Source organism: Macrosteles quadrilineatus, unplaced genomic scaffold (assembly GCF_028750875.1).
Source record: "Macrosteles quadrilineatus isolate MER2022 unplaced genomic scaffold, UCM_ALF_1.0 Scaffold_1__1_contigs__length_201487025, whole genome shotgun sequence".
Taxonomy (NCBI): Eukaryota; Metazoa; Arthropoda; class Insecta; order Hemiptera; family Cicadellidae; genus Macrosteles; species Macrosteles quadrilineatus.
The window spans coordinates 11,846,140-11,951,134 of record NW_026542594.1 but is presented as its reverse complement, the minus strand read 5'-3'; the positions used below and the strand labels follow the sequence as shown (position 1 = coordinate 11,951,134).

The following is a 104,995-nucleotide window of genomic DNA, read 5'->3' as shown; positions in this document are numbered from 1 at the left end:
TGGCGTGGTGAAAAAAGACTGTTATGTAAATAAATATCATATTAGCTGATGTTTGACCGGACTTACGCTGAATGTTTTTTCAGACATTACACTAAATGTATCTAGTCATTACTTATACAAGTGTGTATGGATCACAGCACCACACTAGGGATATTCTATATCATAATCAAATATAAATACTACAACTTCTTTTTTATTATTTTACAGGTTTTACCAATACATGCGTAAAGATGGCTTTGCCTTACCGAGTAAAACAACAATTGCTCGTTGGCTTCAAGAAATTGACCTCAAGCCAGGATTTTGTCAGGACATCTGTGTGGCTATGAAGACAAAAGTTGACTGTATGTCAGAATGGGAAAGAAAATCTGTGTTACTGTTCGATGAGATGCAGATTAAGACAAGCCTCGAGTATGATTCAAAGCGAGATCTAGTTGAAGGTAAAAAATCAAAGTAACATAAAAATAATTTTTATTTAGGGGTTTAATAAGATTCTAAAAGAACAAATAATATGTCATGTATGATATCTCTCATGTAATGTAAAAAGTTCATGTATAAATGACTGTTTTACCACAACATGATTTAAATGCATTGAGTGTAGACTTATAAAATGTCACTACTTTCATATACCTGATCTACACATTACAACAGCATGTACTCACAGAACTTTGCCTCGTTGGTTTGGTTCATATAAAGGTGTTTATTTGAAATAATTAGACAGAAATTATTGTATGTAAATTAATGTACTTAAGAAGCAAATACATTAATCCTGGTGATCAAATTAAATCAAACCACATTTAAAATTGTTGATGATCAAACTTACCAATTTTAACTCACTGATATTGGACAAAATAATTATTTTATTATGTCTTTACTTTGTTATTTTTTTTAAATATCAGGCTCTACTTAAGTAGATTTTAATTGCAATGTTTTGTCATTTTCAGGCCTTACAGATCTTGGAGAGCTAGGAAGATCTCGAATACCAGGGACAAAGATCCTGTTATTTATGGTCAGAGGTCTGATCCATAGATGGAAAATGCCATTTGCATATTGTGTTGTAAATGACTCGACAAAATCAGAAATGATTGCCCAGACTTTACAGATGTGTGTTGGGAAATTAATGGAAATAGGACTTGATGTCAAAAGTGTTGTGTGTGACCAGAGTTCCATCAACAGGGGGGCTGCAAAGAACATGGGTGTAACAAAATACACACCATTTTTCAAATGCCAAAACAAAACCATCTTCTGGATTTATGATTTTCCCCACATTTTGAAATGTATAAGAAATAATTTAATGAAGAAAAACAAACAAGGAGTATGTGTGGGAAAAATTGTCACTGTTGATGGTTCTGCCAGTTGGTCACATATCAATGATTTGTACGAACTCGACCAATCGTCTGTCACGGCTAGGGCAACAAAACTGACAGGTAAACACATCAACCCGAATAGTTTTGAGAAGATGAGCGTGAAGCTAGCAGCTCAGGTGTTTAGTCACTCTGTTAGCTCAGCCATGCTGACAGCTGTTGAGAATCAACAACTTCCTCCAGAAGCTGAACAGACAGCTGAGTTTTTGAAGCGTTTGAATGACCTGTTCGATGCAATGAACAGTAGAACACAATTCCACCCTAACCCGTACAAATGCTCACTGTCTGATTCTACCAACACACACCTAGCAAAATCGCTACAAACAATTCAGGACGGTCTGAAATGGGTTGAGACATGGAGTATGTTTGATGGCAAAAAGCGACCACCTTCATTTGATGGCATTGAGCATTCATTGAAAGCTACGCTCAGTTTGTGGAATGCTGTTAAAATTGAAGGTAAGACAAGTCATTATGATCGATTGCATATATCACCTTATGAAACAATAAACACAGCATTTATTTCTTTAATGGTTTTCAATTTAACGTTTACTTAACGAAGTATTCTACATACCGGTACCTGATATTTTGGAGCATCCTTACAATAGCGACAAATCCATAATACCTAAAGAAATTAAGTAGGGCCTATATTAAAATAACCCTAATTACAAGTATGTAATAAAAATAAAAAAAACTTATGTACTTTCTAGATAACATTGTTTTGATTTCAATTGTAGTCTGAGTATGCCAGGGCTATGTTAAACAATGGTTAAACCTATGTTAAACTATGTTAAAACATTAAACCTATAGGTCTAAGATAGCCCTTTGTATTTGAGAATGTCTACATTATCTACTGTCTATTTTTTAGGTGTGAAGTACGTTTTAACGTCACGGCTCAATCAAGACCCGTTGGAAAATGAGTTTTCTATTGCACGCCAAAGAGGTGGTTACAATAGAAACCCCACAGCACGGCTCTTTCGACAAGGCTTGAGACATCGGATGAAGTGTGCCCTTCTTCAACCACCTACAGGTAGCTATGTTATATTTTGAATTAAGCGTTAAGCTAAACAAAGCTGTTAGGCCCGCAGCACATTGGGTGCGGCAATTCTGTCATTGAGCAGAGGCTGCGCGCAGCCTCCGCGTAGCACAGCTGCAGCCTCTGTCAGGCCTCCGCGGCGTTGTAGTTGGAATACAGTTTTCCTGCACCTCGCTCGCGCCTGCGTTGGGTTTCTAGTGTTTTGTGAGTGAAAGATATAGAAATTGAGCATTTAATTCAGATGGCTATATGTTGTTGAGCTTTGCATTCCTTTCCAATAATGCCACTTTCAATCCAGTTATGGATATCATCAAACTGTTATTATTTGTACACACGAAAATATTCTCTAAAAGGCCGGTCGGCAGTTCAGTAGTTAAACTCCATGGCTTAATCTTTATTTCATGCAAACACGTTTCCAAACAATTTTTTTATGTTTTTCGGATAGCGAATAGAGTCAAAATACATTATTAATTTCACAATCAGAATCAGTAAAGGTCCAAAGAATATTCTTCTACTCGCGACAGTAGGACCAAAGCTAGGAAACCTCTGTCCCGCCTCGCTTCAATGTGCGGTGACACGAAAAAGTCCTCGCTCCCGCCTGCACCTCGCCTACTCCTTGCCTAGCTCCAATTTGCGGCGGTCCTAATGCATTGAAATATGATTGATGAAAGATTCAAAAACATTAATAAGCATAAGTAAACTGAATGCTTATAATAGTAATACTTTACTAGTCTACTAGTCAACTTATTAGTTGACAGAATAATAACTAATCGATAGCCAATATCCAATAACTTAACTTTTTCTTCATCATCACATATTTAACAACTAGCAGAGTACCCGTCCTTCGTTACGGGGTTGGGATACAAGTTTGAAATGCTTATTGCAGTTATACTCAAGGTTTGCCTTTGCAATGAGGGAGGACAAAGTTTGATAAAATTTGCTTCTTTAAATTGACGGTATACTATGGTATAACACATCTACCACAGCCATAATGTTCTACCACTATATGTTAATCAGGAATGTGAGCTATCATCATGCCACATTTCAGCCCAATCCCTCCAGTGGTTTATGGGTGATTGACCTTCAAACAAACAAACACATAAACTTTCAAATTTATAATATTAGTAAGATTTAATTTAACAATTAACAATAAACAATGTATTTATGGATCACAATTTTTGTAGGTTCCAACTGCGAACCTGATGAGGACGAGTTGATGGATGTAGAGAAGAGCGGTAAAGCAACAACTTCCTCAAGTGCTTTGCCTTCTTTGATACAAACCGAGCTTGGTGTCATTGAAACTGATGATCAGGAAAGTGAGGAAGATCTGAGTGAACACGAAAGAGACCTTGACCGCTTACCAATAAACTCAGATGAAACATCCTTAGAGGCTTGCTCAGTGAGGTATGTTAAATTACCCCTGTTGCAGCAAACAGGCAGACTAAGCAAATTTTCTTTTTCCTGATTTTATTTTTTATTAAATCTAATTCAATACCATAGGATTTTTAGGATTAACGATTAGGCCTTTGGCTTTCCCATGAGACCTACGACAGTGATAGCTTATTCCTTATATGTGAAATTCGCTTAACAATTTAGGCCTATATTCCTCAGTAGTACGGTATTGATGATGACAATAAGTTCAAGTTTAGATTAAAAAATAAAAGGTAATTAGACCAAATAAACTTAAAATTAGTCTAACCGATCATTTTGACTGTCCTATTCTCTACTGTTACATTGCATGATTCTTATATGTTAACAGGTATTTTGCTGGATATGCAGTAAGAGGTTGCATTAAAAAATACAAATGTGACATTTGTAGCAACCATCTGCTACAGTTGACAACATCTGATGCTCCTGATGAAGCCTTAATTAAACATAGACAATTTCTTGACATCTCAGGAAATTCTTCCGAATCTCTGATTTATCCTACACAACCTACAGTGGACGTCGCCCGTGAAGTGCTATTAATATTTGAAAAAATGTTTTTGAAAAATCTGTCAAGTATTGGAATTTAAAAAAAATTTTGTGTAAATGCAAACAAGTAGTTTTTAAGAAATATGAAGAGTGGTTAATGTGTAACTCTGAGTGTTACGAACATAGAGTGTTTGTGATTAACAAACTATTAGGAGCAAAACTCTATTTTAAAATGAAGGAGTGCTCAAAAGAACTGAGGCAACCAGGTGGTAAAGTAGGAAGGTTTCAGCAAAAAATTAATATTCTCGAGGGCAAATAAGTAAATTGTACAAAACATCAATTTAACTTATAACTCCATTACACATTTTTTTAATTTAATTTTGAAGTTGTGTATCATGTCCTAACCTCAACTCCTTATTCTCATTAAAATTAAAATTAAATAATTTATAAATAAAAAACTTTTTTTAAAAGAAAAAGTTTTTAAATGCACTAAAAAGTAGAAAATAATTTATAAATATGTGGAGAGTATAAATACTTGCAAGATTAAAACAAAAAACGAGGGGTGCATGCAATAAATAATTTAAAATTACCTTCGCCTATTGAACTAATGTATTATTATCAATTGCATGCACCCCAAGTTTTTCGTTTAAAATCTTACAAGTATTTATACTCTCCACATATTTATAAATTATTTTCTACTTTTAGTGCATTTAAAAACGTTTTGTTTTGAAAGATTTCTTTATTTATAAATTATTTGCTACTTTTTAGTTTTTAATGTGTGTGGATGTTAAATCTATTTCATGCATCTATATCAGATTAAGACAGAGGCATGTCGGAAATCTAAGGGAATCTCTTGGGAGCAGAACCTGTACCTCTTAACCTCTGCTTTTTGAACTGTCAAATTAGTATTTACAGCTGACTTTAATTAATTGATATATTTACATTCTTTCAAAATGTAAACATGGAAAATTTGGCAGCCAGTGGGGCATAGCCCAAGGGAAATATGAAAATTAAATGCTATAATATTGCATTGTCATCCACATAAGAAATTTTCATGCAAACACGTTTCCAAACATCACATTTGTGTCTTAGTGTTTCAAATTTCAAGTCTCTAGCTCATTGGGAACTTCGTTTAAAATTGATATCAAAATTTGTAGGAAAGTGAGCTAATAAAAACAAGCCCATGGGGCGTAGTCCAAGAGAAATATGAAAATTAAATGATATACTATTGCATTGTCTTCCATTTGTGAGCTATGTTTCAAGTTTCAAGTCTCTAACTCATCGGGAAGTTAGTATAAAATTGATTGCAAAATTTGTACCGGACAAGAAAGCGAGCTAATACAAACGTTTTAAAATAAAGTTCTGGAGTCTATGACTGTTAAGGATTGTATAATAAGAGAATCGGGGCTGATTTTTGCGATGTAATACAAACATATTTTAACACATTAAATCCACTGCCTGTTTATGTAAATAATGCTATTATTGTTAAAATCTGAAATTTTTTAGTAATCATTAAACTTTAATTTTATGATAACATTTTAAATAGGTTTGGGACATCATAATTACCCAAGTAATTACTCTAGTTCCACCAGCCCAAACACGGGTAAACCATATATGCTGAATCCATACAAGTTCCAATGCTGATAAATTGTAAGATATTAATTTACAATAGATCTTAATAACTTAATAGATTTTAATTTATTCCGAACTGATAATGACAATGACAACGCATTGTTTGTTTAATTTAACATGTTTGTTTAATTTTTAGAGTTTTGTGAGTACAGACATAATTTTATCATGTTAACTGCCCGTATGAACTTGTACGGAGCGATTATGAGGATGAACATACATACTGCGTTGTCTCTGTCTGTCGTCGATGATAGGACGGCGCCGGCGTGGCGTCAGACAGAACACTTCCACCCCCTCCCGGCTCAACCTACCCCTCTGCTCACCATCCCTCACACCAGTCACCACACACACACACACATACCATAAACACCACACTAACACATTGACGCTAGCTGGTCTGACCCATCGATTTACAACACGTCTGACCTTGATTAACTGCGTACACACTAGTGTAGTTGACAACAGACTAAATGTCAGTTGACAATCAATTTAAACTAAACTCTCTTGTAAAATGGCGTTTGCCGTGCATGTAATAAATAAATAAATAAAAATACTTCATTCTACTCGTAATCAGTGGTTCAGGGCACGAAATGTGGTTGCGGTGCTATTTCTTTGCGTGTTACTATAATAGCAATATTATTTTCGTGAATGATTTCGTTTTAAAAATAAACTGTTTGTCTTTGAAAATGCGTAACGTAATGTATTCAATTATCTACCAGGCTTGACAATGACACCTTGATGTCGAAACCGGTCGCTATGCAGACGACTAATGGATTACGTTGGCAAGAAAAAAGTATTTGACCTCTAGAATATATTGTTATTTTATTGATGTAAAAATACATTTAAAGACAGCAACGTATAGCCTATTTGCAGAGCTTTAATGTAGTTCTCACCACACTATGATGTTTCAGCTGTTTTACATACGTTAATTGGTGGCTGAATGTTACATTTTGCTGGCCATGCCAGCTGTCATCGTTATTCGGGGACCGAGCAGGTTTTTACATCCTTAGGGACGCAAAATCAGCTGTCCACTTACTTTCTTACAACACGAATGCATATTAAATACACATTCAGTATCCATAGCATTACAATATAATTGTTTTATTTTCAACGCTGCCTAGCAACTATTTATAATTATTTTTGATGATTCCTCAAATTATTTCTTCACATAACCTTAAAGTGTTTGTAGTGTTGACTATGTGTGCATTATAATATTGCGATGAATAGTGATAAATAGTTTTAATAGGCTATAGTGTGTTGAAAAATAGCGTTCGTACCACGAACCGAAATGGTTTTCGGCCCTAGGTACGAAATATACTATTTTATGAGTTTGTTATACAATTATTTACCACACATATTGTATTTAACCGAGAACTGAAATGCAAATAAAGGGTGCTCAACTTTAATTAATTAATTAAAGCATTATCCTTTTTAAGCTGTTATTTCTAACGTTGAAGTTTGTACTCAGCCAAACTCAAATCAATTAACTTACTTAAAATACCACGAGTACTCAATATTTTTGCGCAACATATTAATTATGCCTTTATTTATTTGAGTACTCGTTCACATCGTATCATATGTTCCCGTACCACACAATCGCGCAACACACATGCTAATGTTATCGTGTGTTTGACGAGCGCCAGCTTGTATTCATTGCCCGAAGTTGTAAGTGTAGTGTAGCCAGTGTAGCGACGGTAGCGTAGCAGTGTCAGTCACGTGCACGTGGTCGGTGGGGAAGCGAGACAAGGAGAGAGAGAGAACGAGAAGGAATGTGCGAGTGAGAGCGATGCAGAGCTGGCCGCGGGGCGAGGGGGGAATGTGGGAGAGAGAGCGCAGATAGAAAAAATCCTACTATCGCGCGCCTACCGGCAGCTTACATCAAATACTTGCTCCCGAGACCTGGCTCACACTACTACCGGCCCATAAGCGTGGTCTGTCTTCTGTAGGTATATATAGTCAATGGTCATATTAATCAACAGTTGGCTTCAAAGATCAAATCCTGATACTCGGATCTCAAAATTAAAATCAGAAACCTGTTCGATTAGTTGATTTTACAAATAAATTAAGATTAAGGCTACTTAATAATAAAATGTTTACTACTAAATTAAAACAGAATGAAGATAATTAATCATTCTCACTAATTTATATATCTGGCCAGGGGGTAAAAATCCGGGCCGTACACTCTAGGTTTTTATGATTTGATGTGTTCTGATTGAATTCACAACCGTGAAAATATATGATCGAGCTGATGTCGCAAAACTCAAAACTTTGATGTCGGAATTTTACCCCCTGGTTTGTGACGTCACGTTTGCCCATGGGGTAAAATTCCAGGCGGATAAAAATCCGCTACCCCTTTGTACCGCTTAAAAAACATATAATTTAGTTAATTTAAGCATTGTTATGGTTGAAGTGAGAAATTGTTTAATCCCCGGCCAAGCAAACTGTTGTAAATGAGGGCCGTTTTTGTGTATGAATCTGAAATTCGCTTGTACGTCGTAACGAGACTCCTCGCCACTTACTGGCATAATTTGTGAGCACAATGACACCATTTGCAGATGATGTGTATGCTTTGGTGTGTGTTTTAGCGAATTTCCCATATAGGGAATAAGCTATTTTAAATTGTAAATAAACTATCTAATCTCCTGCTGCGTGCAAGATAAGGTCAGTGATACGTTTTTTACCACAACAAACAAATCCAATGCCGGCATTCATTGCCATATGACTGAAATGTTTATGACCCTGATGCAATAATAGGGGTGAAAGTGCAAATGTTAATTTAGTTAATTAGGGCTGTGAAAAAGTTCTTGTGTTTTTGGTGGGTACCCTGACTTCTCACAGAAGACGAAAAGGAAAAAAGATTTCACGGCCATTTTTACACTCCATTACCCATTTCTGAATTTTTTTGTAGTATTAAAAAAAGCTCTACAAAATGATTTAGAGAGAAATAGGGAAATTCTAAGTTTTGAGGGTTGCAAATGAGAAAATCCAATTTTTACCTCATAAAACCCTGTTCACATGGTCCGATCATACTTGTTTGAAATGGTCCCTAGAGGCCAAAAACATGATTCGTTCAAATTCATATATAAACAGGGTATCCCGTAAGTAAACAGCCATACTCCGGAGAATGGTTCTGTGGGTCAAAATAAAGAGAAAATCATGAATAACATTTTTTCCAAAATCGCTTCGTTAACCAGATATCTGCAATTTTGTATTTTTTACACAAACATTTTTAGTTTTGAATTTTTTCAACCTTTCTTTATACAACTTGGTATGTAGGTAGAAGTAGAAAAGACCAATATAAGAAAAAAAGTTCATCTAGATTAAACTTAAAATTTCAAAATGGAGGCCATTTTAATTTTTTTATTTTAAATTACTCAATAATGGCTAATTTTATGAAAAAATGTCAAAGGACACTTTTATTTATAAGGTGTCCACCGACCGGGAACACCGATAATATGCGTGAATTTTTTGAACCGGGAATTATGCGTGAATTTCGTATTTTACCGGGAATTTTCAATTTGCCACGATCGCGCATAAAGATGACGTTTCCATGACCGCGGGAGATGACGACAATGTCCAAACGGCCGTGTTAGTGATTTTGTCACGATCGCGCATGACGACGATGACGTTTCCGTGACCGCGGGAGATGACGTTTCCGTGACCGGGGGAGACGACGATGGCGTTTCCGTGACCGTGGGAGACGACGACGACGTTTCCGGAAGAAGATTATAATGTTTCCATTACCGCTGAAAAATATCAGAATTTTGCCACGACCACGAAAGACAGTGGTGGTGTTTCTGTTACTGAGTGAGATATTTAGGATTTGTCAGTTATCGCAGAGAACGATGATGGTGTCTCTACGACAGAGTTAGATGATCCCGATATAACCTCGAGTTTGACTTGACCAAAAATTTCAAAATGGCACACTTCTAGATAGTTTTATTTTTTATATTTTGTAATATCTACATTTACCTTTAACGTGGTAATTATTTAATGTGTTTAGAAGGGTTTAAAATTTAAATTGGCTACGTGAAATTTTTCTAGTTTCTGCATTAATAATTTCTGTAGGTCACTTGAGAAACAACCTATAACTCCAAAATTACATACTATGAAAGTACATAAAGACAGGGGTTGGTGTAGTAATCATTACAGAAAATTTGGTAAAATTGAAATTATCAGTAGGTACTGAGAATCTATTTTTGGGGTGTCTGTACAGAGATTCAAAAAATTTTTGTATCGACATACGATATCACTATTAGCGAATTTCCCTATAGGGAAGTAGCTATTACCATAGGTGGCACGGTAAGACCTAGACCCGGGACCGATTTACTTTTTCATTTTGATGTCCCCAGAGGCCAAAAACACCATTCGTTCAAATTTTTATATATGCATAAAATATATACATATATAAAATGTGTTTTTGGCCTCTAGGGACATCAAAATGAAAAAGTAAACCCGTCCCGGGCCTAGATTTTACCATGAGACCTACGGTAATTGCTACTTCCCTATAGGAAAATTCGCCAAAAGCAAACATGCAATCATAAAATCAAGAGTTCAAAGCAAACAGCATCTGCAAAGCAGCAAACCATGCAACTTACCAAGCTATACATTACTTGTATTATCTTTCTTTGATCATGCTATACTCAATTCCACGTTCACCGTGCAGTAAAGGTCTTATGGAAGATAGCCTTGCTACTAGACTACAATTACTGTAAACTTAATGTTTTCTGTCATGCGGGATGTGTCAACAGTCCTAGTGAAGGCGCTTGTTCATTTTTCTAATTTCTGTGTTGTTATGGTATTTATCACGATAGACTGATAATTTGACTTAGAATACTGCATTAAAAATGATATGATTTTCCTTTAAAAATAGCCTAAAGGCTTATTTCAGTTGAATGTTTAACCACAATCAGTATCCTAAGTTATTGGGAAATTAGTAGGGTATGGTAAATTCAAGTACTAACTATTTTCTTTCAATAGTTAAGCTCTGTCCAAAAAATATACAAAATTTTATATGATTTAAAAATATAAAATCATGGGATTGTCAGTTTATTACAATGTCTTGTTTTAAAAACAATTGCTATGCCATTGTGCAATGCATCAGTTAACAGGCTATGTACATCCATTGATGATTCCAGTGACAATTACTTTTTATGACCAATAAAACGTTCGCCCTATCTATATATAAATAATCTAGCATTTTTCTTTAAAACCTTTTTTTTCAGCTCGTGTGCATCGCAGGGAAAATCTACGCATACTTTTGGGAAGATATTTCCTGTAGATGTGCAGAATCCCTTCATAATTTAAAATAAGCTCAAAAATATGCACAAAAAATAAACTTAAATTTTAAAAAAGTTACATGAACCTTTTGGGTTGCCAGTATGGTAACGAAATAACAATGCAATATAAACAGAAAATCAAAACAATTGGAAGAAATTCCAATCACATGTTTTATTCACAGCCTAGGGTGAAAATAGAGAAAATTGTACATTACTTATTTTTGGTTGAGTTTTCGACCACTGGACAACCTCTAGTATCAATCAAATAATACATCTGCTACATTTTGTCTACTTAAAGCTGGATAAAATCAGTTTGGTGGAAGAATAGTACAGTGCAATTAGTTTAAAAAAAGAGCAAACCGGGACATCCAAAAAAAAGTTCCAAACCAGCGCCAAATTGTCAAATACACTTCCCTCAATATGTAAAAAATAGTTACACTGATTTGAGTGTCGGGTTAGGGGGGGAGAGGGTGAAAATAGGACTTTTTTTACTTTTTCGCAAATTACTCAAAAACGGTACATTTTTCTCAAATTTAAATGAATAAATTTAATGAATTACAAAAATAATCTCTATTAAATTTCGAACAAAATGATACCATACAATACCTTTCTACTATCAGGCGATAGTAGGTTCGTAGGTTCAGGCGATATTGAAGGGTAAATGTGATTTTTTTCTTAAAATTCTAAAAAAAGTTGTTTTTTAAATGGAGGAAACCCATGGACACTCATAAACTATCAGGCGATAGTAGGTTCGTAGGTTCAGGCAATATTGAAGGGTAAATGTGATTTTTTTCTTAAAATTCTAAAGAAAGTTGTTTTTTAAATGGAGGAAACCCATGGACACTCATAAAAAAGTGTCTAATGAGTGCTAAATTGTTTACTAGACCTACCTTAATAGATGAGTGAACGAAGTGAACGAATCTATGTATCGTATATAGCGGAGTCGGAGAAAAGTTGTCCGCTTGTCCGTGTGGGTGTGTGTTTGCACCTAAAACTCAAGAACCGTTGCACTTATAGCGTTCAAATTTTGAACAAATAGTTATGACACCAGTGTAAAGACACCATTAAAATTCAAGATGATTCCGCTCAGTAGTAATTATAAAATACTAAAAAAAAAACATTTTTAAATTTGTCCCATAAGAATAACATTATATTTGTTTATGTTTGCGACCAACAATTTTGTTGTCTACTTAAGACAGAGAGAACGACTTTTACTCTCTAAGCTCTTTCATTCAAGGAGTAAACAGTTGGCCTCTATGAATATATATCTTTATAATTTCACAGCTTTCAGAATAATAAATTGAACTTAACAATATTAGTCGGCAGTTATATACCGTTTATGTTCAGTATTAAAATTCACCTTTAAATTAAAAGTATATAGGTATGTATGTATTAAGAACAAAGCAGCTTTTTACACTATTCAATTTAATGTTGGCATTGAATATTAAATATTCAAAGATGTTGGTATATTTTTATACTTAAATGCTATGCGAAGGGGGGGGGGGGAAACAGGTCCCCAACGTAGAGAGTGGTAAAGGAAGCAGAAAGGTGAGCAGTGAAAAGAAAGGAGTACGGAAACCCTTTATGACTGTTAAATTAACGTATCTGTAATACTTAAATGCTATTTAAAGATAGGGAAACAGGTCTACGATGTAGGAAGTAGTGAAGGAAATAGTGAAGAAAGTAGTCAAGGCGAGCGCTGCGGAGTGTGGGGGGCCTTTATGACAGTTAGAATAATGTATCTGCAATTCTAAAAATGCTATGGGAAGGAGAGAAACAGGGCCACGACGTAGGAAGTGGTGAAGGAAGTAGTCAAGGCGAGCAGTCCGGAGTGTGGGAACCCTTTGTGGCAGTTAGATTAATGTATCTGCCATAATAAAATGCTATAGGAAGGGAGGGAAACAGGTCCACGACGTAGGAAGCGGTAAAGGAAGTAGTGAAGGCGAGCAGTCCGGATTGTAGAAACCCTTTGTGGCAGTTAGATTAATATACCTGCAATACTAAAATGCTATAGGAAGGGAAGGAAACAGGTCTACGACGTAGGAAGCGGTGATGGAAGTAGTCAAGGCGAGCAGTCCGGAGTGTAGAAACTCCATGTGACAGATAAATATACCTGCAATACTAAAATGCTATAGGAAGGGAGGGAAACAGGTCCACGACGTAGGAAGTGGTAATGGAAGTAGTCGAGGCGAGCAGTCCGGAGTGTAGAAACCCTTTGTGACAGTTAGATTAATATACCTGAAATACTAAAATGCTATAGGAAGGGAGGGAAACAGGTCCACGACGTAGGAAGTGGTAATGGAAGTAGTTGAGGCGAGCATTCTGGAGTGTAAAAACCCTTTGTGACAGTTAGTTTAATGTAACTACAAGTCTAAAATGCTACGGGAAGGGAGGGAAACAGGTCCACGACGTAGGAAGTGGTAATTGAAGTAGACGAGGCGAGCATTCTGGAGTGTAGAAACCCTTTGTGACAGTTAGATTAATGTAACTACAATTCTAAAATGCTACGGGAAGGGAGGGAAGGAGGTCCACGACGTAGGAAGTAGTAATTGAAGTAGATGAGGCGAGCATTCTGGAGTGTAGAAACCCTTTGTGACAGTTAGATTAATGTAACTACAATTCTAAAATGCTATGGGAAGGGAGGGAAACATGTCCACGTCGTAGGAAGTGGTAATGGAAGTAGTCGAGGCGAGCAGTCCGGAGTGTAGAAACCCTTTGTGACAGTTAGATTAATATACCTGCAATATTAAAATGCTATAGGAAGGGAGGGAAACAGGTCCACGACGTAGAAGTGGTAATGGAAGTAGTCGAGGCGAGCATTCTGGAGTGTATAAACCCTTTGTTACAGTTAGATTAGTGTAACTGCAATTCTAAAATGCTATGGGAAGGGAGGGAAACATGACCATGTCGTAGGAAGTGGTAATGGAAGTAGTCGAGGCGAGCAGTCCGGAGTGTAGAAACCCTTTGTGACAGTTAGATTAATATACCTGAAATACTAAAATGCTATAGGAAGGGAGGGAAACAGGTCCACGACGTAGGAAGTGGTAATGGAAGTAGTTGAGGCGAGCATTCTGGAGTGTAAAAACCCTTTGTGACAGTTAGATTAATGTAACTGCAATTCTATAATGCTATGGGAAGTGAGGGAAACAGGTCCATGACGTAGGAAGCGGTGAAGGATGTAGTCAAGGTGAGCAGTCTGGAGTGTGCGAACCCTTTGTGAAAGTTAAATTAATCTATTTGAAATTCTAAAATGGTATAGGAAGGGAGGGAAACAGGTCCATGATGTAGGAAGCGGTGAAGGAAGTAGTCGAGGCGAGCATTCCGGAGTGTAGAAACCCTTTGTGATAATTAAAATAATGTACAGTATCTGCAATTCTAAAAATGCTATTGGATGGGAGGGAAACAGGTCCACGACGTAGGAAGTGGTGAAGGGAGTAGTCGAGGCGAGGAGTCTGGAGTGTGGGAACCCTTTGTGACAGTTAGATTAATGTATCTGCAATAATAAAATGCTATGAGAAGAGAGGGAAACAGGTCCACGACGTAGGAAGTGGTGAAGGAAGTAGTCAAGGTGAACAGTCCAGAGTGTGGGAACTCTTTGTGATTAACTCTTTGTGATGGGAACTCTTTGACAGTTAGATTAATGTATCTGCAATAATAAAATGCTATGAGAAGAGAGGGAAACAGGAAATACATTACGTATATTACCAAATGACTTTGGTTAATTAATGGACGAGTCCTGAGATTTGGTTTTTTTAAGAGGTTGGCAGCCTCTTTTAACCTTGCATTTGCCCATCCACATAGACTAAGCGCCCGTGCGTGGATCGTTTACAGCAAAGCAAGGGGTGAGCCGGTACAGGACAAAGGTGAACTGTACTGATAAAATTTAGAGGCAGTGACCAGAATCCAAACCCACTACATCGCTGCCTTGGGCCCGAAGTCCGCGTGACGCTACCGACTGAGCCACCGACTCCATGGGTTGATTTTCCCATACAAATAACATTATTGTGTTCACCAGTGACACCGGTAAGTATGCTAGGTGTGGGTGGACTCTTTCATTATTGCGCTCATGTTCACTCATCCCGTTACGCGCAGAATAAGCGTACTACTAGTACTGTATGTTTAAAAAAGTTACACTGATTTGAGTGTCGGATTGGGGAAGGAGGGTTTAAAGAAAAATGGAGGGGAATGGGACTTCTTTTACTATTTTACAAATATCTCTAAAACGGTGCGTTTTTATTGATATATTATGAATTGCATACCAGTAATACTTTTGTCACACAGTTTGTATGTTGTCATACGGTTTTTACTTTGTCGCACGCCAGTATTCCAACCAAACAACACAAAACAGCGTGCTTTCACTATGCACGTAATCCGTGTTCGCTTAGAAATAGGTTTGCAATTGCAAAATTTAAAAATATTACAATTACAATCAGCTGTTGCAGTGTTTCCCAGTTCGTTTAACGATTGGATTTAACCTTACCTAAAAAGGTGTTGTCTAGTGTTTAAAAGACTAATTATTTATATGATTTTTAGTAACTGTAGGAAAACTATAACGTGTAACACGAGTGCAAAGTGCCTTTGCGGCACTCGAGAAACCTTGCACACTCGCCTGCATCTCATGCGTAAGCTTTTCTCTTGTGTGCAGCAAAGTGCCACTTCGCCCACTAGTTACTATTGTAATACGGATATTTACGTAATAACTAATTAATGATAAAACACACATAAGAATTCAAACGATAGAAAGTTCACTGTGTTCACGTATCTAGGTAGGTTTGTCTTTTCAGATAGGTAAGTCATATTTAGTTAAATTGTCGTTATATTTGTGTTAAAAAGGAAAATAAAAAGTGTTACTTAACCAAATTTACAAAATTACTTATGAATAAAATTCCCCACCCCGTTTTCACCCCCTCCTACCCAAAAACGGCACGCAAATCAGTGTAACTTTTTTACACATGTTAAGGGAGGTTTACCAAACGATTTGGAATATAATACAAAATTTTGTATGGGTGTCCTTGGTTTTCCTCCATTTAAAAAATAACTTTTTTAGAATTTTAAGAAAAAATCACATTTACTCCTCAATATTGCCAGAACCGTTCATAGTAGATAGGTATTGTATGGTATCATCTTGTTCAAAATTTAATGTTATATATTTTTGTAATCCATAATATATCAATAAAAACGCACCGTTTTCGAGATATTTGTAAAATAGTAAAAGAAGTCCCATTCCCCTCCATTTTTCTTTAATAGCTTCCTCATCACGTTGATAATAATAACTTTTATACCATTTAAATATTGATTTATTTAAAGAGACAGCTTTAAATAGAAACAATACCAAATTTCGAAGATTTTTTTAGTAAAACCTTTAAATGTTTACAAATACAAACTCAGGTGATAAGAACATTAATATTTTGTGGCTCTTAAAAGAATCTGCATTAAATTTTGAACAATTATCAACTTCATATCAGTTTGTATATTGCTTTTAAGATATATTATGGGATATATTTGTTATTAGTCTTCAACTTGGAACGCTAGCTGTGCTGCACCACTACATCTAGTCCAATTAAAATAAACTTTTTTTTTACTTTATTTAATTTACAATCTGTCCAAGTTGAACAAAGTTGAACAAGTTGAAGCAAATGATATAAATAGTAATACAAAAATAACTTGAAGAACATGGGCTAGTGATTGACCACTGTCAACACTAGCTAACAAAGAGAATTTTGATAACACTTAGCCGAATCTGAATGGTAGGTCCAATATCGTATGTCGCTTCAGTCTGTAAATGGTGTTGTGATTGTCCAATAAATTAAGTGCAAGATGATTTGAATGATTTTCCAATTTTATAATGTATTTTTCACTAGATTTTGTAATTTCTTCTTTGACTGTTCGAATTTGAAGATCATTGTGAAGTGTTCTGTTGGTAACAAACCAAGGCGAGCGTTGACAATTTTACGTAATAATTTTGATTGGTAATGTTGAAGAGGTGGGAAAAATTGCTTTAAGAACATTTAAGACATATTTTGGAATCATATATTCATACATATAGGGCAATGTATAACAAAAATCTGACAAAATCCGAGCATGGGAACACTGAAAAAGTAGGGGTTTTGAAACATACCATAATTCAATTTTTCATAATCTATACTTATTTAATACGCAAGTAGACAATAATTACACTAGTAGTCTGAGAAATAGGATATGACTCAGACTATACTCTAAAATAAAATTTCAACAAAACGTTTTATGGTTTTACTTTTATTGTGGGGTGTGCAGTGTGACATTAAAAGTTGAAAAGTTGTTAAAATTTGGTCTACGAGAAAACCCCTAAAATCACTATTAAAAATGTGGCTTTTCCCAACATTGGACAAATTTTAATGTTATTAATCACTTTAATTTTTATTAATCACTGAATAAAATTTGACAAATTTAAAATTAGTCATGGACCTTTATTTAAAATTAAATTATTTTTGTTTTGAAAACTGTCTTTAGTTAAATACATTATATCCCCAATATGAATAAAATTTAATCAATCTGAAAAATGATAAATTACTCTGAATAAAAATACATAATTTATACTTTACTAAACAAAATTTGACAAATTTAAATTGAATCATGGAATTTTATTTAAAATTAAATTATTTTTATCTTTGAAAACTGTCTTTAGTTAAGTGGGCATACATATATCCCCAATCTTAAATAACTCCAAAAATTCTTTATAGTCTTAAATAATTCATCTTCGAAATTGGCACCCTGCAGATTTCAATTATGTAGGTCTTAAAGAAACAGAAAACACTAAAAATCATTGGGTGGACCTTACTTTCAGGTTTGGGTGAAAAATGCCTTTTAGCAACTAGACTAATATTTTTGGTCGAGTTTCGATCACTGGACGACCTCTAGTCTATACAGGGTGATTGATATAAGTGTGCCAGCCGTTTTATTCGAAAACTATAAGAGATATCAAAAAAAGTTAAATGGTAAGTGCCTTGGATTTTTTATTTAACACGTTCGCTGCGGGTGGGTCAGTACTGACCCACGGCGATCGGATCACTCATGCTGCCGGGTCAGTACTAACCCACACTACAGTGAATCAATATGTTGCTCAGTGCTAGCCTAGCGTCAGTCGAAGGTGGACCTACACCACGTTAGCGTGTAGTGTGTGACTTGCTTTGTTCACCGTTGAGTTGGTTCCCGCGTCTCGCTCCCGCCGTGGCGGCTGGGTCGGTACTAACCCACATTACTGTGAACGCCCCTCGCTTTGCTACTTTTTTGTGCTTTATGACGTCATATTCAATTTCAATTAATTTTTTAATTATTTTATTTCAATAATATTAACATTTCAAATCTTTTATATCTCTCATTTTTGTTTAATATTTAAATTTTGTATACTCCGGTTCTTGATGGGTCAGCACTGACCCATGTATATGACGTCACATTATGAAGTCATAATCAATTCCAATCAATTGATATAAACTTACTATTTTATGTTGGTTATTTTATCATAATGACTACGTATATCTTTAGAACATATATTTTTAGTGACATATATAATGTATTCAGTGGCATTTCCATTTTTTTCTGACTCTGGCTCCTGATGGGTCAGTACTGACCCATTATTATGACGTCACTTTTTGACGTCATATTCACTTCCGATCGTATTATATAATATTGTATTTCAATAAGGACACAAAAAGGAATGTTATACAACAATAAAGTTTTTTAGCAATACGATTCGATTTTATAATTTCCTTTAGCAGTGAACGTGTTAAAAAATTGTAGTCAAGTCAAAAAAAATTATTTCAGCCACTATTTTTCCAATATGGCCGTCAACTTTGATTTTTCTTATAGAACGACCTGTATTTTACGATGTATTCTGGTAGAAAAAGTAATTTTAAGATTATTTTTGTAATTTTTTTCATAAACCTAACCGTTTCAAAGATAATAATGGTTTAAGTTGTGAAATTTTGAATGGTTTTCGAACAAAACAGCTGGCATGCTTGCTAAGGCCTTTATCGAAACTCTTTCTCATGCAGAAATTTTAAAACTTTAAAGCTAGGCGCCCACCGGGCAACTCAGCGGGTGACGCGGCGCGGCGCGACGCCGTGAAAAAAAGTTGCCACGTATCCGTGCCATGTTATCTTATGGACTGACGCCCACCTAGCAACCCAGCGGGTGGCGCAACGCGGCGCGGAAAAAAAACTTCTTCTCGAATCCGGCAGTGAGAATTCGGTGGAGAATTTCTTCCTCTCGTGTTACCGCGCCTCCGTTGAGTTGCCTGGTGGGCGCGGGGTAGAGGCACGGAAACGGCGTCTGCCCCTCGTCTGCCGCTCATTCGGGTGTTTTCGGAAAGTATAGCGAGCCCTTCGGGAGTGTTCGGGTCCGAATCGAAGTGCACTGTGCATCCCCTCCAAAAGAATAATCCTCCGCGCTTCCGCTAGAGTTGCTTGGTGGGCGCGAGACCTGGAGAAGCGGGCGGAAGTTTTTCTCCGCGTCGCGCCGTGCCGCGTCGCGTCGCGTCACCCGCTGGGTTGCCCGGTGGGCGCCTAGCTTAACCATTATTATCTTTGAAACGGTTAGGTTTATGAAAAAATCACAAGAATAAAATCGTCTTAAAATTACTTTTTCTACCAAAATACATCATAAAATACAGGGTAATCAATAAGAAAAATCAAAGTTGGCGGCCATATTGGAAAAATGGCGGCTAAAATAAATTTTTGGACTTGACTACAATTTTTTAAATAAAATATCCAAGGCATTTACCATTTAACTTTTTTTGATATCTCTTATAGTTTTCGAATAAAACGGCTGGCACACTTATATCAATCACCCTGTATATTAAAAGGCAAGCATGTTTCTTTAAAACCTTTTTTCTCAGCTCGTGTGCATCGCAGGGAAAATCTACGCATACTTTTAGAAAGATATTTTCCTGTAGGTGTGCAGAATCCCTTTAAAAATTAAAATAGGCTCAAATATAAGCACAAAAAATGAATTTGAAATTTTAAAAACTTAACATGGGCTTTATGGGTTGCCATGTTGGTGACGAAATGACAACGAAATATAAACAGAAAATCAAAACAAATGGATGAAATTCCAATCACATGTTTTATTTACAGTGTGGGGTGAAAATAGAGAAGCCTGAACCTTTACGTTTCATCCCCATGTTAAAGTTGTCACAGTTTTTTTTTATTAAATTCGTGAGCCACCAACAGACTGCGCTGATCTAAATGACTAAATTTCTATTGAATACACGATGGTTTTTACCAAGTCAAACTGTTTGAATGAGATATAGCAACTGATATGACCCATTAACATTGTCAGCAACAAAAAATAAGGTAGAAAATAAAATTTAAGACACGCTTTCGGCGAATGGCTCGCACAACTGCATGTTTTTTTAATAATAACAAAAATGGTTACAGCTGGTCCATATAGATGGGAAGTCTACCTCAGTATCCAATATTCAATACGCGTACGTTACATGATTTTGGTCGAGTTTTCGAACACTGGACGACCACTAGTTATTATTACTGTTAAGCAAGTGTTTGAACCAAAAATCACATAAGACCAGTAGATGGAGCACGTCGGCCGCGACTTGAAGCCAGAAATTTTCACTAATCTTCACCAAGATGGCGGCTGCTGGTTGTGATGAGACCTAGTAGCTAGCGCATCTAATTAAATGTTTGTTGATATCAATGATATCCGTGACAATACGCCTTTGTATTATAAATATTTCTATTACTAACACAATGACCTTCAAAATACGCTTTTAATTTTTTTTCCTAGCGTTTACTGTTTCTTAGAAAAAGTTAGTTTACATAATTAACAACAACAGCTTTTTGGACGAAAGAAAAATTTTAAAAAGCTACAAAAAATAATTTATAATATATGTATCTATATCGTATTAAAGTTTGATGAAGTTCTGGCGTTTGGTTTGCAATGTACGAATTTTCAAAGTCACAAGATAGTTTCTGAAACTTTTTAAATACAACTCTCCTTTATCCTTTTAATATGACTGTCATATTAATTTTTGTGAAAGAGCTAAAAGCATATTTTTGGATAAATACAAAGAATAAAACTAAGAACATTTATATGTACTTCATGTTTTTCTAATTAGTTTAGTAACTTTTCTGTACAGCCCCAAACTTGAGTTCCTAAACTGTATTACAAGTGAGGTTGTAGGCAGATTCTGCCCGCATGACGCAACGCGGCGCGGTATTAAAATGTTTCAATCGGTACTTAAAATGACTTATTTTTTTAGTCTTTTTCAGTAACTTAAAAGTAGTTTTTCTGGGTTTCCCCTAAGTGTCCTTGGATATATAGTTGCATAACATTTTGAAATATTAGACTTTTTCTGTTAGTCTAGTTTAAAATATTTTTGTTAGTTTGATATATTTTAATAGGAGGTGTTAAATTAAGGCATACCTCATAGCTACAGATTGAGACATGTCCGGGCTGAGGGTGCATTGGCCTGTACAGTTTACGGGCTGTTAGCTTGGATATCTTTGAGGTACAATTTATTTTAATGGGGGTACAAAATAGTACAAAATAGGTACTAAATAGTAGCATAGCTTATAATAACCACAGGTTACGACATGACGTGGCTGAGGGGCCATGGACCTGTACAGTTTACGGGCCCGTAGCTTGGTTTTCTTTGATGTACAAATTATATTGATGGAGGTACAAAATAGTACGAAATAGGTACTAAATGATGGTATACATATTAGGATCAAATTCTAAAATGGCCGGGCCAGTGACACGCTGGCTCGGAATCCTAAATTAATTAGTCATCCGGTACCGAGTGAGGTACTAATTTTTTGTTTGTTGGTACTAAATAGTTCGAAATAGGTTCTAAACAGTACTAGCATAATTCTTATGTACTGATTCTGTCATGGCCGGGCCAGTGACATGGACGTGTCTAAATTCCAGGTTGGAGCAAACGCAAACTAAAATGAGTAAAACTATTTTTTTCCGTTTCCGTTTTTGTGATGCAAATAAAATACCGGTGTTTATAAAATAAGTTATTGTATCAAGCCCTTATTTATAGATCTTAAAGGAGAATTCCTATTGTATATCTTGGCCAAAATATCTGTTGAACAACAACATAAAATAAATACTAGGTTTCAATGGGACTCCGTTATGGCACGGCCACTTTTAACTACAGGTCGCGGCCTGGTAGAATTGGCAACGTCGCAAGTGGTGTTGTTTAGTGACAGACGTGTCCCATAAGATAACATGGCAGACAGGTGACATCAGCTCATCTATCCTCACTTTATTGATTTAAATTTAAATTTATGAACCTAAATTAATTAAAATATTGAAAATAAAACGTACAGAATTAAAAACCAAAACAGTATGAATTGAAAATCTATATCTGTACATTTTTAAGTGGAGTCAATATTGTTATAGTCCAGTAACCAATCTTTCGTAAACACACAAATTAATACCATTAGCTGCTACCAAACAAAACAGCTGTTACAACACCACTTGCGACGTTGCCACTTCGAAGGCCGCCGCGGCCTGGAGTTAAAGGTGGCCGTGGTTATGGTGTCGTACTGGAGACCTTCAAGTCGTATTTGACTGCAAGGGCGGTCCTAGACATATATTTGGGGGGGGGGTCATCGGGGGGCCTGGGGTTATGGAATACCCCCCAGTAAAAGAGGGGGGTCCGGGGGTTCCCCCCCCCCGGGAAAAATTTGGAAATAACGTGCTAAAATGAGTGGTTTTTAAGCTATTTTGAGGACCTAGTTTAATGTGTTTAAGCTTCCCAGTTTATTTAAAGGTCAAAGAAATGTCTAAAAATAAACTTGTATAATGTCATGTTTTTGCATTATTGAGACTTGTGGTTTTGATATCAAAGGAATACCGCAACATTACAACACATTCAAGCATTATTGATTTACGAAAACACCCTTTCAACTGGTGCCGATGTGCATGCTAAACAGAAAATGTCCAAAATCAGACCAAGATTTCAAAAAAGAGAACTTATTTTATCTTTTATCTAAGAAGTGTTTAAGAACTTGCACCAAACACGACTGCATTATACCTGCCCAGTAAGCAACAGTTAACCTACACAAAGTACACTACCCAACTAACGTTGCGTCGGCGTCCCGTCATTGCTACCGCCTGAAGAATTGGTTCTCAGTGTTCTCATTTTTTTCTACGCCGGTGCCAGTGGCATTTTACAAGGGGTCAACGTGAGAATAAAGTTTTTGTGCAACGTTTTTGTGGTTGTGCCGGGAATTAAATCCGTCCCTTTCGCATCTAAGTCTGAGATACTACCATTTTGTTGTTGTTTTGTGGCTAGCAACATGCCTATTGGGTTGTGTTATTCTTAAATATGATACCAGGTGCTCTAAATATGAATACTATTTAATATTGAAAGATTGAAAGTTTTGAAATTTGCTACGGTAATCATTGAATTACATTACTGTAATTACAAATTCCTAACGCTGAACTCAGATAAATTAATATTCAACTACCTTTCAAACTTTGACTATTGATACAACTTCTTTTCTTTATCCAATACCCAATTCAAGTTTTCAATCATCTGGGTTAAAATGAATCTATACTTATTTAATACGCAAACAGATTTTTTGTGACAATTGCTCCTCCGAAACTACTGAACCGATTGACATGTTTTTGGTGTCATTGGAAAGAGCGTATAACGTGAAGTTGTGTAGGAAACTTTCTTTTTAGGGAAATAATGAGAGAGTGAGGCCATGGAGCCCTTTAAAGTTTCGTATTTCTCCATAAGATTAAGATTGTTATGAAACTCCAGCTGTTGTCACAAATCAAAAGTGAGAAGAAGAGCATATGTTAGTTGTAAACAGTCAATAAGTTTGCTAATCTAACATTTTGCTACAAACTTGCTGACTTGGTTGAAATTCGTTTTAAAATAACGCCTGTAATACTTAGCAATTGCGCTCGAATTCGAGCAACAGGGACACTAGTTATAACATTAAATGCCGAAAAATTAAATAAGAAGAAGAATGCAGCCGAAAAATATTTTGGGGGGGGGGTCATGACCCCCCTGACCCCCCCCCCCTGGGACCGCCCTTTAGGCCTAACTGCCACAGTGAGAGTAATAGTGACACTAACTCATTACTCTCACTGTGGCAGTTAATAGTGGCTGTAATTTTAATGAAATCCCTGTAAAAAAAATCAATAAATTGTATTAGCTAATTTTGGTTGCACTTCCATATAAGACCTGTGGCACAGCAACATGGAAGTATTTAGTGTAAAGTAATTTTGTCATCTAACGGAACTTTGAAACCTAACTATACCTGATTTAGTATTATATTATTTTTACTTTGATTACTACCAGGGGCCCATTTCATAATAAACTACAAGTTACAAGTTACAACTTGTAACTTGTAATTTCTATTAGATTTGCATTGGGCGATCAGCTGATTTACTAATAATATTAGTTTGTACTTTATTATGAAATGGGCCCCTGGTTATTACCTGGTTTCAGCGCAAGTGTAGCCTTGATTTTTAAATTTTTACAGCTCATTTCAGTAGAAGCGAATTATTATCTCACACTCACAGTTTTGTCTAGTTTGGTTTAATCTTGGTTGGTTTTTTGATTGAAACAGTTAATAAATCTGAATCAGTAAGGACCACCTCTTACTTTTTAAATCGAGTAATGTTATAAAAAGACTAAGGCCTTTTTTTGTTTCAGACTCCAATTGAACCCATGGAGATTAAGACGCCAAGACAAAGCACAGGGAAAATCAAACGGACATCAGCCAAATCCACCACAGCAAACACACTCAAATTGATAGTTCAGTTTCTCCAATGAAAAAAACTCCAAATGTAATGACCTAAAAGGCCATGTCACACCAACATCTGCCGCTCCCGCCGCGGGAGTACCGCGCGCGGATGTTTTTCCTCGAACCATGTCACACCAAAAGTTTGCGTCCGCGGAGGGAGTTTTGAGATGAGTTAATTACAATATTCGTTTTACATAAGAAACTCATCTTGTTTAGTATGCCATGTAAATTTGCAGGTTTTAAGAAAAGTGCTTAAGAAGCAATTGAATGTTTATTAATTTGTTAGTGTAGGGCTACTTTAAAAAGTAAATAATTATTTTTTAAAATTTAATTTAGACCTTGTGTTTGAAGCGTTTTAAATATGGTTGAGGATAAATGATCCACTTTCAGCATTTTGAACGTTATTTTTCGCTACACTACAAAGACTATTTACTTTTTAAATAAAAACATGTGACCATTTTAAAACTAATGTAATTTTTTGCTAAGCCTTCTATTGAAAGTTCAAGTTTACATTGATTGTAAAGTTTTGGTTCTTGCAAATCGAAAAATATAAGCTTACTTAATATACTTAATATAATATAAGCTATTTTGAAATTTATTTAATTACCCTTAAAATGGTGATTCTAATCTAGTAAGGAATAATTTCTGGTATTGTGTCTTTAAAAGTCTGATATAACAAATTCAAGAATTTTGTAAATGTAGCCTATTTGTGAGTGAATCAGAATCATAGCCTACAGTAATAGGCCTTAAAATGCATTCATGGTTCACCTTAAAAGGCGTTCATGGTCATGCCTTAATAAAATAATATATTTCTTTTATTTGCTTTTACATACAGTTCTGCAGTGCTAACAGATTGTTATAATAAAAATTATTTGAACTGTATAAAAAAAACTACATATCCTATTACTTTTAGTTAGAAACGTTAAAGTATGATTTTTAGCCAGGATATATACTCTCTAGTTATAAAACAAAGGAATGCTTGCCATACTAGAAGCTTGATTATAAATATGTTTAGAATTTTCGTCCCTAAGAACTGAATATGCAATGAAAACCTACTCACGGTTCAGATGATCTAATGCAATTTATCATGTAGATATATTACATGTACGGTATCTCTGAATTGTTGGCTATGTCAGGTAATTGCAAATAAATACTAGTATTAACAGAAATGTTATCACCACAAAACGCATTTATTTAACTTTTTTCAAGTAAGAACTCGAAGGTTGAACATGAGCTATCAGCATCAGCCCATTTTATTAACATGCAATTTTAAATTTCGCGCCAACTCCGGCATCACGCAATCATGGGCATTTGATACGACGGGGTGAAGCGGTGAAGGCGGGGGTGGTGTTACGAGAGATAAGGCTTCGTCAACACTACACAACTACAATCAATCGCATCGATAGTAGATGATGTCGTGGTTCGATACGAACGTAACGATAGTCGCGAAATCGCATGGCGTTTTTAGAGGAAAAAGTGCTCACCTATTGGTAGATGCTGAGGAAACGATCAGCTGATAAACGAACACGATCTACACTACACGTCTTGTTTATAAACCTAAACCTGCCTAGTGCGGTAGTGCCTATTTATTTAGGCAGGCAGGCTAGAGGCTAGCTCTAGCTAGATTTTATTCTAGTGTTTATTCAGTCTAACGCAAGTCGTCAAATATTGTGGCGATCACTGAATTTTTAGTTTTATCAATTTTTATAAACAATTTTCTGTTCTGGTTTTATATTAGGTCTACCATAGTCTTCAGTTTTTAACTTTGTGCAAGTAGGTAATTTTTAAACATTGTGGTGTGGCACTGGTGACAGTGGGTGTAAGAAGGTGTAATGTGTTGTTGTGTTTAGTGTTTAGTGTCATAAGGAAGAGTGTTGTAGATTTTCTAGACCACATTTGGTAAAATTTGATGATGTCATCCACGAAGATCTTTATTTATTTATATTGTTAGTTGTTGTTTTATTATTTCAAAAAACAATTATTATACACCGTAAAAGTAAGTCAGTAGCTGCATCAAAACGAAAGAACATTGAAATAAAACAGCGAACCTAACCTTAATAAATGGTAGCCTAGTGGAGTTTCTTTCTCTTAGTTCATAACTCACAAAACAATGAACAAAGTAAAATCCAGGTCTGCTGCTTTTAATAGTTATAAATGGCTAAGTGGTCGTGAAATAGGTTGCAAGCCTTCAATTGGAGTTCAAGACAACTTTATGAAAAGCCTTTACTCAAATATTATGCCTTGTTCAACTTGGGACTACAGTGACTCCACTCAACACTCAATGCCTGGTGGTGTTTTCAACTTAGAATTTTCTCCTGATGGGTGAGTTAAAACATAATTTTCAATCAACCCTAAGTTACCTAGGCCTACCTATTCTATGATACCACAGAGGAAGTTATTCATGTACATTTCCTACTATTAGGCCTACCTAGAAGTTTAAAATACCATAAACTTAGATCATTAAATTAAAATTCATTGTTGTAGCCCCGGAACTGTATTACCTAACTTATATATTAAATTTTTTTTAACTTACATTGCCTTATCATATACAGCGTGTCGTGTGCTAAAAAGAAGCTATTTGAGCAAATTTAATGTATATTCCTGGAATGAAGTGTTTGACAATGGCAGCTCGCTGAAACATGTAAGTTAACACTTAAACAAAGATCAATATTTGGAACAGATAAAGGTACCGGTAACTTAAATGTAAAATCAATCTATATATTAATAGGCAAGCATGTTTCTTTAAGTTTAACCCTCCAAGTGTCTCTAGTTTTTGTCTTAATGTTCGCCCATTTATTGCACAATCGCAGGGTTTTATTAAAATGTATCTTAGAACCTTAAACATAATGTAGGCTAAAGTATACTGTTATATAACTTATATCATTTTGTTTGGAAAATTATGGGCTTCAATGTAACATATAAAACATTACAAAAAAAATGTTCAAAAATTTTTGTAGGGTTAACATTTCTCAAAAATTATAAAATAAATGAAAACAATTTATGTGTGCGCTCAATAAATTGTTATAATTTATATAGGTCTACAAATATTTTAAAATAGCTACTTACTTTGTTCATAATTTTTACGAGGATTCCAAAAATATAACAATAATAACCCTCCGAGTGTCCAGTGGCGGTTCTAGGACCTTGTCAAGGGGGGGCTACCGGGGCGCTTGGGGGGTGGGGAGCACCCCACAATAAAGCAGGGGGGTCCGGGAAAATTTGGAATTTTCAAAGCCGTTTAGTGACTTTCTAAAGCCATTTTTAACACCTAGAAGCGTGTCCAATTGTCCATAAACTCACATTTCACCTGTTGTTTGTCATGAGCAAATAGACATAATAAAAATTGAACAATGACGATTGCATTCACGAATTTCAAAACATACTGTAGACTACGGCCATATCATCCTAAAAGCCGTTGGGTGACTATACAGTCAGTTTTAACGTCTAGAACTGTGTGAAAAACCTCCCATTTTCCCATTTATTTGTCATGAATAAGTAGACATTTTTAAAACTAACTATGACGATTGCATTCATAAATCTCAAAACATATTGTAGGCTACGGCCATATCCCCCTAAGAGTTGTTTACTAACTTTCTAAAGCCATTATTAATGTCTACATCTGTACAAAAACCTCCCATTTTTCACCCGTTATTTGTCTTTGTCAAGAGCAAGTAGACATTTAAAAAATCAAACTATGACGAATTTCAAAACATAGGCCTACTGTAGATTAATAAAGTCATATGTCCTAAAAGCCGTTTGGTGACTTTATAAAGCCATTTCTAACGTCTAGAACTGTGCAAAATTGTTCTAAAACCTTTAAAACCTCACCTGTTAAATGTCACGAAAAGCAAGTAGGCAGACACGTTTTTTAACCTTACGTTTTTCTCCATTTCATGGATCTGTCACAATTGTATAGTATCGAATTCAGTAAGACTATATAAACTAAACACTAGCTTAGTCAATGGTAATAGGCTACTGGCTATTGGTGCTACCGCTGATTGCTGATTGATGCCTGTGTTTAAGCAATAGCTTAAAGTTATAGTGGCTAGCAGACAATTTGACAACTATGGAACATCAGGAAATCAGCTGTTTCCCCGTCCTCGCTCGCGCGTTAGATGCTCCCGCCTTGGCCCTGTCAACAGCTGACTGCTGTAAAAATATGATCATGCGTACAACCAAGGCCCCACTAGAAAAAACTGTTTTTCTAGTGGGGCCTTGGTACAACTTCCATAGCGTAATTTTGTTTTATTCGTTGTGCTATATTGTCGACAAAGTTTATCTATGAGGAACTTAATACTGCTCCTGCCATCGCATATGTATAATAAAAAGTATAATAAAAACTACATTGATGTCTGTATGACATTGCGTGTTTTAAGGACGAAATGCACGTTTAAATTTATTTTTTTCAGGGTCCAAGGGGGGAGCTTTAGCCCCTGTAGCCCCCCCCTTGGAACGGCCCTGCGAGTGTCCATAGTTTAGGTCTTAATGTCCGCCTATTTTTGGCGCATTTGCAAGGTTTTATTGAAACGGATCTGAGAAGCTTAAAACAATGTTAATTCTACTGTTCTATATACCATTTTGTTTGGAAAATCATGGGCTTCAATATTATACATAAAACATAAGGAACATAAGTTTCAAAAAATTTTTTTAGGTAGGCCAAAAAAAATAGCCTATTAGAAAATTTTCAAAAAAAAAATATGTTCGCGCTCAATGAAATTGTATAAATTATAGGCCTATAAATATTTGAAAATAGCCACTTTGTTCTAAATTTTATGAGGATTACAAAAATATATAATAATTTAAGGAAGTAGATTTGCAAATAAATAAGTTATGGGCAAAAAACAGATTTCGGTACATAGCGTTTAGCTAAGAATGCATAGCCTAACCATAGCTAGGAATCTGGCTGATAATTTACATCAATATCACTACCTACTTCTTCAGGATCATCAACCAGCCCTTCAAAATCACTTAAATCTTCTTATAATGCATCACGTATATCACTACTTTTGATTTTTAACACTAAAACAAGGATAAACGTAATAAAACACATCAGTCATCGGTGCGAGGTTAACCAAGCTGTTTACAAATACGCACGTCAGCTGTCTGCTACAATTATGATCAGCTCGAGAAAAAAAAAGCGCTTAGAGACAGACCTCGGGAGAAAGCTTAGAATCTGCCAAAAAAAACTATACCTAACTCGATCCAGTTCAATCCGATTTAGTCAGTCATAGAGCCTTCGCCGTTAACAGTGTTTGTGAGTCGCAAAAGCGACACATAACACTACAGCGGATGTGTTATGAGTCGCTTTTACGACACATAACACTCGGAGGGTTAAAACCTTTTTGGCTCCACTTTAGTAACTTATCTGTCCTACCTCATACGAATGAATATAAGTTAACTTATGGATCGATGTAGGCCTATCGATTATTTCATTCGATAGCCTATATAAAGTTTGGTTAGTTAGTTATCGATATATCGAATAATCTATAGGCTATATTGATATTTTTCATTCAGATGAGTGTAGGACAGATAGGTACTAAAGTGCCTTTTTTCTCAGCTTGTTTGCATTGCAGGGAAAATCTACGCAAACTGTTAAAAATATATTTTCCTGTAGATGTGCAGAATACCTATAAATTAAAATAGGCTTAAAAAAAGCGCAAAAAATGAATTTAAAACTTTTAAAAATTAATATGGGCTTTATGGGTTGTTATGCTAGTGACGAGATAACAACGAAATATAGGCTAAACAGAAAATCAAAACAAATGGAAGAAAATCCAATCTAAGTAGGCCTAATATGTTTTATTTAGGCCCTACAGTGTGGGGTGAAAATAGAGAAGCCTGTAACTTAAGTTACAGCTAGATATTTTTGCTAGAAACGGTTAAGGTGGGGTGGAATATCATTAAAGATGGACCTTTTAGGTTGTAGTGCGATCATGTGTTCATACATGTCAAATTTTGAGTTTAAATAAAAAAAAACTGGCATAGGCCTAGCCTATATTCTTGGAATTGGTTAGGTACACTTCTACTTTTATAAAATCACTTGGCCATTTCAGAGAATATTTACTGTGGAATAGAGTCGTGGTTCCTAATTCGAAATCAACTAGATGGTGAAGTGGGGTGGATGCAACCATGAAGAAAGTATGGCCACGGCTGCTTAAATGTAGCTAAAAAATGACATGAATGATATTTTTGACTGCATATATTGATACATATTATTGGTATGAGTTGTCATTTTCATAGGTAGTAGGTTGGTATATCCGGCCAAATCGTTATCCGGCCAGGGGCTTGGTTCTGTGGGTGGACGGATATGAGGGGTTCTACTGTACAGCGAAAAAGGTTTTCTCGATATCCCACTGCTTCTAACTTAGCTAAAGAAATTCAACTATACATTAAACTTAGCCTACTTATTTTTGGTCGAGTTTTCGACCACTGGATGACCTCTAGTTCAATATTAAATTAATCCTAAGCCCTACTAGCCTACTTAATCTTTGAAGCATATGGCCCAAACAAATAGTAGTGGTAACTTAATTATATCGATGACGGACGTCACGTTAAAATAATATTTTTGTCTTTATTATTGCTAAATAACGTCCTGAATTCAAAAATTATTGTCGATCTATTTAAGGCTATAAGGTGGATTTCAGATTAACCAAACTTTTATTTATAAACACTTTCCCAATTCTTTTACTGTAGGCCTAGACCTACTTGGTTTTTACTTTACTTAAAATTGATGTCCTAGAATAGTTAACAAGTGATTTTAGAACGTTTAGGCTAACTTAAGCTGAGGTTTGGGTCCTAAAGTAAGTAAACTACCTTTACTTTATCTATAATTGCTGATTCACTATTGTCTCTGATCACTTTGTGTTGTCCAAAGGTCAATGGGACATCCGCAAGAATAACACAAACACATCAAACAAAAATTTACAATTCATTCCAATATCAAACGATATTATGTTAGTAGGCTACTCTCCACGTTAGAGACCCTCTTTAGAGGATCTTTGGAGTTGCAAATAAACTTCCAGTTGCTTGACGTGTTGTTGAAAACAATCAGCTGTAGGCTTACTTCACCCACAGTTCATTCCACTTGTAAATGTTATCCGTCCTACCTTGTTTATTCATACATTTTATTTGAACGGCGATATCTTTAGTAATATTCATCAGTGGTGAAAAATAATGGTATATTTGGATTCAGGAGGTAAAAAATATTAATTAAGATAACAAAATTAAAAATCTTTTGGAGGCGCTTAGGCATATATTTAAAAGCCAAGTAACTTTGACTTCTGCATTCCATCAACCCATATATCTGCTGACCAAATAACATAGGCCTAAATCAACATTTTGAGTAAAAGTTAAATGATGGAATAAATTAATTTTTTGCCAAGTAACTCGTGAAATGTGAGTAAATTGTAGGCCTAGCCTATATCTTTCTGGTGTAGAGGAAGATAAAAGCTTTTATATGACATCTCATTAACCCTCCGAGTGGTGTCATAAAAGCGACTCATAACACACTTTGTGTAGTGTTTTGTGTCGCTTTTGCGACTCACAAACACTGTTTACAGCGAAGGCTCTATGACTGACTAAATCGGATTGAACTGGATCGAGTTAGGTATAGGTTTTTTGGCAGATTCTAAGCTTTCTCCCGAGGTCTGTCTCTAAGCGCTTTTTTTTCTCGAGCCGATCATAATTGTATCAGACAGCTGACGTGCGTATTTGTAAACAGCTTGGTTAACCTCGCACCGATGACTGATGTGTTTTATTACGTTTATCATTGTTTTAGTGTTAAAAATGAAAAGTAGTGATATACGTGATGCATTATAAGGAGATTTAAGTGATTTTGAAGGGCTGGTTGATGATCCTGAAGAAGTAGGTAGTGATATTAATGTAAATTATCAGCCAGATTCCTAGCTATGGTTAGGCTATGCATTCTTAGCTAAACGCTATGTACCGAAATCTGTATTTTTCCCATAACTTATTTATTTGCAAATCTACTTCCTCATATTATTATATTTTTGGAATCCTCATAAAATCCTGAACTTTGGCTATTTTAAAATATTTGTAGACCTATAAATTATAACAATTTAAGTTATTGAGCGCAAACTTAAATTTTTTTCATTTATTTTATAATTCTTGAGAAATGTTAACCCCACAAAAATTGTTGAACATTTTTTTTTGTAATGTTTTATATGTTACATTGAAACGCATAATTTTCCAAACAAAATGATATATAAAACAGTATACTTCACATTGTTTTTAAGTTTCTAAGATACATTTTAATAAAACCCTGCGATTGCGCAATAAATGGGCGAACATTAAGACCAAAACTAGAGACACTTGGAGGGTTAATGAACATTTATGAAGAAATAAAGAAGTTAAAATTTATGGCCTATTTTACTGACAAATAAAAGCACTTTAGAAATTATATGGTAATAAGTTACTAGCTGCCACACCCGATCTTGGTAACGGGAAGAGAACTCTAAAGAGAATAATCATGTTCTATAGATCTGCTGTATGAAAATTTATTAAACTCATTTAAACAAATGTCCAGAATTTTGATTAAGCACCAACAGTATCATTTTAGTTCCTTCCATCCAAGTCATTGACTTGATCTGTATTTTACTTAAAGTATTGACCTGCTACTCTGTTTGTATTAAAATATTATTTTTGGGGAAAACAAACACAAACACAATACATTTTTATAAACATTTTGAAAAAAGACAGTCAATAAGTTGATGAATTAAGTTATGCATAAAAAATAAGTCATATTCCCACATTATCAAAAATTATTTATTAAATTAAGAAAATTGTACTGGGGGACCGAGCCTTGCCCGGTTGTGGTTATTTGGGTTTAAAAATTGTTCGTAAACAGACTTTTTATAATTTACAAAAACATTTTTTTTACAAACCATAGACATTTGATTTCTGAAATAATAACAACTCCAATGTAAAAATATGCAACTAAACAAAAATAAGATACGCTTTTATAGTCTTGCTTGCTTAAGTGCTAAAAATCGCACAGATTTTTCTCCCCGCTACAGTCCCCTCTATGTGGTCATTGAAACCTGATGTTCGACTTTTACGCTCACCAATGACAGCAGATAAAGAATGATATCATGATGGTTGGCCACTGGATCGTTAAAATTAGTATAATTAGTATAAAATAGTTAACATAAACCTCACCAATGAGGTTTATGTTACCTGGCTTCTGTCTATGATCCACGGTAGTTTTAGGAAACTACAGCTGTTTCATGCCTCTTTTATTGGCACATCATCAGGTTTGTTGAACGCCAGCTTCCTAATACTGTACATCCCTCGGTATCGAGTTCGTCATGGTTTTAACGGTGAACATTGAAGACATTTAGAAACACGTAAACACACACGAAAAATTTAAACATTAATTAAGGACGGTTGAAAGACAGCGAAACGTGATAAGGCGCCGGTGAAGGGTAAGTCCACGGCCACCTTTAATTCCAGGCTGCGGCCTGGTAGAATTGGCAACGTCGCAAGTAGTGTTGTTTAGTGTCAGACGTCCCATAAGATAACATGGCAGACAAGTGACACCAGCTCACTAATTCGTGTATTATTCATTTAAATTTAAATATACGAACATGAATTTATTAAAATATTTAAAATAAAATATACGGAATTTAGAACCAAAACAAAATGAATTGAAAATCTATATCTGTAAATTTAAAGCGGAGACAATATTTTCATAGTCCAGTAACCAAGCTTTCGTAAATACACAAATACCATTAGCTGCTTCCAAAAAAAACAGCCGTTACAACCCTTTGCAACGTTGCCACTTCGAAGGCTGCGACCTGGAGTTAAAGGTGGCCGTGGAAAGTCGAGACTGTCACGTGTCGGCAGCGCTAACCCCTACCCCTGTTCTGTCCTAATCTCTTCTTTCGTTGTTTTGGTTATCAGATATCAGGATGGCTATGTTGTAAATTATATTACACTCAAAGGATTGTTTTTCGTTCAAAATATGATGTGGTTGTTCTTTTGATGCCTTATATATATGTTGTATTCTTCTATTGTGTCCATATGGCGTCCTTTATTGCAAAAGTGTAAAATATCTAGGTTATTGTACTATTTTACTAAGAATTAAAAAAAGCACTGTTTTATGTCATAACTCAAACTTAACTCACTTTATTTACCTTTTTCCAAACATAGAATAACAAATAAACATATGATTATAATTAATAGAAAATAACAGGTGTTATGAAATGAACTGTTCTCACAACATCCTCCCGTTTAAGTTTGAAAGTTCTTCAACCAGCTTGGTTTGTGTTACCGGTTTCAACAATATATAAACGAGGGCTGTCCAGGATTTTCACAATTTTGTCGTGTCTTCTAAGGTCCACAATCCAAACTGGGTCTCCTATATGAAGAGGATTGAGAGTTTGCACTTTGTGTCTTCTATCATAGTTGTATTTATACTTCTCACGATATGTTTCTTCTCTCTCTTTAAGATCCTTTAGATCTGGTTTTCCAAAAAGAAAATTTCCTGTCTGAGACAATGTGCTCCGTAATCGCCTGTTCATGAGAAGCTGAGAGGGACTGTACCCATTCCAGAGGGGTGTCGTTTGATAGGCTAGAAGCGCTAAATAAGGGTCTTCCACATTTTTCTTTAGAATCATTTTGGCGATTTTCACTGCTGCTTCAGCCTCTCCATTGCTTTGGGAAAATGTTGGGCTACTTGTTATATGATTAAAGCCATACACTTTGGAAAATGTCTTGAAATCTGAATTTTCAAGGACTTGAAATTGAGACCCACAGTCAGACCTAACTTCTTCTGGAATGCTGTGTTGACAGAAAAAGGCTTTGCATCTCATTATCACTTCTTGTGATGTCAATGACTCTAATTCGGCTATTTGAAAATATCTGGAGTAATAATCTGTCACAGTCACAAACCAAACCCCTTCAAGTTTGAGCCATTGCAAGTGTTTTCCATGGTCTGTCAGGGAATGGTGTGGGAAGCAATGGTTCATGGCTGTTTCTTGAATGTTTAATACAAGTAGGGCATGATTTCACCATACTTTCAATGGCTGAAGAGATTCCTGGCCACCAGACTGACTCTTTTGACTGACACTTGGTAATTCCAAAATGACCTTAATGTACTCTTTGAAGTGCCCAAGACTGAAAAGCTGGTGGAATTACAAGTCTTGAACCTCGTAGTATCATCTCATTATCAACACTTAGCTCATCCTTAACTGAATTATATGGTTTTAGATCATCTCGTAATGATGTCTTAAAAGGCCAACCTTGGATGATTATTTTTTTCAGTTCACATTAAGTCGGATATTTATTTTGTTCCTCCAATACCTTAGCAACTATGCAGTCGTTTATATCGATATATCGATGGACGACAAACCATTTGAACAAACGCTTGGGTTTCTTCTTCTAACTCACGGTCATCAGTGCCTGAAAATGGGAGAGGTGCTCTTAAAAGAGCATCAGGAACTAGAAGCTGCTCTCCAGGAATATAAGTCATTGAAAAATCATATCTCATGAGACGCAAGCGAATTCTTTGAATTCTTGGGGACAATGCATCAAGATGTTTGGATTTCAAAATTTGAAGTAGTGGTTTGTGGTCTGTTTGTATTGTTATTCTCTTGCCAATAATAAATTCTTGAAACTTTGCACATGCCCAAGCAACAGCTGTAGCCTCCCTTTCGATGGTTGCATAGTTTTTTCAGAAGGAAGAAGGCTTCGGGATGCAAATGATACTGGTCGTATAGAACCATCATCTTGAACTTGGGAAAGAGTTGATCCTACCCCTTGAAGCGAGGCATCACAAGAGATAATTGTTTCCCGATTTACATCCTAAATGGCTAAGCAAGGAGAGTTAGTCAAAATGAGTTTTATTATTTAATCAAATACCTTTGCCTGCTCTGGACCCCATATCCATGGAACGTTAGCTTGAAGTAATGAATTCATCAGGGCCAAAATCTTAGCTTTGTCAGGAATAAACTTACCAAGAAAGTTTACCATCCCATTGAATCTTTGAAGTTCTTTTACGTTTTTTGGGCAGTCCATTTTGAGAATGGCGGAAACCTTTTCCTTATCAACACAAATTCCATCGGATGAGAGGAAATGCCCGAGGAATTTAATACTTGACTTCCCAAATTCAGTTTTGTCTTTGTTAAGTGTCATTCCTACATTTTTAAGCTTTTCAAGTACTTGCCGAACAACTGTATTATGTTCTTCTTTGGTTTTGCCCCAAATCAGAATATCGTCCTTATGGACTGCGACATTTAACTGGTTTTCTAAGATTTTGTTAATGCATTTCTGAAAATGTTCAGGTGCTGATGTGATTCCAAATGGAAGTTTGAGAAATTTGAAACGTCCAAAAGGGGTAAGGAAAGTTGTTAAGTCCTGGGAATTTGCATTTAAGGGGACTTGCCAAAAACCACTGTTTGCATCAAGTTTTGAAAACCATTTTGCTCCTGAGATTGAGCTGAGAGACGTTTAAATTTTGGGAATCGGATGATAAGACCCTGGATGGATTCATTCAACTTTGTTAAGTCAACACATATGCGGACATCTCCATTAGATTTAGGCACTACTACCATTGCTGAGCACCATTCAGTAGCATGCTCAACTGGTGTGATTACATTATTCTTTATCATACTTTCTAGTTCTTTTTTCACTTGACACATTAGGGGTAAAGGTACTGTCCTATGAGTGGTTATTGCATATGGTTTTGCGCCATCCTTAAGTGCTATTGTGTAAGGGTCAGGAATGACGCCCAGACCACTAAACATTTCATGGTATGCGGTGAAAAAGTCCCTGTCTACCTCTGCAACTGAATTTACAGAAGTTAAAATTTTCAAGTCCTGTATTGCTGGACAACCAAGCAAGGGTGTTATGAGTCCCTTCACTACATATACCATGTGATTTATTTTAACATCTCTGTATTGGATATTAGCTCTAATACAACCTACAGTTTCTAATTTTGTTATACCAGCCCCATACAACTCAACTAGAGTCGGCTGGATCCTACTTGCATCAACTATGCCAGGGGGAATTACTGTTACATCTGCTCCTGAATCAATTTTAAATGTTTGTGGTTTTCCCTCAAATACTAATTCTAGTTATGTAGGGCTTACATTTCGACCCATCCCCAAGTATACCTATGAATACTTTATTATTTGAAGGTCCAAGTTCACTTACTTCATTTTCGTCAGTTACTTCCTGTGCTTCTTTAGATCTGCAGACCTTCGAAAAGTGACCAATCTTTTTGCATAAGTTACATGTTGCGTTTTTTTGCTGGACACGTGCTTCTTGGATGGGACGGTTTATAACCACACCAGATGCATTGCGCTGGGTATTCTTGTTTCTTTTGACGAAACCTATATCCTTGATTTTGATTTGAACTTGATGACGTAGTTGCTTCAATTTGAACTCTTTTCTCGTCACATAAATCTGTCTTCTCTTTCTTTACGTTATCTGCATGTCGTATTACTGTAATGGCCTTGTCTAAATTTATCTCGGGATCTAGCAACACGCGATCACCAAGTTTCTCATCATTTAAACCCAGTATTAATACCATCAACACCATTTCATCATTAAGTGCCCAGTCACAGGTTCTAGCCAAGGAATGGAGGCTAACGATAAACTCTTCAACTGTTTCCTTAATTTTTTGTTGTCTCTTCAAAAATTTTGCTCTTTCGAAAATTAAGTTTCTCCGTGGAATAAAATGTTTGTCAAATAAACCTAAGACTTCTTCAAATGTTCATTTGTTAAATTAAAAGATGCAAAAATCTCATCAGCTTTCTCACCTATGTGTATATTAGAGCGTCGATTTGTTTGTTCTCAGACTCTTCAGATAACCCGAATGCTGACCGATATCTTTGAAATTGTGTTTTCCATCTTGGCCAATCTTCTGGCACAAAGGAGAAACTAGCTGGAGGTTGAACAACTGAATGAGTGTTTGATACAATGATTGACTTTTATAGTTAAATTGTTGTATTCTCTGCTTCTTTCATTTTTATCTTCATAGTCAGATTGTTTCCTTCTAGGATTTTTTTCTGAGGCATAGCTCTAAACCGCTGCCACCATGTACTATTTTACTAAGAATTAAGTGGATGCACTGTTTTATGTCATAACTCAAACTCAACTCACTTTGTTTACCTTTTTCCAAACATAGAATAACAAATAAACATATGATTATAATTCATAGAAAATAACAGGTGTTATGAAATAAACTGTTCTCAAAACAGTTATTGTGAATGTTTGTATAAAGCCCGGGAGGACATTTGAGATAGGAATAGGCCTATATGTTAATCAGGAATGTAAGCTATCATCCTGCCAAATTTCAGCCCAATCCGACCAGAGGTTAATGAGTGATTGAACTTCAAACAAACACACAAACTTTCACGTTTATAATATGGATGCATTGCATGACGTCTAAGTGCCACAAAGTTCAATGATATAAGACAGTCACTCGACGTCCAAAATAAAATTTTTGAGCTGTTTCACAACGTCCAATAGTAAAATTGTAAAATATTTTACTGTTGCACTATGTCCAAATCTCACCGTGGCCAAAAGTACAGTAACTGTAATAAACATAGTCTTTCTGCAAGCTCTGGACATCATGAGATTGGTCGTCGTGAAAAAGCACACTTTACACTCTTAAAAAGTAGCAGGTTGCACCACTTCCAAAGCCGCTGCCAGTTGCACGGCGTCCAATAGCTATCAGCGCTGACCATCAAGCAAATACATTGTTTACAATAGGTCTCGTCAAATTAGACTACAAAATTTAAGTCCAAGCAGAGCAACAGTAATCTTGTTTGTCAGGCATTCAAGCTAAATACAATTTTCTAATCAAAGCTATGTATATATGTCAATTAAAATATGCATGCATGCATAAATTATACTTTCAGATTAAAAAAAAATCAACCTGGTACATTGGGTTTTCTAGGAGCTATTTATACAGTACTAGCAGAGTACCCGTCCTTCGTACGGGGTTAGCATATAAGTATAAAATGCTTATTGCAGTTATACTCAATCTTTACGTTTGGAATGGGGGAGGACACAGTTTGATAAAATTAGCTTCTTTAAATTTACAGTATTCTACCACATGTACCATACACATCTACACATCTACCATACACATCTACCATAGCCATAATGTTCTACCACTACGCCTAAACAATAAAGAAAAATAAATTATAAAAAATTCGCATAATATCACAAATTATTCATTAAATTAAAAACATAAACACAACTGGAAACAATCCTACTTTGACAGATCTCATTGTGTAACACAGTTTTTTGTTGCTGCTTAGTTCAAATTAGCTGTTTTCATAAATGCAAAAAAATATAGTGCTGCACCCTGTTGGTAAATCTTATAACTTTTTAATGCTTTTGCATGTTATAGAACGATTTTTTTTAGTTGGAACAGTTGACTAAATTCTTTAATTCCCTTTAAATATAAATACTTATAAGGTTAACATGGGGAACTACAGAGCCACTGGGGCGGAGCCCTAAAGGATTTTTGAGAAAAGAATATGCCTATATGTTTATCGGGAATGTGAGCTATTATCATGCCAAATTTCAGCCCAATCTGTCTAGTAGTTAATGCGTGATTGAACTTTAAACAAACAAACAAACAAATAAACAAACACACAAACTTTCACATTTATAATATTAGTAAGATTTTAAAGAATATTTATTCAGTATTTCAAAGAATACCTTATCACTCTAATCTACAACATAGTTTGGCTGTTTATGATACCTTTGTGTTCTTGTCAATCTAACTTACTCCTAGATATGTTGATTTTATTCCTTAACCTAGTAAAGTGAACATGAACATCAGTCCTAGACATGTATTTATCAATATATTTCCTCATTAGCCTTATATAAAATAAATATAAAGATATCACAGTCAAAATCCCTGTTTGTAAAAACAAAGGCTTACAATGTGCCGGGAGAGATGAACCAGTTATAAGTCTATTTGTTTCTAATAATGTCCCAGGATGAAAGAAAACTGAAATTTGGGTGTTCTAGCTTATTTACCATTCTAGTAACCCTTATTTGTTTAATTTTCCGACACAAATTTTGTCAGCTTAATATTGCATTTTTTATAACTTTTTAACAAATTTGTATTTTTAAATAATTTTTACCCACTAAGCTTGTTTCAATGTAATGGTTTTCTTGATACTACACACACTTCAGAATGCTTTCTTTAAGAAAATTACAGTCTCATCTCTTATGCACTTGGGGTGGGTCTAATCGATAAATCAGTGGGGAAGTTCTTTCACCTATTTCAAAAATAGTAAAAATTGTAGAGCTTCTAAATTATTGTTCAGATTCGCTATTTGGACAACTTATAGCATGGTTTTTTTCATTCGTTTACTCCTATTAGATTTAGAGATACAAATTAGTGGTTTCTCTTACTATCCCAGCTTCCCCTATACGATTTTATTTCCCCAATTATCTGTAATCAGACTGTAAAAACCAATGCACTGGTAGAGGTTTGCTCAACAATTCTGTAAATCTTCTATACCTTCAAAAATGTTTTAATATACCATTTTATAGGGTTAAAAAACTTTAAAAAGGTTCAAGTGCCACAATTTTTTGAAGTGAAAACTGTAGGTTACGAAAGTGAAATTAAAAATGAGTTTTGCCCTACATTAGTAGGGTTAAGTTAGGTTTTTATCTATCACCGTTTTTTGCATTTTAAGATTTTTATAAAATAAAATTATTGAATATTCTGAGAACCTACAATTAGCCTACTAAATAGAAAACTATAAAAAAGTTATTTAACAAAAACCTTAATGATGCTATTAATTTATTAAAATTAAACTTAAACACTAATTAAAACATACTTTTTACAAAACATATTATTATTATACAAACATATTATTATTTGTTATCATCTGTTAACAAATAATAATTGAGCGGAGTGAAGCGCTGCGAGCAAAGCTAATATAGTTCACTCCTGCTTTTGTTTGATGAATACTCCTCCTGAACGGCTCAAGCAATTTGCACGAAATTTAGCACAGTCATAGTAACCAACCATGGGAAGTTATGAATCTGAATTGGTACAAATTGGACCGCAGGGTTTTTTCCCTACTTGGATTTGATCTTTTAGAAATTTAACATGGGCCTAACCGGTTGATTGGTCGCCATGACATTATTTGCAATATAACTATAAAAAGGTAAACAAGAGTCCCAACATATGTTAGTCAATGAATCATCTAAAATAGCACATTAAAATACCACAGAGAAAAGGGAAAAACAATCGGATTAATAGCATGGAGCATTATTTACTACAAAATGAATAACCATAATATGAATAACCATAATGAGTAACCAGTCCTGTGCTACTGATAGAGGCCAGCCCAAAATTAACTTTGGGTGACTAGACAAATTAACTCATCCATTTGCATAAGCCCTTGGGATTTGAAGATGTCCTTAGGCATAACTAGCTGTGTACCCGTTCTACGCACGGGGATCTTAAAGTATTCAGTTGAAACCTTCTTATATATAAAGAACAGCAGTTGGTTTGCATATTTTCAGATATGCTGGCCAAACTATTATACATAACTTCATTTTATGTTGTTTGTTGTTGTTCCGGATCGGTATGACAATCAATAAAAGGTTAAATTACCTGTGTCCGCTGGTCGATCCTAATGTATCCTATTACAGGAGATGCATTTCGGCAAAATTAAATCGCCATCATCAGTCCTAATATAAGGTCTTGAGCTTCCCCATTATGTGCGTCTTGGAGTCTTTGAAGCACATACACGAACTGTACACTTATACACATGACAAATAAAACATAAATACACGGTAGGCCTACTTTTATTTTTACTATGGACATGTAGACGCGCGTCGGTCGTGTGCCGAGTCTTGACTGAAAACGCTCATTTAAAAAATATAAGTTTCTCAGCCATGTACAACACTGATTCAAGGTCTTTTCCCCGGTTAATAAAACTCAAGAACAATTTTATACACAAAGAATCTATATTTTCATTTACGGTTACCCTACAATAGTTATTGCACTTGCGATTAATTAAATCCGTTATGTAAGGAAAAACGTTTTTAATCTTACTTGGTTTAGATTTGCTTTCAAAACGTGATCGGAATTGGTTACAGTATTTGTAAACAACATTCAATGTAAACATATCAGTGACAGCTAGAAGAAATAATCTTAAATTCGAACAGCTGATCGTTATTTCATAGATGAATATGTGATAAACATTGGGAGAAAACAAAAAGTCGCACAAAATTGAGTTTTTAAACGTCCGTCATTTTATATACAAAGTAGTGACGCCATATTTTAATGTATAAAGACAATCTCGCCAATCCAGTGAATACATTAAAATGATTTGGAACTTGATAGGTACTCTCATTTTTCAGGAGAAGGCCGCGTAAAATGGCTCTTGGGCCGTGAGCCGTGACAGAAAGGAAGACAGACAGAAATTTAGATGAGACTTGTTTCGGTTTCTTTAAGGTATAAAACGTAAAAATAACCTAAAAGTTTATGATTCTGAGCAATGTACAGACAAAACTCTAATTTTATTTATATAGATATCTGATTTTATGAGAGTCCTACCGTATAAAAACACAATCTGCTTTACTTACTGAAATTATGTTTACTAGTGTACATGTTGCTCAAAATATTTTGAAGTAAAGTAGTATTTAAAAACGAATAAAAGTCATAATTTCCAATGAGTTTAAATTATTATACTCATAGATGACTATGTACCTAACAGTTCCATATAATCAAAATTTCTTGTAAATATTTTATAATTTTTCAAAAGCTGATCTGGTGTTTAGTGTATTCTACAATTGTTTCCACTTATAGCCGCATTAGGTTGTCCATGTTGATCTTTGTCAATGATAATGCAGTCTGCATGTACTACCCATTGTCGGCAGTACGTTTACAAATTTCAGTCATTTTTTTTTAGCGATAACATTTTGTTTACATTACTTAAGAACTTCCTGATTTTCTGCATAACCTCTCTGTCACAATTTTATTTGCTTCAATTGGCCTTAATTTGTCTAGTTACTGTTATAACCCAAGTTATATTTACCTGAAAAAATGCAGAATTGGCTGAAAAGGCCTAATGTTGTTCAGATGGTATTTTGTTTGTGAATAATAACGTGAATAATGTGAATCCTTCAATGAAAGTTTTATTAAGGTTTCTTGGATGTATTCATATTATTTTAATACCCCCGCCGCAGCAAACCTGCAGACTAAGCGAATTTCAACTTGTCTGATTACATTTTTATTAAAATATTTCCATAAATAAGACATATTTATTCCCAATTTAGATAACATTAAATTTCACGAGTTCTTAGGTTTGCTGCTACGGGGAAGGTAAAAAGTGTTTTTTGACCATACATCAATAGTATAGGATGAAATAAATAAATTTGTCAAACGTTATTAACAAATATCCATAAACAAGTAAACTACAACAGTTTTAATTTTCTCCATAAGAATAACATGGGAATATTAAATTACACTTTTTTTTCTCCGTGATCGTTAGGCATACAACAGCGCTTCAGTATAATAAATTATTTCTTTTTTTAAGCCCTACAAAATGGTTTAGAAAGAAATTGCAAAATTTTTTGTTTTTAGGGTCAAAAATCCATTTTTACCCCATAAAACCCCCCATAAACCCCTGTTCCCATGGTCCGACTATGCTGGTTCGCAAACTCGTTCGAATAAACGTTGGTTTACACGTTTGTACCAAATTTCATCAAAATCGGATCATTTTTGCTCGAGTTATCGCGCCAACTGACACATATATATATATATATATATATGTATTTGAACGGATGGTGTTTTTAGCCTCTGGGGACCTCAAAACGAAAAGTAAATCGGTCCCAGGTCTAGGTCTTACCATGAGACCTACAGTAATAGTTTATTCCCTATATGGGAAATTCGCTAAAATCACTTGATTTTTATCAAAACATATAGACCTATTTAATGTCCTTGCCATACCAGTTTCAATCAGCCTTAGAGCGTTTTCCTTTGCCAATCATCATAAAGTTAGGTCCGTTTTTCCTACGAAATAGTAGCACTACGGCTAACCTCCTTGTTTATTGTTTGTGGGAATCTTCATATTGTTGGTGTTCTTCATTATATAGGATAAAATGATAGTAAATTTTTTTTTTTTATCTCTATTTCTTTTACTTGGTGGCGTTCTATGACTTTCCTACGTTTCCATGGTTAACAAATCGGTTCTTTCAATGATTTCTCAAGAAATACAGTACCCTGTCAATTCAATTTTCTTATTTGGTAAAATATATCTAACTGCTCTGGCTTTCTCGATTTTTTACATTGTAGTACCTGTGTACGAATGCAAATTAAAATAGTAAATATTTCATTTCAACAAAATCAGTAAATGTACCCAATGCGTTTTGTTGAATTGAAAAATGAATAACAGCAATTAAATTATACAGCTGATCAAAATGTAAACAATTATGCTCTTCATAAGGATAGCATGGGAACTTTAAAAGCCACTGGGGCAGAGCCCAAGGGACTTTTTCAAAAATGAAGGTCAGTTTGCAAATCTACGCGACGCTCTTTCCAATGAGACGTCAATGGATGAAATTGGTTAAGAAATGGCGGAGGAGTTCAACCAACAAATTTTGTGTTGCCGTATTAATTACTAGCTGTTTGCCCGTTCTACGTACGGGAATCTTGTAGTAAGTTAAAACCTTATATTCAGAACAGGAGTTGGTTTGCATATTTAGTGTGCATTTTTCCAGATATGATGGCAAAACTATAACTGTTTAGGAATACATATAAACCTTCTCAAATACAATATCTGACAATTTCAAAGCCAAAACAAATGCTTCGCAATTAAATGTCACCCGATCGTGTTAGTCCATATTTTATATCTAACGATGAAAGGAATTGCTTTACAGTATAGATCTATGAGGCATAGCCCTAAGGTAGGCCTGTAATGGAAAGTTACTTTTCACACTGGTTAAAAGTAGTTAAAAAACTACCTCAACCTCACTACTGCACACTTTCTTCGGGTTGAAATTTTTATTAACAATGGTGCTCTTGTCTTTTCCACGAAAAATGACATTAATGCATTACCAATAGACATACACACACAAATACAGAATAGAGTCCACACAACATTTTGGAGTCCAGACAGTAAAGGCAAAAAATTATACAGTAAGACATCAATTAAATTTAATAAGCAATAAGGTACAGTGTTTATAAATTAATAGTGATGTGTTTGTATGTAAAAATTATTCTTACTGCTACCACCAGTTCTAAGGAAAAGTAGCAGTACCGGTACCAAAAACCAACGTTTACATTTGAGAAAAGAACTGTAGTACTTACGACTAATTCAAACTGTCCTTCTATTCAAACTGTATTATAGGTGTTAATCAGTTGGCAAATATATAAATAAATAAATACACAGGCCACAAAACATGTAACATGTAACGTAAACAACGTAAAGCTTTGAAAACTCACTATGGTTTGCTAAAAAAAACGGTACTTTCTTGTTAAAGGGAACATTCATTATTATCGATGATTTTTTTCTCGATATATCGATGTTTTTGTTTTCCGACCCATTACAAATTGACAACAACTAACTGATCTTGTTTAGGCTAAAATTGTCTGTTATATGGATTAAGAAATGAAACTGTTTTAAGCTAACCTAACATAACCAACCAAACTTGCTGTACCATTAAAAAAAAAATTCGTTTGGGTTTGAATATAAAAGGCAAGTTATAAACACGGAATTTTTAAATGTTACAGCAAGTTTGGTTAGTTATGTTAGGTTATTTGTTTTAGAACAGTTTCATTTCATTAATGTTTGTTGATACTGAACAATATTTTTCGATATGTTTCAATTTGTTAATATCGATATATCGATAGAATAATCATCGATAATAATGAATGTTCCCTTTAACAGGAAAGTACCAAAAAAAACTTTCACTTGATGTGGTGCAGTACCGGTACCAAAGTTATTAACGATTGATGATGTTATTAACGATAAAATCTCCTTTGGTTTTCATTTTTTTTAGTTTTCAAAAATTAAAGTTATTTCCTATTAATAGCATTATTTGTAAGCAGCTTTTAATGTTAGGTAACATATTAATGACAGTTTGAAGAAACCACCTTTATCCAAACAAAGGTTTCTTATTTAAAAGATTACGTAATCTCTAAACGATAATCGGTACATATATCTAGCAAACATTTGGAGGAAATGTGACAAAAAACGCACAAATCTGGGGTTTTGTACGTTTGTAGTTTTATTTCCTAAGTAGGAAAAGTACCGATATCGTTGTCGAAATGTAAGTAAGTAGAAACCAAAAGTGACACATTGGAAAAGCGAGTTTAGTTCTCTGTTACGGTACGATCACAGCGAAATCAGAAAGTCTTCCAAGATCGCAGCAACATCCACGATCACCCACTGCAGTTGTGATTTTTTACTTTGCACTTTACACAACTGTCCTTGAAGCACCGTCAATGAGTGGAAACCTTTGTAAGCTACGGTATTGGTGACTATGATTAAAAAAATGTAAGTTTCTTTGCACTAATACAACACTGAATCACGGTATTTTCCCTGGTTATCAAAACTCAAGAACAATCGTTGCACTTGCGATTAATTAAACCGGTTAAGTAAGGCACAACGTTTTTAATCTCACTTAGTTTGGATGTGCTGACAAAACTTGATCGGAAATGGTTGCGGTATTATTTGTAAACAACTTTTAATGTAAACATATCGGTGACAGCTAGAAGTGAGAACTAATCCAAACAGCTGATCGGTATTTCATAAAATGTAATGTAATTGTAAACATTGGGTTTTTGGTGGTTCGTTATTTTGTTTTCGAAGAAGCGAGGCCATGTTTTTATAGCCAAAGACACTCTCACCAATCCAGTAAATACAGAAAAATGATTAAAACCTTGATCGGTACTCTAATTTTCTAGGAGTAGGCCGCGTAAAATGACATGTTGGCGTTACAGACAGAGTCACAGAATGGACAAACAAACAGACATACAGACAGAAATTGAGATAAGACTCGTTTCGGCTTTCTTAGGCTATGAAACGTAAAAATAACCAAAAACCGCATGATTCTAAGCAATGTACAGACAAAACTGTAATTTTATTTATATAGATATAGATAGCATTTTGTTCTTATAGTACCTTCAAAAGCTATGTACTGTTTATTTAGTTATATAGTGTAGCCTACTCTTGATGATATATCGATGGACTATTGTTAAATTGTAAGAAGTACAATTAATTGTTTATAAATGTGGTACCAGTAACTTACACAACATTTGAAGGCTACTGAGACAATAAAAGTTCTTGATCTCACAATTGACGTGGACTTGAAATTTTTAAAACAAGTAAAATCAATAGTTCAAAAGGTCATGAATTTGTGTTGAATAGATTTAAAAAAATACGTACAGACAGTAAAACTACAAATAGGGAAGGCTTTGGTAATGCCTGTCATTAATTATGCTTTGCCTACCTTTGGTTTCAGCCTGTCAGTTGAACATACTAATTTGATCAATCGTTTGCAAAACAATGCCTTAAGATTTGTGTATCAGTTGAGAAAATTTGACCACATATCTTCCTTTAGAAAGCAAAGTGGGATTTTGTCTCTGCAGACAGAATGTTTGTTAGATACTGTGGCTATTGTTCACAGGGTCACCAACACTAGCAGACCTACTTATCTGAAAGATAAGTTGAAAACTAGGAGAGATGTAAGAGAGAGGAGTACAAGACAGGATGTCTTGCTGCACTTGCCTCGTTTCCAGTTAGAACACGGAAAAAAAGGCTTTTCTTTTTTTGCTCCTCAGAAATACAATCAAATCAACCAAGAAAAGTAAAAAAAAACTTAGTCATAAAGCTTTTAGACTGAAATCAAAAAAATGTCTTTTGTAAGTTATAGTTAAGGTAATGTAAGTTAAGGTATAGTTAGTAATAACTCAATTATTGTAAATTGTAATATTTCTTTTGTATTGACTTGAGTAGTCTTGAAAATCAGTATTGTTACTGAAAACCAAATAAAAGACGTTTTATTATGATTATTATTATTATCATCATCATTAAAATATTTACAAATATTATGCAGTATATTTGTTTGCAGATCATTATTGGTGGCTGCCTGTGAGAAACGGAGCATCTTGATGTTTGACCCTTTGTCAAGAAAGTTGATACATACTGTTGATGAAGCTCATTTTGACTGTGTTAACTGTGTCAGGTAGGCTGGACTCTTTAGTAGTCTATACAAATTGTTGTCATTATTGACTACAGTACATAGAGATCCTCTTCCTGGGGATTGATTGAAAATACCATGATTTCAACAGACATTCCACTAACATTTTCTAAATAACTATGTAGACCTTAGTCTGTTCATTGAACATATGTATTGCAAAATTAATGTTATATCTATAAATGAACATTGGCTTGTTGATAAAAGTATAAATGTTTTAAATAAACTAGATGGTTTTATAATTGCTGACTACTATGCTAGAATAGACCAATGTAGGGGGGTTCATGTTTAATGATTGACAAAAATGTTGGTTTTAAAATTATAAATAATTTACAATTTTCAAATGGCCAATGTTGTTTTGAAGGATCTTTTATTGAAGACAAGGACTGGAATTCAGTTTGTATTTCAGTTTATACAGGATTCCAGGTAGTGTGACATACACATAAGATATTTTTAGAAAAGTTTGAAATGTTATTAGACAAAATAGCTTTGGAATCAATGACAAAAAATGTTTTTATAATGTCAGACACAAATATAGATTTATTAACCGATAAAGTAAGTACTGATAATTTACTATAAATTTGTGATTGTTTTGGATTCAATCCTAATGTTTTTTTTCAACTAGGGTAGGCCTAACCAGCATTTCAAGTACAGTCTAACCTTGATATAACGAACCTCGACACAACGAATTCCTTGAAATAACGAATTTTTTAAATCCCCTAGAACTCTCCATAAGACACAATGTATATTTTACCTCTACATAACGAACAAACCATAACAACGACATTGATTTAACAAATTTTTCATGATTTCGGCTAAAATAAGACACCTCAATATAGCGAATTTATTATTGTCAGAACCTCTACATTGCGAATTTAACCTCTGCATAACAAATTGTCTACGTCTTTCCCTCGATATAACAAATCCCCCACCCCATTATTGTTTTTGAAAAAATTGTTTCTTTATCAAATGAAATGGAAAGGTGGCGTCATCGCTTGTGCTAACATTCGTCTGCTCCGTTTTACACATCTCTGTCTGCTGTCGCTGCACGCGCTATGTTGCAACTGAGAACTGATTTCATTCACTGAGGACTGATGACGACGTAATGTTAAGTAAGCTGTGATTGGGCGATAAGTAACTATGGTGAATTGTACAATTTTTGGATAAAGAGAAACCTAAGAAAGAATAAAAAAAAAAAAAACCAAAGAGAAAGAATAGCAACATCGTTATTTTAACATTCCTTTTTCGAGTGTTTTTATTATCTTTGAGTTGGCTATGATTATACACTTTTATAATGACTTATCTAATAATTTATTGTTTTCAATACGATTTGTTTCAACTAGCAACACCAATGCTATAGTTAATGATTATTATTGACATTCCTCTGTTGTGATAAATCAGTAATGTACTGTAAGTAGCCTACCGGCCTATCACGAGCAGTAGCTTACAAAACTTTCTACTACTGTTTTGTTCTTTACATGGTTTATGACTACGCAATACAGTGTTTGGCTAGGTTTTAGGAGGGTTAGAACAAGCTGTGATTTTAAACTTACAGTTTTTTAACCTGTACCAAGGTCAATGCCATTTTCATGATTGCGCAATATTCAAGATCCCTCCCCTTTTTTATGCCGGATAATTTAGGTTCTACTGTACAATGTAAACACTGTACTGTAAAGTATTGTAGCCTATGCTACTTTAATTGTGTTTTAATGATGTCTAATCCCGACCTATATTGACCGACGCTGGTTCTGAACCTCGACTTAGCGAAATTCCTGCAAACTAACCTCTATATAACGAACCTCGTTTTAACGAAATCCTTGATATAACGAATATTCAGTTCGGTCCCTTCAGATTCGTTATACTGAGGTTGGACTGTACTTGTATTGACAATAGTATTTCTAACTTGCAGACAAAAAATTCTAGCAGTTTAGTTTAAACATAGGTGCATCAGACCACAAAGTTTTACTTTTGTCATTTGAGAAAATGTCCTCTCCAAGACTTAAGGGTGTAAACAAAAAACTTACTCGGAAGTTTGCAGAAACAAATTTTCAAACTTTTGAAAACACACTACACAATGTTAGTTGGAACCCTTTTGAAACCTTTAATGTAGATACAAATTACAATAAATTTCTTACAGACTTTCTAAATTCATTCAACGAGGCATTCCCCAAAACAGTAGATTGTCCAAAGAATAAACAAAAATAAATGGATAACAACAGTAATAAAAATTTCAGCAGAAAATAAAAATAAGTTGCACCAAGAATCAAAATGGAATCGAAACCCTCAGTTTTTAATCTATTTCAAAAACTACAGAAAGGTCTTTAAAAAAGTAGTTACATTAGCAAAACTGAAAGCTAATGAGGACTTTATTAAAAAATCAAAGAATAAAAGTAAAGCATCTTGGGTAGTACTGAAAAATGAAACAGGACTTAATAAACAAATATCTGATACTCCAGTTGAGATTAAATGCAAACATGAAAGGAATGGACAAAATTGTGCAGTATCGGTAGCAAATAAATTCAATGATTTTTTTATTAATGTTTCTCAGTATGCCAACCAATCAACAGATAAATTAAAATCCACTCAGTTACTAATCGAAAATCATCCACGTCCCAAATTAACATTCAAATTAAGAAATGTTTCAATTGACGAGTTAAGAAAAGTTGTTACATCTCTCAGTAACACTAAGTCCTCAGGTTGGGATGAAACTCCTCTTTTTGTCATTAAAAGAGTTTTTAAATTTATAGAACATCCATTATGCCAAATAGTGAATCAGTCCCTTGAGGGGGGGGGGGTTTTCCTGATAAGCTAAAGTTGGCTGAGATTAAACCTCTGTTCAAAGAGGGCGATGTCAACGATCCCTCTAACTACCGCCCCATCGCCCTTATGCCTTGTTTTTCACAGATTTTTGAAAAAATTGTAAAGATTCAACTAACAGAATATTTAGAAAGCAATAATTTAATAAATACTTCACAGTTTGGCTTCCGCCCAGAACTCGGTACTGAAAAATCCAAACAAAAATTATTAACTGCATTGCGGAAACTGGGGCGAAAAAAAGAGGGTAATATATGACTCACCAATAATCCAAGGGTAATGAAACCAGTCCTATGGATCCTGGACCAAGAAACACTAGAGAGTAGAGGCGTGGGTGGAAGCCGTGGGTGGATAGCGGATGACGACGTCTTGGGAAGAGGGTAGCCAATTTGTAGAGATGAGGGAAGTGTGCACACTTTTGGGGAACACTTAATGTGGGGAGTCAAAGATATAGATAGAACGAGATAGTTATGAAAACGCGTGGGCAGAGCTTCCATTTGTATACAGCAATGGTCTTACTTATCTCTATCAATCTTACTTATTTACTATAATCAATGGCAAAATCATAGATTAAATAAAATAACCTCATAGTTCTATAGAATATTTTTGGGACCCCGTCTCGTTGTCCCGCCGACTAGTTGTACCTACGTCTAATTGTACCTCGAGGCCTAGCGACAACTAGTCGTAGGTACAACTAGACGTAGGTACAAGTAGACGGTGGCACACCCGACTAGTTGTACCTGCAGATTTTTAGGAGGTACAACTAGACGTAGGTACAAGTAGACGTAGGTACAACTAGACGTGTATCCCACCGACAAGTAGTATCACCTAGCTTGTACGGATGCGACCAGTTGTCCCTACGACTAGTAGTCCCTACGACTAGTGGTCCCTCCGTCTAGTAGTCCCTACGTCTAGTTGTACCTACGACTAGTTGTACCTACGCGTATTTTGCGTCCTTATAGTCTAGTTGTATCTATCCTTAAATTCGTTACCCTTTTTAATTGATTACTGCACGAGTACTTTTAAATAATACCCTTAATTAAATCAGGAACTGCAGTGTTCCGAGTCATTTGAGTATGATTGGCAAATATTTTTCACCGCACTACGATGTTTTAGTAGTTTTACAAACGTTAATTGGAGGCTGAAAGCTACGCATTGCTGTCCAGGGTCGAAATGGCAGCAATAGTTGTAATTAAAATTTTCCAGCCCTAGTACCGAAAATCGCTTATTTAATTAAAACATTTATATATATCATTAAATACACAAGCAGTATATCCTTAATGAATTGCAATAGACCGCTGCCTAGCAATTATGTATTACTATTTTTGCTGATTCCTTTAAATATTTTTTCACATAACCTTAAAGTATTTGCATTGATTAGTGTGCATTTCTTATAGTTTACAATGGATTTCCCAGTGAACAATGAACAATGAAGTGTACAATGAAGTTGAGGTCCAGCGGTTGAAAACTCGACAAAAACTATGCAATGTACAGACTTCTCTATTTAACATACACTGTAAATAATATATGTGATTGGAATATTTTCCAGTTGTTTTGATTTTATTTTCATAATTAGTTGTTATTTCGTCACCAGCATAGCAACCCGTTAAACCCATGTTAGTTTTAACCCTTCGAGTGCCAACGTCCGGGGAACCGGACGTTTTTAAAACGAGCCAAAAGTGCCGACGTCCGGCCGACCGGACGTTTTTAGAACGAGCCAAAAGTGCCAACGTCCGGCTGACCGGACGTTTCGTAATGATCGAACAGTTGGCATAACAACCGAATGGATACTCGGATTCTTTTAACCCATATATTAACATTGAGTCGAAAGTTACTAGATGCAATACATTGATTTTCGTTGGTCGAAATATCGAAAATTCGATTTTTACAAAATTTTAACCTAAAAATCGCCAGATCGCGCTCGGCATTTTTAGCGCGACCTTCGGGAAAAATCATCGGCATTTTTTGAGCGTTACTTTTATTTCTCGCCTGGCACTCTAAGGGTTAAAAAACGTGTAATTCTTTTTTATGTCTTTTTAGCCTATTTGAATTTATAAAGGCATTCTGTAGATCGACAGGAAAATACATTTCCACCGATATGCGGATATTTTCTCTGTGATGTTCACGAGCTGATAAAAAGGTTGTAAAGAAACATGCTTGCCTATATTATTGATATGTTTTCTCAGTTTTGTATAGTTTGGTGAAAAATACTCATCTTCTAACAGTAACGTTCTTTTACAAACAAAAGCTAGGTTTGGAAAATACTTTAAAGCATAACAATAACATTCAAGCGTACAGCTGATTTCTAGCGTTGAACGTCGTTGGCTCCATAGAGTTGTATTTTTTAAGTTAAGCACTCAATGTTATTTAAATGGGTTTCATTACCTCACTGAGTGAGTTTTTTCAACTTTACATCACTCGAGAAGTAAAGAAGTTGTATACATCATGCTTGGGATAGGGAAGTTTAACATTGCGGGTTAGGTAAACAATTAAATTAATTCAATACAAAATATTTAACATGTGATAAAACAAAACACAGTAGTTTAGAAAAATATTACAGTCAGATCAAAAGGAAAATCAATGAAGTAAAAACATATTCAATAAAGTTCACAACAAAGTCTTTAACTAACTGGTGACGAAAAAACAACGAAACATAATCAGAAAATCAAAACAAATTGAAGAAATTCCAATCACATGTTTGATTTACAGTGTGGGGTGAAATTAAAGAAGTCTGTACAATTATATTTTTGGTCGGGTTTTTGACCACTGGACGACCTCAACACTTTTAAAAATTGTGTAGTCTTGTGTCTTTTGTTATGTACAGGGTGGGGCAAAAAACGATATATTTTCTTCATCGCACTGTTCAGCGACAGACCGTCTGAGGGTGGTGGGAGTAGGCTCGTTGGAAAGCCTATAAGATGCCATTTCTTGTAATCATATGGTTGTATGAGCTACGTGCGGTTGTTATCTAGTCGTTTTTAAAAAGTAGTAAATCAGTCATTGCAACTCAGTGGCAGTTCCGGGCTTTTATTTATTAGGTCGACATGAAGAGGTTCCATCGTGATTATCTGTATGAATAACACAATTAAACAGCTTATTATTCTAATTAATCCGTAGGGATGAAAATTTACCTTAAAATTCGTGTAACTGAGCAGTCATACATGTTCGGCAAGCCGCTGGTTTTCGGGCGGGCCTGCGAGGACTGTTTTCCATAGCAGCACGAACTCTATCGAATGTTAGTTGTCTGGCGTCCGATCTGTAGTAAAATCTTTTACTACTCGAATTTTTGAGGAAAGGTTGGGAAAGTAACAACGATCACGAGTTTTAATTAATATTGGCAGCTTTTTCTATACAATAAATTTTTAACTGCTTACACTATAAGCTTGAATTAGAAATAGACTTAACTATATATAGTGTTAATGGACTGCTCGACTCCCGTACGTAGGACGGGCCAACAGCTCGTAGTGATTAAACTTAACTGAATTTTAATTTCTATTTTGGTATATTTTCCCCTTTGAATACATGTTCTTGTTAAATTCAATTGTATGTAAATTATTGTTTACATTCATATTATTTTGCTCTTTTTATATATTTCTTCATTACATTTAAACTATATAAACTACATTTTATACTGAGCTAGGTATGTGTACACTGGCTATGTAGTCTGCAACTAAACCAAGATTAGTTTTACTAAGAACTAATAAGCGCGCGCAAAAAAAGTCATATCTGGGTTATTTTTTCAATGGTATTTCAATACTGAGCTTTAATTACATTTGCGTAGAAGGTAATTTAGATGTGTTTTTGAGAAAAGTTAGTAGTTAAGTGTGAAATAAACTAATTTGTCAAAGTATATGCATCAACAACCAAACTACGCCAGTTCACGTAATATCCATAAGAATAACATATACATTTTTTTATTGAACTTGTTGTAATATTCTCCGTGACTAATACCATACAAAAACACTTCATTATACTCAATTACTTGTTTTTGTAAACTCTGAATTTATTTATTTAAGATAATTGTTTAAAGTTGTTGTTTAAGCTAGTTAATGTTAGTTTTCTATAGAAAGGTAGAGTTTAAGTGGAAAAAACAATGATAGCAGATCTTGACAAGAAATAAGGAAAAACCAAAGTGTAATATGGTTAAGGACTGACCAAGGGACACAAGTACATTGTTATCAAGAACAGAATGAGCTGCAGACAAGCCAAATTTTCCTGGCTTTTGTAGCAATTTGTTTATAAAAAATTGTTGTAAGATTGTATGATTTTTAAAGAAATAAAATAAATCCCTTAAACTGGTGACAAGTTGAGGGGGAGATAAACTAGCCGTAGGTACAACTAGACGTAGGTACAAGTAGGCGTAGGTACAAATAGTCGTAGGTACAAGTAGTCGTAGATACAAGTAGTCGTAGGTACAAGTAGACGCAGACGTATGAGGTACAAGTAGACGGTGGCGTACCCGACTAGTTGTACCTGTAGATTTTTAAGAGGTACAACTAGACGTAGAGACAACTAGGCGTAGGTACAACTAGACGTCCGCACCATCGTCAAGTTGTACCTACAGCTTTGGACGAGGTACAACTAGACACCTGTCACCAAAATGCAGCAGGTACAACTAGACGCCGGTACAAGTAGACATCGCCCCATATTTTTATATTCATACACCTGTTAGTTCAAACAAATTATATTGCACTAAAACAATTCCAAGATTTTAAAGACTGCTCTAAAAAAGAAATTAGAACATCTAGAGTCGGGACCACATAAGTTTGCAGTTGAGGGAGGAGCCTATTTACCATATGAGTTTGAATGAACCAATGAGAACCGTGCGGTGTTGCGAAATCTAATAATACCAGCTGATTTGATAATATGCTTAGTATATTTTATTAGTGTGATGTGGCAACGTTGCACTAGCCTTGTCTTATGATTGGCTGCCACCAACTGCAAACTTACGTGGTCCCGACTTTAGTATTTTACTATGTGTATTCAAATAATTTCATAATCTTACTGAATAAATGAACTTATAAATATATGGTTAAGGCATTACACATAGTATAAATAAGTCAACCTAACGTATGGTAATTTCATTTTTATCCGAATGCTGAATTTGTATCACAAATGCTGATTGTTTACAGCTCTTACATTAAGCAAATGGTATTATACCAAAAGCTAGTCTAGAATGTGTTAGCGCCTAGACTAAAAACCTTACACCCTAAACTAAAATTATGGCTTTGAAATTTCCTAATTCTCAAAATTATCTTTTTTTCAACACAAAAATCATAAAAATCTATCAAGTGGTTGATTCAAAATCGTGAAATAAAAAGACCCTTTCATATTTTTATATACAGTAGAGAGTCAAAAACCCGAACTAATTGGGACCGTAGGTAGTTCAGATTACCGATTTGTTCGGATTTACAAACATAGCCTAGAAATGCCTAATAGACACATAATTAGGCCTACAGTATTAAAAATACCGGGTGTTTCTAAATGAATAGCTGGGTTTTAACGCTTTATAACTTTTATACTATTAAACTTACCACCATAAAATACGCATCAAATAAAAAAGCAACTCAAAGAGTTTATGCCTTCCAAGGACACATTATTTAACAAAATCGATCCAACAGAACTGTATATTTAATTGTACAAAGTTAAAAAGTAATCTCCAACTTTTTTTCACCACTAGAAATTCGGAGGTTGCTTGACGTTTTTGCAAATAACTTTTAAATGGTGAGGAAATCGACCAATGTGGAAGGTAATATTCCGAAAGAAAATAAAATTTCCTACAATCTACTACTATGCATTTCAGGAAAATACTCAATAAATGTAGCCTAAATTTGGCTTAAAATAAAAAAGTGTGAAATTTAATGTTTGCTATGTTTATTGTCTACATTGAAGACAGGGATTTTCAATTTTTTCATTTTGAGGCAATTTTTGGTACCTTTCTTGAGTATTTTCAAAAAATGCATAATAGTAGATTGTAGGAAATTTTATTCTCTTTCGGAATATTACCTTCCACATTGGTCGATTTCCTCACCATTTAAAAGTTATTTGCAAAAACGTCAAGCAACCTCCGAATTTCTAGTGGTGAAAAAAAGTTGGAGATTACTTTTTAACTTTGTACAATTAAATCTACAGTTCTGTTGGATCGATTTTGTTAAATAATGTTTCTTTGGAAGGCATAAACTCTTTGAGTTGGTTTTTCATTTGATGCGTATTTTGTGGTGGTAAGTTTAATAGTATAAAAGTTATAAAGCGTTAAAACCCAGCTATTCATTTAGAAACACCCGGTATAGTTCTAGGATACAGTACATAAAATAAAAATAATGATTTTTGTACTAAGGTATTTTCGTTATATAAATGTAATTTGTTTCTTGAAAAAAAAAATGTAGAGCTTATACATTGGAAACAAACAAAATACAGACTGGCTCGGCGCGTTCACTCATTTCCCTGCCAGGCGCCGACTGTTTGGCACACGAAATTGTAAAACACCTTTTGTCTCTGTGCTAATTCAATATTTTTAAACTCTTAGGAGCGGTTCAGATTTTTGACGTTCGGATTTTCGACTCTCTACTGTATATGATTTTTTCATGTACAATCTTAATCTAGAAATATTTTATTTATCATTTGTATTGTTTACCCTCTTATTTCTATGATGCCGTAGGTTTTTAGATTCTCGAGTGTTTGCAACATGCAGTGATGACAGTACTGTTGCTTTATGGGATGCTCGTAACTTGAGGTCTCGCATTCGGACTCTTCAAGGGCATTCTAACTGGGTGAAGAATATAGAGTTCTCACAGAGTGACGGACTACTGGTGACTTCAGGTTTTGATGGCAGTATCTACACATGGGACATTAACAGGTATGAAGTATAGTTTTGTAAGGGTAACTTGTTTTACGTTAGACACCCATGGGCGTCGTCAGCATCAAAAGATTGAGGGGGACAAATGTAGGAAGGGGGGGGTCCACCGGGGGGCCCTCCCCCGGAAAAATTTGTAATTTTCAAAGCAGTTTGGTGACTTTCTAAAGCCATTTTTAACACCAAAAACCGTGCCCAATTGTCCATAAACTCCCATTTCACCTGTTGTTTCTCATGAGCAAATAGACAATTTAAAAATTATGAGGATTGCATTAATGAATTTAAAAACACGCTGTAGACTACAGCCATATCCTCCTAAAAGCCGTTTGGTGACTTATACAGCCAGTTTTAACGTCTAGAACTGTGTGCAAAACCTCTCATTTCCCCCTTTATTTGTCATGAATAAGTAGACATTTTTAAAACTAACTATGACGATCGCATTCATTCATAAATCTCAAAAAATATTGTAGGCTACGGCCGTATCCTCACAAAAGCTGTTTACTGACTTTCTAAAGCCATTATTAATGTCTATATCTGTGTCCAACTGTCCAAAAACCTCCCATTTCACCTGTTATTTGTCTTTGTCATGAGCAAGTAGACATTTAAAAAATCAAACTATGACGAACTTGCATTCATGAATTTCAAAACATAGGCCTACTGTAGACTACGAAGCCATATCTCCCAAAAGCCGTATGGTGACTTTATAAAGCCATTTCTAACGGCTAGAACTGTGCCCAATTGTCCTAAAACCTTCCATTTCACCTGTTATATACCATGCAAGCAAGTAGATATGTTTTTTAACCGTACATTTTTCTCCATTTCTTAGATCTGTCACAATATGTATAGTATCGAATTCAATGCGTTTGAACACTAATATTTAAACCCACAATCTTACATTTTTACAAGCAGGTTTTTTATACAAACAATTTGTTTTTGGCCTTCTGCTCGCTGCATCTGACAATAAACAGTTCAAGGTTCAAGTATCAACTTCCAAAAAGTATCAACTAACCTAAAAGAACTATAACCGATACTACCGACGGCGACAGATACAGCACACGAGGAGAAAAAGGTTAACGTAGGCCTACATCTAAATGTACTAATGTAGTATCAACCACTGCCGACTGACGGTGACGGAACGGACTGAAACGCGAGAAGAAGACATTCAAGAAGACAAGCGTCTAGGCATCCAGTGCAACTCGAGGATCGTGGATCGGAACACCCCTCCACCACCGCGCACCATGTCGTACGCTTCCGAATCACAGAGCGAAGCACCTTGCTTGCTAGCAGCGATCGATCGGGTGAACACGCATTCTGTATGATTTTTGAAATTCCTTTTAAAATTTAGGATTGGGGACAAAACTGACCTTTCAAATATTGGGGGGGACGCGTCCCCCATGTCCCCTATGGCGGCGACGCCCGTGTAGACACCTGTATTTATAGTGCTTACCTGGTAGTCAAAAGGTTGCTGGTTTGGTCCTGAAAACAGTTTGTAACCTTTTGATGGTTCAAAATTGACCCAGCTGTCCCTGATTCTTGGGCTTTTGATAAATTGTTCCTGCTAAAAAAGCTAGTATAATCAGGAATAAAGCTAACAGATCATCTCTTATCAATTGGTTTATTTACCAACTTAATTATTACTAATCATTTGAGTCCTGGATATACTGTATGCCTCAGATACTCTGTGGTTACCACTGACCAGTGACCACTAGGTCAATTGTGTACAGTACAATTTCAATTAGCTCTTGCCTTATCAGTTGTTGCCTTATTCGTTGTTTAAGATTAATTAAAATTAAAGATTAATAAAAGAAAATTAAAAAAATTGTATTGAATGATAAAAACTGGAGGGAATTGTGTTTAAATGTGGTGACCCACGAGGCATTGTGCAGTGTATACAGCCTACATATGTCTGGAAATAAACTCAATTAAATCTAACATCCCGGAACTAAACATAGTCATATCGCATATAGCTAGAGAGCATATAACTGAGGTAACCGCACATAGCTCTCTCTGTTGTAAATATATACAACAAGCTAATACATTTAACACATTCGCTGCGGCACGTCAAAGGGCGGGCGTATCCCCAGTGCGGCGCAGCCCTCAGCGTCGAACAAACCCGATTCCCGCGTGTGATTGGCTTTCCAATTTCGGTCTGACAAATAGCAAAGAACGTGCGGGGATGTCCTGCTTTACAACGAGAGTCGACGTAGTTCGCTAAACACCCACAGATAGCAGCACTGCTTAGAACGTAATACATAAAAAAGTCCAAACATGAATAAACACAAGCGCAAACTAACATAAAGGCAAGTTCGAACTTAGAAATCCGCAAAAAATCGGAGCGCGCCCGAACTAAGGAGTGGCGGCAAAAACAGATTTCTATTGTATTTACAGACCACGCTCAGCAAGTAGTAACGTTCTCCGTCAAACACTAGACTCATACTGTCTGCTTTTGTTCTGCCAATTCATTCAAAAGTTCCGCCGCGATCGCCACCAACTGGAGCGGCGGATCTGCAAGCGGCGGTAATGACGTAATACTACAGTATGTCCCCCAAGGGCTGACAGAGTTTCAATTCCCTAGTTTGAAAACAGGGACAACTGTAACACCATTTGCTTAACCTTACACAAGGACGTCTTAGGACGTCCTCCGCTATTTCTTAATAGGCTTGAGGATGTCTTAAGACGTCTTAAGCGGGAAATGTGTTAATACCAAAATATCCTGAAAATACTTTTAAATCTATATTCTACAAATGGCTTTTGAACAACCCTTTTTATTCTCTAAAAGATTTTTTTTAGATGCCTTTCACTAATTTTTAAGTAGAGTTAGCAAATTTACCAAATTACGGTTGGATTTAGTTGGTTATGGGGTTTAATAACTTACATTATTCCAAATGCCTCGAATTTTTCTTAACAATAAGATTATTTGGTTGTAATATTTAAAATATGTATTGTAACATGTCTCCTTGTGTGTAGTTAGCTATATTGTATTCATTAAGTGACTATGCTAATTTTAGCAGTGTTATGACATTGTCAATAATTTGTATAAATTCACAAGACCAAGACAATAAACACATTTCATTTCATTTCATTTTCATAGATAATCTTGTCTCTAAACTGCAATTGCTTGTTAAACATTTGCTTACTACACTTACTACACTTAAACATTACTACACTTACCTCGTCGCTACAAGAGTCAGCTATTCTGAAGTCAGATGAGTAATGGAAAAAAAAAAACTTGAGAACAAGATTGAGATCGTTCTTTTCACTACCAAGATCTGAAAAGATTATTATGGTGAAACAAATAAAAGAGACAGAGGAAAGCTTAGATCTAAAGCCATATAATAGATTTATGGGTATAACCTAATTCTTGAGGAAAACAAAACTTTGTTTCAAAGTATGCCTAAACTTCAAGCCCTCAATGACTCATTAGAAAAACAAATTAATGAAAAAAACACACCCCAAGAAATGATTGAATAAGTAAGAGCTGCAGTTGTTAAATAATGAATTAGTAATATTGTAGAATAAGGAGGATAGCGTAGCTGCCTGGTAGCCCAGTGGGCAAATGTTGTGTGTTCTATTGAAATAATGTTTTTTTTTTGAAGTCTGCAAATAAACACAAATGTCAGATGCAAACTATAACATGTTAGCATATGATTCATTGTTTTTGTAGGTATTATTACTCTTGTAATATTATATTTTTTTCTTAGGCCCGATTTCACCAAAGTCACACTAACGATGGTTTAGTTCATCTTCAGTTAAAACTAATTGATGATTTAAACCACAATTGCGTCACCAACAAAAATGCGTCAAAACTAACGCTGGTTTTTAAAATCCAGGTGGTGGTGGTAGTGAACTGTCATAATACCGCGGGCTGTCATGGGAGCAAGTAAACATAACCTAGAAAATAAATCAGTGTTTTTGAGGTAATGAAAACAAAACTGGAGACAGCAAGATTAGAAGAATACAATAGATTCTGAGCAACAAGAAGAAAATAACAACATAATCTATATATATAAAAGGCAAAGCCCTCACTGACTGACTGACTGACTGACTGACTGACTGACTCACTCACTCACTCATCACTAATTCTCCCACTTCCCACTTACCTAAGAGGCTGAAATTTGGTACACTGATTCTTTAGGCATTAAATAGGAAAACTAAGTGGTTTTTATTCTGATCGGACTCTCGGGCTCCGCCCCAGTGGCTCTGGAGTTTCCCATGGTAACCTAATGAGTACTCATATTTAAATGGAATTAATGAATCATAACAGCTGTTTCAATTAAACAAGTTGGTTGTGTTCTATTATGTTCAATAGCATTAAAGTTACAAGGATTACCAACAGAGTGCAGCACTATTATTTTTTTAATATTTGACAACAGCTAATTTGAAACCAAAAGGTGAGTGAGCGTAGCGAACGAGCTAACCTGAAAGCAATTGAGCGCAGCGAACGAGCTCCAACCGTAAAGGTGAGTGAGCGTAGCGAACGAACTGCAACAAGACGTGTGAGCGCAGCGAACGAGCTCCAACCTAAAGGTGAGTGAGCGTAGCGAACGAACTTCAACCAGGACGTGATTGAGCCATGCGAACGAGCTCACATATGAAGTTAAACGGGGCAAAGCCCGCGGGTACAGCTAGTCAAGAATAAATAGCAAAACAAATAACATGAGTACATAAGACAAAGCAATGTTGATAAAACAGATTCAATTGAGGACAGTGGTGGACTTACCCACGTTGCCGCCCCTAGGCCCGTTTGGCCTTCCGCCCCTTTGTGTTTTGCAAAACAGTAAAGGTTTCAACGTAAAAGCGATATTAAATTTTCTGTTGTTGGCACGCTTATCGTCGTTATGACTCTTGGTCACGGCATGGTCGTCGGTATGACTCGGTATCGTCGTTTTGACTCCACGGTCACAGGGTGATCGTCGGTATGACTCGCGATCACGGCATGATCGTCGGTCTGACTCCACGGTCACGGCACGATCGTCGGTTTGGCTCGCGGTCTCGGTGCAATCGTCGGTATGAATCCGCGGTCACAGGGTGATCGTCGGTATGACTCGCGGTCACGGCGTGATCGTCGGTATGAAAAAAATTGATTGTGGGAAAAACAAATTGAGTCAGTACGTTGTAAATTGTCTAGAGACATTCTCTTGCCTAAATCACTGATGGATAGTTGTACCTGAGTCATATTATGTTAGAACAACTTATTTTGCATTATTCCAGTTTGGGATGAATTATGACTTAATTCTTTGGGGAAATAGTACCTTATTAATATCTATTATTAACTGTACTGGTATTCTTTACCTGTATTTTTTGTTTAGTGTCTAGTAGTGTCTATTCCATATATGTAATGTAATGTAATGTGAAGGATAATAAGTTATTCTGATTCTGATTCTATCCATAAAATAAATTGAGCCAAGAGAGGAGATTCAAATCAATATCTCTGAAATGGTCTAAAAATTTTGATTAACTACCAAATTACCTTTAAACTTGTATTTATTTATATTCCTTTAGGATAGTTTGAATTAACAGGATGGTCATAAATTATTGTACACATTTTAAGATTAAATAAATAAATAACCAAGCAACTTAGAAACATGGGATTTGTTTCATTAAATAGCAAATTTAAAACAGTTTTATATACAGTAACAGCAAAAAATTAATTATAAAAATTTCAGAAATTATGAAAAGTAGTTATTTCATGAAACCCAAGACATAGCTTTTTATTAATTTACTAGCTGACCCGGCGAACTTCGTATCGCCTAAGTTATAGGTTTCCCCTAAGACAGACCGATGGAAAGAAAGTACCGTTACGTTTAATTTTCAAGATGATCTCGTTCGCATCGCTCAATCACGTCCTGGTTGAAGTTCGTTCGCTACGCTCACTCACCTTTGGGTTGGAGCTCGTTCGCTACGCTCACTCACCTTTAGGTTGGAGCTCGTTCGCTGCGCTCACTTGCCTTCAGGTTAGCTCGTTCGCTACGCTCACTCGCCTCCAGGTTGAAGTTCGTTCGCTGCACTCACTCACCTTTTGGTTGCAAATTAGCTGATGTTATAAATGTAAAAGAAATAATAGTGCTGCACCCTGTTGGTAATCCTTGTAACTTTAATGCTATTGAACATCATAGAACAGAACCAACTTGTTTAATTGAAACAGCTGTTAAGATTCATTAATTCCATTTCTCATAAGGTTAACATGGGAAACTCCAGAGCCACTGGGGCGGAGCCCTTTTAAGAATTTCGAAACGGGAAATAGTTTACGTCCGATTCGCATACCTACAGAATTTACACACCAAATTTCATAACGATCGGTGAAGTCGTTCCGGAGGAGTTTGCAGACAAACACTGTGACTCAAGAATTTTATATATTAGATTGCACACTAGTAATTTATTTTATAAGTCAATTTAAGGTTTGATTCGCCAAATGGCATACACAGCTGGTGTAGAAAGGTCTATTGTTGACCAGCTGACTATGCCACAACACAAGTCATTGAGAAGAAAACATAACTTACACTCACAGTTTAGGTGATTTTTACACATTTTTATAACCACCTTTTATAATTACTTATACTATTATCATTACAGTAGAGCGTTGAAAATCCGAACGTCAAAAATCTGAAACATCAAAAATCCTAACCGCTTCTATGGATGTTTGAAATGGGGACTATTGCTACTTTGACTGACTTGTAAAATAAACTATAAAGAGAAAGGTAACCTGAAAAGCGGTTAGACACGACTAGCGAATTAGCAGAGCAATGAATAGTAGTGGCCGGCTTTACCTTTACTTTAGCATGTAGACTAGTGGGCTTTGTCCTCTTCCGTTCTCATCGTCTATGGTGGTGGGGGTTATGTTTCCTACAGTTGCCTTTGGGCCTCGGTTGCTTGATTATGTTATATATATATATACATGTATTTACATAATTGATTATAAAATAATAAGCTTCTGCTATACAACAACTCCTCCCAACAAAATATGTTTAAATCAATATTCCTCTTCTATAATATTCTCAATAAAATAATCTTCCAGTCTGACAAAAAATAATTAATATAAATCAAAATAAAAATTCTTCTTTGGGAGTTGCTTTAAATAATTTACAAGTCCATAATTCGGGGTGGCCGTCGTTCACGTTGTGAGCGACGCAATGTCACATCTGGTGTTGTTGGATGTATCAATTCCTTGACTTCCGCTGGTTGCTGGCTATTGTTATCATGTTGTAAGCATGTTGAGGTGACTACTGTAGTTTCTTGTTGTTTCATTGGTGATTTCACTGGACTGTTACAAATCCGTTGAGGTGAAACTATTATTGGATTAGGAATTGTTGCATTTTCTTCTAAGACGCACTCATTCACCCTTAAGTGGTCAGCATGAGCAAAACGGTAGCGACCTCCCACTAAAACAGTATAAGTCATGGGACTTATGACTTTCTTTACAACCCCCGGCAACCATTTTAGTTGTTCCTGACGCACACTTTTTACGAACACCTGATCACCTTCATTAAAATGGCGTGCACACCCTCTTCTGGTGTTAGTAGATTTCTCAATCTTGTGATATTTGTCTTCAATATTCTTGTCCAGGTGCGGTTTGAGAAAGTCAAGACTATTTCTGGGTTTAAATTTAAACATCATTTCAGCAGGTGTAACACCTGTGGTAGAGTGAGGTGTGTTTCTATACATGAAAAGGAAATTATCAATTCGGTGTTGCAATGTTCTATGTGATCCTGATTTTTCGTCTTGTAACAATTGTTTGATAAATGCATTCTTGGTCGTCTGCACGGCACGCTCGGCCAATCCATTGGACGCTGGATGGTATGGTGAGAAACTGTATGAGTTATACCATTAGCTTTCAAAAAGTCATTGAATTCCTTCGATGTGAGTTGAGGCCCGGCATCTATAACGACCTTGCATGGTAATCCAAATGTAGCAAAGCAAGTTCGAAGCTTCTCAATTGTTCGCTGAGAAGTAGTGGAGGTCATTGAGTGATTGTCAACCAAAATAAGGAATTCTTGATTTTTAAATGTGGCGAAATATATGTGGAGCCGTTGCCACGGGTGTTCAGGCCAAGACCAGTGTCTTAGAGGTGCTAGAGGTATGGCGTTACGAGTTGATTGACAAATAAGGCAGGACTTTGTCAGATCTTCAATGTCTCTATCTAGGTTCGGCCACCAAATATACGTGCCAGATTCTTCATACGAGAAACACCTGGATGCTCAGAATGTAAAATTTGCAATATTTCCTTCCTGTGAGCTTCAGGGATGACTACTCTTCTGCCCCACAACAAACAACCACTATCAACGGATAGCTCCAGAGCTCAAGCAAAATATGGTTTCATATTTTCTTGATCAACATGATTAGGCCATCCATTCAAGGTGTAATCTGTAGCTTTAGACAAAACTGGGTCATATCTAGTGGAAATGCTGATTTCTTTGTGAGTTATCGGTAACTCTGACGTGGCGGAGAAAAATGAGATGTCACCGTCATCTACAGTCTCATTCGTGCTTGGCAGACGGGACAGAGCATCGGCGTTTGGTACTTCTGTACCCTTCCGATATTCCAATTCATAATCATACGCAGACAAATTATCGCCCATCTTTGGATTCTAGCTGCAGCTAATGTAGGGATTCCCTTGTTGGGTCCAAGTAGGAAAGTTAACGGCCGGTGGTCAGTAGCCAGCAAAAAACGTTTTCCATACAGGAACACATGAAATTTATTGACAGCAAACACCAAAGCAAGTGCTTCCTTTTCCAGTTGGGAATACTTCTCTTCAGCCGGGGTCAATGTACGGGAACCAAAGGCGATTGGCCTTTCAGAGTCATCAGGCATCCGGTGAGAAATCACAGCCCCAACACCATACGGGCTCGCATCGGCTGCAACAACAATGTCTAATCTAGGGTCGAAAGGCACCAGTACCGCACTTCCAAGCAAAAGATTTTTGCTTTGAACAAATGCATTCTCACATTGGGATGTCCATTCCCATTTAGAACCTTTATTTAACAAACGATACATTGGATGTAACAAGGTAGCTAGGTTGGGTAAAAATTTCCCGTAGTAGTTCAAAAGTCCTAAGTATGCTCTCAGTTGTGTTATATTTGTAGGCTGAGGAGTTTTAACAATACTCTCCGTTAATTCTTCGCTAGTGAGCCGACCCCTCGCACCGCCCCCAGACGAACAACTATTGGAAGCATGCCCCCCATAGTGACAGTGCGAGTGGCCGCCCCACATCCCTAACAAAAGTGAAAGGCCGTGGGTGAATATCAAAAACAAAACAAATAGTGAACAAAGTCTATAATTTTTCAATGAAATCAACAAAATAACAATCAACAATCAAACAAAGTAACCATCCAAAGAATTTTTCTTTCTTTTTTTAAATCTCTTAAGGCTTTCTCAAAAAAATAAATTAATTAGAATTTTAAGTTTACCCTTCTAAACTTACAACTGGTACCAGTAGCAAAATTAGGCCTAACAATGAAAATAATTTAAAAGGATGGTAACTGTAATATATAAACTTTAAATAAATTAACAATAAATACTTCACAATAACTATAAAATAAATAACGGATCATGACTAGTAAGCTAAACCATAATTATTGGGGCTCCTTTTCAAAATTTCAAATTCAGTCCAAAAATCTCAACAAATTTAAAATATGGTAACTTGCGGAACGTGGTCATTAGTCACATCACACTAATGGTGGGCGGCGGTGATCCATCCGGAAGATGGCGTAGGGCGGCATAGTAGTAGAAAGCAGATGAAGGCTTACTGGTCCCAGGAGCAGGGTAATGAGCAGCCCGAAGACGGAGAAGGAGTAGTGTCTCCCTGGGCGAACCTCTCCGGAAGCAGCAACCAGTAAGAGCCTCCCATCTGGGACCCTTTGAACAGATTCCAGGCCTAACTAATAAAAGTTCATTTCTTAGGCTTCATATGACTGCAGTGTTAGGCCTATCCAGGTTTTCAAGCAATAAATTCAAAAACAATTTCCGCACCACTCATTCACTGACCAAAACTATTGAAGAAGTAATTTGTTAAATAATATATATATAATTTTTTTTATATAGGCTTTCCTTTGTAAAACAGTCTTTAAAATTAGAAAATGTAAAATGACTAGAAATAATTTAATTCAGTTCAATAAAGCTCTAAAACATAACAATAAATAGACTTTTAAATTTTACAAACTTTAACAACACATTCTTACCGACATTTTTCATAAAAATTTAAGTTGACAATAAAAAATATGAATTTAGGGTCCAGAAGGGTAATATACACTAGTAAAACACAAAACAATTACATAAATACTACAATAAATACTTCAAAAAACAGTTCTCACAAAATATTAAAAATTCTTTGGCTGGAGGTACAATTTCAGGTAAAACCGGTAATAACTCCGGTTATTACCAACCAAAATTGCTCAAATTCCTTTTAAAAGTTGTGGCACAAGTGCCCGCAGCTTTTAAAAGACAATTTGAGCAATTTTGGTTGGTAATAACCGGAGTTATTACCGGTTTTACCTGAAATTGTACCTCCAGCCAAAGAATTGTTAATATTTTGTGAGAACTGTTTTTTGAAGTATTTATTGTAGTATTTATTTATTGTATTTATTGTAAAAAGGCTTATAACTCGGTCATTTTTCAACCAAACTTAACCAAACTTGCAGGGGACATGTAAGAGCACTAAAACTAACTAATTATGACCGAGCTTGGCCCCCAGGAGGTGCCATTACTTAACAAAAAAAAATTAGGCTGAGTGACATGGCCTACATTACAAATAACAAAAAAAAACACTTTTACAGGGGACAAAGGGACAAAATTTACATTAAACAAGCTGTAGGCCACAATAACAATACAAAATTGAGCACAAACTAGGCCTTAGGCCTAATAATAAATTAACAGGGACACAGAACAAACGGACTCTAGCCCGCACAAAAGTGAGTTTCAAAAGCAGTTTTCTTGGGTAATATCTGGCCTAGAGTCTCGGGGAATATAATCAAACAAAATAATCAATCAAAATAATCAAACAATCAACTTACTCATCTGACGACTGGCACGCTCTTAAACCATGTTCAAATTTAGCTGACGTAGAAAATAAAGTAATAGTCTGAAGTGAAAAATTTTTGCCTTCAGAAAACGACAAAGTTTGACAGGTTAAATTGACAGTCGCTCGCCTTCTGCCGAAAATGTGCCCGACAACGGAAAATTGCCCCGGGGTCTGCAGGACTGCTGCCAGACCCAAACTGAACGAGTTCCGGCGCAAGGCCAGCACTCGCACTATACAAAAAACACTGAGGCGTGACATTGGTGGGACGCTTGGTGGACAAGTCACGGCTCACTAGGATGAATGCCATTAGCATCAAGTCGGTGACCAAGAAAAGTTAGGCTACTTTTAAAGAATTAACTTTTATCACCGTTTACCTTCACACCATATCTCAATAACCTATCTAGGACTAGTTCTACATTTTTGTGCATTTCGGAAGTGGTACGTGCAATCACTAAAATATCATCTAGATAGCAAAAAACATTCTTCAAATTAGCTAGGATCATATCCATGGTTGACTGGAATATGGCACCAGCGCTGGTTATTCCAAAAGGCAACCTTTTGTACCTAAATAACCCTTTAGGTGTATTGATAGTTAAGAGTTCTTGGGAATCTTCACTGACGCAAACTTGGTTGTAAGCAGCAGACAAATCTAACTTGGTGAAAATCTTAGAACCAGAAATATTAGAAAATATTTCATCAGGTGTAGGCAGGGGGTAGTGATCTGTGCGCAAACACGGATTTATTGTTATCTTGTAGTCTCCACAAATTCTAATTTTATTGTTTGGTTTAGGGACTACAACAATAGGCGTTGCCCACAAAGATTTTGTTACTGGATAGATTATATTATTATCAACAAGACTTTTAAGTTCTGACTCCACCGCCCCTTTCAAAGCATATGGCACGTTTCTTGCCTTACAAAACACAGGTTTCGAGTTTTTCTTTAACACTAGATCAACTTCAACATCTTTAATTGTTCCTATTCTGTTTTCAAAAACTGGTGCATATTTTTCTTTCAAATCCTTAACTCTAGAAGATATTGAAACAGTCTTACCGTTATCTTCCGCTAGGACGGTCGCACAGTCGCTCCTTTGATCACAGCCAATTTGACTCCAGTCAAGTTTTACCACTTCTAACCAATTACGGCCCATCAATGTCGGCTGGTTGGGTACATCATTTTGTACGACAATCATTGGAAGCGTATGGATCTTATTACCGGAGTGCACCCTTGCCTGAAACTCACCCTTACAATTTTCTGACCAGTATAAGTTTTTAAACTCATGTCACTCTTCACCAACTCGGGTTTAGATTTCCCAAAAACCCTGGAAAAAACATTATTAGGCATGACTGACACAACTGCTCCAGTGTCAATTGTCATTTCCACAGGCACCTCGTTAATTACCATCTCCGTAGTAAAACTCTTCGGTTTAGGTCCATCTCCGGCATAGGCGATCGTGTACAACCCTAAATCATCAAAATTTTCATCTAGGCCTAACTCTTCATTAACACCTCAATAATTGATTTTACCTCTAGGCCTAGGCTTACCTCTGCATACATTAGCTAAATGGCCTACTTTGCCACATTTATGACAGTTGTAATTTTTGAATAGACAATTCTTACTATCATGTCCCTTTCCACAGCGGAAACACTGCTTGCTAAAAGAGTTGGGACCATCACAAGGTCCTTGAAAACTTCCATTAGGCCTATCACTGCCAATACTGAAATTAGGCCTCCGTTTATCATGACTATAGGCTACCTTTTTACTACCATATTTAATAGCATTCACTTCACTGTCTACACAGTTAACCTTATTTTCACCTTGTGTGAAAGGATGTAGTTGCCGCACACTACGGCTGGCATCTCCCATTACCATGGCTATTTCCAAGGCCTTCTTAAAATCAAAGCTACTACCTTCAGACAGTAATTTACTTTGTATTTCATTACATCTAAGTCCACACAAGAACTTGTCACGCAAAGCGTCATCAAGGAAGTCTTTGAATTGACAAGATGAGGCTAGTCGTTTAAGTTGAACTGCAAACTCTGCAATTGTTTCTCCCTCTTTTTGGGTTCTCTTATTGAAAACAAACCTTTCATATGTAATATTTTTACGGGGTTCATAGTGTGTGGTTAAAACAGTAATTACTTCTGCAAAAGTTTTCTCAGAAGGCTTCTTAGGTACAAGCAAATTTTTTTAGGACAGAGTAAAGCTCTGGTCCCATGACAGCGATGAACAAGGACAACTTGTTAGCATCGTCAATTTTATTAATGGTAAAAAATTGCTCGAGTCTTTCAACATAGTTCTCAAATGATTCCACTTCAATGTTAAATTTGTTAATTTTTCCTAGAATTTGTTTAGATGCCATTGAAATTCGAAATTAGGCTTGGGCTAGGCCTAGGAACAAACTTAGACATGAAGGACTTACACGTGGTGTTGCGCTATCATCCATTACCATCCGTCCACAGATGTATTTTTCTTTCTTCACAATTAGGTTAAATGACTTCAAAACCTTAAATCTTCTCTTCCAATCGTTTTGGGAGATTTTCTTCATAAATCTTTAAAATGAAACTGAAAAATGCCTTGTTCCTGGCAGGTTGAAAACTGAAAATTTGCCAAGTCTTATTGGCTGAAAACGAAAAGAAAAGAAAAAATATACTTTTAAATGTTCTAAACGCGCACAAATGAAAAGTAACTAAAAACTTGTTATCCTCGTCGCCAGTTATTGCTACTTTGACTGACTTGTAAAATAAACTATAAAGAGAAAGGTAACCTGAAAAGCGGTTAGACACGACTAGCGAATTAGCAGAGCAAAGAATAGTAGTGGCCGGCTTTACCTTTTAGCATTTAGACGAGTGGGCTTTGTCCTCTTCCGTTCTCATCGTCTATGGTGGTGGGGGTTATGTTTCCTACAGTTGCCTTTGGGCCTTGGTTGCTTGATTATGTTATATATATATATACATGTATTTACATCATTGATTATAAAATAATAAGCTTCTGCTATACAACAGGGACGACGTAGTTTTACAGTTTCTCGGGCCTACCTATCGGCGCCCGGCGGCGGGGAAATGAGTGAACGCGCGCGCGCAGTGTCAAAATTGACCTTGGACGAGTCTATTGCGACACCCCCAACCCCCTTCCCCCTCCCCGCTATTGTTTCACCGCCTCGGCACCTCACTGCCAGTGCCAGTAGTGTGCCAGTAACCACACAACACACACAGCTTACAGTCATGGACAGTCTTCATTACAACAGTGTGGTGTATTCGCCTGGTAGCCTACGTATAGTGCTCAGTTGCGTCTTGCGATTAGCTAGTGTTATTTTTTTTGTTCAAATTAATTTATTGAACAGTTGGTACTGTAATTTCACGCATTTGTGCACATGGCGTCTTCATCTGGAACAGTCAAGAAGCGAAAGCACACATTCCTTGCATTTCAAACAAAGATTGACATTTTGAATAGGCTTGACAAGGGCGAAAGTGGCTCGGCTCTTGCAAAAGAGTTTGGAGTGGGTAAGGCTACCATTTCTGACCTAATAAAACACAAAAATGCCATTCTAAATTTTGCATCAAAATTGGATTCCGAGGATGGCTCAAAGCTTCGCAAAACAACGAGGACAGCCAAAGCCAAAGCACTAGAAGACGCTGTTTTTGTTTGGTTTTCACAACGCCGAAGTTTAGGTGAACCTGTGTCAGGACCCTTACTTTGTGAAAAGGCATTGTTTTTTAACGAAAAATTAGGGGGGAGGGGCAGCTGATTTCAAAGCCAGCACAGGATGGTTAAAAAAACTTTGAAACACGTGATGGAATTAGATAGCTGAATGTTCAAGGTGAAGCTTTATCTTCTGATGTTCCTGCTGCAGAAACGTTCAAAACTACATTTCTAGATTTTGTTAATAGTAGTGGATATGCCAGGGAAGATGTCTACAATTGTGACGAAACTGAAATAAATTGGAAGGCCCTTCCATGAAAATCTTTAGCCTCACGCCGAGAGACAGCTGCTCCAGGATTTAAAGTTAGTAAGGAGCGTATTACAGGGATGGGATGGTTTGTGCAAATGCTAGTGTTGATCATGCCCTACCCCTATTGATCATTGGAAAAAGCAAGAAACCACTTAGTTTCAAGAACGTGACTCAGCTTCCCGTGACATACAAAGTTAAAAAAAGTTCTTGGATGAATAGTAAAATATTCACTGACTGGTATACGAATGTTTTTATACCAAATGTTAAGAAGTTTCGCAAAGACAGAAATCTTAGCGGAAAAGTGTTGCTTATAATGGACAATGCGCCGACACACCCCTCTGTAGAAGTTTTAAATCCAATTGACAAGGATTTTGAGGTGATGTTTCTTCCTCCCAACGTCACACCAATCCTTCAACCCATGGACCAGGGTGTTATTGAAAAGTTGAAGAGAATGTATAGAAAGCAAGTGCTGCGCAGGCTTCTTTTGGCAGAAGATAACGAGGAAATGTCATTCAGTTTGGGAAAAAACTAAATTTGAAAGACTCGTGCTACATGCTTGCAGATTCTTGGGACTTACTGGCCAAAGAAAACTTATCAAAAGCAAGAATAAACTTTGGCCAGAAAATAAAGATGGCTCAGAAGAAGACGACCCTGACAATGAACTAGCAACTCTTGAAAATGTGAGAGAAGTTGCTGTTTTGTGCCAAGTCAGTTCCAGGCTTTCAAGAATGTGACGCTGCAGATGTTGAAGAATGGCTCGACTTCGACAGAAATGACTTGGGCTACGAAATACTGGATGACAACGATATCACTACCTCGGTTCAAGAACCAGGAGATAATGAAGGCAGTGGCAGTGACAGTGACGAAGAAGATCCAGCAGACGGTGCAGACGACAACTCAGTCCCTTCGCATTCTGAAGCTTTTACGGCGTTAGAGACAGTGATGTCTTGGTACGAAACGCAGCCAGAATGTAGTCAAAGTCAGCTCTTGTTGCTTAAGAGAATGAAAGAATTGGCTGGCAGAAAACGTGTTTCGAAGCTAACACAACCAAAGATTAGTGCTTTTTTCAATGTGAAATAAAATGTTAAGTGATTGTTCAGTTACATTTAGAGTGTTTTCTTTTTGTGTTCTGTTAATGGTCGGTTTTTTGTTCGTTTCCAATTTATAAACTCTACATTTTACACAAGATAATAACTACAGTAATGTACCAAATATACGTAAGTACAAAAACTATTGTTTTTATTTCATTTACTGAACCCTAGAACTGTATTTTTAATACTGTAGGCCTAATTATGGGTCTATTAGGCATTTCTAGGTTATGTTTGAAAATCCGAACGAATTGGTAATCCGAACCACCTACGGTCCCAAATGGTTCGGATTTTCGACGCTCTACTGTATTTTGTTTGCAGTTACTGTAAAAACCTGTTTTAAATTTGCTATTTATTGAAACAAATCCCATGTTTCTAAGTTGCTTGGTTATTTCTTCATATAATCTTAAAATGTGTGAAATGATTTATGACCACCCTGTATATCCACATCATTAAGAGCTTATTGATAATATGTATCCAAAGAGGCTAAACAATGTTGACGCAAGTCTCCTAAAGTATTTTTTATTTTTACAGTTACGGAAAGTAAATAAAAGAAACGTCTTATAACACTTAAAACATATATTTACGCTTATACTGTTACTCACAAGACGGTAAATATACAAAAACGATGGTAAGTGGTGATCGATTTCGATTGGACACTCCAATCATCATCAGACCCAATAGGCGAATGACAAGAATCTTGAATGGCGTCCCTACTTATACCCTATTGGCTACCGGAAGCACCGGCCAATACATTTTTATAAGTACAACTGGAATCAAAATGTATTTGTTCATTAATCAACTTATTTCTATCTTTACATTTTTCCTTATAAATATACAATTCCTCCTAAGCATTCATTACATATCCTTTCTTACAATTCTTTAAAATATCTAGACTATCCTCCATTTTTCCTAGTGAGTGCCCATTTTGTAACAGGTGCTTGGGAGGAATTGTATATTTATAAGGAAAAATGTAAAGATAGAAATAAGTTGATTAATGAACAAATACATTTTGATTCCAGTTGTACTTATAAAAATGTATTGGCCGGTGCTTCCGGTAGCCAATAGGGTATAAGTAGGGACGCCATTCAAGATTCTTGTCATTCGCCTATTGGGTCTGATGATGATTGGAGTGTCCAATCGAAATCGATCACCACTTACCATCGTTTTTGTATATTTACCGTCTTGTGAGTAACAGTATAAGCGTAAATATATGTTTTAAGTGTTATAAGACGTTTCTTTTATTTACTTTCCGTAAATTTAATAAAACGTACAATGCTGATCAAGAAGTTATTTTACAGTTACACAGAGGTCGGGTTTCTGTACAAGCGTGTGTTTCACACTAATGGTCTGATGCGTACACGTCTGAATCCTGATGGGTCCAAGATGATAATATGCACAACTGGTGGTTACCTCATCCTTATACACGACCTGGACCTCAAAACCTTAAGGGAGGACCTTGAAGGATTTAAGGTAAGCAAATCCTAGTTCTCTCTTCATGAATTTTTACCTTGTATTATCTAACTCCTGGCATGGATGTAAGTTGATAACAACTTCTGTAAATATTGCAAACCAAAAAAACTAATTTAAACTATCCGTCCCATCAAAAATTAATTTAATTTGAAAAGCATTCACAAGACATGAGATTTAAGTGTTTACAAATTATGTTTTTCTGTTACAGCCCAACATGTACCGTCTGATGCAATTGTCACAGACAACGATCCCTGTGGCTGCTAGCTTTACCCACCTATTTTCACATAAGCGCAAAACCAACCGTATAGAGTTTGTCACTGACTTTCCTGAGGGAGACGATGCTGAAGTGGTTTCATCATTACAGGTATGGATAGCCAAATTATCTGTTGTCTACTCTTAAACATCCCTCTCGTGGTAGACAGCTGATACTTATCCTCTCTCATAACTAGGGATGGGTCGATTCCATTTTCGATTCTCTATTCCACCGATTCTTGGCTTAGAATCGGAATCGGGAATCGATCGCCTAAAGCCGATTCCGATTCAAATCAAATCAAAAGATCTTTATTTTCCTTATGTTCCTTCGATTCCAGGTGGTAGTTTTTCCGCCGACTAGTACATTAGCCTATATGGATTATTGTGTAATAAAGTTTATAGTAAGTTTGTATTTATTCCCTGATTCATCCTCCTTAAAACTGTAGGCCTAAGAAAATGCTGATTAAGAAACATTTCACATTCAACACCTCATTCCGCAATGTCATACTTGTCGACAATAAGCGGACGAAAGACTGAGACACGACGACACAACACAACACGGGCGCGGCAGCTCAGATGAGTCGAATCCGAATCTCAAATCCACCGAATCCTAAGTAAAGATTCGGATTCCAGATTCGATCGCTGACAGAATACGCCGCCACCCGCCAGCTTTACCTATCTATAATAACGTGTAGCAGCATAGGGACAGCATTAGCAGTGTCAGTGTCAATCTACGCATAGCTGGAACAAAGCCAAACTCGGTCTAAACACTCAAGGTCTTGGCTTAAATTACGTCCTGGTCGGCGGTTCGAGACTGATGGAACTGAAAGGCCTATTAGTTTTGCTTCACGTACTCTGACTAAATGTGAACAAAAATACAGTTAGATTGACAAAGAAGCAACATGTATATACTGGGGCCTCAAAAAGTTTTTCCCCTATTGTTACGGACGTAAGTTCGTTCTAGTAACTGATCACAAACCGTTAGTATCTATATTTAATCCAAACAAGACTTTGCCATCAATCTCAGCAACGAGGCTGTTCAATTACGCACACTTCTTATCTGGATTCAACCATCAAATCGAATACAGGTGTTAAAATTCGGAAATTGGAATTAAAAATTAATTATTAATTAATTAATACAATAAAAAACTCGAAGGACCGAGAGAGAATTAAATACAAAATACGAGTATAATACCCCCGCCGCAGCAAACCTGCAGACTAAGCGAATTTCCATTTGCCTGATTGGATTTACACTAAAATGTCTCCTTAAAAATATCACATTTATTCCCTATTTAAATAGAATCAGTTTAACACATACTTAGGTTTGCTGCAACAGGGAGGGTAAAAGTGTTTTTTTTATGTAAAATGTTAATAGTTAGTAAGAAATAAAAACATTTTCCAAATTTGGGCAAAAAATGTTAATAAACAAGCAAACTACAACAGTTTACGTATTCTCCATAAGAATAACATGGGAATTTTAAATTTACAATTTTTTGGAATTTTCTCCGTAATCATTAAGTGCATTATAACGCTTCAATATACTAAATTATTTGTTTTTTTAAGCTCTACAAAATAGTTTGGAAAGAAATTGCAAAATTTTATGTTTTTTGAGTCAAAAGTGGGAAAAACCCATTTTTACCCCATAAAACCCCCCATAAAACCCGTTCCCATGGTCCGATCATGCTGATTCGCGAACTCGTTCGAATAAACGTAGGTTTAGACGTTTGTACCAAATTTCATCAAAATCGGATCGTTTTTGCTCGAGTTATCGCGCTAACGGACACCAATGAATACACAAACTATAAAGAAGAACAGGTCCTATAGACAATATTCTAACAGTATTTTCAAATTTGGCGCGCGAAATATCTGTAGTTCTGCACTGAACCACCACTCAGCGCTGTTGTCAAGTTTAGCACGCGGTGAAGTGCGAGAGAGAGCGACATACACCGTTTTCGTCCCCTGTGGGCCAGGCCACGAGAGAAAGAGAGAGGGGGCGAAAACAGTGTATGTCGCTCTCTCTCGCACTTCACCGCGTGCTAAACTTGACTACAGCGCTGAGTGGTGGTTCAGTGCAGAACTACAGATATTTCGGGCGCCAAATTTGAAAATACTGTTAGAATATTGTCCATAGGACCTGTTCTTCTTTATAGTTTGTGTATTCATTGCGGACACATATATAAATATATATATATATATATTTAAATATATATATATATGAATTTGAACGGATGGTGTTTTTGGCCTCTAGGGACCTCAAAACGAAAAAAAAAAATCGGTCCAGGGTCCAGGTCTTACCATGAGTACTACGGTAATAGCTTATTCCCTATATGGGAAATTCGCTAAAACTAACACGAATTACACAAATCAACAAATTAAATTATTGGAAAGGAGGACACAGAGGGTTTTGCTATTCTGTGCTCTCTGGTTTATACACATGGAGGGTTTATATGAATAATTAATGAAGGATAGGCTATTAATATCTAGTGCTCACCCTTGGTTGTAGTTCGAGTAGCGTGTTGGCGGCGAATGTCCATGGAACGAAGAGCCGGCCGGCATCACAAGAGAAGAAATAATTTAACAATAGAGCACTTTACCAGGGCAAAATAGCCTTGAAGTAAATTGAGAGTAGAGGTAATTAGGAAAAGAATATTACATAATATTGAGACAAAGAGGGCAACAAATCAGTAAAATTACCAAACCAGGACCGACCGTCGCGTCAAAACGTTACACCGCGAACGCCATATTTTTACCTCTTCCACTTAGTAGCCACCGACGCCGGCAACTTCGCCAGCAGGTTAAAAAACAGATTTGCAAACCACGCAAAATGAGAATTTTTTATGCTAACTATTTTTTTACAAAATATACCAGCAAACATTGAATTAAAACTAAACATACCGGCGGCTTTGAATCAGTAAGGATTCAACAAAATCAAGTACAACAAAACCAAGATTGATATCAAATGAGAATAAGCTTAACAACTAAGAACTATATTATACTATGTACATTCTGAAGGTGAACTAATCAATTTAATTCAGAAACGGCAGCAAGCAGACTTTAACAGCTGGACGTGTGAAGGTCCCATGTTGGGTTTGGAGTTTGACGAATCGAACAATATTGTATCTTCCAGGGGTAACATTAGTTATTCTGGCAAGAGGCCAGCACATAGGGGGTGTATCTTGATGAACCAACACCAGATCCCCCACTTGCAGGTTTCGAGTGGGTTTGTCCCATTTAAGTCTCTGCTGGAGAGTGTGGAGGTACTCCCGACTCCACCGCTTCCATACACGTTGGGAGAAGGCTTGAATGAGCTGCCAATGTGACAGTCAATTACAGGTGTTTCGGCAAGATTGAGTTCCGGTGTTGCAGTGAGTGGAGCTCACTGACAGCTCAATTAAAAAATGGCCTGGGGTTAACGCCTGCAAGTCATTTCGGTCACTGGATAGAGCTGTAAGTGGGCGGGAGTTCAGCATTGCTTCCATTTGACAGGTAAGCAAGCAAGGGAGGGTGGGGTGAGTCGCTGTAGTCTAGTAGAGCAGATCTCGTTGTCCTTAAGGGCAGTGATATCATTAAGAAACATCTCTTGTTGCACCAGCTTGAAGATCCGCAGCTGAGCTGCTTGCACTTCCAAGACGGAGAGAGGCCCCGCTTGATGTTCCTGCCGGCGGCTGTGAGAAATGAATCGGAGGATGTAGTCCGTGACATGAAGGAGTTTTTCCCAAGACGAGAAGCGGGTAAGAAGATCCCAAGGTGAATGAGAAGCAGTGACAAGCACGGTGAGTGGAGTCGATTTTACTTCATCTAGAGAGTGTTCATCGATGGGTGTGAAGTTCGAAGTTGGTCAGTTTGTGGGTGAAAGTTGTAGCCAAGAGGGACCATGCCACCAGAGTGGATGATGGACAAGCTCTGAAGGGAGGATTCCTCGTGAGGCGCAGTCCGCAGGATTGTCGGTACTAGAAACGTGTCTCCACAAGAGTCACATCTGTAGAGTCACACCACAAGGTTATGGAGTCAATGGTTAAGACACTAGAATATTGAGACCGTACATATTGAACTAATTGAGATAGCAGATGCGCCGCGCACAACTCTAGCCGTGGCAAAGTCACTTTCTTCAAAGGTGCAGCACGAGTTTTAGATATTATCTGAGTGACACGAACATTCTGATCAGTGTTAACGTCTCGCAAATATACCACAGCAGCATAACCGGCCTCAGAAGCGTCCGAAAAACCGTGAAGCTCATAGATACCAACAGAAGAGAATATAATTGGTCAGGGAATCGACAGTCTATCAATGTTCTGTAGATCGGCTACGAAATTATGCCACTTCAGGGCGAGTTCCGAAGATAGGGGTTCATCCCAAGAAATACCGGAAGTCCATAGTACTTGCATGAAGCGCTTGGCAATCATGACACAAGGGGACAGAAAACCACATGGGTCGTAAATCCTGGCGATTAAACTTAGCACTTTGCGCTTTGTCGGAGATTCACAAGAGAAATTGAGATTGTATTTAAAACAATCTGTAACAGGAGACCAATAGACTCCTAAAATGGAGAACATAGGGTCTGAAGATTCTTGAAGAAACACAGGAGATTCTTGTTGAGAAACAGGCAATTGTTGTAGCAGTTGAGGACAGTTAGACACCCTGTTAGACACTTTCTTAATTCAAAACCGCCTAAGCGGAGGAGTTCAATTAATTGACCTTGCAGTTCCAAAGCTTCTGCTTCAGTTGATGCTCCAGCGATTAGGTCGTCCACATAGCTGTGATGTTGAAGGATTTGAGCCGCTTCCGGGAAGTTAGATCCTTCATCCTTAGCCAATTGTTTCAGGGTCTTTATGGCAAGGTATGGTGAACAGTTCATGCCATACGTCACAGTGGTCAACTGGTATGTTGACAGCGGAAGTGAGGGATTTTCACGCCAAAGGATAAGCTGATACCTTTGATCATCCTTATGGACTTTTATTTGCTGATACATCTGGCGGATGTCACAAGAAAAGACAAAGTTCTTTAACCGAAAATGTAATAGAATATCACAGATATTGTTCTGTAATTTCGGACCCATGAGAAGAATGTCATTCAATGACAGACCAGAACTGGTCTTTGAACTCGCATCAAAAATGACGCGGAGTTTAGTAGTGCTGCTTTGAGCTTTCAATACCCCATGATGCGGGAGGAAATAGTGTGGCTCAGATAGAGCGAGGTTTGGGCTCATTTCCATATGTCCTAGAGAATGATATTCCGACATGAAGCCTGAATAAAGGTTGCGAAATTCCACATTGTTTGAGTGTTGCAATTTCCTTTCTAGAGATTGGAAGCGTTGTTCAGTGATAGGCTTAGAAGTGCCGAGGGTGGAAGGAGCGTGGTCACTTGAAAATGGCAGTCGTACAGTTTAACGCCCGGAAGAGTCATGAGAATGCGTGGTATCAAAAAAGGTATCGCCCGCAATTTCTTCAGCAGATTTTTTAAAACAGGAAGGCAATTCCTCTTGAGTCCAAACGTTGCATTGAAGAGTGGAGGTCAATATCCGCAGTGGAGAGGAGAGAGATAGAAAGATGAGAGGCTCTCGGAGAAGGAGAACACGGAGCTGTTCCAGCGATGACGTAACCAAAAATGATACCAAGAGCATAAGGCATGTGATCACCTAACGAGTGACATTCATTTGTTAGCACTTGAGGAAATAATGCACATCCTATAAGGACGCCAATGGGACCCGGTTTATGGAATGTTGGGTCTGCGAGAACGAAAGGTTTCACCTTCTGTTGTACTTCCGGGGTGAGTTCCATTCTGGGTAAATCGATAGAGATTGTTTCCAAAATAGGGAAACAGTGTTTTTGGACAACTAAGTGACCAGAGAGTGACTCAACATTAACACTAAGTGAGCCTTTGGTTTGAGTGAGAGACTGAGATAATAGATAATAACCGATAAGCTAGATAAGCCCCGTGACAGAGAGATTAGAAGGGTGGCGTCGAGTACCCAAGATTTGAGCAGCTCTCTCAGAAATAAAGTTGGACATACTACCAGAATCTAGCAATGCTCGGAATGCAAAGGAGTGGCCATTAGCAGCGGTGAGTTTTTTAATTTTAAAATAAACCAAAATCAATATTTTTCTTATGGAGAATCAAATTAAATCCAAAAGAATCATTTGGGTTATTGTCAATTAATCAAAAGAGAATCTTTTAACGACTTTAACAAAAAAACGGCACATAAACTGCAAACAGAATTAGGCCTTCCACCACCCCCTCCTTTATCAACAAAACAAAGATACCCAAAAACGCCAAATAAAAAAAAACAATAAAAAGTCCTTCTTCTAAATAAATAAATAAAAAGGCCTTTATTTGCAAGCGAGTTTCATATTACATGTTTTTCAAACTGACTCAAGTCACTAAATCTAAACTAGCCTAATTTATTTGCATATGAATTTTCTACCTATAAGATTGTGCACAATTCCAAGGTTTGCTAGTTTTTTTTTTTTTTTTTTTTTTTTTTTTTTTATATAATTCCATTATGATTTGGTTTACTGGTAATAGTAACCCAGCAGACACACAGGCAGCCATTGTGCACTGTGCAGGCCCTTGCCTATATCTGTGCATATCATAAAATTAGTCAAATTAACTAATACAGAAATGTTATTTTTTATTTTTAGTCTTATTTTATATTTTATTTTTGAAATTGTATTTTTGTATTTAAACATATGTATTTTGTTTCCTGTATATACTATATTAACCCAGTAACCTTGTTATAAAAATCAGGGTCTACCTTGCATGAAATGGGGTAGTAGGTTTATTTTTTTTATGTTTTTTGTTAGTACCGAGTTACTAAATCCAAATTTTCGACCTCGGCGACCTTCCGGATCACCTCCAAAAAGCTTAAAAATCGGCGGAACTCAGTTTCCTGCACAACTACACGTTACGCTCTTTCCAATGACACCAAAAACATGTCAATCGGTTCAGTAGTTTCGGAGGAGTAATTGTCACAAAAAACCTGCTTGCGTATTAAATAAGTATAGATCAAGGAAACAGCTGTTGTAATGATAACCTAATTTTTTTAAACAAATCTATGCATAACAAATGAGAGCTATCAAATAGGTTTCTATTCCATTTGTTTTTTACGAATATTTGTTGTCAAATGTAACTGAAGGCAAGTGAGGGCAGCGAACGAGCTCCAACGTAAAGGTGAGTGAGCGTAGCGAACGAACTTCAACCAGGACGTGATTGAGCCATGCAAACGAGCTCATCTTGAAAATGAACGAGCATTTGACATAAAACCACGTTAGGACAGGACGACGTCTGTCCAGCTAGTATTCAATAATATGTAAATCCCAACTTAAATTGGTGCTTATTATCAAACATAAAAATTTAGTGTAATTTATTGGAGAATTTTTTTTTTATATAGTATTTAATTCATTATTCTTTTTGTTGATAGCACTGATTGGCACTAAATTAGTCTTTGAAAGATTGATCAGTAGTTGATGGTCACTAAAGAAACTATTGATGTCACTAAGATATTTACTGATAGATTGATCCAAGTCCCTCAATTGATCCGCCACTTATTTTCTAATTGACATCATCTGTATGGATGCAAATTTTGTTTCTCTTATTACCAGATATGACTTGAGATAATCCATTTATGCATATTAAAAATAAAAGTGGACCAAAATGGAGCCTTGCGGTACTCCTTGATAAACAAGTCTCACCTGAGATTTTTTTACTAAACTGTTTTGATTGTTAAAAAAGGTTCAAATACCTGCTATTAAGCAATCCAAATTTGTTGTTAGAACAACTAGTTTCGGTGTCTGTGTGACACCATCATCAGGCTGCACAAGGACAGTTTTCTTTCTTCATACGAAGAGCGTCATATTTACACGAAAAATAAATAAACATTTACAGACGACACAAACACGAACACGAGACATTTATGGTAACTGATCAGTTAGGAAAACAGACGACGCTAACCCGGCGGAGTTTGAGTCCAGACTGCGGGTGGTCAGTGCAGTGGTGTACGTCCGTTATCTTATCATCCCAGGTTGCGTCCTGTCAATCACACCTCCCCTCTCCAGTAAACCGATGGCAGTGTCAAACATAAAATTAGACGAGAAAAATTGTTGGTCATTTAGTACATTATGGTGGTCGGATTTTACTGCCTTATATATCTCAAACTCTTCCAATGTGTTAAGTTTATATCTGTCTTTACAAAAATGTAGAATATCCATATTGCTGCTAATGTTGGTATAATTGTGGCCTTGGGATATTAAATGTTCGGCAAAAGATGATGTTTGGTGGGCTGTTGACGCTTTTGGAATATGCTCTTTGAATCGTTTCGTAAAGGAACGTGCTGTTTGGCCGATGTACTATTGGCCAAGTAGTATTGTGGATAAACTCATCTACAAACATAAAAATAAAACAGGAACTAATAAACAGAACACTTTCATCTCTGCAAAATTTGGCACCTTTATGAGCAATAAATACAGGGTGTTCATTTGAAAACTTTCCATATCTGTTGTGTGCAAAGGTAAGGCTTTTAACACTTGTTTGTTCTCAATTCCCCCTAATTTGGACATGCCAAATCCAATAAAATTATTTTCAATTTTGAAAAATGCCCCAAAAGGGCCCAATTTGGGGGGTAGGGGTGCTTTTTGAGAAATTTTCAAATGTAAACATGGGTTGTGTGATACATCAATTTAAAGGTCTAATCACCCCGATCATTTTGGTGCAAAAAAAGATTAATTATCATTAACTGGATTTACAGGGTGGGTCAAAACGTTTTAAAAAAGGACTTTGAAGTTAAGTACCGTATTACCCTAAATACTGAACGGAACAGTGCCAAATTTCTTTCCAAGCTTATTCTTGAGCTACTCTTTAAGATAACTTGTAGTAAGGGCATTTTCCATGTTATTTTCTAATCAAAAAAAAATCTCAAATTTTAAGAATAAAAGAAAGCTGAAAACTCAAAATTCTTAAATAGCAAGGTATGACAAATTTCATACCACGTTAAAGGTCCTTTTTTAACAAACATTTTACGTATTTAAGTTTTCTTTCTATCTCTTACCGTTTAAAAATTGCAGTAGAGAAACATTATTTTCTATGGTAAAATTGTAACTAGTTTTCTAATAAAACAGCCAAAATTCGTCTCTAGACACATTAAATGGTGCAATAACTGAAGGAAACAATTCATAATTATTTTTAGGCAGATAGGCAAACAAGTCATTACGTTTTACTTTGTGAAAAACAAGTTTTATAGCTGATGAGAAAAACCCAAGCGTGGGCCGCTTTCTGTTGTACCATTGACTAGTCAATGGTAGTACTAATTTCAAAAGTACCATTTTCTGTAGTACCTAATCAAATATGGTGTAAACTTAAAAAAATAGACTTTATTTTTACTTATTGGTCATAACAAAAGTGTTCCAGGATAACTGCAAAGTGTTTAACAATAGATATCCAGGTATACCTTGAGTGATATGGCTGTAAATGATTTAGTTAGGAAGTTTTCTGAAACTGGCTCAGTTACCAATGAGAAAAGAACAGGATGAAGAGTCCAAGATGAATTCTGACACACGTTAAAGTAGTCGATCAATTTGTTATGAATCCTACTACATCGTTGTACAAAGTGCAATGTGTTTTATTAGAAAACTAGTTATAATTTTACCATAGAAAATTATGTTTTTCCACTGCAATTTTTAAACGGTAAGAGATAGAAAGAAAACTTAAATACATAAAATATTTGTTAAAAAAGGACCTTTCACGTGGTATGAAATTTGTCATACCTTGCTATTTAAGAATTTTGAGTTTTCAACTTTCTTTTATTCTTAAAATTTGAGATTTTTTTTTGATTAGAAAATAACATCAGGGTGTCTACCAACCGGGAAATCCGGGAAAACCGGGAATTGTACTTAAATTTTTACTGGCCATGAAATGTACGGGAATTGTCCTTAAATGCCAGACAATGTCCTTAAATTTTTAATGGGCCATAATTTTATTGATCGCTAGTTGGTTAGGAGCACATAAAAGGTTTATCAGATGTTTGTTTACATTTTCATAATTTATAACTAGAGTAATTATGCAATAAAAATCCCATTAACAATCTCAAACCCATTAATATTTTATCACGACAATCAAGTGTCAAGTCAAGTACTTCCAAGAACTGTTGACTCAGCAGCTAGCTCATAAAAGTTGTATCACTTTTATTCCTTTACAACTTCTTTTTTTATTACTAGGGTAATTATTATTAGATCCCAAACCTATTTTATCGTGAAAATAATAGCTTTATAATGGCTGTTAAATTTCACTTCTTACTTGTACTTTCGGCTTGAAGATTCAATTTGCTGCGGCCAGTGCCTAGTGCTATAAAACTGTTTATGGTTTCATATTAAACATGTAAATGATCTACAGTCTTATTTTGTAAGTTAACCCCTTTTTTATGGACATTTTATCTTTCAATTGACAAAACCACAAGCATTGTTGTTTGCATTAATGTTTTATCACTATGTAGGCCTGCTTGGTTTCAAATTATGTCATTGCATTTTCTGTATCTTTGTCTTATATTGTTGGCTATTCAGGTTTCAATGTTTTTTGTTTCCCATATATTTATTTATTGAGTTGTATGCTTTAAGCAATCAAAATCTTATGAACTAGAATGATGATAGTAACTTAACTTTGCTGCTATTATAACCTCATTGTTTGTTACTCAGTTTATATAGGCCCTCCTAAATAATTAGGTTTAGGCCTGGGTATTTTGATTCTTGAAAGAGCTGTAAAATATATCAAGAAAATGTAATTGAGCCTAAGATAAACAACTAATGATTGCTATGTGTCGATATTAACTTTACAAATGAAAATAGAATAATCTTACTCTGTGCTTATTGCTTATTAATAGCCGCTTACCATACCTTGATTTTGTACTAAGAATTGAGTAACAATATGCATTAAAGATTTTTTTTCAAAAGTAGTCGAGAACCTAACGTTGTGCCAGGGCGAATCATGCCAAATTAATCCGCCTGGATCGGATAAGCTATGTTATGAAGTTTACGTGACGGATGGAGATATTTGTCGCTATCGCAGGAGACAATGATTGCGTTTCTCTGTTACACTATAAAAGCTTTACCTAAAGTATAGGTAGGCCTATGTTTGTTTACTTTCAATAAATTTCTATTTTGTAATTTTTAACTCTTATCTATTATTATTTACTTTTCTCTCTGGTACAACTACAGTGAATAACAAGATTAATACAGTTTGACAAATCAGAAAAATTATTCGGTAGGCCTAATGACACCGACAAAGGTTACGGCAAAGTGTCCTTAAATGTACGGGAATTGTCCATGAATTTTTTATCCAGAATGTAGTAGACACCCTGTAACATGGAAAATGCCCTTACTACAAGTTATCTTAAAGAGTAGCTCAAGAATAAGCTTGGAAAGAAATTTGGCGCTGTTCCGTTCAGTATTTAGGGTAATACGGTACTTAACTTCAAAGTCCTTTTTTAAAACGTTTTGACCCACCCTGTAAATACAGTTAAAGATAATTAAACTTTTTTTGCACCAAAATGATCGGGGTGATTAGACCTTTAAATTGATGTATCACACAACCCATGTTTACATTTGAAAATTTCTCAAAAAGCACCCCTACCCCCCAAATTGGGCCCTTTTGGGGCATTTTTCAAAATTTAAAATAATTTTATTGGATTTGGCATGTCCAAATTATGGGGAAATGAGAACGAACAAGTGTTAAAAGCCTTACCTTTGCACACAACAGATATGGAAAGTTTTCAAATGAACACCCTGTATAAAAATCTCATGGCAAAAAACAAAATCACAGTTTCCTTCAGAACAGAAAACAAGCTTGGTTCATTGTTAAAGGAACGCAGTCCCACGATGACGCAATCTTATGATAAAACTGGCGTTTACAAGATCAATTGCACCGATTGTACGAAATATTACATCGGCCAAACAGCACGTTCCTTTACAAAACGATTCAAAGAGCATATTCCAAAAGCGTCAACAGCCCACCAAACATCATCTTTTGCCGAACATTTAATATCCCAAGGCCACAATTATACCAACATTAGCAGCAATATGGATATTCTACATTTTTGTAAAGACAGATATAAACTTAACACATTGGAAGAGTTTGAGATATATAAGGCAGTAAAATCCGACCACCATAATGTACTAAATGACCAACAATTTTTTCTCGTCTAATTTTATGTTTGACACTGCCATCGGTTTACTGGAGAGGGGAGGTGTGATTGACAGGACGCAACCTGGGATGATAAGATAACGGACGTACACCACTGCACTGACCACCCGCAGTCTGGACTCAAACTCCGCCGGGTTAGCGTCGTCTGTTTTCCTAACTGATCAGTTACCATAAATGTCTCGTGTTCGTGTTTGTGTCGTCTGTAAATGTTTATTTATTTTTCGTGTAAATATGACGCTCTTCGTATGAAGAAAGAAAACTGTCCTTGTGCAGCCTGATGATGGTGTCACACAGACACCGAAACTTGTTGTTCTAACAACAAATTTGGATTGCTTAATAGCAGGTATTTGAACCTTTTTTAATATTATTTGGCAATCCGGAGGCTAACAACTACAATGTTTTGATTGTTGTGAACCAGTTCAACACACTGTTTTCTGATTATGAGGTTGTTTTTTGGCCAGGGTAAAGTAGGTTATGTAATATAGAGTTTTGCCAATTTGTCAATGAGTAAAAAGTGAGAAACACAGTCAAAGGTTTTAGTTATATCATTATATCTAAGAAAACTTCTATAACCTTTTCCTCTGCATCAATTGAGTTTATTGCAGAATCAATAAAATCAACTGCTACAGGTTAGATCAACTCCTTTAGAGAGCTATTGCAAAAATTATGTATTTGGGGTCAAAAATAGGAAAAACCAATTTTTTTCCCTCATAAAACCCCGTTCCCATAGCTCGATCATGCTGATCATGAACTCATTTAAAAAGATGTAGGTTTACACCAAATTTAATCAAAACATGTAATTTTTACTCGAGTTATCGTGCTAAGAGACACATATATAAAGTCAAGTTTGTAAAAGATGTAAAGATTTATAACAAGCATTTTTGAAGACTTTTACTACTAACTAAACTTACCTTAAAGTGTATACCTAGATTCATAAATATAATAATATTTTATTAATAATCAATTATTTTTGCAAAACTACGGTTTGTAACCATTTAAATAATGGATTTTCTAGGTTAAAATCACAAAAATGATACTGGACATATTTGACTTATTTTGGTATGTATTCTGCAAATCCCACTACTTATTTCTGTGACACTCTCTACACTGTATATGGAGAAATTTTTTTGTAAATTACCCTCAATATAAAAAAATATAATTAATCATACCTCATACTAATATTATAAATGTAAAGGTTGGTGTGTTTGTTTGAAGTTATCACGCATTAACTACTGGTCGGATTGGGCTGAAATTTGGCATGATGATAGCTCACACTCCCGATTAACATATAGGCATAAAATTTGTATCTCAAAAATCCTTTCAGGCTCTGCTGCAGCGGCTCTGAGATTCCCATGTTAACCTTATAAGTATTGATATTTAAAAGGAATTCGAAAGAGTCTTAACCCTTTGCGGTCTGGTTTATCGTTCTCTTTTCCCTCCCTATAGATCGGTAATGCCACACTTAGTGGTCCTCTCGTTTCAAATAATGACGTGACATTGGCTTTGTGCTAGGTAGCCCCACAGCTCAGGCTGGCCATGCACAGTGGCCCTCTATGCGATTTCTGTTAAGCTCGGCTGTCCACCCCATAGTGGCCCCCTGTTTCTCTTCATAATATTTTTTAGCATTGTAATTTTGTTTACGTTTCTTTCTGCTTGTGAGGTGCTGCGCTCCCTCGACAATCATCGGAACTATCTGGAAACGAGAGTAGTAATAATGGCAGCCAAACCAGGAAAGTTGGATGGGCCACTCATAGCATGAACTATAGGCCTGTCGCTTCGTATAAATATTACAACTTGTCAGGTTTTTCTGACCGCTAAGGGTTAACAGTTCTAAATCCAAACAAGTTGATTCTATAATGTTCAATGCATTAAAAAGCTACTAGGTTTAGGGTGCAGCACTATCAATTTTTGTTTGAATTTATGACAACAGCTAATTTGAACTAAAGAGCAACAAAATGTTGTGATACACAATGAGAACTTTCAAAGTATGATTGTTTACAGTTATTTTTATGTTTTTAATTTAATAAACAATTTTTAATATTTGTACAATAGGGTGTTTTTATTTTTAAATGCATAATTCATCAACTTATTGCCTGTCTTTTTTTTCAAAATGTTTATAAAAAAATGTATTGAGTTTCTATGTTTGTTTTCTCCAAAAATAATATCTGAGAAACAGAGTAGCCAGTAAATACTTTTAGAACATTACAGCTCAAGTCAATGATTTAGATGGAAGGAACTAATATTATAGATGAGAAAATTTGGAGTAAACAAACTTATTACTTTTAATCTATATTTATAAAAGAGGAAGTTTGTATCTATATAAATAAAATTTGAGTTTTGTCTGCACATTGCTCAGAATCATAAATTTGTAGGTTATTTTTACGTTTTATGCATTAAAGAAGCCGAAACAAGTCTCATCTAAATTTCTGTCTGTCTGTCTGTCTTTCTGTCTTTCTGTAACACTCAAGGTGGCATTTTACGCAATCTTCTCCAGAAAAACGAGAGTACATATCAAGATCCAAGTCATTTTAATGTATTCACTGGATTGGCGAGAGTGTCTTTAGCCATTAAAATATGGCCTCACTACTTAGTAAATAAAATTACGGACGTTCAAAAATGCAGTTTTGTGCGATGTTTGTCAAGTTTTTGTCCAATTTTTATCACATAATGATCTATGAAATAACGAACAGCTTTTGGTCGTGGTTGTTTGTGTATATCAAATGAAATACGACCAAATAAGTAAAAGAAAAGTAATCAATAAAAGGTTACATTACCTGCAGACTGCCTTGTGGGTTTTGTTAATCCAGTAGGATTACGTACGTTTCGGCAAATATATTGCCATCATCAGATCCCAGAACTTGAAGGTTAAAATCTTGATTTTTTCGACACACATGGTCACGTCAAAGTTTAAAATAGAACACATACACAAAACGAACATTAAATACATGTAGGCCTACTATTAAAAAACCGAACAGGATGTAATATGATGCACGCATCTCTCTTGCCGAGTCTCGACTGGTAGTCGTCAGGTCCTGTGAACTGGACTCTGACCCCAAGGCATCCTGTATCATAAGTGTCGGTCTCTATCCAGTTGTATTAAAGTTTCAAATTGAAGTTTCAGATTTGAAACTTTAATACAACTGGATAGAGACCGACACTTATGATACAGGATGCCTTGGGGTCAGAGTCCAGTTCACAGGACCTGACGACTACCAGTCGAGACTCGGCAAGAGAGATGCGTGCATCATATTACATCCTGTTCGGTTTTTTAATAGTAGGCCTACATGTATTTAATGTTCGTTTTGTGTATGTGTTCTATTTTAAACTTTGACGTGACCATGTGTGTCGAAAAATCAAGATTTTAACCTTCAAGTTCTGGGATCTGATGATGGCAATATATTTGCCGAAACGTACGTAATCCTACTGGATTAACAAAACCCACAAGGCAGTCTGCAGGTAATGTAACCTTTTATTGATTAGCTAACGTGGTTTAGAAAAACAACTACATTATGAAAAAAAAGAAAAGTAGTTTAATAAGAGAGTTAAATTTTGTGTACAATCCTGAGAAAAACAAAAACCAGACTAAATCATAATTCGTTGCTATGACAACGTCATCAGCTGACGCTACACCAGCCCCCCACGGAGAAAAGGAATCTATACATCATTTTGAAAAGTAACCCGTGGTCGGATTTGTCTTCCAGAACGAGTTGTATAAGACTTCGTAGATGGAGTTTGACAAGATGATGGTATTTTTTAGGTTTCCTCTGCTTGTCCAGTCGGCACCAAACGTTTCGTGGGCTCTGGAATAGGATTTTCATCTGCAATAATATAGGCTGGCTTGACCCTGTCCAAAGATACCTTAGTTTCTTGGCCTCTTACAATGATGGTAATTGTCTTTTCGTCACGACATTTGACCTTGTAAGGACCAGAATATGGAGCCTCTAAAGAATTTCTTAAGCTGTCTTGTCGGAGGAATACAAAGTCACAAGTGCTTAGGTTCTTGAACACAAACGACCCTGATTTAATGTGGCGTGATGCGGGTGTAGGTCTTAGTCGATTCATATGCTTACGCAGCCCTGATACCAATCCTTGTGGCTCGTTGCTCTCGTGGGAAGGTACTACGAAAAACTCTCCCGGAAGACGCAGTGGTTCTCCGTACACCAGTTCAGCTGATGAAGCAGTGATGTCCTCCTTGAAAGCAGATCTTATTCCGAGAAGGACAAAGGGCAGTACTTCGGTCCAGTCTGATTTGCTGTGAGCCATTATAGCAGCTTTCAACTGGCGGTGGAGTCTTTCAATCATACCGTTGGCTTGTGGATGCCAGCTGGTAGTGAACTGGAGCTTTATGCCCAACTGTCGCGTTAGATCTTTAAACAAAGTCAATGTGAACTGGGATCCACGATCACAACATGTCAACTTTTGTGGGCATCCAAATCGAGCTATCCAAGTAGAGACAAACGCTCGAGTAACAGATTCGGCAGTTATTTGATCAATAGGACAAATTTCAGGCCAACGAGTAAATCTATCTATGATAGTTAGACAGTACCTAGAAGACTTTGATAAGGGAAGTGGGCCAATTAGGTCAATGTGGACATGGGAAAAACGTTCTGTAGGTGTATGAAAATCACCAAGAGGGGTAGAAACATGTCTAGTTATCTTAGATCTTTGGCATGAGAGGCAAGATTGAGTCCATTTGTGGCAATCCTTACGAATGGAAGGCCAGACAAAACGATCGCAGATAAGTTTTGTTGTGGCACGTATTCCAGGATGACTCAGCTTGTGGAACTGGTCGAAAACTCTACGTCGCAGTTCTGATGGCACAAAGGGTCTAGGAGTTCCTGTTGAGGTGTCACAGATAAGGCTCAAATGGGTTCCAGGAATTGGAACTTTCTCCAATCTAAGAGATGTAGTACTTTCTGAAATGAGATTTTGAAGTTCTTCGTCTGACTCTTGCGGCTGGGCTAAGGATTCATGATCTAAAACAATTTAAATGGCTTCAACACGTGACAAAGCATCAGCAACTATATTTTGTGAGCCACTGATGTGCTTTATGTCTGTCGAAAACTCAGAGATAAATGAAAGTTGGCGTAACTGGGCTGGAGGCAACTTGTCACGGCGCTGTTGAAAGGCATAAATAAGTGGTTTATGATCTGTGAATATAGTGAAAGAAGTTGTTTCCAAGAGATGACGGAAATGCTGCACAGCTTCATAAATAGCGAGGAGTTCTCTGTAGTATGCAGGCCAGATGCAGTGTTTGGATGATAGTTTCTTGGGGAAAAACCTAGAGGTTGCCAAAAGTCATCGACAAACTGTTGGAGGCAAGCACCTACGCTTACTCCAGAGGCGTCTGTAAAGAGACCAAGAGGAGCATCAAGTTTAGGATGAAACAATAGTGTTGCTGATGATAAGCTAGCCTTGCATGCTTGGAAAGCTTCTTCTGTCTCTGGAGTCCAGGGCACAGGGAGGGAACCTTTTGAATTAGCGTCACTAAGTAGGGAGTGCAGAGGTGCTTGAAATTCAGCGGCCTTAGGCAGAAACCTACGATAAAAGTTCATAATTCCCAAGAATCTGCGAAGACCACGCATTGTCTGAGGTAACTGGTAGTCTTGTAGAGTAGTGACTCTCTCCTGAGGTGGACGTGTCCCAGCAGATGAGACTAAATAACCTAGAAATTTAACTTCTGGTACACCAATTACACATTTAGATGGATTTACAACTACTCCATAGTCAGAAAGTCGTTCAAACAACATTCTTAGGTGTTCTTTATGTATTTCTTCAGACTGGGAAAATACTAAAATGTCGTCAATATATGCATAACAAAAATCAAGGCCGTGAATAACTTCATCTATGAATCTTTGAAATGTTTGACCCACGTTGCGTGAGCCAAAAGTCATGAATGGAAATTCAAACAACCCAAATGGAGTGGTGATTGCTGTTTTTTGGATGTCATCTTCGTGGACGGGAATTCGGTGGTAAGCCTTGGTCAAATCAATGGCAGAGAAATGTGTACAGCCTGCTAAATTGAACGAGAAATCCTGAATATGTGGTACAGGGTATCTGTCAGGAACAGTACGAGCATTTAAAGCGCGGTAATCACCGCAAGGACGCTATCCATTTTCACCTTTAGGCACCATGTGCAAAGGCGAGGACCAGGGGCTTTCAGAGGGTCGAGCAATACCAAGCTTAACCATCTCCTCAAATTATTTCCGGGCAGCTTTCAATTTTTGAGGATGTATGCGACGTGGTCGACAGTGAACAGGAGGACCAGGTGTAACATTTATATGATGAACTGTTTTATGTTTCACAGCACGAGGTAAGCCTGGAGGACAAATAATATCAGGGAATTCAGAAAAAACTTCTGCCAATGGCGAGGAGAAAGATATAACTTTAATACTAGTTTGATTGTTGTTAGAAACTATTCCCTCGGCATTCAATCCCGTTTTCTTGTCAACCAAACATTTCATCTTGCAATCGGGTAATAAGTGATAGTGTGAAAGGAAGTCTGAACCTAATATAGGTATTGAAACATCCGCTACCACTAGACTCCAAGGGAAATTGCGTCTAAGGCCTAAATTAAGGGTGAGAGGCATGGTACCATAGTCTTTATTTCACTGTTATTGGCAGCACTTAGTGAATAGCTAGTAGGAAAACGTTTATGTTTGATAAGGCGTTAAGGATAACACGACACATCAGACCCGGTGTCGATAAGGAACCTAGTTCGTGAATTTCTGTCCATCACAAAGAGACGGCCGCCAGCATTTGAACAATCCGTTGCGGCCTCTACGGATTGTTTCTGAGGTTTCCCTGAAAAGAGCATGGAGAAAGACATTTGGTAGCATTGTTTTTGAATTTTCTATGGTACCAGCACCAGTTCTTAGAGGGATTAGGCTCGTTTCCTGATCTACCACGAGACTGGGAACGACCCCTAGGTCTCACCTGTGTATCTCGTACTCTGGTTTCTGATAATGCTTGAACTTGTTTAGAGAGGGATTCTATTGCATTTAATAAAGAAGCGTTACCTGAAGAGACTTTACAAATACCAGGTGTTGAAGGAATGTCAGCCACCTCCATGATCTTATCAGCCAGTTCTGCCAGTTTGTCCAAGGAGAGCTCAAGTTGCGTAGTCAATATGGCTTGTGAATGAGGAGGGAGTCGTCTGAGCCACAGTTGACGAAGCATGTTGTCTTGAAGGGGAGTCTAGCCCGCAAGAGACCTAAGATGCCTCAAAAACTGGGAAGGCTTGCGGTCTCCAAGGTCCTCTTCACTCAGCAGCCGCCGCACTTGTTGCTCTTCAGATGCAGAGAGGCGTTCAATCAGTTTCTTTTTTAGATGTCCGTATTTGTCGCCTTGAGGAGGGTTCATTATGATGTCTTTGACTTCAGCAGCAATTCCTGTGTCCAATTGCGAGACCACGTAGTGAAACTTGGTGTCGTCGTTGGTAATTCCAGATATAAGAAATTGCGAGTCAACTTGACAGAACCACAGTCTTGGTCTTTCAGGCCAAAAGGGCGGAAGTTTGACGGCTACTCTGTTGACAGACATGTTTTGAGAAGTGCTGGGTTGTCCAATCCGTTGACGCAGTTCTTCATTCGTAGTTGTAAGTTCGGAGAGTTGAGTCTGCAGGTTTTCTAATGACATCGTTCGAAGGAGGAAACACAAAAGATTTAAACTCTTCAAAGAAAATAAGTCTTTAGATAACGGTTTTAGTCGGGGTCACCATTTTGGTCGTGGTTGTTTGTGTATATCAAATGAAATACGACCAAATAAGTAAAAGAAAAGTAGTTTAATAAGAGAGTTAAATTTTGTGTACAATCCTGAGGAAAACAAAAACCAGACTAAATCATAATTCGTTGCTATGACAACGTCATCAGCTGACGCTACAAGCTGTTCGGATCAAGATTATTTTTTCTAGCTGTCACTGATATGTTTACAAATATTGTTTACAAATACCGCAACCATTTCCGATCACATTTTGAAGGTAAATCCCATCCAAGTGACATTAAAAACGTTGTCTTACATAACGGATTTAATTAATCGCAAGTGGAATAATATAGTGTAACCGTAAATGAAATAATTAATAACTAGGCATCATCCAGGTCAGGAACCAGAGATTCTTTGTGTGTAAAATTGTTCTTGAGTTTTGATAACCAGAAAGAAGACCTTGAATCAGTGTTGTATAGGGCTCATATTAATGATCGTCGCCAATAGTGGCGACTACCCAATTATTCATAACAACCTTTTCGACGACGATCCTTGATACCGGTAATTTTCCCTAGAATACACGGCCTCCCTACTTAAGAAATAAAATAAGAAATAAAATTACAAACGTCCAAAAACCCAGTGTTGTGTCATTTTTGTCACATTTCATTCTAATGTTAAAAGATATGCGAATCATTGTTTAGAGAATAGGCCAACGTAATCTATTAAATAACAAACAGTTGTTTGTATGAGGTTGTTTTTTTTTCAAACTGACACCAATAATTTTACATTAAAAGTTGTTTACAAATAAAGAAATTAATGGGAAATAACTTTGATTGCCAATAACCTTTTACGAGAAAATCCAAAACCAAGAAATCAATAACTTTGGGACTTGATTAACGCATTTAATTTGTCGGACGTAATTCTTAACTATAAACGTTGATTTTTGGTACTGGTTCTTTTCCTTAGAACCGTTGGTAGCAGCAAGAATCATTTTTACGTACCAACACATCACTGTAATTTACAAATTAGTTATTGTTGGTGTTCACCTTATTTATACAGTCGTATTATAGCCGTACTCAATTTAATTTATGTCTTAACTGTATAAGTTTTGCTTTTTCTGTCTGGGTTCAAAATTTTAGTTTATGCTAAGAAAATGATAACTCATTTAAGTAAAATATTTGTTAACAAACCATCATGAATTGTTTATGATTTACGTTGTTTATGTATTAGTAGTTTGTGGCCTATTTTGGTAATTTTTATTATAAATTACCAATCTAAATTGTCTATAGTACTTCATTTCATATAGTAAGACGCCATTTCGACAGCATTTCGGGTCATCTTCGGTCCAAGCAAATATAGATTGGTATGATAAAATTTGATGACAATACAAATTTCAAATACTAATTTTATATGTACTTTGTTATGCTTAAAACTTATCAAATTCCCTAATTAAGTTCTGTATTTTTGTGTGTATGTCTGTTGGTAACGCATTTATGTCCGTATTTCTCAGTGTCACGAAAAGGACAAGAGCACCTTGATAATTAAAATGTCAACCCGAATAAAGTGTTAAATGGTGAGGTTGAGGTAGTACTTTAAATACTTTGAACCATTGTGGGAAGTAACTTTCAACTATAGGCCTACCTTAGTGCTATGCCTCATTGATCTAGGCCTATAAAGCTTTTTTAGTTTAATCATTGGATTTAACATATGGACTAACACGATCCGGGTGACATTTAATTGCGAATCATGTGTTTTGGCTTGAAACTGTCAGATACTGTATTTGCGAAGGTTTATATATAATAGTTTTGCCAGCATATCTAAAAATATGCAAACCAACTGCTGTTCTTAATATAAGAAGATTTCAACTGACTACTTTAAGATCCCCGTGCGTAGAACGGGCACACAGCTAGTATATATATATATATATATATATATATTTGAACGTTATGGACTCCGAAACCGCTCGACAGATTGTAATGAAACTTTCAGGCATTATTAAGCATTATTCAAGGATGGTTTGTGTGAAGTTTAGTGCAGATCCGTCAAAAGCTCTCCGCCCCAGTGGCTCTGGAGTTTCCCATGTTAACCTTAAGGGTACTTATATTTAAATGGAATTAAAGAATCTTCAACAGTTGGTTTAACTAAAGAATTTGATTCTGTGATGTTCAATAGCAAAGTTAATAGATTTATCAACAGGTTGCAGCACTATTATTTTGGTTATTTATGACAACAGCTAATTTGCAACCAAAAGGTGAGTGAGCGTAGCGAACGAACTTCAACCTGGAGGCAAGTGAGCGCAGCGAACAAGCTCCAACCTAAAGGTGAGTAAGCGTAGCAAACGAACTTCAACCAGGACGTGATTGAGTGATGCGAACGAGCTTATCTTGAAAATGAACGAGCATTTGACATAAAACCACATGGCAGGACGACATCTGTCAGGCCAGCTAGTATTTAACATAGGCCAGGTGTTTCAAAATGATTATGTTGGTGCTTTATCCAAATTATGCACATTTATTCATGAGTTAATCAAATTTCATACCATTGATCTTTAGAACATGATAACTCTCTTTAGCGTTCTCTTCCCATTGCAAAGCACGTGTATGGTGGCTAGTACAACATTTGTGCTGATTTTCTTATTAGCAAAACACATAACAGTCCTGATGAATATCTAAATGAAAATAACTAATTACAATTTAATTTATTTTGTTTGGAGTTACTTATTTAATGACTTTTTTATTTGTTATAATAACAACTCATGTTCTTTTATGTTTGTTTTGCAGGTTCATCCCCAAGGTTGGTGTGCTTTGAGTCGAAACATTAGCAATGATGAGAACTCTGAGTGGACGTGCATCCATGATATCCAAGAGACAGACTCATCAGACCTGGTGGCAGAGGAAGCTGACTCAACATCCAACTTAACAGCCAATGAAACCGACGATGAACCTCAGTAATAAATCAGTTCTTACCTTTGATAGGAATGGGTTGGTTTCTGAAGTCAGTTGTCAGTTTCAGATTACCAGTTGTTATGCTATAATTTTGCTGCAATCTTGGAAGGCAATAATGACGTCTTTGCGATCGCTAAAGATGTTCAAAACTTAGCCATTATCCATACGGTGATGTCTTTGCAACTGTGAGAAATGTTCTCAATTTCACTGCAATCGTGTTTGATTATGATGACTCTGCAATCGTTGGAGATGCCCTCAATTTCACCTTGATCGCAGAAGTCGATAATGATGATGTCTTTGCTATTGCAGAAGATATTTAATTGCAGAATCTTGGAATACAAAGATCTCGATGTCTTCACAATCGAGAGAGATTTTTAAAACTTTGTTGAGATCGTGAAAGATAATGATGATTGTTTTTATGATTTTCAAAGCTTTGCCAAAATTGCAGTCTGCTATGGCAGACGTTGACATTTTTGTGGCTATAACAAGATAAGATAATGATGTCTTCGCTATCGCTGATAATGCATATGATTTTTCCCCAACCGCCTGAGACAATGATGATGTCTTCAACATCGCTGTGGAGTGAGGATGTTATGATTTTGCCACCACCTTGATTTCCTTGATATTTATATAGTGTTTAAATCATTTAAAATATTTAACCGGAGTTTTTAACTTTGTTATATTATTATTCTTATATTTTTATCTGTTATATAATTGACTTCTAAGAGGGAACAACACTGCATGGTGTATATTTCTTTATCCTTGTCCAATTGTGTTTATTTACAAATAATCATAAAGTGGAACTACTCAATAGAGGGTAAATTTGGCCCATTTTCTAAAGATCTTTTGTTTAGTTTAAACAACTATTAATTTTGTTTTACAAAAATAATGTTTTGACACAAGTAATGATGTTTGCAGCCCCCCACTAGAAGGTATGTTTGTGATTGGGTCTAACTCCCGAGCTCGCGTGGTGAATGCTAACGTGGAGAGCCGCAGAGCAGTGCACAGGCTACGCAATCTCAGCAACTCTCCGTTCAGAGGCTTTCCCACGCAGGAGCCGGCCCAGCGAGACAGCAACATCGTGGTCACCTCCACTGACGTGTGGGAGGCCTTGGTAGCCATTCGCGAGGCCAGGTCAATGTTCATTTTACTTTACATACATTTTAGCGAATTTCCTTATAGGGAAGTAGCTATTACCGTAGGTGGCACGGTAAGACCTAGACCCGGGACCGATTTACTTTTTCATTTTGATGTCCCCAGAGGCCAAAAACACCATTTGTTCAAATTTGTATATATATATTTATATAGACTTATATATATATATATATTTATATAGACTTATATATATATATATATATATATATATACGTCCGTGAACGCGATAACTTGAGTAATTTTTGTCCGATTTTGATGAAATTTGGTTTAAAGGTGTTAAAGCGGGATAAACTTAAATGAGTTCGCGAACCAGCATGATCGGACCATGGGAACGGGGCTTTACCGGGGGTTTTTTTATGGGGTAAAAATTGGTTTTTCTCATTTTTGACCCTCAAAACACAAAATTTCCCAATTTCTCTTTAGACTTTTTTAAAGAGCTTAAAAAAACAATTAATTTAGTATATAAAAGTATTTTTGTTCGGTTAATAGTAACGGAGAAAATTTAAAAAATTGTAAATTTAAAATTCCCATGTTATTCTTATGGAGAATATTGTAAAATGTTGTAGTTTGCTTGTTTATGGATATATTTTGTATTTTGATAAAATTTATTTATTTTGTCCTAAGCTATCAATATTTTACAAAAAAACACACTTTATTAGTTTTCTTGTAGCAGCAAATCTAGGTACTCGATAAACCTAATGTTATTAAAATATATTTAATTGAAAATCAATTAAGACAAATGGAAATTCGCTTAGTCGGCAGGTTTGCTGCGGCGGGGGTATTGATAAAACTTGCCAGTATGGGATGTTAGTGTATTTATGAGTAAACAGCACATTCTCCTTAGGTCATCAGTGTGAAATGGTGTCACTTACATAACAAGTACAACAAGGGTCAAGGCTAATTATGGGTGTTGTTCTAAATGTGCTTTGAATTTTTAATTTTGTCTATATTTGAAATATATGTGAGCAGATGCTCTAAGAGACCATTGGGTACTTTCTCTTCCAACTATTTAAAGGCTTTTAGGTTAAACCTGCAAAAAAATAAGAGTTTTCTAAGAAGTAAAGCTCATTTGCATCATTATGTCGGTAAGATTAGATTGATAATATTAATAATATTGATGACATATCTTTGTCACAGGTCGCGCAGGGAACGTAACCGAGCTCAGGACCGACGTGTGGGTGGTAGTGGGATACTGATGCCAGACCAGGAGCCTCACACCAGGTTCCGAATTGTACGCATGTCCAGCGGCCTGGCACTGGCAGACGCAGCCCGCACTCGGCCTAGAGATGCTGAGGAGAATTCCATCCCTGACTTCCAGGTTAGATGCAATTTAAGCTATGCTTGGTTTAGGTGTAAAGGATATTGCATCAAAGTAGTGTGTGGTTTTAAAATAAAAACATTAATTCAATACTAATCAATATAAGGTATAACTTGTTTTTAGTTTTTAGCGAATATTCCTATTGGGAAGTGGCTATTACCATAGGTCTCATGGTAAGACCTATACCTGGAACTGTCGCCAAGCAAAAAAGGTTTGGGAACTGCCGCCTTAAAAATTGTTGATTCTAGATGTACGAGTATAATAAATCAAAATCAGTGTAGTTATCAAATACAAAAGAACAAGTACAATTTTATATATTCTCAGTGTATACTTTAACACTAATATTTTAGTGTGCAATTGTATGTTCCAGCTGCAGGGTCTGCGCCTCAGGTGGCGCCTCTCTCAATCAGGTACACAAGTACCTCATTGACTTGAGATTGTTGTATTGCAGGTGATGGAGGAAGGTAGCTAGGCTTACGCAGGGTCTGCACCTCAGGTGGCCTCTCTCATCATCAGGTACACAAGTACCTCATTCACCTGAGATTGTTGTATTGCAGGTGATGGAGGAAGGTAGCTAGGCTTACGCAGGGTCTGCGCCTCAGGTGGCCTCTCTCAATCAGGTACACAAGTACCTCATTGACCTGAGGTTGTTGTATTGCAGGTGATGGAGGAAGGTAGCTAGGCTTACGCAGGGTCTGCGCCTCAGGTGGCCTCTCTCCATCAGGTACACAAGTACCTCATTGACCTGAGATTGTTGTATTGCAGGTGATGGAGGAAGGTAGCTAGGCTTACGCAGGGTCTGCGCCTCAGGTGGCCTCTCTCATCATCAGGTACACAAGTACCTCATTCACCTGAGATTGTTGTATTGCAGGTGATGGAGGAAGGTAGCTAGGCTTACGCAGGGTCTGCGCCTCAGGTGGCCTCTCTCAATCAGGTACACAAGTACCTCATTGACCTGAGATTGTTGTATTGCAGGTGATGGAGGAAGGTAGCTAGGCTTACGCAGGGTCTGCGCCTCAGGTGGCCTCTCTCATCATCAGGTACACAAGTACCTCATTCACCTGAGATTGTTGTATTGCAGGTGATGGAGGAAGGTAGCTAGGCTTACGCAGGGTCTGCGCCTCAGGTGGCCTCTCTCAATCAGGTACACAAGTACCTCATTGACCTGAGGTTGTTGTATTGCAGGTGATGGAGGAAGGTAGCTAGGCTTACGCAGGGTCTGCGCCTCAGGTGGCCTCTCTCCATCAGGTACACAAGTACCTCATTGACCTGAGGTTGTTGTATTGCAGGTGATGGAGGAAGGTAGCTAGGCTTACGCAGGGTCTGCGCCTCAGGTGGCCTCTCTCATCATCAGGTACACAAGTACCTCATTCACCTGAGATTGTTGTATTGCAGGTGATGGAGGAAGGTAGCTAGGCTTACGCAGGGTCTGCGCCTCAGGTGGCCTCTCTCAATCAGGTACACAAGTACCTCATTGACCTGAGATTGTTGTATTGCAGGTGATGGAGGAAGGTAGCTAGGCTTACGCAGGGTCTGCGGCTTAGGTGGCGCCTCTCTCCATCAGGTACACAAGTACCTCATTGACCTGAGGTTGTTGTATTGCAAGTAATGAAGGAAGGTAGCTAGGCTTATCGCAGGGTCTGTGCCTCAGGTGGCCTCTCTCACCATTATGTATAAAAATACCTCATTGACCTGAGATTGTTGTATTTCAGGTTATGGAAGAAGGTAGCCAACCCACTGCAGGATCTGCGCCTCAGGTGGCCTCACTTATCATCAGGTACCGCAGACAAGGTGAGGAGGTTCCTCCTCCACCAGCTGACGAGGCTCAGCCCAGCACCTCCCGCACCATCGTCATCCTTGGAGCCAACCGCTCCAATCCTCCACCTCACCGGCCCTCTCGCACCTCTAGCTCTAGGATTAAGGTCCCCAAGAACCACAAGATACACCAGAATATTCCCCGACTATCACATTTTATTGAGGAACCCAACGTGGGACGCGGCTTTATCAAGGAGCTCTGCTTCTCGTCCGACGGTCGTCTGATATGTTCCCCGTTTGGATATGGTGTCAGATTGTTAGCCTTTTCTCCTGAATGTTCTGAGTTGTCCACCTGTGTCCCTAAAGACAGAGCTGTCCAACTGTATGAGTTGGGAACAAACGTTTGCCACACAGACATTGTGGTCAGTACAAAGTTCTCACCTCGCCATTGTCTTCTAGTCTCTGGTTGTTTAACAGGAAGAATAGTATGGCATCAACCTGTGGTGTAAGCTTGTTACATAGTGGTATTGCTCATGTATTATATAATGTTTTGTAAGTTTAAACTGTGTAAATACTATTATGTACTTTAGTGTCTTTTTTTATTTGTTGTTAGTTTTGTCAGATATTTTGTCTAAAGTAATATTTTGATTTTATATCTCAAGCTACATTATTTTGTTACACAATTACATAAATACAATCACAAACAAATTTTAATGTAAGGATGAGGCATTTTTAAGTATTTTATTATTTGCTAGTATATTACATAGGGAAAATACAACACCTGGCCATAAAGAAGTCCAGAGGAATCTTCTCTTTGAATTACAGTATTATTATTTTTAAATATCATTGACCTTCTTCTAATATGCAAAATTGTGTAATTCATCTGAACGCTTTGACTGGTGAAAATTAATTATAAAGTGTTTCAGTAAGCTTTTCAAATTTGTATGTTGGCTTAACAACATACCGTAATAAAATTTTATAGTTTAAGTTGTCAGTTCGCACTAAGTGCATAAAATAAGATTTGCAATTAGCTTTTGCTGATGTGATATAATTATGCTGAATCTATAAACCCTGAATAATCATTGGTCACTAATTTAGTTGGCCTAGTAAAATTGTTTCATTGAAGTACATTATAAAATTGTAAGATTGAATCATGAGGACTGGACCAAGGCCACACTAAAAAAAACAGGCCGTAATGCTCGTCTACCATGACGTCACGATAGAAGACGGCAATGACGTAATGTTTGCCGTTTGTGATCAGCTGCTTGTTTTAATCTTTTCATCGAAAACAAAAATGTAACC

The 104,995-nt window shown here is 36.4% G+C and overlaps 1 protein-coding gene across 1 annotated transcript; it reads left to right on the top strand.

Moving 5' to 3' along the window:
• The first annotated feature begins 26,491 nt into the window (after window positions 1-26,491).
• On the top strand, window positions 26,492-104,346 carry LOC129005588 (DDB1- and CUL4-associated factor 10). Its single transcript, XM_054434518.1, has 9 exons — window positions 26,492-27,304; window positions 49,067-49,180; window positions 58,665-58,862; window positions 76,213-76,384; window positions 76,593-76,748; window positions 99,301-99,467; window positions 100,384-100,599; window positions 101,758-101,938; window positions 103,651-104,346. Exons 1-9 carry the CDS (start codon window positions 27,093-27,095, stop codon window positions 104,200-104,202), a joined length of 1,968 nt encoding a protein of 655 aa, XP_054290493.1. The 5' UTR covers window positions 26,492-27,092; the 3' UTR covers window positions 104,203-104,346.
• The last annotated feature ends 649 nt before the right edge of the window (window positions 104,347-104,995 follow it).

Excerpts from the sequence above, each read along its gene's own strand:
- LOC129005588 (XM_054434518.1), top strand. The coding sequence starts at position 27,093 with ATGAACAAAGTAAAATCCAGGTCTGCTGCTTTTAATAGTTATAAATGG. Across the intron at positions 58,863-76,212 it reads TACACATGGGACATTAACAG|TTACACAGAGGTCGGGTTTC; the intron begins GTATGAAGTATA and ends GTTATTTTACAG. Across the intron at positions 100,600-101,757 it reads GTAGCCATTCGCGAGGCCAG|GTCGCGCAGGGAACGTAACC; the intron begins GTCAATGTTCAT and ends TCTTTGTCACAG.